The sequence below is a fragment of the Amblyomma mixtum genome, chromosome 2 (assembly GCF_055824585.1).
Source record: "Amblyomma mixtum isolate Tamu chromosome 2, ASM5582458v1, whole genome shotgun sequence".
Classification (NCBI taxonomy): domain Eukaryota; kingdom Metazoa; phylum Arthropoda; class Arachnida; order Ixodida; family Ixodidae; genus Amblyomma; species Amblyomma mixtum.
Window position 1 is genome coordinate 11,829,893 of NC_143013.1, and position 138,975 is coordinate 11,968,867.

General features: G+C 47.4%; 5 protein-coding genes and 1 long non-coding RNA gene across 11 annotated transcripts; 3 read left to right on the forward strand and 3 right to left on the reverse strand.

Moving 5' to 3' along the window:
* Window positions 1-1,865: 1,865 nt before the first annotated feature.
* Window positions 1,866-5,861, forward strand: LOC149358432 (DNA-(apurinic or apyrimidinic site) endonuclease 2-like). The gene is made up of 6 exons (XM_089570491.1): window positions 1,866-2,033; window positions 2,490-2,760; window positions 3,169-3,312; window positions 3,394-3,466; window positions 3,531-3,615; window positions 4,318-5,861. The coding sequence occupies exons 1-6, from the start codon at window positions 1,919-1,921 to the stop codon at window positions 5,226-5,228; spliced, it is 1,599 nt and encodes a 532-aa protein (XP_089426617.1). The 5' UTR covers window positions 1,866-1,918; the 3' UTR covers window positions 5,229-5,861.
* A 4,113-nt stretch (window positions 5,862-9,974) lies between these two features.
* LOC149358433 (synaptophysin-like protein 2) lies at window positions 9,975-31,847 on the reverse strand. 2 transcript variants are annotated; one of them, XM_089570493.1, is made up of 7 exons: window positions 31,719-31,847; window positions 31,503-31,604; window positions 30,587-30,653; window positions 26,590-26,708; window positions 24,519-24,732; window positions 20,464-20,664; window positions 9,975-18,434 (listed from the first exon to the last, which is right to left on the reverse strand). In XM_089570493.1, the coding sequence occupies exons 3-7, from the start codon at window positions 30,644-30,646 to the stop codon at window positions 18,243-18,245; spliced, it is 786 nt and encodes a 261-aa protein (XP_089426619.1). In that variant the 5' UTR covers window positions 30,647-30,653; window positions 31,503-31,604; window positions 31,719-31,847; the 3' UTR covers window positions 9,975-18,242. The 2 variants fall into 2 exon arrangements, with proteins under 2 accessions (XP_089426619.1, XP_089426618.1); XM_089570492.1 differs by lacking the exon at window positions 31,503-31,604 and having other exon boundaries at window positions 31,645-31,811.
* A 422-nt stretch (window positions 31,848-32,269) lies between these two features.
* Tapdelta (Translocon-associated protein delta) lies at window positions 32,270-40,113 on the forward strand. The gene is made up of 5 exons (XM_089570494.1): window positions 32,270-32,407; window positions 32,974-33,092; window positions 37,412-37,576; window positions 37,707-37,772; window positions 39,907-40,113. Exons 1-5 carry the CDS (start codon window positions 32,347-32,349, stop codon window positions 40,009-40,011), a joined length of 516 nt encoding a protein of 171 aa, XP_089426620.1. The 5' UTR covers window positions 32,270-32,346; the 3' UTR covers window positions 40,012-40,113.
* A 2,149-nt stretch (window positions 40,114-42,262) lies between these two features.
* LOC149358435 (protein SSUH2 homolog) lies at window positions 42,263-109,164 on the reverse strand. Of its 4 annotated transcripts, none has more exons than XM_089570495.1 (12): window positions 108,974-109,164; window positions 100,620-100,786; window positions 75,283-75,387; window positions 70,471-70,543; window positions 68,147-68,276; window positions 64,586-64,646; window positions 63,741-63,928; window positions 62,686-62,780; window positions 61,460-61,552; window positions 58,903-59,005; window positions 56,789-56,893; window positions 42,263-47,850 (listed from the first exon to the last, which is right to left on the reverse strand). In XM_089570495.1, the coding sequence occupies exons 1-12, from the start codon at window positions 108,988-108,990 to the stop codon at window positions 47,704-47,706; spliced, it is 1,284 nt and encodes a 427-aa protein (XP_089426621.1). In that variant the 5' UTR covers window positions 108,991-109,164; the 3' UTR covers window positions 42,263-47,703. The 4 variants fall into 4 exon arrangements, with proteins under 4 accessions (XP_089426621.1, XP_089426622.1, XP_089426624.1 ...); XM_089570496.1 differs by lacking the exon at window positions 108,974-109,164 and adding an exon at window positions 105,659-105,802; XM_089570498.1 differs by lacking the exons at window positions 100,620-100,786; window positions 108,974-109,164 and adding an exon at window positions 77,417-79,211.
* Window positions 109,165-109,846: 682 nt separating this feature from the next.
* Window positions 109,847-112,771, reverse strand: LOC149358436 (neprilysin-1-like). Its single transcript, XM_089568840.1, has one exon. It carries the CDS (start codon window positions 112,769-112,771, stop codon window positions 109,922-109,924), a length of 2,850 nt encoding a protein of 949 aa, XP_089424966.1. The 3' UTR covers window positions 109,847-109,921.
* A 7,688-nt stretch (window positions 112,772-120,459) lies between these two features.
* LOC149358437 (uncharacterized) lies at window positions 120,460-138,566 on the forward strand. 2 transcript variants are annotated; one of them, XR_016288677.1, is made up of 3 exons: window positions 120,460-120,690; window positions 126,851-126,896; window positions 138,482-138,566. It is a non-coding gene; the product is annotated as an uncharacterized LOC149358437 (long non-coding RNA). The 2 variants fall into 2 exon arrangements; XR_016288678.1 differs by lacking the exon at window positions 138,482-138,566 and adding an exon at window positions 132,058-132,798.
* Window positions 138,567-138,975: the final 409 nt, after the last annotated feature.

Sequence of the window (138,975 nt, forward strand, 5' to 3'; positions counted from 1 at the left end):
TTCATGCGCAACCCCTCGTGATCTGGGTAGCCTTGTCGGGGATGACTAGCACACGTACTGAATCTATTCATATCCTCATCGATTCCCATGAAGCCTGCAACGAGATTGCTACTCCGGGTTCGGCAGACGCAACTGCCATGGCCATCCACCGCATACTTCAACGCTATAAACGCGAGACCAAAACCATCGTCATTCAATGGACTCAGGGTCACACGGACTAGTCATGGGGCGATGCGGCGGCACGCACCGCGGCTACTTCGGCAGGTGGTATGTCCACGTTTACCTCCTCACCCCCTTTGCCTCATCCTTATACTTGGCCTTTCGCAGGCAGTACACTACTTTACTTGTCCTCGTGCACTACACATGTACAGTCTTTGTCAAAAGTAACCAGGTTGCATGGTTTGCTTCTATAATAGCGGAGCCCTTGTGACCTTCTTAAACATCAAAAGTTGTTGGAAGGTAAGAAGACACCCAGTCCTTACCTTTAACAATCATTTCATCTTCAGGGAAGCTGTAAGGGCTCCACTGTACAAGCTAGAAGCAAACCATGCAGCCTGGTTACTTTTGACAAAGACTGTACTTGTCTTCGCAGCCTCAGTCAGAGTCGAATGCAGGTGGCCAAGCCCGCCTCACATTTTACGCGTGAGACCCCTCTCGCCTGATGTCAGGAGGTCTTTTTGAATAAGTGCCTCTTCCATGCAGCTTATACGCCCCGTACTTGCTGGCGTCGCTACACAGAGGAAGTGATTGCGTGTCCTCGCTGTACGATGCTAACGCGCAGCGGCATATCCCATCTTCTGTGGGACTGCCGTGGCTTCGCCACCGGACGTTCCGAGATCAGACCCTACCGTTTGAACTATTTGCAAGGTATGGCGCAGTTGAGCGAGATGTGAGGCCGATACTCAAGGCAACATCCCAAGCTGGTCAGTGTTAAAATATCTTGGATAATATTGTTACGCGGCGGCCAGCCAAAGAATGAGGCGTGGTGAACGATGGCTATGAGATGGTTTAATGGCCGCTGGCCTAGCGCGGGCGCTCCGTCCCGCGCCACTGCCAGCTTCGTCTTCGTCACACTACCCGGGGCCTCCGAGCGATCGTCCCGATCGGTGACGAACAGACGGCGAAATGGCGATGGTCTTGAGTGGAGGGTTGAACAGGATGTAGACGATGGTGCAGTGCTGGCCGCCACGATGAGAAAGATGAGAGAATGAGTCCCGGTCCACGAAGCATCCGGGCCGGAGGGTGCCAGGAGCTGACGGCCGAGGTCCGTGGACGCACCGGACGGCAGGGGCAGAGGAGCGGTGTATTCACGTGTGGGTCTTGGGTCGGTCGGGTCTCGGGTCGGTGGGGTCTCGGGTCGGTCGGGTCGGTAGGGTCTTCGGTGGGGTCTTGGGTCGTCGTGCCTTATGGTCCGGGCGGGGGACGGGGCTGGGGTGAGCGGCGAGGTCGGTGCAGGTCCGGCGGGCTGGGGCACGGCCGGGCGGCGCGGACCAGGTGCTCACCGCCGACGTCCACGGCAGGCGCAGGACACCGAAGCTCCGGGACCAGGATGGCGATGAAGGGACCCCAGCACCTCACACCAAATGTTACGCGGCGGCCAGCCAAAGAATGAGGCGTGGTGAACGATGGCTATGAGATGGTTTAATGGTTTAATGGACCTAGAAGAGCTTAAGAGCTCTTCTAGGTCCCTTCTAGTCAATATGTTTACTCTGCGAGCCCTGCAGCATTATCGAGTCGTCGTGTCGTTGTGTAATGTGCCAGAACCATGGCCAGAACTGTAGTAGAAATATATTATCCAGAACCATTATTCGGTTGGCAGCGCTGCAGGAAAGACAGCAGCCAAGCCAGTTCAATCCAATTGTGCCAGGCGCGCAAGCGTGTTTTTAAATTCCGAGGTGATTGTTTCGTCAAATATGAAATGAAACTTGTCAGCTGGAATATTAATGGGCTCCGATCCCTGAAGACGAGTATGAAAGATGTCTTGCGTGATCTGGACGCCGACATAATTTGCTTTCAAGAAACAAAAGCAACGCGTAAGAAATGTCTACTTTGACATCAACTCCCTCGTTCATCGCGAAGAGAGTCACTACGGTGGAGCTATTGCCGGCAGAATAACCGCAAAGCTAATCTTAGCAGTAGCCTACAGCAGTATCAACCTTAACTCAATTCTTAAGATTATTTGTCCTGGCTATTGGTTTTGTTTCACTTGGGCATTTTCGTCATATTTGGAAGTGTGTGTAGGACACACTAACGGCACTTGTAAGGCTAGCGTTGAGAAAGTCAGTATGCTGACCTTTACTAGGGCGCATTCATTCCCTGATGCTTTGCACCGACGTAAAGAGCCGCCTGCCTTTCATTTAGAAACCCGTGACTGACTTTTTATGTAACCAACATCGCACGCATCGTCACGTTGAAAAGACGCGACTGTGAACATGAGCGAAGGCATCAGGTTCCCTTACAACTTACGCCATCCCTCTCTTTTCTCACAGGATGCGTGCTGGAGGAAAAGTGGGCGATAGTGGATGGTTACAGTTCCTACTTTTCGTTCCCACGTTACCAGAGTGGTTACTCAGGAGTGGCAACGTTCTGCAAGGACAGCTGTCGCCCCTTTGCAGCGGAAGAAGGGCTGACCAGTGCTTGGTCTAGTCCACAGGGCTGTGATAACGTGGGCTGTTACGGTGATGTTTCTGCCTTCGACAGCAAATTTCTCGGCACTGTTGACGGCGAGGGACGTGCTGTGTTGACATTGCACCATGTTAAGTAAGTTTCAAATGCCTCGAAAACACGTATTAAATTATCGCACTTATGTTTACATTAAACGCATACCTCGCTTATGCGAAACGTTTTGCGGAAGGTCAGTTAAAGTGCATTTTGTTCGGTCCTTGAATGTGCTGTAAATAGCTCATGATGTTTTGTTTTGAAGGCAGTTGCCTAATTCTTTATTGTTCAGTTATGAAGCCAGAAAATTTGGTTTTGGAGTGCAAAAGAACACTTGCTATTAATGTATAAGTTTTTCTCTTCCCCGTATGATTAGATTTTTTATTTCGCTGATAAAAACAGTGAAATAAAAATTATTTAATTTATTTAGGAATAACTAGCAGGGAATGTCACATTGAGATGAAGTTCAGCCGTGGTTGGGGATTACACAGTGGGCTCACTTTCATCTAGGTTTGGTGAAGAAGTCAAGAAGTTGGCAGTCATCAATGTCTACTGTCCGCGTGCTGATCCAGAAAGGCCTGAGCGGGGTCAGATGAAGTTGGATTTTTACAACTTACTTGAACTCCGTGCAAGGGCACTGCTAGCAAACGGAATGTGAGTTATGGTCCAGTCTCTTGCATGTGGTCGTCACTTGCTAAATACAATACATGCATTGAGTGGAAAACGGAAATGCAGAGAGGTGATCATACTGGGGGACCTGAACACCTCACACCACAAGATCGACCACTGTGACCCGTCGGAGGACGAGGTAATTAGGAGATTAGGAAGCGAAAACATTAGGATGTTTGCTCATAGATGCCTTGTATGTGCAGGACTTCTACTCAAACCCTGGACGGCGGTGGCTGAGCAAGTTTCTCGTGGGTCAGAATAGTGCAAATCAGCCGGAATCGATAGAAGGTATCATCTTTGTCAGCAGTTGGGTAACCTCCACAATAGAACAAAGGTCTCTCCTGATGCTTTTCAGTTATTCCGGTTCTCTGCCCTTTCCGAGCAGACTTCTTACTCCCATCTCTCCACTTGACTTTCAGTTGCCCCTGGCCGCGTTTTTATTTTCAGCCTAGTTCCTTCACTTTGAATTCACTCTTCCACATTACATGTCCCACCCAGACACAATTTTTATTCTTGAATCCTGCTAAGGTGTTAATACTTTGAGTCTGTTCTTTAATTCACATTGCTATCTTTTTGTCTTGCAAGGTCGCTCTTGTTGTTTTGTTCGCCATAGCATGCTGCACTCTCGTCTATTTATTCTCAAGCTTTCTTATTTGCCTCCATGTTTCGGCTCCGTAGGTGAGTACTCACAGGATAAAGCTAATCAACAGAAGTTATGGTGTCGTTGGATCTGTGCCCTGTCCATCTTTTAGTGTATCTCGCACATCTGCATAAAATAGAAGTTTAATCGGCATCAAGGATATGAGGCATCGGCATGTACACTCTCATTCTGTTTTTCATATTTCAGTAGAACAGAATTCTAACGGGGTATCATAAGTCCCAAAATGATAATTGCTGACCAACTGCAAAGCTACCTGCTTCATCATATCTTGTGTTGTTTCTTTGTGCCATCTTTTGCCATAATGTTCGAATGTGTTACAACTCGCACAGGTGAATCTGGCAAGCCCTGCTTTCATGACACATTCAGGACCCTTCACCCTGGTGCTGAGAAGACATTCACGTGCTGGAACACACGGCTAGGTGCCCGCCAGACCAACTACGGCACGCGCATTGACTACATACTGTGCAGTGGGGCCCTGCTGCCCTTCCTAAGCGGCAGTGAAGTCTTGCCTGACGTGCTTGGCTCCGATCACTGTCCAGTCAAGGCCACCTTTGTGTCTGCACCTTTGGCTTCGCCACATTGCCCATCATGTTCCACGAGACACTGGCCTGAGTTTTCAGGCCGTCAGCAAAGCATAGCTGGATTCCTGTGCAAAGGACGTGCTGCCTCCACTGATGGCGCAGTACAGTCATCTGGAGCCCTGCCCAGAAAGTGTGTTGAAGACGAAAGTCTGCCAGCAAAAAAGATGAAGGTTTCCAAAAGTGGACAGTCTACGTTGAAGGGCTTCTTTGTTGTGCGAAATGGAGGGAAGAAGAAGTCTGAAGTGAGCCAGCCCAGTGCAAACACATCAGGAACAACCTTTGTGAATGGTAGCAAGGCGGAAGAGAGTAATGAGATGCTTGCCTCCACAGACGTAACAGATTCGCAGTCAGACACTATGTATGACTGGTCTCAGCCTGAACAAGGAAGTGCTGTGCAGAACTGTGTGAGCGGCACGAATCCTGCCCATGCTTGGAAATGCCTGCTTAAGGGTCCCCCTGTTGCTCCCCTCTGTAAAGGCCACAGTGAACGCTGTCTACTAAGAACAGTGAAAAAGGCGGGGCCCAATCTTGGCCGCCAGTTTTTCGTTTGCCCACGACCCGAGGGCCATTCGTCAGACCCAAATGCTCGGTGCAACTTTTTTCAGTGGGTCAACCCACCCAAGAAGCCAAAGGCAGCAGCCATTAGTACGCCGACGTGATGGCTGTGCACTGCTGTGTGTAAAAAAATTGTCAAAAGCAAGCGGACTGCTGTATTGCTATTGAGAACTCAGGCTGCATTTGTACCTGTGGAGGGTGAGGCAAGTTTTGACTTCTGTGCTTGAGCATCAGAGGTGCATTCTGTCACGTTTAAGTATAATTGATCTTTGATGTGCATTTCAATTGAACTTAAAGTTTATTTAATTTACAATCAAGCACTTTTTAATTAAGTTGTATATATTATATCAACTTCTTTTTTAATTTTTCAAATGTGCTTTTGTTGACTGCATGCGAGTGAAAAGATTTCATTCATTAAGGAGGGTATAATGTCTGCCTTTCACTGTTATGCTTTTGGTTGTGGAAGCTGAATGGAACCTTTGAACTGTCATGTAGTGAAGGCAGTAGATGGTGAAGCCAGCTTGTTTTCATGAGTTGGTGGCTGAAAACAATTTTCAAAATATACTGTGACACAAGGGGAAAGTCACTTTCAGACACCTGATATTGGTTTTGTACTTATGGTGCTTATATCTTTGTTCTTTTTAAACTTGTTGATAAGGCTTTCCATATTTGTATCATTTTCTGCAGACAATTTTTCCTCTTGTAGTGGAATTAAAGAGATCCTTTACTGATACATACATTTTTGCAATTTCTTGCACAAACACCAATTAGGCCATGAATATCTGGCCTGGTTGGAGTATTAAGTGATTTTTCTTTTTCCTTTGGTGTATCGCTGCTATCCCTCATGTAACGCCCCATACATGGGGTCTTGGAAATGTATTTTTAAATACATAAATATGCCTTCTCCCTCTTTAGAGAAACTGCAATATTTAGTCATTTTGCTCAAAGCCAGGACAGTAATATATATATAATGGCACAAGTGTGGGCAAAAGGCACATTTTTCTGGCTGCTTTGTGTAGCAAAAGACTTCTCAAGCACACAGATACAAAGGCCACTTTTGTCATTACACATGTCATCGCAGTCATAAGCTCCTACCGGCTTTCCAGCATTATTTTGACATTGTAGTAGGTTTATCCTTTCGTTATCAAGATAGCCAAGCCAAGGATAGTCAATAATTGTCACCTGGGGGGTTCTAGGAGGCCACTTTCGTTCATAGTGATGTCTCACATTATGGCGATTTTGAAATCGCAGTCCTACGTGTGTTCTTTGAATTTCATGTTTGTCATTTTTGCAGATTTCATGCTTGGTGTTGAACTTTGATCATCATTAGTACTATCGGCATCAAATGAAATGTGACAAATAGAATTGAGGTCTGAATTGCAAAACTGGAAGATATTACACAAGGCAGGCAAAATAATGAAGCAGTTGATCTTCGCATTGAAGGCATAAAGACCGTTTTTTGGAAGTGTTAATAGGCCATGCTTGTGTTTCCTCTCTAGCCACTGATACTTTTTATTGCTTGTACCCGCATTTCAGTTCTTTTGTTCATATTTCATTTGACAGTGATGGTAAAAACTGTATTCTGGCCAAAAAGCCAGGTTTGTTCCTTGGTGTGGTATACTATAAAAATTGTGCTTTCTTTTTCAGTAAGCAGGAGCTAAAGGTTTAATCATGCTCTTGAACAAGCATTATTATACTGCTGACTTCTGCACCTTTCTGCAAGAAAAATTGTTAGCTCAATTGGTAGAGCGACTGCTCCAGTGAAGCGGTGGTCCCGGGTTCGAACCCTGGACCAGGACGAATTTTTCTTTAACTGCGAAGTTTCTGAGAAAGTTGTTTAGCTTTCCTTTGTAGCCTTATGGCTGTGCTCGGGTGGATGTCAATGAGTAATTACTTCCTTATTACAAATCTACTCCACCTTGGAGGATTCCCCTAAACATTTGATTAACATATCAATAGAGAGGCATCACAATGTTTTTCCTGCAGAAACTCTTACTGTCAGATGTGTTCTGACATCCAGGTTAGTGTTTTCAGTGAGTTGTTTCTACTTTTTTCTACAATTTACCCTTTCTCCCTTTGGCTTCTTGCATACCTCTGTACGCCTCCAACTCTCATTGCTTTTTTACCATTGTAGCACTCGCATCTGTTCATTACTAGGCCAAATAATTAATCTTCCTTCTTTAATTTTTACTTCAGTGTCAGTGATTGTGGCTACCCCATTGATATTGCTGTAACTCCACACTGTTAAGTGTCTTCATTCCACATGTTAGGAACCTTTGACTGTTCATATTCTTATGTGTAGCAGTTTGGTTGCATACTCACTGCTAATTGCATCACTGCCCTGTACCCCTAACCTTTCTTTTTGACTGGTGGCTTCTTACACAAATTCTTTGATACATCTTTCCAACTTTTGCAAGCTGCATCAGTTCTGGAGGATGCCTTTTCATATTCCCTTCTCCATCAGCTAAAGTATGCAGCTGGAACTGCAGAGTTCACTTGAATATCAGTAGAGAGCACTTATGTCTTGATAAGGGTACATATGGCCACGGATAGCATACACTTCGTATTAGGCTGTACTGCTGAGAGGGTGGGATGTTATTCGTGTTGTTTAAGTAAGCTGGAAGAGTAAGAAGTAGTAGATGATGAAGAAGAGTTAAACAGAACAAATGGGCATCTTTGATATCTCCCATAAGAAGGGCACAGGAAAGGCACAATAATCTGTTGCCATTCTCAAGCGCAGTAAATGGGAAAGATTTTGCAGCTGTTTAATTCATCACTTCATCATTATATCGGCAAATGTTTTGCTGTCTCTACATCACAGTTCTCTCATTGTGTATCAGCCTGGCAAAACTCAATGCGTGTGAATTTACCCTGGACCCTTAGTGTGCATCCAAGTGGTTTTTGTTTTGCAGTCTTCACCAAACATATGAATGTATGCCAGTCTTCTGGTGCTTACAGTGTGACTTGTTTTGTGTGACCACTGCTTCATTCTTCTCAAGGGTGACTGCAGAGGTGAGGGAAACTCTTGTCCTCACCCTATGAGAGCTAAAAGCTGCACAGTGCTTCAAGCGCCCCACTTCAAACCTGCTATGGTCCGAGTAATCTTGATTATGACTGAACATCCTCTCAATCTATTTCATTTGCAAACATGACCCACTACATTTAGGTGCAGCCCTGCTTTAGGAATAACTTGGCATTGAATAGCCTCTGCCTTTGCTTACTCTGTGCTCTCTACTGAATGTGATCGCATAGGCTGCACATGGTTGCCTCAACACCATGTCTACGCCAGCTTCCACATAGGTTCTCTGGTGGCTGGTCACATTCACGTAGTTTTTAACAAGTGCTTGAAGTTGTATCACAAATTTATTCCTTTAAAACTTGCAATAATATCATTTTGTTTCTGCCAAGTACTACGATGTTCTCACAGAAAAAGATGCTACAGTGTTTTTGCCAAGTAGTGTTTTTGCTTGCATTACAAATGCATTCTTTTTATCTTCACAGAAAGACTTAAAACATGGCAGTGGCATTCATTAACTAGCTTGCTCCAAAGTATGAATTCTTGCGGCATGGGGTCCACGTTTGTGGACGCCTTTTGCAAAATTTTTCTCAAGGAGTGTAGCATTGTTTTCAGGAAGTCGTTGATGCCAGCTACATTTTAAATCCCTGCTGAACAGAATCTAGAACTAAGAATTGCTTTTCCACACCAAGAAATAGAGATGGACATCACCAAATTGCGTGGTACGCATAGCAAGTGCTGTCTGGTGCAGTCGTTTTTCTTCTCTGACACGGTGAAATGTTTTACTAAAGCTCACTGCAGCTGATCTTTCATTGTGGAAATGGTTTCGGATGATGAAGAACATAATTAATTGGGCACAAATATTTTTTGAAAAATAAGGCTGCAATTCCACGATTGGAAGTGTGCAGCGTGCATGAATTCCTAAAGTTTTCGAGCCAGTCATGTTATTTTTGTAAAATAGAGGGTTCAAGTATATACACACAAGCTCTCAGATGTTTCTCGATAGTAGAACATATCTGGCAACCAAAACGGCAGGCGTGTTTATTACGAGAGTGCGTACATAAAGAGTAAATATAGCTGGTAGTTGGTACCTTAATGCTGATTTCATTACATATGGAATTGCAAGGCAGGTAGTGACAACTAAATAATTTGTTATTCATCTTACGCATAGCTTCTAGCAGCCGCCCAGCGCCTTAATAGTTGTTGTGTTCGGCTGCTGATCCCAAAGTCACGGGTTCAATCTCGGCCACATTTTGTTGGGAGGTGATGTACAAAAATGCCCTTATGTTCTGCAAAGTCAGCGCATGTTAAAGCACCCCAGGTAGTCTAAATTAATCCAGAGCCCTCCATTATGGAGTCCCTCGTAGCCCAACTGTTACTTTGGAAAATTAACAACCCCACAATTTAGTTAAATTTTTTAGCATATAAGCCATTTGACGAGAGTATGCAGTCTAGTTCCCAGTGTGTACAAAAGAGGTCCCTGCTAATTTAACTCCTACACAGTGCATATTTCTGTGGTCAGCTAATTATGTTTTTTTGGTAGCAAGAAACTTTGTTTATAACTAGACCTCTCGATGCCATAGAGGCAAACGGTAGATCACTCTAAAACGTCTTGCCACGACTTGTGACCTGCATGTGTTCTGTCTGTATACCAAGTTTTTATTGAATACTGATGAAATCCAAGTGGTCAAAATTGTTTCATAGTCACCATTAATCATACCCCAAGCCACAACATCGCTTAGCACGCAAAAACCCATTACGATTGGAACGCTCCCTGTGCCCCTAAAAATGTTGCTTGAAGGGTTAGGAGATAAAGAAGAAAATGACACCACAGTTGACGTTTCGAAGCTTTATTTCCGGTAATATATTCTCTTGGACATTTACATTATGTACTATGTACATCTGTCAAGAGTGTCAACAGTAACAGGATCCTCTGAGACAGCTTTGAACACTGGTCACGCATGGGAGGTCTCACAAGAAAGGACGAGCAGCATGCAGTACTTGCTCTTTTCTATGGCACTCGCACTCACGACAGACACACACGCTGTGTAAGCTATGTACGCATGCCGTGTAGTGGCACACCCAATGGATTGCCATTCACATATGACGCAAGATGCCAACTGAAGCGATACACACACACAAAAAAAAAAGCAAGAGACCACAGACAATGACGAACTGTGTTCGCAGGCGCGGGGCCATTTACCCCACTTTGCACTGCAAAGGTGTGCGTGGAAACGCAAGTTGTTCCCTTTGTCACGAAAAACAAGTTGTTCCCCATTGCGTTTTTGTGGAAGGGTGTTGCTCTCCACCGAGTGACAAGTTGTTCCTGTCATCTCCTGGAGTAGCGCAACACTTCTTTGGGAGAAGTTGCTCGCTGTTGTCACCTGGCGGAGAGCAACACCATTCCATGAAAATGCAAGCTGTTCCTGTTGCCCCTGGAGGAGAGCAGTGTTTCCCCATGGAAACGCAAGTTGCTCCCTATACTAGTCACCTCGAGCAGAGAGACATTTCTCCATGGGAACAATCTGCTCCCTGCTGTCATCTTGAGGAGAGGAACACTTCCAGTACAAGGGAGCTTTAAACAGAGTTTCTCCAACTTCGCACAAAAGAAAAATGCAAAACAAACTTGGGAGACGTTACTATGCACCACATACTGCAAAAGCCGCTTTTGAAATTGGAAATTGCTTTTTTTTGCATGTCAGCTTGTTTAGCTTGTGATACCCCTTATGTTAACTATCACAGAGGCCAAACAGTTGAGTTCAAAAGCATGTTATTTTGGTGTCACTATGGTTGCCGAAATTGCATATGTCAGCAGATGTCACTACCTCCTGCATGTTTAGCAGCAAACATGTTAAAGTTGGCAACACTTGTCTTGCATATGCACTTATCTTTAAGGGTCCTACACCAAGAGAGGGTATGTACAGTAAGTATATTTGTGGTGTGCCCCCCTTTCCCAAACTAGCAACTGGTTTCCTTTCAGTGACCAGACGAATTGTTCTGTGAACACTTTATTCACTGCACTACAGGTTGTCACAGAAAGAAATCAGTATTTTGCTTGGCCAATGGTATCGCAGTCACGGCTGGTGACCACTAATAACCACAAATTAACAAACTCGAATTGGCGGTAACGCTTATATGACACAAATGCCACTGCAGCATATGAACATCGTCTCAATGCAAGCAAGACATACAGCAACAAAATATTTAAACAACCGAACAACACCACAACCTGTCCCACTGAACCTCGCCACAGATTTGTCGGAACGGAAAGGTGACAAAGATTAGGCAAGGCATAATGGAAGCACGGTAGGACTTTGATAACATCATGGTCAGTCGGTTGGAACTGGTCGCCTTCAGGTGGAGAGCCATTGGGCTGGCGCAGCTTGTTGGGGCTTTGCTCCTGGCTGCAGTTTGCACCGCAACAGCAGAGATGACAGCGGACATGCAAGGTAGCCAAAGAGAGCTGGCAGTGCACTCTTAGTGACACGCAAGAGTGGCGGGTGTCGCGACTGGTGTGCCCTACACGAGTCATGCTTGTGAGCAGTAGTACGAACTCAGAAGAATCCAAAGAACAACAGCACTCACAAACATACAAAAGCAGCGAGAGGAACGGACACGCAGGCCTCTTGCCCCAACGCAAGGCGGCAAGCACACGACGAAGCAGCACGTCATGTGTTTCTGCACACGGAGCACACAAGTGGACAACCAACAAGCATCCTGCAGTTTCCACAAGTGCTCCAAAATGCAAGCCTGCGCACAGGTTCTAGTTGTGTTGCACAGTGTGCTGCGAGTATGGCAGTAAGCAGTGACTTCTTCCTCAAAGAAAGGACCCCTCTGCGAATGCAGCGTACCACCAGGGCCGCTTGTGGATCACCTGTATAGACCTTTCCAAGGGGGAGTTGGAAAAAAAGTTATGTCCACACACTGCACAGTGTCACACGCTGTCCACACATTGCATTTTTTGTTCAAAACCGCACTGAAAAGTTGACACAGCAACTTTATACGTTGGGTGTCGAACAAAAAATGTAGTACGCAGACAGCGTGTGCACACATACCGCCTGCACATAGTCTGTTGACAACTTATAAGCAGCGTCCACGCTGTCACTGCTCCCAGTGCGGCAGGTCATATGCCAGGCAAATAATTTGCTACGCTATGACAGAAAAATAGCTGGAGTTTCTAACATTGCATGGTGCATGAAGTAGTCAAATGTGGCTATCTTAGTCTTCTGAAACACTTTAGACTCAGAGAAGTGCATTATATGTGTACACTTATTTTCCCACTTTTCTCAATCATTCATATGGTCACACACACGCTCACAAGCATTCTTATACACAACAACACTAAGTACCACAGTTTCTAAACAACAATAGCCTTAAGTGCTCTGCCTAACAGGGTGTTTTGTTTGTTTGTTTCAATAGTATAGCAGATACAACATGCTTGGGGACTGGATTTTACTGTTGTTACGTCACAAAGGAAAAAACAAGGCAACATCCTCAATCGCGACCACCAGTGTTTGCACACTGTTTTACGTTACTTGTAGTGTCTTGAATGTACCTGGTGCTGTGTCGGCCATCAAAAGTATCTGGATGACAATGCGGGCTTGAAAAAACAAAAATGATTGCATGAACATGACATCTGAAGGAAAAAGGAAAGTAACACTGCGACAGCTTCCAAGAAATATGAGTTAAGCTTTAAGACAGGGAACCTGCTCGGATTCCGCAATTGAAGGCACCACTTTCACGAGAAAAATTAGGCCTCCTAGAAAGTATTTAATTTTGTACCTTCAAAAACAACTTTGCAATAGCTTTGGCAGAAATGTTGTCATGACCACTGCTGTGACATAAGTAGCATTCTTGCTAGAAAAAAAAAAAAAAGAAAACTTTTTCAGTGAAAATAAATGAAGCAATCTTATCAACAGTGTGTGAGTGCCCTAGTGTTTGTGCATGAGTGTAGTTGAAGTCCTCTTTAGTGTAGTGACAGCCATGTGTTAAAGAGTACTGCTGCCGGCATACTGTGCATTAATAAGTCTGTCACAACAGTACACACAATTTGTTGTTTGTTGGAACAATATGCTCACAAAGGTACAGTTCTAGCTCTTTAACGCTTGGAACACCAGCAAGGCCATGCTACAAGAATGCTGGGTCACCGTGCACATCAGCCGGCACTAGCCGCCGCTTATTGCTGGCTCTTCTCTGCGTATTCTCACGGTGCACAAAGCTACGGAACATGCCTGCCTTGTTTGTACAATTTTCACACACATGGCACCAAGTTCTGGACTTCAAAACAAGTGCACCAAAGAACAATTGGACTTGAAAACAAGCACTTCAAAGAACTCAAGCACCTTCATTTCACTCTCAACAACAGGCGTGTGAAAAGGTATGCAAGCGAAAAAGAATGCACTCTTCATTCATGCAGGCTACCAATGCAGAACGGTTCTCCTCTGGCAATGGCTTCGCAAAATCTTCCCCACCTTTTTTTTTCTTACAAAGTACAATTCTCTTTGCCACTGCTGTTCTACGTGTACGTAAAGATATGATGGTAATTATACAATTGTTGTTAATGATTTTATAATACAATATATAAAGAAAAAAATGGGACACTAACAGGCCTTTGGAAACAGTCCAGTATTCGTCTTCTCACAAGGCAAAGGTATGCTTTCAGCACACATTCAGCTAACTCTTACATATGGCAATTTAATTATTCACCTTTGAAACAGTCCCATCCTTGAAGCTTGTAGACCATCATTAATAAACCCAGCATTTCTTTTGTCTCATTTACTTGCTGCAGATAATTATACAAAGTCAAACAACAAAACTACAAATACAGTTCACACCTTCGGTGAAACCACGCAGTGCTAAAGTACTACGAGAACCTCCCAAATATGACACTGCTTTTATACACCATCTTGCGTGCTGTATGCCCCAGAGCAAGAAAAAAAAAATAATGGAATGTTTCAATAATGAAAAAAAGTGCCCACTAGTCACAAACATACATCAGTTAGTGCATGCACTGGACTGCCAAAGGTATACAAGTGCCACCATACACTGTAAACCCACCACCAATGAAAAAATACATAAAAGCTACACATTAGCAAAAGGTTTACATCAACTTGCCTCATTTTCTTTTCCTTTTATCAAGCATCATTTGACAAGCCATCACAACTTAAAGTGAGGGAATGATTGCACATTATGTACTTAATGCTTTCTCAATGCAATGTGTTGAATGTGACAAACAGCAGGCAAATCATCAAGCCTTAATGAAATCAGCCTATGATTGCACCAAGCAACAAACAGCTGATTTTAACCCAAGTAATGCTTGAAGTACTCAAAGTAGCTCATCATGCACACAGACTATATTTCAAAAATACCTTGCATGATGTACGCCTCAAGAAAAGAAAAAGGAAACATGATGGTAAGATTTCGTACTAAACAAATTTGAACTAGTGCAACCATGTCTGTCAGCAAGTATCTGCAATGGGCTGCTAAAGGTATGCAAGTACAAAGCAAAAAAAACTACAGCTTTGAAGTACCAAGCACAACTTGCCACCTCCGATCTACATCTTGCATACCATGTGCTTGATGGGCAAAAAGAAAAAAAAAATGGAATGTTTTTGTACCAAAAATACACGTTTACATTGGTGCAACAAAGTGCGCTGGTGAGTATCCGCAATCAAGTGCTATGGGCACACGTGAACTACTGCACAAAGCAAGTCTTTCATAAACAGCACTTGAAAAACTTGAATAGAAGCAAGAAATGTGTGCACTACATGCAAAAGCATGCCGGCCTGGAGCAAAACTGGAAACCGGCACAGTGGACATCAATAGGGATCACCACAGTGACCGCACACATTACAGTGCTGCACCCTTTCTACAAACTGCACTTGCAACAGGTTAAGAAAGTAAATATAGGTAAATGCAGGTTAAGTAGACAAACTTCTAGTTTAAATACACAAATGAGAAACTTGCTTCATAATAGAACTAAAATGCATAAACAAGAAGATCACAACCCGTAAAAGATAGCTGGGAAATCCAGCACATGCTGGCCATGTTAGAAATTGATGTCGCTATCGGTGCTCATAACAAAAAAAAAAGATATTTGAACCTGCACAGTCAGAGAATCCAAAACTCAGCTACAAATTTGCCGTACTACAAATTTACACTACTTATTGGTGTCTCAAAAAAAAAAAAATTCATAGAACAGCTGTTTCATGCGTGAATGCTTTAACCTGATAAAAATTCGAGGTGTGCATAACGTACATTGTCAACACGACTCACAAAGCAGGCAAGACAATATGCAGGGATTTAAAAACTACTGCTAAAGTGCCTTTCTCCCTCGACAAACATGGTACTACTGAGCCACAGGTATTATAGTGCACAATATGCAAAATTAATACTATAAGCACGACCTGCTTAAAAAGACAGTTCTCTCAATACATCCCTTTAACAAGATGTCAACAGCGCTAACTTCACAACAAAAGTAGAAAACAGATTTCCGATACTTTTCTGCTGCCAGCCGAATGGCCCACCATAGCCATACAACAATAAAAAAATATGCTAGTGTATATTACGCGCCAAGTGAATCAAAACATCATTGTAGGGACAAAAAAAGTCAATACACAAGGCAAAGTTCTCGCTGCTAAACATAGTGTTAGGTGTTGTCAAAGTAAACATGAAAAGTTTACAGAGGTAGTAACTTGCAAAAGGCAAGTGCCAATAAATAATAGACAAAAATGTCTAAAGAGGCAAAAAAAATTAATAAATGCACAACGCAAAGCATCTAGACAGATCACTGTGTCCCAGTTATTCTTAAATTCCACAAAGTAAGAATAACAGCCCTGAGGTTAGTGAAAAGCAAAGCAAACAAACAAATTGTGGCAATTTTGTCACTTACAGTGCTGCTGGCAATATGGCTTTCAAGGTTAAACACAAAATAAATCTGTTTCATTGCAACGCAAGAAAAATGTATAAACAAGGCGATCACAACCCACATAAGATAGTTGAAAAATCCCACAAGCTCTGCTGCTTCTGCTAGGACACAGCGAAAAAAGAAGTCAGTGTCAGCAGGCAGCCAATTCCAGCAGCTATGTTCATCAAAACTACAGCAGCAAAATCACCGGTTGAAACAATACACTGCTGCCATTGAGATTTCTCAAGCTGCCCAACTCAAAACATCTTGGTGTACAACACGTTCCTTGCCTTCAGCTTGTCACTAAAAACCGGTGGCTCATCATCAGGAAACAACCATCCTTTCTTGCACCGGTGAATAATATATACTTGTTCATGAATGCACCGGCCATTTCAGACAGTCTTAACAATATCCTATGCATGCTGTGGCCTGGAGTCAAACATGTCCCTTGGCCTGAGCCAATGCATACATACACGCACACATATATATATATGATAAGGTACTTACTAGGTCCACTCCGCAAGCCAATCCACCCACGATTTCAAATTTCACTCCATACTTGCCCTGAACCACACTAGCGACCTAAATGGCTGAAGACGCAAAGCCCATGAAGCTCCCTCGTACGAACTTGCTTTGTATTGCTATGTCGAACGCAAAACAAAACAAAAAGAAACACATCCTGTGCTGCACAGGGTGAGCCGACAATGTCTTTGTCAAAAGCACAGTTGCGCATTGGGCTGGCTGAATCAGCGACGTCGCAAGTAGGCAAGAAAGAGAACAGGCTGTGGGTGCAACTTCGAAGCAAAATTTCAAGCGATTTAAGTAGAAGTAAACGTGGTACCATGGATCACTTTGGGGCAATATGCGACAAAATATAAAATGCAGCAGGTGGCTGCATTAGGTTACATCCGAGCATTCACTAAACTACGCCTGCAACAAAAGTCGCAGCCAGGTTGAAGTTTGACAGATTCCTCCCTCCTTACACCAGAAACGGTGAGGCGTGCGAAGGGTACGACACCAGCTGAAAATGGAGATTAAAAGAAGCTGGACTCGTGCTTTGCCTGTTAAGCAAGGGGAGGCTGCAGTGCTATGAGAGCAGAGCAGAGACTCAGCTGCTAAGTTTGAACACATTCTGTAAGTCAACAGCAAAGGATGCAAACATAATGCTTCCAAGACAGATGCACTGTCTGTATATGTGCCTCCTTCCTGCACACATATCGCCTGCCTTTAGGTACAAACAGTAAGTGCTACCTTTTTGCACCATTCGAATTATACGTAGAAGTGCGGAGACCTTCATCTAGTGTCAACAGGGGCCGCAGTACATTGAAAAAAAGAAAAAAAAAATGCTGTGGTAAACACGTGCCCTCGCATACATGGCAACTCTTCAAGATAACTTAAATGAAAAACAGGTCTCGTTTCAGTCTGCCAAAAGGTTAAAGAAAAAGAAATAAACAGCAGTGGGTACGCAACAGGGCACAATGACCAGCAAATTCGTTAAGCAGCACACCGGAAAACCTCCGAGCCAAATGAGCGGCAGAGGGGAACAGGAGAGATTTCTCTAAAAGCCATGTTTGAACATGGAATGGAGCTGTTGACCTACTGGGCAAACTGCCCCCCACCCCTTTTTGTTTTGCTGACAGGTTAGCAGCTGCGGTGTTTCACTACGCAATGCAAGTGTAACAAAGGTCATATGGCATTTTGCCAAGATGAAAAGGGGGTGATCTTCTTGAACTGAGGTAGCCTGTGCACAAAAAATAAAACAAAGAAGCCACCCTCGCTCTCACCTTACGCAACCCAAACGCTAAGTTCCAACAACCCTCTTATTGGCAGCATGCACGTCATGAAACGCGCCATGCGCTCGTGCCAACTTGCAGTCAGCACACTTCGCCACGGAAGGTCACGTCAAGAAGTGACTTCAAGTCGTATCCTCAGCTAGAGCATGCCTTCAAGGTGACAGAGAATACAGACAGCTAAACAAGCCAGCACGATGGTAAACTTGCTAAAAATTGGGCTGGTACAAAGAAATCCTGCAGCTCGTCCAGCATGGAAACAAATTACAGCAGCTTGCCCAGCTAGCTCGGCTTTGCGCAGAACAGTTAATCTGCTCGTGTGCCCCTCGTGCTCAGCTCACCGAGCACAACCAGTTTAGCCCGGGGATTTTGCCGAGGTGTGCTGGGTCAACAGGGCGAGTGACGTTTAGTACTGCGTTCCGAAGGTGGGGCTCTGAATGGGTGGGGGCGACTGTGGCGGGTACTGGGCATTGGACTGTGGGAACGGGGGCACTGCCCCGCCCACGGGTGGTGGCTGGCGCTGCCCGTGGAAGCTGGTCTCCTTGTACACAAACCAGCAACCCGCCAGCCAGAGGAGCACATTGAAGAAGCCCAAAATCTGGCAAAGAGAGAACAGCCTTGAGTCATTCGCTCTGTGAAGAAAAATCAATGTCTCTCATTATCGCTGTTATGGCACTGAAATTACGCAGCCATAGTAAGGATTGCATTTTGGCGCAACAACTATACAGTGAGGTGCAGTTTCCAGAATACCTTTGCTCGAACAGCAGAGGTCTGCCTAGCCTTCTCGCTACTCCTTACTCAAAGGGGAAGTGCAATCCCTCACACCCTCCCCGCCAACTTTAATCCAGCTGCACAAAAATATGTAGGTCTTGACTAAAATAAAGAAAGAGCACGCCTATGCAAAACTGACCTGCTGTACTCTACACTATCATTCTTTTTCATCAGCACCGACAACCACAGATCATAGTTCTCCTTTGCGCTTCTGGAGTTCTCTTCTGCGATTCATTGGGCTGCAGCTTGAAATTGGCAGGTGTACACATTGATAAATCTTTCAAAATGGCGGCAACCGGGAATGGCGAGAAGTTCAAGCTAGCCAACGTGAAGCATTAAATTTGCCACGTGGCACCAGCCAATCGTGAGGCCACACCAGAGTTTTAGTCTTTTGCAGTTTCCTTTGCTTGAAGCAGCGCACATGGTTCTGCTCTAGCGCAAAGGACACCTGAAGAACTGCTCTTTCAAACGAGACCAGAGAGAATACATTATAGCAGCTGGTTTTGAAACTTGAAGGCACAGAAAATGGGCCTCTTTTGACGCATTCTCGCGAGATACCGCGCCGTGATGGCACATTTATTTCACAGTTTTTTTAAAACTGTGCCACAGTCGACCACCAAAATTTGCCGGTCAGTACGAAAGAACCTTACGAACCTGAATGTGGTAAAATTGAAAAATCGAGTTTTCCACGATTTCTCGTCTCTAAAGACCCATGTGTTCACTTAAAAGCATTCACTCCTTTTTTGTTATTCCACTCTATGATTTACAATTCAGGCTGCGACTGAAGTCTCGGCAGGGGTCAATTGAATGGGCAACTGAAGGAAGCATCTGTGAAACGTAAGCCTCAAGATGTACAAGTCTGTGCTCTCACTGGTACAGCCACTTTTTTATTTGAAAGCATTACGAAGTGGTTGCCAATAAGACAGACTGCAAAGAAAAGCCTTCTTCCGTGTCTCTTCTTAGAGACAGGCCGGTTGCACTGCTGGTCCAGGAACTTTTTGACCTTCTCTGACCAAGTGCATCTCCAAAAGAACTAAAGCCTCAGTGCACCATGTTTGGAAAGCCAAGATGGAAGAAACAGCCCTTTCTAAGACAGCTGAATGACCCCGCCCAGCAGCAAGCATGCCTCTCTGCACGACTTTAGATGCTGACGGTCAAAGTATGCATGTGCAGAGAGTAGAAGTGGCCATTTAAAACACAATCAGGCAGGCAGGCACACAGGCATAGTTGGAAGCCAACTGTTCATGTGGCCAATCTTAACCCTCATTTTGTTCAAACTCTTTATGTGAGCCACATTAGGTTGCCTATTACACTCGTTACACTTTATTTGGAAAAGTTGTACATGTTTGTGCATGCTTACTACGTGCATTTCCCACCTTGTTAAAGTTTCTTTTTGGGGTTGCAGCATTTGTAAATTCATTAAAATAATTAATAAACAAATACTCAGGAGATGATAGCGACTCGCAGCCCAACCTGTCAGCACCCCCTGCCCAGCTTTTCAGGACTTTTAAGGGACAAATAAATGAAATGAAACTTGAAAGCCATCAGCCAATACTCATTTTGGCTCCCAGCCACACACAATTCAAGCATTACAAGCAATTTCAGACACACATAATGCACCTGCATAGGAGAAACGATGAGGCAAGGAGTGGGCCAGATTTCATTTCACTGGGTGTTGATTGGAAGACACCAATTTCTGCTCACTGAATAAGATGTAGCAGCCTGATATTTGCTGCCCCATTGCGGCACATCACAGTGGGTGCCTGGATCGTTTGTTTCCATGACTCAACACCTCTGCGTTGCTCCCCAATTTTCCAGGTTGGTATATAGCCTGCCGCAGCCCACTCTTTGCTTACCAGGGAAACATTGAGGGTGGCGTAGCTGCCACTGGACTCGAATGAGCAGAGGGCCTTGTCGATATCCTTGCAGATGTCTATGGCGGGCCACTTGCGGATGTTGTCGGGACTCATGTAATACTTGATGTCGCGCACTCCCTGGGCCCAGGCGCACGAGCCCGCAAACCAGAACAGTGACAGTAGCGCTGTCAGGCCCAAGTCCTGCAAGGTAAGGGCACCAGTGACATTTACACCTTCGTGACTACAAAAGCTAGGCTGTTACCAGAACACCTCTATTAAAACTTTGCAGTTCAACTGCCTGCAGCATAAAGGTGAGGCAGCCTAACAATTGGTTCGTGCATGTCTCCAGACAGACAGGAACACCAAGTCCAATGGTATGAAGTCAGGAGAGCTCCCACATACTTGAGCTCTCCGCAGGGCCGCTAACAATGGACAGTGTTTTTGGTCCCCCAGCCTGCCCGAGGCAACAGAGACATGCAATGAACTTTTTATTTGCATATTTAAAGGACTTTGGACATAATGACAACCTCTAATTTCACCTTGCATGTTATCCTCGCCATTTTTCACGCAGTGAACTTTGTTAGCTAATATGTCGGGCTATGCACTTCATCATTTCATTAGCAACATCATTACTCGCTGAAGCACCAGCACGCATTTAATGGCCACATTTTATCTTCTCCACCTTTTGTTTTAATCTACCTTTTCCGCACTACTCTCCTTCCACCATTATCTCCCAAATTCCCTTCCCCACGCAGAGTAGCATGCCAGTGATTTTTAGATGCCGACTAAATCCTCTACTTTTCATTAAAGGGCGTCTCTCTCTCTACTCAAGCAGGGCTTCCTGGTATAAGCAGAGAAGCTGGGGTGGTCAGAGATGCTAGTTCGTGCACAAATAGGGCAGTCTCAAGCATGGGCGTCCGGAGGGGGGGGCAAGGGGGGGCGGTTGCACCCCCCTGGAAAATCACTCACTCGAACCGTGAGTGATGGCCGCACGCCAGGGGCGGTGGTGCGCTCAGTCAAAAGGGTAAAAGCAGCCCCGCATGGTCACATCTGCGAAATGCCGCGTCCGGGCGTGCGTCGTTCCGCCGTTTTCAAACCACGCCATCGTTAGCTCTACTGAAGGGCGACCTGTTCCAGACATACAGCGGCACCGGCGAGCATGTGTTTCGAGCCGCCTTGAGATGGGTGTCTGTTTCTTTGATCTCTAGAGAGATAGCGACACGGAGGCAGACAGTGCACGGGGCACCTTGTTTTCGCCTATCGTTACGCCGGTCACCGATGAATTCTTAAGGAGGGAAGGACAAATCAGCCGTGTCCACCCCCGCTTTGTCGGGCTGCTCAGGGGCAAGCGGGCGATGAGTTGGCGCCGCCGCCGCTCGCTGTCTCCTCCGATCCACGGGTAGCGCAGTTCGGTAGAAGCGCCGCTTTCAGAATCTCCGGCAAAGGGGATTAGCTGCTTTTGTTCACGGCGACGCAGTCTCCCGAGGCGCCCCCACACCAGCGTTCTTTGCGTCTTCTACGAAAACCAGCGCCTTTGGTCAACGCAGCCCGATGGCGCCTGCCTGGCTCGCCTGTCACCTCTGGCTGGGCCTCAAATCACAACAGCGCCCATGTACTGTGCGTGTCAGTGCATGGTAAAGAGACCCAGGTGGTCGACATTACCCGGAACTCTGTACTACTCCATCCCTCATAGCCTGAGTCGTTTTGGGGCTCTGAACCCCATAAAAACACAAAAACAAATTTTCCGACCGGAGTGGCGAGTGTCCCTTCCCCTCGGAAGTTGCGCGGCGTTCCTTTCACCCCCAAAGTGCGCATTCGGGGATATTGCGGCAAGTAAGCCCTCGCACGTGTGCGCGCCCCTGTGTTTGTGCTTGGGTGTTTTTAGTGGCCGGTTGTCAGCGAAGCTGAGAACAACCAAGACAGCGGACGAGAAAACGACGAGCGGCGAGCAGTGTGTGTGGGGTTGCTCAACTGTGCGGATGCGCAAGCAAGATGGAGCGAGGTGTATGAAGCTGCGAGCGTGCATTTATCTTGTAAATAAGTTTTCGTTGTATATATAGTCATCTTTTGTTTTCAACGTACGCGTTCAACAGTTTTTCCAATCAATGTGTATGATGAGTGTGCACCGAGAGCGTGTAATGAAGCACAGAAGTGAATTTATCACACGTGTAATTACGCAATTCGCCCAGAAAAATCCGAGGCGCCTACAGTTGCTGTTCAAGGAAGACTGACTGAGTGACTGTAGTTGCGTGTTTGCGAACATATTGTGCTGTGTGCTGGTCATAAATCCGGGTGAGTCGAGAACCCGTATGCAGGAAGACTGAGCACTCTTCTCCACGAAGTGATATAGCATCTTTTTGCATTTTTTATTAATTTTAGTTGTTTCTTCGTTGATAAACTCCAATGTACCTCTCCTAGCCGCGCTTTAATTTGCTGTTTGTAATTTTTCTTTCATGTGTGCATTTTGTTTAATTTTTATTTATATATAAATAAATAAACTTACTCCGCAAATAGCGCCTTTTTGCTACGAACATACCCCCCCCCCCCCCCCCCGGGGCACCAACGGGGCCCCCCCCTGCAAAAAATTCTGCGGACGCCCTTGGTCTCAAGCAGGGATTTGTGACAAAGACTGGGCAAGGGCAGCTCAAATGTGTGGGTAGCCCCAGAGTGACTGAAAAATTGTACATCTTGAAAAAATTAGAAGAGTAACATGAATAAAGCCTAAAAACGAAAACAGTGCCCAAGCAGTCAACTACCGATGAAAGCCTCTGGCAGAAAACAGAACACACACAGTAGATTGCAAGAGCAAAATGCCTGAACAACTAGCAAATTATCACTTTTTATTTTCACAAAATTCAATAAAGGCAAAATCATTGCCATATATAAATGCAACAAAAGAATATCTACAACCTTCCTTCTCTTTCCTTGTGCGATAATCTTTTGCTACTTTACATGCAAGGCAATTTCTGTGCAGGAACAGCTTCATTGAATATTAAATTCTGTTATTCATTCCCACTGGAACAAAAAAATTGTAGTCTGATTCATTGTCACGACCAGGTGCAAACATTAAATGTTTTGCAAGAACCGCGTAGCACATTCTGGGACGCCTCACAGGTCGCGGTAGTCGCACTCAGGTTTTGGCAAAGTCTGATGGCTCCTGGATGGGCCCATCACCTTCGCCCGATTCTATTTTTCAGTGTGGGCAACATGCACGGTCTACATGGCTTTTTTGTCTGCGACTTCAGAACTGCCACCATCAGCCAACCGTTTCCCTTCCAGTTGAGCTATGTAGTCGGTATACCTCTCTACGTTTGGTACTTCACATGCTGCCACATTCAGTCCGAACACATTTACATGGGAAAGCGTTCCAAGCATAAAGATTTTTGTGCACTGTAAACAATCCACTTCAGCCGGAAAATCATGAATTCGTATTATACCGACATTACTACTATCCGTGACCGTAATGTCGAGATTCTACTGCACTTAGCCTCAGCAACAGTAAAAAAATAAATTAACACCATCGCTCCTGCCTTGGAAGACTCCTCCCGCATTACAGCTGAGCAGTACTATACCTAAGCAACCGAAACATCAGATTAAAGCTATGAGCTTTCAGTATAAGCATCACCAGGGCTCCTGCAATGCAGAAATTTAAAAATCTGGCAAATTCTTACTGAAAATGGTGATTATGCATAAATATAAGGAACAAATTATGATCGTTACTGCTGGTCTAAGAACACTAAAACTGTACACAAACACTCAGGTGCATACAATAAACCAATAGGAAAATCCAAAACTTCCATCACTGTAGTACTGTTGCAAGGGTTAGCTTTTGCAGAGAGCAATTTTCCAGCATGCCTCTTTCATCTCTGGCTGCCAGCACTCTGACTTCAGTTTGAAACACATATTAAAAGAAGAGGCCATTTTAAGAATAACGTGAGAAACTGACATAAACCTGTGAGCATAAATGAAATACCCTTGATTTTTTTAGTTCGTATCACATGCAACACACGGGATAATGTCGTAATCATCAAATCACACCTTGTACATGCACTCACCACAATGGGGACAGTTTGGTTCTCAGCATACATCTTGCTTGAGAAGAGGTAAATGCCAAGGATGCCCACACAGTAGAGAAACGACAGCACACCCGTTGCCACAAAGAACTCTGCATTGCTAGCAAAGTTGTAGGGCAGCTCTATGGTCTCCAAGCTGCGGTCTTCAGGTGTGATCGGGCAGGATCGGGGCACTTGGAAAGGGAAGTAAGACATCCTGCACGCAACAAGAACAAAGCGATTGTTTCTGCAAACACTTGAGTTATAAACATGCCTACAGCTAACAGTAGCATCGTCAATTCATCTTATTCATTCCATTGTTATTGTGGCTGTTGTGTTTTGCTGGGTTTTATGACGCATAAGTAGCTGAGGCTATGATGTACCAAACACTAGATTAAAATGTCTCTACGTTATGTTAAAATAAATAACATTTTCAAAGATAAATTCTGTTGTAAACATTTCTTAACTTTGGGAACAGAGAGACATGTGACAAACTTACAGCTGCACCTTCTCCTTAAAGCAATCTTGGGTGGAAGGGAATATATTCGGTGTAAAATGCAGCGAAATGTTTTTTTTTCATACTTTCGCTTGATGGGGCTTAACGTCTCAAAGTGACTGAGGCTAGTTTCTGAAGTTTTCCTCACATACTATTAGGGTCAGATGTCTCCAGGGTGCATGAAAAGTGATCAAGGTACATAGGTCGCTTGTCCGGCAACGATCACTCCATCTCACCATCAAACTTTACAAAAATTTGAGTCAGACTTTCACCTCCACAAATGTGGTCTCGACCCACTGGCTAATAACACAGCTAATATGAAGCACACTTCAGGTTAGTGTTCTAGCTCTTCTCCTGTATTGTGTGGTGGAATTAGGTTACTTCCATTCATGCATGAGCACGCCAGCAGCATTTATCAGCGTAAGGAACAAATGCCACTTAATTTAAATTAGGAAAGATATAAAAGGAGCATGCTCCACATCATTACGGCCACGAGTTCACACAAAAATATGGCTTACTGTCACACAAACCATATTACATGGGAAAATACAAGAACAACAGGTCGAAAAGTAAGCCCTTGAAGTGGGATTTCTTGCAATCTAAGTACACATGGCAGGAAAAAGAGCAGTAGACTGCAGTAGTTCGAAACAGGTCAAAACAAAAGCAAACGTACATGCGACCAAAAACTCGCTGCAAAAAAATGCCAAAAGTTATTCCTCGACAGCTTGGATTAAAGCTATTGTCAGCAAGCTGTCTCAAAGCCAAGCAATGCGAAAGAATTATGCCTAGAGCCAGACAAGCACAACCACAGCATGGAGTTTTTTTCCTTTTTTTTTGCTAATGGCACAATTTTCTTCACCAATAAGCATAACAAACATTGTGCTTACCACACGTTAAAATAGAGAGAATTACCACACCCAAGCAGTGGTCAAGTGGTTCGTTAGAAGCAGAACACTGCTGCACAGCACAACTGAGCCGGAAGATTAAAGTGCGTTTCCTCATAAATGCTAGAAACGGAGCTAGCTGAACAGCATAAGTTGAACATGCTCAGTAGTGACACCGAACACAAACACATGAAAACACAAGACAATGAAACACAGCGCAACTGCTATCAGCTAAAATTTTACCGCTAGGGCTGTTTTACGCATCCCCCCTGAGCCAACCTAAAGTAAAATAGAGCCAAGGAGAAGCAGATGGCTAAGATATGACACAATTAAGGAGAGGCAGATGGCGGGACTTTTGCGCACCGGAAGTTAGAGCTAAGAAAAACAGATGGTTGCGTTGCCGCTCGTGCGCACACGCCAGCTGCAGCTGCAACGAAAAAAGTTACAAAATATCGCCTGTACCTGTTTCTTGTAGCTGCTCTGTGCAATTCAACCAAAACAGCAAAATGGCATAGCACAACGCCCCGTCAACCAGCTCTCGCCGGAAATTAATGCACCAAGCAGCAAAGTTTAGCACTGCCTGGTTTTTATTTTTGACATCAGCAGTTATTTAAGCAATGGGGAAGAGCATTTAGTGTTTCATTAGCACTACTAAGCACATTCAAATTACATTTTCTCATTACTGCACACCCACCTGAATGGATAGCCGAACTGGACACTGACTTTGAAAGGGGCTGACCCATCACAGCTCACCGAAAAAACCGATGTGGTCCCAAAGCCAGACGTGGTTGCAAAAGCAAATATGGAAAACACCTGCATAGGAAGTGAGCGGTCAACACCTTTCTATCTATTCACGTTCGTAATGAAAATGCACTCAGAGTAATGTACTTCTTCCTTTGAAGAAAAAAAACGAGAGAAACAAACAGAAAACTAAGCAAGCAACTATTTAGAGAGCACCACATTTTAGCTAGTCATACACAGCGTAAGATTCAAGGGACAGTTACCTTGCTGAAAAGCAAGTTAAAAATAAATTTTCCATGGGGTTATGGTCACAGTACTCATGTGAGCAATCAAATTATGCAGAAAACTGAAAATACTCGAGCTGACCTGTTTAATTAACTATGGTCTAGTGAAACTATAATGCACAACTTTCATCATTCGTGCATGACGCAGAAAACCTGCTCTCACTTTGTGACAATGACTGCTGTTCAGTATTTGAAGTACTGCAATCTAGAGTAGGTACATGAGGCCACTACACAGCAGCATGAAAGAAACACTATAGTCGGGTACAGCTCAAGAACGCAGCGGCTTTTCCCCGTCAAAGAACCCCCTTCCAGCCAATGGCGTCGGTCCATTCTCATAACCCTGCTAGCGTCACCAGTGAGGGGACTATCCCCGACCATGGAGGGAGGAGACTATATTCTTTCATCTGTCACTCCCTGCGTTGTCGGAGGGAGGAGACTATATTCTTTCATCTGTCACTCCCTGCATTGTCGGAGGGAGGAGACTATATTCTTTCATCTGTCACTCCCTGTGTTGTCGGAGGGAGGAGACTATATTCTTTCATCTGTCACTCCCTGCATTGTCGGAGGGAGGAGACTATATTCTTTCATCTGTCACTCCCTGCGTTGTCGGAGGGAGGAGACTATATTCTTTCATCTGTCACTCCCTGCATTGTCGGATGGAGGAGACTATATTCTTTCATCTGTCACTCCCTGCATTGTCGGAGGGAGGAGACTATATTCATTCATCTGTCACTCCCTGCGTTGTCGGAGGGAGGAGACTATATTCTTTCATCTGTCACTCCCTGCGTTGTCGGAGGGAGGAGACTATATTCTTTCATCTGTCACTCCCTGCATTGTCGGAGGGAGGAGACTATATTCTTTCATCTGTCACTCCCTGCATTGTCGGAGGGAGGAGACTATATTCTTTCATCTGTCACTCCCTGCATTGTCGCGCTAGCAGGGCCATGGGAATCGGCCGACAGCATTGGCTGGAAGGGGGTCCCTTGACGGAGAAAAGCCGCTTCGTTCTTGAGTTGTATCCGACTACAGTGCAGCTCACATTCAGTTCCAATAATGCCTTATTCAATGATTTCTCAGTTTTAAGACAGTAATACTCGAGAATATCTTGTCTTAATTGGCTAGTTAGCTATTGCAAGCAAATATATGTGAGCCTACCATCTATTCATTTTTTTGTTTGCTTGTTCACTTATGCAATGGTTCAAGTCATGCACACCTTGTCTCCTTGTTCAACAATGCTGAACCAGGTCCTCAGGTTGTGCCTTCACACATTTGCAACCAATTACGCAAGCCATGCTAAGATGAATGGTATGCAAGTGAAATCAGTTCCAGCTCTAAGGGCTTTGCTATAAGTTAAGTAAATACTTTGAATACTTCTACTTGCCAGTATTAAAGATCTATTGAAAGCTCTTTAAAAAAAAACCTCACCTTGAAATGCACTTTTAAAACGCTAACTTTAGGGGATGGGACATTTCAGTTTAAAAAAATAATAATAAAAGTACGCTGAATTTATTTTTGACATCCAGGTTTAAACCGAAAAAGGACAGCATCTCTGACACACATGCAACAACTAGCTGGCTACTGACTCTGAGTTACACTCAGTCAAAGAAGGAAATTAACAAAGTATGGAAAAGTGACATATTTGTGCGTTTTGAAGCATTTCTAAGTTACCTTACATGCCTTTGTAGACTGGGAGGCTCCACCTCCTCCGTATCTCAGTGAAATACTAAGTAGGTTCGTCCAATCAGTGTAAGGATACATAAGCATCACGAAAAAGTGGGATGTTCTGGCTACCACGACGATTCATTAGCCATCGCTGCCATCAGCATGCAGACCACGTGTTGCCCCGCCCCTCTCACTCAACCCAAAGCAACAACCCAACAATAACACGGCAACCCAGCTTTAAAAGTGAACTTTCACTTTCGTTTTTGTTTGACAGTTCCATCATTTAACTTCCCTTACTTTTTCTTTGATGGCAATCTAGGTCGGAAGGACAACTCTAAGTATGACAATCTGTGCGTTAATTGCAGGAAAATTGAATGCGAGGGCTGATCCCTTACTTTTTCTTTGATGGCAATCTAGGTCAGAAGGACAGCTCTAAGTACGACAATCTGTGCGTTAATTGCAGGAAAATTGAATGCGAGGGCTGACTAAAAGACCAGGATGCATTGTAGCTGAATTTTAACTGCACAGGAATGCCATGTTATAACACAGAAAAAAGTTGGTAATTCATGCCTAGAAAACAACACCTGCTTAAAAAGAAAAATTCTGCATTCTGAAATAAACAATGCAAAAAGTCCTCTGCATTTTCAGAAAATAAAAACCAAAAAGTCCAGCCCTTATTTATACTGCACTTGTGCACTAATGAGTAATCTGAACTCCTTTTTACATGGAACAAGATCTACACGTATTCTTAGAAATGTGGATTTTCCTAATTTAAGCCAGATTAAATGTCCCCTATCCCGCCTTTTTTTGCACTCACCCCCAAAAAAGCAGTCACCTGGTGCTTCACTTTCTGTTTTGCTTTTTAGGTATCCTTGAACAAACAGATCCAGTCAGAGGCTACATATAGCCACAACTTAGGCCCCTGGAAATTAACTGAGCAGGAAATATAACTGATCACTAGGTACCACAGTTGATGGTAAATTGGTTTTTGAGGAAAGGAAATGGTCCAGTATCTGTCTCACATATCTAGGTGGACACTTGAGCCAGGCTTTAAGGAAAGGGAGAAAGGTGGGAGTGAAAGAAGAAAGAGAGAAAGAGGTGCTGAAGTGGAGGTCTGGGGAATAATTTTGACCACCTTCAAACATTGTGGCAGAGGGGTAAATTGGTTTTTGAGGAAAGGCAATGCAGTATCTGTGTCATATCTGGGTGGACACCTGAACCACGCCTTAAGGGAAGGGAGGAAGGTGGGAGTGAAAGAAGAGAGAGAGAGAAAGAGGTGCCCTAGTGGAGGTATAGTGCCTAGGCACTATAGTGGAGGTCTCCAGTATAACTTCGACCACCAGGGGATCTTTATGTGCACTGACATCACACAGCACACGGGCGCCTTTTGCGTTCCGCCTCCATCGAAACGCGGCCGCCGCGGTCGGGTTCGGACCCAGGAACTCCGGCTCGGTAGGCAAGCGCCTTAACCACTGAGCCACCGCGGCGGGAGCGGCAAGGCGACACGGGACTGGCTGAAAGGCACACCACGCGTTGGTTGACTCCTCTACCGTCAGAGGTGAGTTCAAAAAAAGGCGGGAGCCGGGACGTTGAATCAAATTTAAATTAGAGAAATCGGCCGCACAAGAAAATAATTCGAAGTTTCTAAGAATGCTCGGAACGTGTAGATCGAGTTCCCGCTGTTATAAGACGAGTTCAGATTCCTCTTTAGTGCTAATTAACTCTTCCCTGTATGTAGTTCAAAGCATTTTTTAATGTTCGCATTATGTACAATTTCGTTTTGTTTTTGTACACAGATGGTGCTATTTTAAGATATGCCCTTTGCACAATTGTTTTGTAGTGAACTATGAAGATATTTTAATGTTTACTTTTTAGTTACGATGAGTCATGAGCCAAATACCGTTTTTACACTATCACAACACTGTCTCATCACCCGAACAAGTATTGGCACAAACGGAAATGCTGTACTCGTGCAAAATAGGTAGTGGTGCTCATTGTGCTTACGAACTGCAGGACTCTCATGAATCCTCTGGGTTCCTTCAGAACTCTGAAATTAAGGTCCATCGCTGGTCTACAAGGGAAGGAAAAAGAAGAAAAGCATCGCTCAACGACTGCAACATTTTTTTTTTTTTTTTTATCACAATGGGCGGAAACCATACCGCAATTGCGCGCACGAAACCAACGGCAGTTCGGGCTCGTCGGCCCATAAAATTACAGAGAGAAAAAAACCCAACGAAACCTCATTTCGGCTCACGTATTCTCCACAACGCGCTTGTCCCTCCCGCATTAAGTGACATAAGATCACGCTGATAGATATACAGCCCGTTCACCACACAGTGCGACGAATCGATAGCTTTCGAGGCAGAATAAAAACATCGCCCACGCGATTGCTTCGCGAGCGGTCATGTCCTCGAGGCCAGAACAACTGCAGCTGCGGGCAGCCGCACAGGCGACGGAAACAGCGGCTGCCGTGATTTCACCGCCGCAGACCACGATTGCTGAATAGAGCACGCAGCCTTTGCCACCAAACAAACCGCAACAACATTTGAGAGCGAGCGTGCGTTCGCCCGCTCGCCCGAACAGAAAGCGCCGCTCCCACAAGTTACGTCACACAGCGAGAGAAGTCCGCGCACAAGCTGCGAAAATTTCGCCGCCTACGAAAACGGCTGCTCGTGATTCGCACGTGACACAGCTGCATTCCACAGCAGCGAAATTGACACCCGACAACTTAACCGCGCTGCTACATCGCCTTTGGAAGACCACGGGCGGAGATACATATCGATCTTCGGTGTCTAAATGCGGACCGACACATTCCGCAAAAGATTGTTCATGGGGTGCTAAAGTCTACCCAACCGGTTCCCCAGGCGCAGCCAAAGTCTCCGTGTCTTATCCGCGGCTAAAGCAGTGGTGCCGGGATTACCTGAAAACGATCAACCTGGGAACTCCGATGCCCGCTGGCTGCCCGCCGCCCCGAGTCTCCTCGCACCAGCCGCTACTTCACTTCTCTCGCTCCTCCACGGCCCTGCGCGAATGGGCGGGAAAAAATAAAACAAACTGCCAACCTCAATCGTTCTTCCGGCTTGAAACCACTGGAGCCGAACATCGGCAGTGATTGCGCTACGCTCAGTTACGTTACCTGTCAAAACGGCAGGCGCGCCCGACGACCAGTCCGGCTCTGCGTGTTTTGGTGCGTATTTTTGTAGCGCTTATGCGGAATCCATAAGCTCCGCTGATATCGGCGCCGTCCCACACAGACCAACGCCTCCCTCTCACTTTGAATCAGATTTTGGAAACATTTGTGGCAGTGCGGCTGTAGGTTGTCAGAGGGCGCTTAGCGCCGTGCTTGTTCGTATTCTTGCTCACTATAAACAACTTAGCCCAGCACCTTTAATATAAAACATTTTTTTTTACAGAACAATGTGAAAGCTTACTTGGCCTGACAAGAACACTAGAACCATTTAGGTTTGGTTAGAACTAGTTAGAACGCTAAGGTAGGGGACCCTAGCTAAGGTACGTGTTATGCAGCGCTCTCTTTGGACAGAACGCAACCAGATTGTACTGATTTCGTCTAAATTATGCAACAATAAACTTAACATGACAACTATCATGACGTATAAATTAGAAAAATTGCAACTTTGTTTTATTTTTTGACGTTTGTTGCGATAATTTTGAGTGACTGGTTTGCTAGTTGTATCATATTGAATGTGCTGCGTGCGAGAGTGCGCCACCACGTCATTACACGTGTTCTCCCCCCCTTTAGCAACATGGCAGCAATGAGATGTGTTGTCGCCGCTCTCCTTTTGGTTTTCGTTGGACATTGCCATGGTAAGTTTCACTTTTGCTTTGTCGAACTTGTGTTCAAAAAATGCAGTACTTCATATTTGTTCTTTCAGCTAGCGCACATCTCCTGTTTGTGTTTGGTTCAAAAGACTGAGACGTCTGAAAGTCGGCCCCCAGTTTAACATCCCGCGAGCGTCTTGGCCTGAGTATCTGCTCCCTGTCATTGCGGGTATTGCTAGAAACGTTGTCGTGATCGGTGTGTTGAAATAAATCTCTCGGGAACTAGAAAAATAAAGCGTTAGCAGTTCTCCCTAGCAGAACTAGACGGAATCTATTTTTCCTGTGACTGTTTTTGATTCAGATCAAGCTTTCAGTTAGATCTAAGTTGTGTAGCATTACTTTCCTTTCAACTGGTGACGAGTTCGAGTAGTACGTAGTGCCCAAAAGAAAAGCACTAATATGTCAGTGAAATTCGCGTTGGTGGTCCTATTTGGCGAGCACTTCAACAAATCCCAGGAAAGTTACTTTATGTTAGACGGCCTGGCTCAAGCTAGCCCAACCCGGTACACGGAATTTAAAGTATTAACATTTCGTGGTGCGATGTTTTGCAGGCAAAACTTGCGACAACCCCGAGGTGACGCCGAAGGTTTACACCACCACTGATGGACTCATCGTCGCAAACATCGCATTCATTGCCGAATTTCACCTTAGGTGCCGGGAAAATGTTCAGGTAACAAACACTATGTGAACATTTCCCATTCCTTTCGCGAAACTCATTCTGCCAAGATGTCTCCACCACACTATTGTGGAACATGAGCACTGGAGTTATCTGTGCCGTGAATTTCCCCTTCTTTGTGGATACCGAACTGATGTGCATGCAGCATTACTATAAATGTTTCATAACACGTATAAGCTTAAATGCTACTAGGTAGGTGACAAATGAATTTAGCAGGAATTCACCTTGCTAAAGCAGAATGAATCACTTAAAGGTAAAATAGGCAAATTGGTTTTTGAGGGAAGGAAATGGCGCAGTATCTGTCTCACATCTTTTTCGTGAATCTTTTTCAGTTTCACGTGCTCACTGCTACTGTATGTTGCTTCAGCATTCACGCTGAATAGAGATCAATGTATGCATCATGCAAAGGCATGTGTAATTCTATTTGTTGTCACATCCAGATGTGAATGGCATGGGAAAGATGTGCAGGCTGTATCTTGGCTGTTGTATTCCTATCATGAGCGGTCAGTGCAAATTTTACTGCGGATTTTGTGGCTTAGCTTTGAGGATGAGTGTCATGGCTATTATGCGTGTCATATTTTCACGTGCCAAGTTCTTGCGATTCTTCTGCTGAACATCAACTGTACCACTGAAAACTGAAGCACACACCCCATGGAAATAAGCCCATTCCCAGATTTCTGTACCGGTGTACACTGTTCTGGTATTCTCAAAAGCATACTTCTATAGCAGCTGTAAATACTAGCCCTACTTCTTTTTTTTTTACCATTCATCATCAGATATGAATGATGGTTTTGTTTGTTCAAGGGGCCCAAGTTGAAAAAAAGTGATGTGCATGTGTTATGCAGCTACGCTTATGCATTGCATGGCATTGCACTGATTTCAAGGTAGCCATGAGCAGTTGTAACGTGCAAACGAAACCTTCTTCGTGCCATCTTTGTTCACCACGGTAAAACTGCGTAGGTTGTGCGTCTGGTCCCGTGCTGGTCTATGCTCAGCACAGCACATAACACCATGTGCAAGTTGTGTTTGCACCCATGCTTGTTGAAGCAAAGTTGGAAAGTAGCTCACAATGGCTGCTAGCAATATGAGCATCTATGAAACACAAGTACTGGATTGCTTCCTTGATGCATTTCCCTCTTGTAGGAAGGGGATCAAAGAAACACTGCCGCTTGCCGCTTTGAATTTAATGCCAGTGCAGGCCTATCAGCAAAACACTGTTTGATGGTGGCAGATGTTTTCGTAAAGGCTGCAACTACACATGCGGAAGGACTGCTTACGCCAGTGCCTGCAAGAAATGGTTTGGTGGGCCAGTTGGCACCAAAGTGATAGGTGCTGGCAGGTTTCTCTTCACTGGCGATTTTCGACAAAGATCATTCTGTGCCATTTTTTTCTTGAATGGCAATCCCTAAATACGGCTGTAGCTAGCAGTACAGCAAATGAAAATGCACTCACATATTGCCATCTACTGTTGCCAGGAGCCTACAAATACCCTCCAACAACAATGGTCACTTTAGCTGGCAGTAACAAGTGGGCTGAGATTATCATTGTATTAATGTTGTAGGGAAAAACAGAAGTTGAGTGACAATCGCATGCACTGAGCTCAGCATGCTAACCAGCACAGGTTCTGTTTTTGGGCATTCTACATTTGCTTATAATTCCTGCATTTAAAGTCTCCATGTAAGAGCTGCACATTGTGAATAGGTAGTAATATAGTATGCAGCAGCCTTTACTAGAACTTGAGGCTTGAATGCTTCGAAGTTGTAAACTTCATTATCTTCCTCAGCCTGGTTGCATCCACTGCATGACAAAGCCTCTGCCAGTGTGCTCCCCTTAGACTTCTCCTGACCAAGCCACAGCCATCCTGTCATCTTAGCAAATCTCGTAATCTGATCTCTCCACTTGGGTTCCTGCCACCCTGGCTCCTAACTTCATAAAACTTTATAATATTTTGTTGTACAAGGTCCTGTCAGGCCATGCCTTCTTGCTTTTCCTAAGCATGACATGATCTCCATCATAAGCATCTGTTGTGAGTCGCCCCAGTTGGCTGCGATGTTCACCGAAGCAGTGGTGGTACTGTACAATGACTGCACATTCCTTGCAGTGCTATGGCTCGCTTGCTGGGTTATAGGAAAAACTGCTGGTGAAAGGCCTTCCATGGTGCACCGTCATTATAGTGCCAATGTGACCAGAGAAAAGTAGCGTTAGGAAAGGAAGGCAATATTGTTAGGGCCATGGTGTGGACACTTAGAACGTATCATGGCCGGCCTCTGTATACCTATAGACGCGCGGGTGTTGCTTTGGGTGTAGTTAACATACAAAAGCTTCAGTCTAAAAGCTCCTTGAAATGAAGCTGGAGGAACGTTGAAATTTCTCCTTTGTAACCGCCTTTGCTGTAACAGTTCTTGCTTTTGCTGAAAAGGTTACGATACACACGTACCCTTATGACGGGTGAACAAGAGCCTGCATGATGCTTTGGTGCCTATGTGATTTATGCAATGAAACCTTAAAGGTGCACTGAAGAGGAATCTGAACTCGTCTTTTTGCCGCGGGAACTCGATCTACACGTTCCGAGCATTCTTAGAAACTTCAACTTATTGCCCTGTGCGGCCGATTTCCCTAATTAAATCGAATTAACGTCCGGCTCCCGCCTTTACTTTTTTAATTCTCCCCGTACGGTGGGCGGAGTCGACCAACACGTGGAGTGCCTTTCAGCCAGCTCCGTGGAGGCTTTGCTTTCGCTCTATTTTGTTTTTTAGGCTTCCGTGAATTAATGGTTTCATTCGCAGATATAGCTGCAAGATAAGCCCGCAGAAATAAAAAATCCGCGCGGACTATTTGCTTGTACGGATTACTACGTATTACTCCGCCGATGGCAGAGCGGCAAGCCGCCACGGGACTGGGTGAAAGGCACTCCGCGCGTTGGTCGACTCCTCCCACCGTACGGGGGAGAATTAAAAAAAAAGGCGGGAGCCGGTCTTGTAATTCGATTTAATTATAGAAATCGGCTGCACAGGACAATAAATCGAAGCTTCTAAGAATGCTCGGAACGTGTGGATTGAGTTCCCGCGGCAAAAAGACGAGTTCAGATTCCTCTTCACTGCACCTTTAATAGCCTGCTTTTATTTTAGCCTGCTGAGTAAGCATGAGGGAACTCGGTGACAGCTTTACTTCTGAACAGCTGTCTCATGACTGTGCAGTTTGCATCTTTAAAATTTTATCGCAAGCCTCATGCAGGTGCTCTTAACAGGCAGCAAAGTGTTTACAAATCATGATTGTTTCTCTCGTCGTGGATCTTCCTTCCTGACTTATAGCTGTCATGGTGGCAAGCCATATGCTTTCGGAAGCATTGTTATTATGCAGTGCATTCATCTTTCAGTGTGGTACTCTGAGGAGGCTCCTGCTGTTGAAATACATTTCTGAAAACACTATCAGATTGCCAGTACAACTGATAGATACCTTACATACAGTGCTCAGTCTTGTTATGGGGTGGGTGCGCATTTACGTCAGATCTAATGTTGTTAGTGGAGTGATAGATTGACCATGATTGGCATGGGACTAGGTTGTTTGGAGAGTACTGCCCTTGTTCTGCAATGGACTTAGTGATAACGGCACTGAGGACAAATGCGTCCACTGTACGGAACAGGTTTTATCTGCGATTTACTTCAGGAAGTTGACCCAAGCTTAAAGAAACCCTGAAATGATTTTAATGCTTGTTTTCTAATACAGCTTGTATTCTAATACAACAGACCTGTAGAGGTGGTCTTTGTGAGCTTTCGAGTCAAGTTTAAGAGCCCTGCGTGGACCCGGTAATTTACGAATAATTCTTTAAAAAATTGCTGCTTGCAAACAATTAGGGTCTGAAGTTAAGTGGATAATCAGGGCAAGCCTTCTCATTGGGCTTGCCCAAGTGATGGGGGGGGGGGGGGGGGGGGTGCAGTGGGGTACAGTCCTAACCTGTTTTCTTTATTTTTTTATGGCATGGCGGCATGTATGAGTCAAGGTGAGAGAGGAGGAGTATCATTTTTAATTGCCGATATCTTTGGTGTTAATGAAGCGTAAAAACTTTTTTTTTACTACCTTTTTTTTGTGTGTGTGTGTTCCCTGGAATCAGTGGAATAACCACTGCGTTATCAAGGCCACAGCTCACACCTCATTGGAGGCCCATTGGAAAAGCACCCCTTTCCCAAGATTTCGGTGCTCGTTAAAAACACCAAGGTTGTCGGAATAATTGGCAGACCTCCTATGTGACGTGCCTGTAGTGTTTGTTGGGTGTGTAAAGGTCCTTTAACTAAGCAACATTCGTTGGGTTTCAGAATGTCCCACTGTATGCGGACGTGAAAGGCAAGATTGTTCCTGTGATCAAGTCTACTGAGACGAATGATTACCAAGTGAGCTGGACAGAAGAACTGAACAAGGCGCACTCGGGCGATTATCTTATCAGGGTGTATGATGAAGAAGGCTATGGTGCTCTCCGAAAGGTACTGCACAAATTGGGCCACTGATTCTGAAATGGAGCCGTGGGCATGCTTTTGATATGTTTTCCATCTGGTCATCATTTTTAATCTCTAGTGTCTTTGATGTTGATGTTATGCATTCTCGCTGTTCTAGGCCCAGCGAACTGGGGAAAGCCTCCAGGGTGTGACACCGCTTTTCACAATCAACGTTAATCATTCGGTGAGTACTTAAGTGGCACATATTGTGACCTTTCTTGGGAGTCAGCTTTGCCGAAGTCCTCCTGAAGGCTACCTCCTCAATGTACATGGTATTCAGTAAGGGGAGGGAAAGTCCTGTAGCACTTTCAAATGAATTATGAGCGACAGTTGGGATGAGGATGAGCAGTGTTTGCTAGCACTGCTGGCAAAGTGACGAAGTGTTAAAGCAAGCTTTAGTATAAGGATGGCCAGTCTGGTACTTACGCTTCTCAAAAGCTGAGTGGTTGAGTACTTCAGGATATCCGAGCCTTTGCTGTGCCTTGTGAATACCTCATAAACTTCACTAGAAATTGGGGCTAAAGATTTCACAGGAGTGTTCTATCGAGGCTGTCACTTTGCCTAGTAGGGCTGTGTGGTGCATTAAGCAACGAGGCAGTTTGCCTTGATGGCATTTAATGCTTTGTAATGAAGTACGTCGTCTCCCCTGTTGCATTTCACTCACCTGCATCCATACATTCCTCATACTCCCTTTTGCTCCTGACAGAAAGACAAATTCCGAAACTTAAGTATAATAGACATAGACAAGGACTAAAGGAAGATACGCACAGACACAGATGAACACCCGAACAATACTCTGTGCTCATCCTGAGGAACCTTCTTTTGTTTTTTACTTCATTAAATGGCTTTTGATCCTCGTGCATCAGCACAAAACTTTGTGCAGTCATGCTAGCAGAGGCGAATTTCTTTTGATGGTAGCACATATTTGAGCATGCATGAGCTGCTCACTCGAGGCAGTGACTGCTGCAGCATCTCTTTATGCTCCAGTGTTGCTGAAGCAGCGTGGCATCATTCAGATTGATGCAGGGAATTGGTAGAGGTGGCAGGATAGTCAAAGTGTAAAGGTGGTGATTGTGCCTCCGGTCTCCACCAGAGCTGTTATACAGCGCTGCAGTTATATATATGCTGTGGCAAGGAACAAAGTTGTTCACTAGACTCCCATGCACCGCGTGAACCTCTGTTTGCCAAACACAATCACATGGTTCCAAAGCATCCACCTGCTGTTGGCCAGCCAGCTCCTCAGCCTCAGGATTGCTGCCTGTGCCCTGTTGACCCAGTTTCTATGTTTGCAATTTGTCGGCTGTCTTTATATCTCTACTGCACGATTTAGTAAAAGGTGATTGCTGCAGCTAGGAGTCTTCCCTTGCTGTAAGGCTTCTGTAACTGGCCATGTTTTCAGCAGATGGCACCACTGCAAACACTGCGCTGCAATTTTCACTCGTGATCGAGGTAGACACCATTACAAGGGGCAGCAGATTTTATTTTTATTGACCATGTCATTAAAGGAAACACTAAGTGCAAGTTGAACTTGGCCTGTATTGCTATTATTACCATGTTTTAATGACAGAGACTCTACTTATACTGAAAACGGAGCGTTGAAAAGCTAGGATAAACATCTTTTGCTATGGAGAAAAATGGTCTCTCTACCGACCAGTAGAAATTGCTTTTGGAACCCCAACCGCTGCTCCAGTGATTTATTATGTATGTTAATCACTGTTTTAAAAGGCTTTCTATTCTTTCAACATTCACTGTTGGTCCCGAGTGGAGTGCAGATAGTTGTCAAACGTGCCACGAGGTCGCAAAACTAAACAACAGCTTTATATCAGCTTTCATTGTTGGCTGCTGACCTTTATATTAAAAAAAAAAAATAGCATGATCTTGCTTCAAGACAGCTCAGACTAGAAATTGGGTGGTGCTTTGTCGCACTCTGCAAGTTTTCAAGGAGGTTGGTCACTCTTGAACGTTTCCACCTGGCATCATAGTCTCTGTTCCATGTTTGCATTAAATACTTTTGTCAGTGCACAGTAGACTCTCGATAATTTGTTCTCAAGGGGTACTGAAGTTTTGTTCGAATTATGCGAAGTCCAAAACAAGGGGAGCCTTTTAATAAACATGGTGTTGATGGAACCAAAGTCCCAATTTGAATGATTAAAACTCTGAAATAAGCAAGTTTGCATTAATGAGAGTCCACTATATGTACAAAGTAAGCAGGTTCCTGTCACCTAACATCAAGCATGCAGACAATGTGTTAAGCGTTTGTTGCACATTCTCTAGATTGTCATGGGAGGTCAAAATCCTGTGTCTCGTCTTTTACTCAGGGCACCTACCTTGGCCCCTGGATCCAGAGCGAATTCGTGGCTGGGTTGGCTGCAGCGCTACTCTGGTACTTTGCCTACAGTGCTAAGGCAAAGCTTCAGGCATAGACTCGCCACACATGCTCACATTCCTCTTGTTTCATAGCATCAGTTTTTCTTTTTTTTTCGAGAATAAAGAAAACCAGTGGTGTTTCTGATGTCCTTTTGTAAGGAACGAGTTGTGTCCTTTTTGCTTTTCTTAGCGTGCAAGTTGATAGAATATATGGCACTGCAGTGTGAAGGAAAAGCCAGCAGAGTAGTGCTGTATTGTTAACTTACATTTTCAGTGTATGTAATTCTGCTGGCTCTGGACCAGGGGAGGTTGTTGTAATGAAAGGCACAGTAACTGTCTCGGTCTGAACGGGCACCTGAACTCACCATGAAGGGGGTGAAAGAGGGGAGAGAGTCAAAGAAGGGCAGCTAGAGGGAGATATGTACAAAAGGGAAGAAAACTGTAGAACCACAGTTCAAGTAGCTGGTGATGGTTTTTCCTTCTGCGTTTTTTTTCCCTACCATCCATATTGACAACACTGCGCATACAAATATAGCGGATGCCGGAAACAGCTTGGGGTATTGTCTGCATCGCCGTCTGCTACAGTGTGCAGTTCGCTTTTGTTCGCCGATCATGTCATTTGAAAACTCCTTTCCATGTAGAACTGTCTAGGCTGTCCGGTTTGAATGGCTGTATTAGTCGGCAAATGCAGCACCGCAGCAGCTTGCCGGACTCCTTGAGAAGCTTGTGCAATTAGTGGAAAAAACCAGCTAGGGATATGTGCGGGTTCACAACATGTTTATCACGATGTTTGGAAACGACAGCTTCGGAATGATGTTGCACACTTTGTCATACTGTTCTTCAAAGCACCCTCCAACTGTTAAGAGACACTTTCATGAGTACATGAAAGTGTATGCATGAAAGAAGAAAAATTTTCTGAAAATTTTGTTGACACGTATTTCTGTGCATCGCGCTCCCACTTAGTGCCTCGAGCCGGGGGCAACTCCCATACGCCCATATCATCATCATCATCAGCCTGACTATGCCCACTGCAGGGCAAAGGCCTCTCCCATGTCTCTCCAATTAACCCTGTCCTTTGTCAGTTGCCACCACTGTATCCCCGCAAACTTCTTAATCTCATCCGCCCACCTAACTTTCTGCCGTCCCCTGCTACGTTTGCTTTCTCTTGGAATCCACTCCGTTACCCTTAAGGACCAGCGGTTATCTTGCCTTCATATTACATGCCCTGCCCAAGCCCATTTCTTCCTCTTGATTTCAACTAAGATGTCATCAACACGCGTTTGTTCCCTCACCCACTCCGCCCTCTTCCGATCTCTTAACGTTACACCTATCATTTTCCTTTCCGTAACTCGCTGCGTTGTTCTTAACTTAAGCTGAACACTCTTTGTTAGCCTTCACGTTTCTGCCCCGTAGGTGAGTACCGGTAGGATACAGCTACGCCCATATCACGGTGTTCTAAAAATAATTTCCTTTGAAATGGTGTTCCATACTTTTACATTCAGTTCTGAGATGTACTCTGCTTCACTTCACAAGGGGACATCATAGTGCACTGTAAATGCGAAAGACTGCTCAGAAAATCTTTCCATGTATTTCTATGGCGCATAACCCTAGCTTTTTCATAGGCCAGCAACAACAGCACTACAGCATCTCGCTTACATCAAAGATTACTGGTGGTCTATACCCGAGTGCGTGTGAAAAAACCTCCGTGGCATGAAAGGCACAAAATGTGTGCTTGCATACACTGCCACCAATCTAGTCATCGTAATTTTATAGATCTATTGAAACAGTGTGAGCATGTTCAATTTTACCTGCCACTGTAATTCAATGGCTCTGCCATTTAGCTGCCGAGCATAATTGGTGCTTAAATCCCAGCCACTGCGGCTACATTTTCATGGAGGCCAGTTCTGCCAGTGTACCAAGAATTGTGTGTGGGTTGAACCCAAGGTGCCCTAAATTAATCTGGAGCCCTCTGTGGACCTTTTCAAAAGGAGGTCCATGGGTGCCGCCATATTGGGCGCTGGGCTGTGTTCGTAGTACAGGAAAGAGTTGGGCACGAAGCTCCCCCACGTTCCCGGCACAGCCCAGAAAACCGATTTTGTCGGGGGTCCTGAAAAGGTCTATACTATGGCCTCCCTCATAACCATTTTGTTGCTTTGTCGTGTAAAAATTTCTTTAACCAGCATCTTTCACTTATGCGTAGTGTGCTTGAGTGAAAATATCGCATAGCACTCTGGTCTTTTCTGCAGAGTGAGAGAAAGTGTGTGTGTGTGTGTGCGTGTGTCGTGTGTGTGCATTTAAGGAAGCACATTAAGATTTAAATAAAATTTACTGACAGTTGCAACAGCTCTTGAAGTGACAAACATAAGACACATGTTCACAGAGTGAAACACAGCATACCATGTTGAGATTTCCTTCGATCTGGAAAGGAGCAAAGGAAAGTGACGAAAAGAATAGGTACACATGTACATATTGCCAAGTTGATTGGTACAGCTGAGAGGACTGAGGGGCAGATGTGCAATGTGCTACTCGTCCACTCCTGCATGAAATCAAAGAGCAGCTTTTTGTGTACAGCAGTAGTGTGTACCCAGCCAGCAGGAATCATGTTCCTAGCTAAACAGTGTCAAGGCATCAGCAACGTCTTCTCTTTATTATAGCTAGAGTCTGTGCTCTAGCAAAGCAAGGCAAGAAGTTAAGCAATGTCTCTTCTTTATCCAAAGCACGTTACAGGATATTTTGCTTTCTAGTGTTCTCTCCTTGTGTCATGGCTAGCTTTTCCTAAGTCTTGCTTTCAATCCATTTGGCAGTGGTTAGTTGTAGCGACAAGACAGTGACACGCATTATCATGCATACCTTGATGCTCCTCTCCTGTATCCAGTGCTCGGCTGTATCACCAATGCATATTTATGCGGATGGGCCAACTAAATCAAAATGCAAAAATTTGTCACCTCGTACTTTCCTTGAGCAACTCTTAGCACCCCCTTGTGCACTGTTTTAGAACGTGTTGTGACCTTAGTTGCCCTGAATTTTCTGTTTGTTATCTTTTAGGGGACATGCACATTTTTTGAATTGCTAGATCAAGCAAGATGCAGAACAGTTCCTAGGAACTTATTTGCTGTATTAGTTTTTAATACACACTACAACTAACCTTGTTCACAGCATCAAGCAAAGGCCATGGATGTTAACCTTGTTTGAGTGAGCATCTAGGGATCCCTACCTGTTAATCTTAAAAGTAACATGATGGACATCATGTTCACCACGGTTTGTGGGCTCTGGTGCTCTTTCTGTCATCAGGGTAACAACGAGTATTGCATCTTTTCAGTGCACAAAAGTTCAGTGAAGACAAGCCGTAATAAAGGTTTTCCTGTCAGTTGAAAGAAGCATCGAACATGCGTATAAAAGAAGTTTGCAGAGACAGCCGCCTAATTTTGCCATATTAGCTTAGCATGTGCCAGGTGATTTTTTGCACTAGGGCTCTGCTGCAGGCTTTTCCCCTTAGCAAAAGTGCAAACATCGTATCATTTCATTGCAGTTTATGCAGTCGTAGCATGGTGCAGTAGCATCAATTTTCTTAACACATTTCAACAGTTTTGATATTCTCTCTCTACATGCCTTTCACACCTTTTATGAACAGCATATATACCACTAGCACAACTGCTCGATTGGGCAGCTGTGCACGGAGCGCCAGCAGCACATACTTTTTTTTGTGCATGTTAAAGTGTAAGCATGGGCTAAACTTTGCTGCAGTTCAGAGCTGACCTGACACCCAAAATATCTCTGCTAGATGTAATAAGATTTATTGCACATCTGTAGTTATTGCCAATGTTGAGACGGACAGATGCACGACTGCCATACCTGAGAATTTAGTTTTGAGTGCTGTATGCTGAGTATTGGAATTTTTTGCTTTGTCTAGTAGCTGCATGTGTCTGTGGGTGCCACTGCTGTCTGATTGTGCTTGGGAGTTGCGAGTGAGGCTTCATCTCAGTTTCAAAACGTGTAAAAGAGCATTGCTTCTTTTGTAAGCTGTCAACAGATTTGCGTGAGCGGAAAACTCGTGACGGCCTCTGAACTTGCTTTGATCTGATTTTCTTAACATAGACACCTTAGGCGTAGGTCACGACCACAAACACACGTCGTGCGCGAGACTGGTACAATGGAGTATGTATCGACTGATTGGACCTCGCTCCAGCGTATTGCACTGCATCGTGCACTTTTGGGGGAGGAAACTTGAGAGCACGACAGTGCACAGCGAATCAAAGACAGGAGCACGAGTACTTGGTCCCACAGGGCCATTGTTTGCACGCAGTGTAGCGAGCTGCTCTTGTTATGCACTTTCACTTTACATAAAAAGCACAAACGAGGAACATTGTGGTAGAGACAGGTGTGTGTCTCGTAGAGCCCAATTATAGTATTGCTGTCTTCGCATTGATGCCTTTAGTAATGGAGGATGCCGTTGAGACTATACTGTGTGTGCAGCACTAACCAGCGTGACACTAACCGGCTGCTGACAGCTTGGGTAAGCAGCACAATGCACGTAGTAGATAACAGTTACCTCAACCTGACTGGTATTGTTCTGTTCATCTTCACTGCTTGTTGGTAACATTGAACACAGCCCTTCAGCAGACACCTACAACTGCCCTTGCGAATGTTCTGGAACCATATACACACATACACCAGTGACACACTTACAGCAATTTCTGAAAAACATTCGTGGCGAGAGTATCTGCGATGTTCTATCTCTAGACCAACATACATGGTGTAGTTCCTTCTAACAACAGTGCTGTCATGCAGGCTTTCACCTGTGTTCTCCTCATACACTGGATCCATTCAGTGCCATAGAGGGACATGCATGATCTCGAGCACAACACTTATCCAGCATGCGACACGCTGCAGACAATGTACAGTAATGACTGACAATCATCACATCACACATGTTGCCATACAACGAGCATCTTGAATGAGAAAAGAAAGCCTGGCGTACAGCATATATTACAACAATGTGAGAACAGGCTACAACTCTAGTGTACAAGCTCATCATCGAAACAAGTCTCGGCAACAGAATATCAAGCACTTTTCCATAATCCATAACTAAGAGGTCACTGAGCAAAAGAACTTGCAGAAACTCGGACCTTACTTGCAAGACACAACACTTCGTAAACCCACTGCACGTAGTTCACAGACAACTATACAATACCCGCATGAATACAGAAAGCCGTACACACTTCAAGACTGATGGCAACCTGAGAGTAACTTAAATGACACGTTACTTTGTTTGGTGAGGAACGTGTGATCTGTCGCTCGATAACCTTACAGGCTGCTTATTTAGTTGATTGTTGGCGCATGCAAGCATGTATTTAAACAGCTGCTCAGCTAATATTGCTGCCATTACCAGTGAATTCACCAGCAAACATTATCTGCCCACTCGTATGACAGCCAGTATAGTATGAAGCTTGAAAGTGGGAGGCTCGGCTCTGAACAGTCTCCGTGCTGTGAAAGCAACCTCATTTCATTGTGTTTATGCCAATGCAGCGATGTTCTAGCTTCTTTAATGCAACAAAAGCGCATCTCAAAGAGCACTTCCTAGCGCTCACCGCTTCTTAACGGTCATACACAGAGGCAGCGATTCCTCACAGCTGCATTCACAAGGATGTTCTCTGTCAGCAGATCCAATTGGCAACCCTCAAATGTGTAGCATCCCAATCTGATTTCATTCAATATAAGTTTGTTACACCAAGGAAGGTTGCCTGACTTCAGGGGGCAAGGGTGCGGGCTCAACCTGCAAGACCCTCTTCTGAACACCCCACTCTCATACCATGGTAGCTCTTCTCATCTATGGTGGCCTAGCTCGAACCTTGCACCTGAAGCACAAGACCTGTATGGAATTGTGTTTCCACACAGTGCCATGTCTCAGACCCGTCTTCCAGCAAGCTAACACACAGGCGGGCTGACTACTCCAGGCAGCGCTATCGATTAAGCTTACAAGCTCTTCCAGAACCCCTCGACTGCATCATATCCATCGGCTCTGTACGCCGTAATGCAGCGACTGACGACCAAGAAATCTACCGCGACCACCACCGCTGTCCCTATTCCAAACGGCGTAAGCAGCAAGCCTCCATCCTCGGTGGATCGCGCAGCGCGCCCGAGGCAGCGCCACCTAGACTATAGCAACTATACTGTATCTATATAGGTGTTACTGTCCGTGGTGGCGTGCCGAAATAGACGCAGGCCCCAGGCTGTCGCGTGCCATCCTCGCGTGCAGCGCGTTCTTGGCACATCCCGGACATCCATAACACACCCTCCCGCGTCTAGGTCGGTCGAGGAGCGCGTAAAGGAGCAAGGCTTGCAAGAAAGAAAGTAAACGGGCAGCCGAGGTCTGTGGGAGAGGGGGCGACGAAGAACGTTTTAGACTCTCGACGCATAAATAGACGAAGCAAACGGTGCTTTCCCCAGCACGCTCATCGCGTGCGGGGGAGACTATCCGAAGAAGACGGCAGTCCTTGCGGGAGGGGCGACGCGAAGGCCCTCTCGTCTTCGACCGACGCGGGCGGGTTCATTGGAAGGAAGTTCCTTCACACGCGCCTCCGCTTTGGAGGAGTATATTTCGCGCTCCATTGGCTCGCGGCGGTGCGGAGGAGTGGGACGCAAGTGCGATTTCGCGAGGCACTCGCGCGAGCCGAGAGGCCGCGGCGATGGTCAGATCTGCCCGGCGACCGCGCGGTACGCCTGAGTGAAGACGCCCGCCGCCGTGCGCTGCCGACGCGACTTTCCTAACCGAGTGCATTAAAGGACGAACGGAAAGGTCGACAGGTTTATGACCTTCGATGACGCAGAGCTGGAGAATGTTTCAGGCAGGAATGACGATGAAGCGACAGCGTCGAGAATGCGCGATGGAATAGCATATGCTGTAGCTGAGACAGGCGAGCCGCCTTTGCGTCCACAACCATATTTGTTTGCCGTGCCGCAGTGTGCGCTGGCTACTATTATTTACATAAAAAGAGAACCAGATGTCCTAAGACACTGATATAGGGAGCCTCATTCAGGTGCTTGAACAACGTTCTCGACACGGCCAACTACGCCGTAATAAAAACGAAACTGTAATCGTTGCTGCAGAGCCAACGCATATACAGAAAAATGGAGCGATTAAATGCGTCGCTTCTTATACTGAGTATGAAATCATATCATATATATTTCGCTCCTTTTTTTGTCCTAGATCCAAAGCACAAAAAAGTGCCTGGCGGGCAGCTGGGGTGCGGCTAAGAGCACTTACGCCCTTTATCGCCTCCAATAAATAGTCTGCGCGTCGTTAAGTCGCGGGCCGCGTATGACAGCGGACAAAGGACGATCACTGATACCAGCGCTTCTCTGTACCGAGCAATCAGAGAATCAGGACACGTGACAATTAAATGACGTAGGCTTTCGAACCAAGCACGGTGGGGTGTGCTCTTTCGCAGTTCAGCATATGGCAACAGAAGGGTGCATACCTTGTACTTCGCTCTCTTAAGTCTTAAACTGCGAGCTTGTCTGTGCCGTGTCGCCGAATCACCACGCTGACACTCCAGCAGCAAGAAAAAAAGCATCGAAATACATTTGCGTGAACAGAAAGCCTGTAGGCTCAGCTGACGTCACTCGTGCCTTTTCTTATGCCGAGAGGAAACGAGACCTGCTGCGCCGCTATGCGCGGCAGGTACACACACTCGTATTCGACAGCTGCGCACGTGGAAGAAGAAGTGGCGTCGGCCGCTGGGCGCCGTTCAGAGGATGGTGCACCCGCAGCAGCACGTCTGCGGGTAGTCCGGCGCGTACGCTTTCTTCTCGTGACCGAACACGCTGAAGGTGCCCACGTGCGATCGCCACTCGTAGTACACCGTCGACACGGGGATCACGCGCACCCGCTGCCTCTGCAAACGAAATGCATCGATCGCCATTTTTCTTTTACTGCATACCACATTCTATCGTTCTTCCTATTGAATACTAAGAGACACCGTAGCGGAGTTACGTGCACTTGAATACTATTACATACGTTCTTATAACCACTGCCCTTTTCACTGCCTCTGGCCCTGAGAGTATAATAAATAAAATTATGGCTTTCTGCATAAACAGCTTGGGCATGAGGGAAAAAATAGTGACAGACAGCGCCTCTGAGGTCTTGGCTTGGCATTCAGTGACATGTGTAAACAGTTGCGTCGCAGGCTGTAAAAAGAAAAAAAACTACAGTTTTGAAGAGAGATGGAGACTGTTTATTGTTTGAAAATGGAAAATAAAGTTACGCAGCGAGGTCTACCCAGTCATCACGTGCACGAAACTGACGCCGGAGGACACAAGCTAAGTCCAGCTTTCATGCATAGCGAAATCCTGCTTTTAAAGTTTGTCCTGCGCTCGCACCAAGTATTCAAGACAGTCACAGAAAACCAGTGGGTTGCGTATATATTCGTTATTACGATGCAATCTTACTATATGCGAAAAAAAAATGCGTTCATAAACAACTCCCCTTTGAAAAAATGCACTTGTTCAGAATTTCTGTTTTCTGCCCGAATAAAGTCTTGTACTACTACTACTACAACTGCGTCACAGGCTACAAAAAAATAAAACAACAGTTTTGAAGCCACGACTAATCATGCTCGACACTAGCGCTGGAGGACACAAACTTAGCGAGCGATCCGCGACTTTACGTACATTGTTCTTTGATGGTATATTCAGAAATTGCGATCCTTACGCGGGCCATAGAAACCACGAGGCTTTCCAGCACCGCCAGAAAGCGCGTGCGTCAACGTCACATACTCAAATGACCTTGCCCTTCTCACATCCCTAAACCACGCACGCAACTCCAAAACCCCACGTGACCGCCTACTATCCTCTCGTGAATAGGGTCATTCTGTGATACACGACCATTTAGGCTGTAATTTGTGTGCCGCACAAGCAAGTGCAAGCAATCGTACACTCCGAAACGGCTCTCGAGACACATCAGGACACGTTCTTACGGTACCGCAGAAGGTTCCAATGCCCCCGGGGTGAGCATTTTCAATAGACACCGGGCAGCCGACTCCCAACGAATTCTGCTTCAAAGTACTGACAGCCTCACGTGCCTCCTTCTCAGTCGAAAAAAATAATGACAGAATCGTGCCCAAAAATACGACAGAAAGTTCTGTCGTTTTGTCGTAACGACAGACATTTCTGTTGTATCGTAGTATATTAATCTATAGCACTGTAGTTTTTCTGTAGTTCTGTCGCTGCGCCAAGGGGCAGCACAATACTACATAATTTTTTTGTTACTGCAAACATACACGAGTCCCGAAACGTGCTCACACCACTGATGGCGGGAGCTTTCCAGTGAAGGCGACAGGCCAACTGACTCCCTGTGTGCAGCCAGTGCATCCCAAACTTGGTCAGCTTCTTCCACCGATGGCTCCAGGAACACTGCCCACACCATTCGCGATGTGCAGTTATTGCAGTAAGCGCAACGCGTTCTCAGCAGCTGGCCAAAGTTATCGGTAGATCCAAAGAAGTGACATTTTCAGAAGCGCTAAAACAACAAGGACGCAGAGGGAACAGACAGGGACGAGCGCTCCAAAGAAGACTTCAACGTAACAGCTGACAACCGTCAGGCATGTTTCAGGACTCGCACCCGAGGCTAAAGATAACAGACAGCGCAGGTGAGTCGTCATCTCCTTTCATCTACGTCTGGACTTTTTTTTTTTAGTCCTGTCGAAGACTTAAACATGTGGAACCAACCAGACCAGCGATTCGTATCAATTACATGACTCGGATAACACTTTCATTGCTGCATTCTCATTGGTCGCAGTGCGGTCATCTGACCTACTGGGAATGGCGGCGACGGTCAGTTTTCAGTTAAGACAGGCACTATAAACGATATATTACAATACCATAAATCACAGAAGACCTTCCTTGCACAACTATCGCGTAAAAAAAACGCGGGGTGGAGAGGGAGTGGGGGAGGGGGGGGGGGGGGGGGGGGGGGGGGGGGGGGGGGGGGGGGGGGCAGCCAACAGGGATTTGGACAAGACGTGACAGCTACGAGGAAAGAGGTCACCGGCTGGCATCCGTCACTTGTTCGTGTACAGTACACGTCAAAAGGAAGCGATAGACGAATAAAGAGGGGAAATGGGGTGGAGGAAGCGGGCGCACGCGCGAGCGGCTGTCCCACGGTGCACATAAGCGGCGAGAGAGAGAGTGTGGGGAAAGAGGAAGGGGGGGGGGGGTAGTTGGTCAATAAACGGTCGGTCGGTCGCTGCTAGTTAAAGAGAGCCCATCATTCACGGCACGTCTTCCTGGGCACCCACGCTCGCCGCGCCATCGCCGCTCGACTGCGCGCCCGCTGTGTTTACCGTGGCATAGTGCCACCGAGCCGAGCAAAGGACGACCCGCGCAGCAAGACACGGCCAGGAACAAAGCGTGCCCCCTGTCCGGCGCTTGCCACCCTTCACTCGTCGTGCGCCCGGCGGCTGATGCTCAGCGACGCGAGAACAAACTATATACACAACCTGGACCTCTTTCTGCTCCGCTGGGCCGGCTGGAGCATGTAACTCGACGTTTCGACACTTTCAAACCCCGTGACAAGCAGGGGCCGGTTTGCTCAAGCACTCTGTGTTAACGGCAGACATTCTTGCGGGGGAACCGACTTCCTGAACGTTTGAGGATTCCAAGAGGTCAGGCAGAAACAGCGGGGGAACATACCTATTGGAGATCGACATCGTCCCCTCTATGTTACCCGTGCGGCGTCTACGGTGGTTAATATCTTATGTGCTGGAACACACTGCGGGTAGCCGGGTACTGCGCGCTTCTTTGGAGAGGACAGGGGTGCCCCGTGGTTCTCCGCAAGACACCGTTTTCCCACGGAGGAATCGGGCCATTCGGAGGAAAACTTCCAACTTCTGCAATACCTTTATAATTACGGATGCCGACTTTAGCAGCTGGAGACCTTTCTGGGTGCGTATATGCGAGTGGTGGCAGGAAACTGCTAGGTCACAGAACTGTGCCACAAATAGCCGACCGAAATTCATTAGAATCGTTTAGCATAGAAGTATTAGCGCAAACGTATCCCGATTTACCAGGCGCCGGCTGGGCATGAGCAGTAGCTGGGGACGGTGTCAGGCGTTGCTACGGTGGAACGATTACCGCTTGTGAGGTTAGTCCCGTTTGTATTTTACAACCAAGTTGTCTCTACAGTTCAAGCTCTACGGATGAAAGATCCTCTGCCGTCTACACGTCGCCGGCAGCACATGTATAAGCATGAAATGCATTCCTTGAAGTGCGTAGCGCATTCTGGGACGCCTGGTAGCCGCACTGAAGTATCCACCAGGTTCATGGCTGCTGAACATGCCGCCTTCTCCTGGGTCCGTTCTTGGAGCTAAGCATTGCGCATGCATGGTTAGCCTTCGCGGCTTGACGAGCCTTTACGATCAGCCGTTTTTCTTCTCTTGCCTTTATTTATGTCTTACTTGCCGCCACGTTCAGCGTACCTCTCTATAGTTTCGCTGTTTGATGCGCCATAGTTCATCCCCGCTTTTATTCGGCCTAAGCGTCGTGTTTAGCCTCCTTCGCAACTTCGTGTGCGGCTACCGCAAGCCGCGGCTGGTGACATAGGCGACTCTTTCTGTCGCTTGACCATCTCAATTAGCGGTTTTTTGAGGAAAGGAATAGGAGCTGTAACTGTCTCGTTGCTCGGTGGCCACCTCAACCGCGCCGTAAAGGAGGGGAATTAAGGTGGGAGTGAAAGAAGAAAGAGAGAAACAGGTGCCGTAGTGGAGGGCTCCGGAATAATCTGGTACACCTGGGGCGCCTTTTGCGTTCACACTCCATCGAAATGCGGGCGCCACGAAATTGCAATGGGCAGTGGGCCCGGCGGCAACCTGAAATCGAGCATTTGGAAGAGCAGAACGATCGGATTGCAGATAACTTGCAACGCGCAGCTCGAGAGGTTACAAATGCGGTGATTGCCTAGTGGTTAAAGAATCGGAAAACGAAGCGGCTCTCTTTGCGCCGGCACTGCATTGTGCTGCAAGTGTGGTGGAAATTTTAATCCGAAGCATTCTTTGGATACTTCACCCCGATTTCGCTATGTACAGTCTTTGCGAAAAATAACCGAGCAACAGGTTCTTGCTTCTCAAACGTATCACGGAGCATTTACAGCAGCCCTAAAGACCGAACGGTGCCATAGTGTAAGGACAAGGCCTCACCTTTCTTTACGCAGAATCAGAGCACGCGGCTAAGAAACAAACCACCTGTGCCGGGTTACTTTCGGCAAAGACTGTACGTATCCATCTATAAGGGCGCTTGCTAGCCGAGCGACCTCCGAGCGCTCGACGCGCGGCCAGTCGGTGCGGCGCCGCGCGCTCGCCGCATCTGAACCCATCGGAACTAGAGCTGTGCACGGGCCGAAAATTTCAGCCCGCGCCCGGCCCGAGCCCTACACTACTGACGGAGGCCCGGCCTGGCCCGACACTGAAGAAACCTAAGCCCGCCCGGGCCCGGCCCGAGTTAGTTAAGGCCGGGCCCGGGCCCGGCCCGACCTGCAAAACTGAAATTGAAGTGACGATGAAACAGAAAGAGATAATTTCACTCTGGTGACCCTGGGAAGCACTCGAATGGTCACGGAGGGGGCGACCCCAATGAGTCGCCAGCGACATGTTTGATGCCCGATTTCGCTGTCCTCCGTGACGAATCGAGTCGCGCGACCTCCGTGCATTCACGTGACGGCAACTAAACTATGCGCCTACGCAGGTAACCATGGCGAGCAAGGAGATAATGGTCACAACACGTCGTTATTGCCACACGAGCGAGAATCCTGTTGTCCCGTACATGTGATAATGACCTCCCCACCCCTCCCACCCGGCCCCCGTCAACGCGTGGCGGAGGGTACTTTTGCGAGTGCCTTCGGTTCGACACACCTCACCTTCCTTTGTGCAGTGTCATTTGGGCTCGTGAGACCACTCATGTGGAGATTAGTTCCGAACCTTGCAACAGTAGGGCGGCTGGAGCCACGCAGGAGCAATCGCGATCGCGAAGCCCGGCCGGCCCGTCCGAGACAACTATACCGTGGCCCGAGCCCGGCCCGGGCCCGGGTGAATAGACTTCCGCAAGGCCCGAGCCCGGCCCGCGGGCCGGGCCCGGTACGGGCTTTCGGGCCGGCCCGAGCCCGTGCACAGCTCTAATCGGAACACCGCGTGCATGCGCACGTGTGGCCAGTCGGATCGCCGGCGCTCGCTCGCCGAGCGGGCGGCCAGTCGATGCATTACTGCCATACCGCTATTGACAAGTGGTGTCCAGCTAAAACCTCCTGTTGACGCTGAAAACGCTTGGGGGGGGGGGGTCAAAGGAGATGGGGCCTCGCAAGCAACCACCACCCACAGAAGAGGAGCTCCTCGAGAAAAAATAAAAAGCATTAACGCCTACAGGAGGTGCGGGAACCAGGCCGACAACAGCGCGGCTGCGAAACCGCCACAACGCCGAGAGTATGGATGAATAAAATTTGCTCGAAATCAACAATTTGCATCGCTGTACTCACAGTGCATTGCGTCATGAGTATCATAACGAATACTCTCGCACTTAATACACAACCAGCGTAGTGGACTCTGCGGAAATGCTGGCAATAAATCGGATAGTTTCGGCCTCATGTTCTTCAGGTCCGGAAGATGTTCGCCTGAGTTTGCCGAGAATGTGAGCTAAAAGCATTTCATTTTTAAACAGAAGGACGCCACGAACCCCACACCCTGTCGCAAAATTTTCCATGATCATCGCTCGGCTAGGCAGCGGTGGCCCATGGAAACTGTAAACGAAAGGCAGCAAAGCGAAGCAGTTACCAGCGCCACTCGTCGTGAAGCAAATTCCGCCACACCGCTTTCGATGAAGCCTTCTTGCCAAAAGGAGGCACGCTCCCTAATGCTTTGAGCACGAAGCGATTTGCGGTAGATAATAATCACAGAACTTGCGATGGGAGAATAATTATGTGCATTAACGTCCACCTAAGCGCAGCCAGACGGCTACAGAAGGAAAGTAGGCAAGCGTTCTCAGCAACTTAGTATTTTCCCGCAATTTCCTGTGCCGGCACCTACCGTTATGTGCGAGTGCGAGGTCCGCTTAAAAAGCACGGTTTTGAATGACTGAAATCCAATCGTATGTGACAGGCGAACGACGAGGAAGCCGGGACTGTAACGGTATGCACCGGCGCTTTTTCGTCATATGCCAGTTGCGAAATGTTCTGCTGAGCCCAAGTGACGAATTCTGGCGCAACGAATGTCGTGAATTTACTTCGTAAAATTTAGTTCGTAATTTACTTCGTACTAGATTTATCCATAAAACTGTAGCCAATAACCAAGCTTGTCAGCGGTACCATCATGAGTTCTTGTTTTGGTGTGTTTTTTTATTGTACCCTCTTTAGTAATTAAGCGTAGGAAGCTGGGCTAGTTAGTTGCTAGTACTATTGTGAGGAATTCCAACGGCTAAAAAGACACGGACGAAGGTAGACGTGACAGGACGAACGCCGGACTTCAACTGAGGTTTATTCCACAAACAGGTATTGTATATATACAATACCTGTTTGTGGTACCCCCCTTTGTATATAATACCTGTTTGTGGAATAAACCTCAGTTGAAGCCGGCGTTCGTCCTGTCTCGTCTACCTTCGTCCGTGTCTTTTTAGCCGCTCGAATGTCTCACAGTAGTGCCTCTTTAGTAAATAGGCATTCTACATCGCTTCTGTCCATTGACTTGGACCTTTCGTAAATCTGTTGTCGTGACCTTTCTTTGCACACATCACCAATCGCACCCACACAACTCATTAAATCACTTGGTCCCAAAGCGCCAGAGTAATTAATGTACGTTCATGAGGTCATAAAGGTCTTCCCCTAAAGCGCGCTTCCTATTTAAGCCCACGCGCCATGGGCACCGCGCCCGCGCCGTCCTCGCTATCTCTCTGCACGACACGCGCTTGTTCGCACTGCAACGGGACGCGATTACGCCACGCTCGCTGGCACGCGCACCAGAATAAAAAACCCGGCGTCGCGCTACACGCGCGGCCGCATGTTTACACGCACGATAACCGTGTTGCGGCGGGACTGGCCTGCGGCGGCCGCCACGATCGCTTCGACACGCCTCACGACGACGGCCGCCACAAGGTCGCGCTGATTGCGCGCGCAGCCAACCGCTGTGAGCACGCGAGAGGCAGGCGAAAAAGGAAAGAGGCGCGCTAATATTATTAACGGGCTTTTTTACGACCCAAAGCCTACTCGCCGAGGTGGCCGTGTGGCTGGCAAGCGTTCATAGAAGCCTTTCTACCCGTGACGAGACTCTGCTGTTCAGGCGCTGAACACACGGCTACATATCGATGGCGGTTAAGTGCAAACAATGCCTGTTCACCGAGACTTCGGGGAAGGTTAAAAGGAGCCCCAGGCAATCGCAATTAGTCCTCGGCTTTTCTAGGGTGGAATGCTTGGGGAAAGAGTCTTGGACCACACCGTTGCTTCGAAGGGGCCGGAGATTCGGTCCGCCGTCAGACAACTGAGTCTGCCTCGTGCGGTAAAGACCATCTGTGGCCCTTTTTAGTACATTTAATAAATAAATTCGCTACCTAATACTGCATAATCCGAGGAATGGTTCATCGCTATACTGGTACTGCCCTCTCCAACGCTTTCTCTGGCCCTGAAGGTCGTATAAAAATAAACTCATCACGAACTCAAATAAACGAAAAAATTACCGACGATTACGTTACTTCCTAATGCGAAATTTGAGCGCAGCAAATAAGCTGTTTGCAATTTCGGCTCGGGCGGTGCACATATACAGATCCGCCGCCACCGATCTGGCTCTCTGATTGCCACCGCACAGGGGTTGCATTGGAGGAGGAGCGAAGAAAGGAATTAAGTTCGAGCCGGCGCTTTGACAACCGGAGACTCGCAGGAAGAGGGGGGAGGGGGACGGCGTGTACACCCAGCGGCAAACGATGGGGGCAGAAGCGCGCGCAGCAAGCGGACAACACGATAAAGGGAGGAGGGAAGAGATAGCAGCGACTGACTGATGCCGCTGACGCCGATAGTGAGTCAACCCCAGCTGCGGAGTTGGTTTCAGGGACAACGCCGCCGATGCCGACACAAACAATATGATACCCTCGCTTCCGCAGCGCTAAGAACCAGGTCTAGCCGTGGGAAGGTGGTCACGTATTCGTCGACGTGCCGGGGCCTACGTGAAATAACCGGCGCGTCGGCAACTGAAGAGCACCCTATCCGCCACACAAGAACAGGGGGGGGGGGGGGGGGGGGGGGGACCCTTTCCTCCTCTTTCTGCATGGCGGCGACGGTGTTCTATGCAGTCACGTTATCTTGACTCTCTAGGGGCGTCAGCGGCATCCAGCGGTATCAGTCGGTCGCTGCTAGCGCTGGGGGGATGAAAGGGGGCAGTCACGTTATCTTGACTCTCTAGAGGCGTCAGCGGCATCCAGCGGTATCAGTCGGTCGCTGCTAGCGCTGGGGGGATGAAAGGGGGGCGGAGCTGGTTACGAGGCCGACGACAACGCCGACGACGACGCGAAACCCAGGAACGGACGCCAAAGAGCTGCGCTCTAAAATCGGCGCTCGAACCACTCGCACCTTTCACAACGGGATTTTTAAATTTCCACTGTCACCATTCAGGGTACGCTAAAAGTTATACGTATCTATTCCTGTGGCAGTGATGACGAAACACTTGGTACAATCGGTCTACTCGGAATATATTGGAACGGTAGACAAGACATAGCACGCGTCTAAGAGGAGCGGAAGTTGATACGGGAACATTACGTTGGTTGCTGTATTAAGCGGCACCGGAACTAACTCTGCGGCCCATATCGGCTTACCTGCATAAGGATCTTTTCCGACTTGAAAGCAGACGCGTGCTTCTGCACCAGTTGCACGGACGCCATGTTGACCGTCATGTCTGGAAAGTGGTTGATCGGCCAGATCTGGAGGGGAAGAGGAAAACACGCAAAGACGTTTTGCTATTAAAGGAATTTAAAGGAGCACTAATAGACTGGGAGATTAGTGTCCCAGGACCGCATATCTGCCATTTTTACCCAAAGCACAGTTTAGATAGGCCAGGAAATTGCACCAAAGCAAATATATGCATTGACGCCCTTGAAACACTGCTGTCACGTGCAACACTATGCCGATGGACAAATGTCATCGAAATGGACGGATAGAAGCGCGGCGACTGCTGTCGAGTTGCTAGAATGCGAAGCGTCGCTCACTTCGCATTCCGTCCTGTCTACCTGCGTGAAGCCGTCGTGCGCAGAAACTTCAGAAGCGCAAGTCAAGCCGTTCCTTCTCTTTCTGACCGGTGAGGCCACCATCCATTGAGAGAACAGTTTTGTGGTATAAAGGGTGGTAAACAGTACAGTGGCGCCATCTGCAAAGGGCCGTCTGATCGGCGAGCCAAGTGGCGCCCTTTCCGTTCGTTTTCTCCGATTCGCCGAGAGATATCGGAGTGTCACGCGCCACAAAAATGGTCAAACACCACCCACGTCGCATTGTGGTGTAAACCGGAATTTGGTTGGTTTTTGAGGCAAGGAAATTGCGCAATAGTTGTCTCACATGTCGGTGGACACCTGAACCGCGCCGAAAGGACAGAGTGAAAGAAGATACAGAGAAGGAGGTGCCGCAGTGGAGGACTCTGGGATTATTTCTACCACCTGGGGATCTTCAACGTAAACTGACATCGCACAGCGCACTGGCACCTGTGCGTTTCGCCTCCATCGAAACGCGGCTGCCGCAGCCGGGTTCAAATCCGGGAACTCCGGCTCAGTAGCCGAGCGACCTAACCGCTGTCATCCGCGATTTCCTCAACAGCACAGTCATTTCTTCACAGAGAACAAACGCTGGTAGCGCTTCCGAATGGTAATCTATTACTCTAGCGAAGCTCCTTTTTTTCTTTCAGTATTTCCATTTAGTGGCTACGTGTTTTCTTTGTAATGATGCGTAATACATTACTATGTATAGATCACCACGTGGTGCTCGTCTACGACCGCAGAATAACTAATTATCGAATTTTTCCTCTCACCTGTCTCCGTTTCAACAGCCGAGCGATAGCTAAATGACGTCAAAGGTCTGTACAGTTCACGTGAAGCGTAAGAAAAACTGCGATAAATTCGCTGCTCTGTCATTTTAATTCACTAAAACGCTAAAGACAGTCTGCCTCAAGAGCTGGAATCACGAGTGAAGCAGTGTTTACACTGTAGTTTTCTTCATGCCTCACGTGACCTATACTGACCTCTGAAGTAATAGCCATCGCTCGAATGTTGAAACCGAAACAGGTAAGAGAAGAACCGCGAATACCACGTGGTGATCCACTTTATAGTGACGTCCTGCACATCATTATAAAGACAAACAGGTAACCAAAATGTGTTATCTACACTCCTTTATTAAAACTGATGCCAGTCCACTGCACTGAGAAAACGGCAGAAGGCACTGTTTTGACTGCGCATGCGCGGTAGTCACCCGGCTGGCTGACCCAGCCTACCGCACACGTTCTCGGTAGCATACGTCTTCGCTACGCTTAACATGTCCATTTGAGAAACGGGCAGGTGAGGAGCTAAAAAGCGGAGGTATACCTATATCACCCGCTTTGTTCTTCCCAGAAGTGCGCATCTGTACACCCGTACCCCGCAACCTCCAGGAAACGCAGCAGATATTTCGCGCCCCAGAAGCGCAGGCTCAGTTGATTCGTTTCTATACTACCAAGGATGCACTTTTCGCGAGAATAACTGCAATTCTTCCTTTCTCTGGCTAATTGTCCTTTATGTAAGGTTTTTTTTTAGACGAGAGGGCGTCAGACCACTACCTCGTCACGTTTTTTTTTTCTGCACTAAGAAACTTTTAACATGTACGTTAGGTGTTCTCAGCTCATGCTCTATGCAGCAACGTTATTTTCCGTAAGACGCAGCGTGCAAAAGATGAGCACAAGAGACTTTCTTACCCTCGAGTTCTGCTCTTCGAAGACTAGCTGGCCCGAGACAAACTTTATCTGGTCGTCCGGAACAAAGGAGTGCTCGACCACGTGATCATCCGTCTTGGTCGACCTGTCGGCAGAGTAGAATTAAGTCTCATCCTTACTATACACGCAAGTCGGCAGATGTAATGAGCGTGAAACATTCGCTGCCCGAAGCCGTCCGAAAGTGATCGCGCCTCCATCTGCAAGCTGCTGGACTGATGAGCCATTCCGTGGAATCTGGCAACATTCTGTTCGTCGGCGAGTGGGACGGCAGCAGTGTAGAAGAGTTAAGGGCGACCCACATGGAGCGAACTTGCGCTGCGGATTTTGAGCGGCGCGGCGGAACGCGGACGCACCGCCGCTGTGCCGCACCACAAGAGGCGGAAAACGGGCGGCTGCCGCCAAACCGCTGCCGACAACAACAAAAAAAAAGATTTGGAAGCTTACTCTAAAGCCATTGTATATTGGAGGGCGCATTCTCACTTTTTAGTTGAGCGTATGCTATCTCCCCTCTCCACTCCACCCCCACTCGGTTTCACCGGCGCGCCGAGCCACCGGCAGCTGCTGCTAGCAGAGACGCCAAAATAGACTCAGCCTATAGTAGCGCCATCTGGTTCTCGGGACAGGAACCATTACTGTAAACAAGCCGGTTCTCCTCTTAAGCCTAGAAGAGGGAGAATCGTCACTCTAAATAAAAAAATAAAGCAAATTTATCACTTATAAGTTTTATTATAGGCAAGGCGAGACGAAGCGAAAGACCGGTGCTCCATTTACGGCCAGTGAAAGCAGTGAAAAAGGCAGCAACAACGAGAATTCAGTCCAAAGCGAGGGGTCCGGCTTCGATAGGCGCCGCCATGTTTGTCGCCGCGCGCGGGCGGAAGCTAGATGCGGGAAGAGAGCGCCCTCATTGGTCGGCGCTGAGCTCGCATTCGCCGCTTCCGGTGAGCGGCTGACCGCCGGGCGAACGTATCTAGCACTGCTTGGTCGGCGGCGAACGGCCGCCGGCGGCCAAGCGGCCGCCGCCGGGCGGCCGTACGCAGGTTTTCCGCGAGAAAACCGCTCCATGTGGGTCGGGCTTAGACGGAAACTGAGGACGACTCCATTTTGTTCTCAGTAAAAATCGATATCCGCCTCTTTCCGGCTCGTTAACGCGTGTCTGGAAGCGAAAGAAGCATGCTGGGAAAATTTAATTTTGAAATTTTCAGTCCATTCAATTCAAACTTGTGACACCCACACCAAAAAGGACTTCGCGACCAGCGTTTTGAAGTGAATGGCGGGATAGCCAAGCATGTGGAGTCAGCATTAAAAAATTGTCGACGCACCGCAGTTCGTTAGGGGAAACGACCGGGAGTGGCGACACCTGTCATTCGTTTTTTTAAACCATTTTCTTTTAGCTTATAAAAGGTCCGCTTTTCGGTAAAAGAGGACCGCTGTCATTATAACGTGATAACTCATCGATACAAGCCAACTTCAATATGTCCTCAGTATCCGTTTAAATTTGGAGCGCATGGAGCGCAGTCGGCCCAACGACTCCAAAACGACCACGAAAGCTCCCTGCGGTTTGGTCAGTATCGGTCAGCGCTGAAAAACGATCACCTTCGAATCGCACCAAACCTGTAATTATGAAACTTACAACGCGAGGACAGAGTCGGGCGTCCCAGAAGGTAATGCTGGCACAATAAATGTGTAGTTAGTCGCTCTACAAGCGCACTGACTAAAAACTATTTTTAAGCAGATAGAAAGAAACAATATAGCAGGTGTTCCAGCGAAGGCGAACCAAAATTTTTGAAAAAAGGGTTTTTCAGATATGAAGGCGGCTTCTGCGGTATACCTGCGTTGGCGGACATCAGAAAACATTAAAATAATGTTAACTAGTTAGCCGCTTAACTAATTACTGATAATTAACTTCTTAACTATAATAGTTAGGCTACTGGTTGCAATTAGAGACTTTTAGCCATTCATTAGTAATGGTCATATCAGTTTTTAGAATTTCGAAAACGTGATTACGCTCGGCGCCGTGGCTTCAGCCATGCACTGGAAAGGTTGCTTTGTCAGCATGCTTTTCGAAGGCGCCTGTATTTTGGCACGATGTAGCCAAATTTCGTTGAGCCACAGCGCTGAGGATAATCGCGTTTCGAAATTCTAAGGACTGATATGGATATCACTAATGACCGGCTACAAGTCTCTAATTGCAACCAGTGAGTCAAATATTACAGTTAAAAAGTTAATTATCATAAATTAGTTAGGCGACTAACTAGTCAACATTATTTACACGTTTTCTGACGTCCGCCAACGCAGGCATTATTGTGCCGCAGAAACCGCCTTCATACCTCAAAAGACTATTTATATAATTTTTGGTTCACCTTCGCTGAAACACCTGGTATATGTGGTCCAAACTGCGGTCTGCGCACCTCACAGGGTACGGCGTTTGGCGCTGGGTAGGGGTAAGTCTTCAGGGGTGATCACTCGGGACTCGACAGCCGCAGTGTACGAACACGCGCGTTAGGCTCCACCCTGGCGGGAATTTGCACCTGACACTTACCACACCACCGTGAGCTTGATGTAGCACTTGATCTGGCCGGTCCCCGAACAGGCGCGACACGGAGCCACGCCGTCGCCGTTGCACTTCCAACAGCTGAAATAAAAAAAACAAGGCAATGGCTTGCCTTAAACGATTGGCCGGTATGCGCGATGTCCACTAACATTGGCATGCGGGCTTTCCTCGTTCAGAAACGCAGTGGTTTCCTGGGAAGCGCCATACGGTATGTGTCATATGTTTCGAGTCGATTCTATATAACTGCGCGTTAAAGAGACAGGGTTAAAACTGTCACAAACTGGATAACGCATAAATTTAATCTATTTAGAATCGTCTAGTACAGAAAAGTCACTGCCTGTATAATTTTTTTCCCCATTTTATCCACGTCAGTTAATGTTCAAGTGCAGCGATTAAGCGTAACCGTGCTTCTTGTAGTAAATAAATACTTGCGCTCTCCACCCTCTACCGCCACCACGGACCGGACCGCTATAATGAGAGCGCGGCCACACAGTAAGCGGCCAGCATCTTACATCGCGTAAGTGCTGCTATTATGTGTTGGCAATATGCGCTAGCACTAGCAGCTGTGTATGCCTTTACCGGACGTGACGTCACTTCCGGTCTGGTGACGTCACTTTCTTCCAGCCAATGAATATTATCCCGTGTGATGACGTCACATCTCCGGTCTGATGACGTCGCTTCCCTCAAGACAATGGGCGAATTTTATGACGCAATGTTCCCGGCGATTTTGAAACTCCTCGGACTTGGACAACGAGATTTGCAGACCGCGCGGCGCTAACGAAGTGACGAAAACGTGCGGTCTACCAAAAACAGGGCGCACACGTATCGGCCATCTGACACGGAAGTCGATCGGCATGAGATCCATATCTCACTCCCTGCATCAGAAAAAGCACGGCTTTCGTGCCTACAGCTCCGCACAGAGCATATCAGTTGACGTTTTAGCAGTGAAAATAAGACGAATAAACTCCAAGACTTGTGCGTTCCTGTGGGGACAGGATGGGACAAGCATACCTGCAGCATATAAACAAAGAAAGAAGGGAGAAACGAAGCGAAAATAGAAAGAAGGGGGAGAGAAAAGGAATAAAGAATGAAGGGGGAAGAAAGGAGACTATAATGGATGAAGAGGAAGCAAACAGAAGGTAACAACAGAGGGACAGGAAGTCGGAAGGAAAAAAAGAAAAATGGGAGAATGAGCAGAGAAAGGTGAAACTCACCGCATCCGACCCATGCCGTGACACTGGAAACATCGATCGTTGTCGCCCGATAGACTTCGCTTCTGGCCGTCGCCCTGACAGTAGTTGCACTGCTCCTGAGGGTTCCAGTGGCAACAAAAAAAGGAGGGGAAGGGAAAAGGTAAGCTTCTTTTCCTCCCTCCCCCTTGGGCAAGTATAGAAAAGAGTAAAAAACAGGTGCTCGTTATGTTGGGGTTTTCTAGTACCTCGCACACTTTTTCTCCATTACAGGGCCCTGTTTGTCTTATACCTGTATGCTGCAAGAAACACCCTCAAGTTACCCGGTAAGCCTATAAACAAACAAGCTGTACTCAGCAGCTAGCAATCCTGGCAAAGATAGGAAAAGTGAGAGAGAATCGCATTACATAGTGGACATGAGTGAAACGATCAAACGATCATCATCAGCCTGACTACGCCCACTGCAGGGCAAAGGCTTCTCCCATGTCTCTCCGATTAACCCTGTCATTTGCCACCTGCCGCCACCGTATCTCCGCAAACTTCTTAATCTCACACACCCACCCAACTTTCCGCCGCCCCCCGCTACGTATGCCTCCTCTTGGAATCCACTCTGTTACCCTTAAGGACCAGCGGTCATCTTGCCTTCGCAGCACATGCCCTGCCCAAGTCCATTTCTTCCTCTTGATTTCGACTAGGATGTCATAAATCCGCGTTTGTTCCCTCACCCACTACGCCTATATGGGAGTAAAAAGGGAGTAAGATTTCCTCTAGGGTACTCCCTTCTATGAAAGGGTATGCGCGCTAGAGGACAACTTTACTCCCTTTCTACTCCTTTCTGTTTAGAGTGTAGATCCCTCCGAGAGTGCGGTATACAGGTCGGCTTACTCTCTTTTTACTCCTTTACATGGAGAGTGATGCATGTGCTTGACATTCAACAAACGACTGCGGGGCATGCGTGGGTATAGATGCGAATTATTGTAACTGGTATAAATGATAGCAAAACACTGCGCTTTTTCGAATTTAACAGGCACGACCGTCGCGGCTGCACACGCAGAGGGAATAGGGGCAGGTCGGCGTACGTATCCGTTTCCGTTGCAGGTGGCGCAGCGCTTCCGTCCGACGCCGCCGCAGGTGTGGCAAGTCTTGACCGAGGCCGTGTGGGGCACTTCGACCGAGGTCGTCTGGCACTGGAACGGCGTCGGAGGGGGCACCGACACGTCCCAGGGGCCCGGAGCGGGGCCCGCCGCGGGGCCGTCCACCGGTCCCCCTGCACAGCAGCAACAGCGCCACCACGCACCGCCGTTATCCTTCCCTCTTAGTGCTCAGCGCACAACGTACAGCCGTCGACAGGCCTGTCTGGAGCGCTCCAACCCCGTGCCGTCTGCTCTCCGCAGCGCGCAGAGCGACGTCTAGCGACAGCGCCTGGTCCGAGATGGCGCATCTGTGAGTATGGTATGAGCATCCCAGATGCTCTATCTCGAACCGGGTGCTGCCGCTAGACGTCGCCCTGCGCGCTGCGGAGAGCAGACGGCACGGAGTTCGAGCGCTCCAGGCAGGTCTTTGGACGACTGTACAAGGCGGACCACACATAGCGGAAACATATGTGAACGCGTGATGATGCTGTTCGCCCGAAAGAGAAACATGGCGCAAAGGATGCTTGAAAAAATCGCCGGACAAGTGCGATCTGCAAGGCAGGTTGCTGTTTGCCGTCTTCGTTGTTCGTCCCGTATGCAGGCGTTGCGTGGAAAACTCGCTGCTAGCCAACCAGAGGGGTCTGCCCACCTTTTCGCTTTAGCAACAGAGTTCTGGCGTTCCCCGCGCGTATTCTGTCTATCGAATAAGACGGCGATGTCTCAACAACTCCGAGAAAGAGCACGCGAGAATACACACCGAAGGCTACAGATATACCGTGAGTGTCACTCACCTGTGTACGGTTCGAAGCACCAGGCTGTCTGCCGCTTCTCGGTGAACGTCTCCAAGGTGTACTGCAAAGCGAAGAATAACTGGCCACTGGACTTCGACAGTGCAACGCAAAAGGCGTTTCAAGCTAAATGCTCTTGTAGTCTCGTTTTTGATGTCAGGTAGGACTTTACATATACCTTATGCACACTGTTTACACACACTTTTAAGTGCAGCTTGGGTTCTTAAAGAGAGGGGGGTCTCCAAACTACGGCACGCGGAATCGTTCTGGCCGGCCCGCGATAGAATCCGGTCCCCAGCCTACAGTGATCACAAGGCCTGCTCTCGCGCACTCATTGCGTGGAGGTTCCAATAGATGTTCCTTCCCAATTTGTGCACGGCCATATGTAAGCTGAGCTGTGTGTTTTTTTGAGTTTGCTCATAAGTACGGATCGCACCAGCAATCCATCATAACCCGAGCACCGTCACATCCCAACGCCTATAGCTGTCTGGGCCTGGGTCAAGAGGAGACAGAATGCGCGGTTTCGCTAGAGAGGAATTGTATTCTACGAAATTCCTGGACAGGAGGCGTCAAATATCGTTCGAGAACGTGCTGTCAGTCTGATATTGACGAAGCTACAACGTGCTGAGCAAACGTCGTAATTGAAGACAGGGATAGCAGCGCCAGTTAAGACTTCGCACGATCGTTCGTTCCGGCGAACTCTTGCGCTGTTTCGCTTGATCTCCGCCGGATGCAGTGTGATTTTATTTTGTATTTGAATTTGCATTTGTAATTATGTAGTATATGCCTTTCTAATTATACATAATCACGCTGAGCGTTTAGTGCCGTCATTGTTGCGTACCGCCTGACAAACTGAATACAGGTCTTCAATATAAAGCAATAATAGTGATTTACAGCCTAGACCAGTCGTTACTTACTGCTATTGCATTTGTGTCCTATTTATATTTATTTATTTCTTGGCCCTAGTCGCCTTGAAATATCAACAACCCGGCACTCTGGCCTGAGGGGAAGGCACGTCATGTGGAGTTAAAAAGACCAAACCTCTCAAAAATCATGTTAAGGCGAACACGCAGATAGTTTGAATGTAGCGCCACGCAAAACAAAAATAAAAAAAGAAGTGTGAAACTTCAAACTGGCAATACGTATACGCTATAAGCGTGTCACACAATCCAGTTCCGACTACACATGTAGGAATATGACTACATACGTATTCCTGAAACGTATATATGAGGAAGTGTGCACCAAGTCTCTTGGGCAATTTCTTCCGAGACTCATATCATGAGATTTATGCTAGCTCTCACACATATAAAGGTATGCATTACGTTTAGCACACGCACAGTCGTGAGCCTTGTGGGAGCGAACAAGGTTCGAGCATTTAATAATTGATTACTTCATAATTATGTGTGACAAGCGCAGCTTATTTTGTTTTCTAACTAGTTTTCCTCTTGGCTTATAATATCCAAAAGTCATTCTCAGATTTCGTGGCGAAATAACCAGAAAATAACCACGAGGAATTATGTGAAAAAAGTTTGTTCCCCTTTATACTGCTCACGATTGTACCTCACCTCACGTAGCTCATTGCAGTGCACTGCATCATCACCTCCCTCCCTCCCATTTTCATTCTCTCCCTATCCTGTTCTTTCCCTTTCTATGCAGTATAAAGTATATAGCTGGCCAGATACACGTTCCATTGGCCGATCTCTCCACCCTTCCTGGCATTAATCTTTTGTATCTCTCTTCATTGACCTGCAAATCCAAGGGGACTAAATGCAAATACACCTATACGCACCAAGTGAATAAAGTTCTGTCCCAACGGTCAGTTTCCTGCTACCGCGGTCTGTATCCGCTTTTGCGCTTCCGGCAAACAGACGCAGCCGGTATACTCCAAACGATGGCGCCCGGCGGAGTCATCATTTGCGCACCATCCGAACGTCCGCCGGCACTCTGCGAGCGACAGTGGTCGATATGTCAACGGTCGATTAACGGCGCCCAAAAACCTGCTCTGGCTCGCGTTTTGCAGGCTCGATATAAGCCGTCGGCGCCGCCAGGCGCCCAGCGGACAAGCGCCGTTCCCTCAAATATTCCCCGCTGATCGACCCGTGAATCGACCTCCAACTGCTGCCAGCACGCCCTCTTCATACGGTACAGCGGGACTATCGCTCGATTTACCGGCTCGGTTAGGAGCAACGATGCCTCCCTCCTCCTAACCACGCTCGTCTTGTCCCTGCGAGCGCCAGAATCGTGCGTACAGCCGCGAGCAACAATAAAGGGAACGATCAGCTCGAACTCAAGACGCAAATTTACTTTTACTTCAGCATTGAACTTGAAAAGGCACGTTGATGAAATCGTGCGTATAAAGAACTATTAACAAAAAAAGAATTGAAAACTGCACTTCTCGCTCATTCTACAGGAGAAAAGGACAGAGAGAAAACGCCTTTAAAAATGTGGGAGACGCATATTAGCTCCGCCTTAAGAGAAAGAAGCGACGAAGTTCCCTCGTGGTCGAGCATGCACCCGTCGATACAAATGGCACATCAGCGTTCAAGGAAGGCGCAGACTCAGAAGGAAGCCTTGCGATAGTAGACGATACCGGCTCCATCCCACACGTGCGTCAGAAGCAAGCAAGCGCCCGCTTTGCTCCGCACTCCTCCTATAGTAGGATACAACTTAAAAAAACAGCAGTTGCTAACACTGGGCCGCAGTCCGCGGCGTCTTGTATTACTCCGTTGGCCAATCGAAACTGTAAACGAAATCAGCTTTTTAATGTTTGTCTATATCAAACAATCCACGAGTCAAAATCCTATAGCTTATAATTTTTTTCTTGTGATAAGCGTATTGTTTACGTAGCAAGAAACGTTTAAGCAGCGGACTGCTTTTTGTCGCGTAGGAATTTTGTGCGCGGAGGCTGAATGTGGGCGGAGCTTCACTGCAGACTTAAGTTGTATCCGACTATAGAGGCCCCCGTGTGCAATGGAAATTTTCGAATACGTTTTCTCAAGGACGAACGATGACGTCACAGTCACTCACAGCGCGCCTGGTGGCCTCCGTCGCTGCTGCTCCGGGGATTTTTTCCACACTAACGACGCGACTGGCGACGACGCCGGCTATTCCGCCTCACGAGCTCCTTAACGCTCTCGCGTTAAGACAACAGCAAGTCCGGCGTTGAGAACGTGGGACATGCCTAATGTGCTTATCCTGAGCTTCTTAGCTGCGTACACGAGCGGTAAGGCTCGGGTGGTGGAGGGAGCCACTTTGACCACGAAATAAAGTGTTCCTCATTATGTCCCTCTCACACATAACTCGACGAGGGAAAGAATGACGAGACAGTATAGAGAGATTTAGCACAGCGCGACCGCTTCCGGGGCCGCCAGTGCGTACGCGTGTACTGGTCCCGACGCGACAGGCGTGCGCGCAGCTGGCCGGCACCTGGCGCCATCTGGCAACTTCAGTGCGACCTGCGTATGCGCAGTCACGGCCCCCTAGCGGGAGCGGATCGCAGCAGCGTGGGCGGATAGCGCTATGATGGATTCCTCTGACGTAGGGCATGCTGGGAGTAGCACTCACGTGGAAGGCGGACGTGTGGTCGATCTTGGTGATGGCCATGTCTCGCGCGCACGCCTTGCCGTAGCAGCAGTGCTTGGCCACGTGCTTGGTTAAGGCTTGCCGGGCCTCTTGCTCCGTCACCTGCGGAGTGCTGCGAGCACGGACACAACCCTTACTCGCACTGAAACTTGTTCTGAGTCCGGATAAAAAGTAACAAAAGAAGACCACTCGTCGAGAAGCAGTGGATAGGCGTTATGTTATAACAATAATAAAGCCTTTATTGCTAATACAAATATACAAAACAAATGAGCAGGCAAGCGCAAGCCGTAGAGGTTTGTCGAGCTGTACCGGGAAGTCAGTGGCACACTTCCAGCACATCTGCACGCTCAAATAATTCAGAAAAAACGAATGAATATACATGGAATAATTTAGCTAATTAACATTACGGAAGTTACTATATTATATTATATTAATTATATTATTACGTTTTACATCAAGCATTGCAATGTTGCAGTTTTATGTTATATGTATGTTATCGTGTCCTGCTTTTGCGAAGTTAAACCGCCTGCTCTTGCACAATTGCGCTAATCGTTTCTGTCTCGCACATGGATCACATCCCCGTCAAGGCACTTTGTGGGTTTTTGTTCGCGCCCTCCAACATCACAACAACGAATTAGAGATTTCCTTCGATTTGAAGTCTCCACTGGCGGCCGCGAGCTACAGAAATGTACACAAATTAACAAAAAGTCCCTTCCCCACCACGAATTAAACTCTGCACCTGGTTTCATCTATTCTTCACTGCAACGACTGTGAGGTTATTTGGTTTAGAAGCGCGAACACCGCTTTCGTTAGTACTTAACTTCAACTTCTCAGCATAAGTGAGAATATTGGTTGTGCAGTTGAACCTCGTTACAACGAAGTTGGAGGGGCCTGGCGATTACTTCGTTATAGCCGTAGCTTCGTTGTAGCTGTAGCTTCGTTGTAGCTGTAGCTTCGTTGTAGCCGTAGCTTCATTATAGCTGTAGCTTCGTTATAGCCGTAGCTTCGTTATAGCCCGTGTTGACCGAGCTTCCAAGGGAAATCGTCATTCCTTCGTTATATTCATTACTTCGTTATGAACCGTCCCGTTATAACGAGGTTCAACTGCATTCGAACTCTCTGACGAAGCAACGCAGAAGCGCTCCCCTAAGTGCGAGTGTAATGTACTGCGCTCTCGAGCGAAGACGCGGAAACATTCCGCTGGTGCGGGCAGATGCGCTGTCATTGGCGGGACGTAAGTCACTCAGCGATAGCTCCGTCAGCCCCGCACTTGTGTGTGCGAACCCGTGTTTACGCGGGCCATTGATCATGTTCTTCGCACCAAGAAGGGGCGCCTCGGCCTAGACCCAAGCTGCAAACGAAGCCTGCGAGCTCTGTTTACAAATCCCTCAGAGGAAGTTCCTTGCGGTCAGCGATCCCTGCCCCGTTGTTTCCTATGGGGGGCGCAGAGAGATCTAAGCGCTGGCTGCACTGAGTTTGACTCATCCACGGGCGGCTCTGAGGGCCTTTCCATCGGGTGAAAATATATACAGGCTTCGTCTGAACACTGTTATGAAGATGTGAAATCGATTCTACTGCCGTTAGCAGTGAGAGTCGCAAGAAACTTTCCTCACAAAAATGGCGCCAGAACATAAAAAGTATTCACCACGTAGGTTCGCACGTTCAAAAGTTAATGAATAGCGTAGCGTGATTTAAAGTGTGATGCCTGTCGTATGTACTTTCAGCTTTCAACCCAACAAGTCGACACGATGAAGACTTGCAATGGCATCCGCGGTGAAGAGATCATTGCCATCACCATCATCAGCCTGGCCATGCCCACTCTCTCGTTGCAATTAACCCTGTCCAGTGCCAGCCGCGACCACGTTCTCGCGCTAACTCCCTAATCTCATCCGTCCACCTGACTTTCTGCCACCCCCTGCTACGCTTGTCTTCTCTTCGAATTCAGTACGTTAGCTTGAACGACAAACGGTTATCTTGCCTTCGCATTACATGTCCCTGCTCATCTTTATATCCTCTCCTTGATTTCGACCAGAATATAATTAATTCGCCTTCGTTCCCTCACTCACTCTGCTCTCTCCTCGTTTCTCAACGTTAACCACTAGAATTTTCTTTTCTATAGCTTGCTTTCCGTTAACAACCAAGTTTCTGCCCCATTGGTGAGTAACGAAAAGGTGCATGCTTTCCTCTCTCGAGATATTGATGAGCTGGTATTCATCGATCGCCTTTCATTTAATCAGAAAAATAAAGGGCGCGCTCAAAGCTGAGCAGGTCGCCTGTAGCGAGAAACAAAGGTCAGGGGTTCGTACCATGGTAGCGGCGCTCGCTTAGGAGTATCCTCTTCTTTCGGTGTCGAGGGCGCGTAGGGAGGTGGGACGTCCACTGCGAACAGAGCACATAGCACACCGAGCAAGAATTAACGCCAGCTGCGCTGAACAGTATATGCAGGTTTAGTACTTTTTTGTGATCAGATAGTCGGAGAGTTTCAGCACTGTGCAGATTAACTAGCTCGGACGACGTACGCCGGATCAGCTGGGCGCAGTATACGGTGCTAGAACTCTCTATTAATAGAGAGATAACAGATATATTTAATAAAAAGCACACTCGCTATTGAGAGTATGTTTTGTATTGACAGAGTGTAAAACTGTCTACAGAGTTTCGTATTCTCTATAAACAGAGTTCCGATAATTCTCTACTCTAACAATAGAACCACTGTGCATGCGTAGTAGGCATGCGCCAGGTCGGGCGTACTTTTTTTACGCACAGTTTGGCTGTGCAAAAACTCTCCAACTCAGTAAAACCCCAGCTTAGTAAATAATCTGAAGGTTAGATGCCAAAACAACGAACACAACTACGTGAGCCCATGCGGATGTACACTGTTTCGCAGCGCACGATCATTAATAAATAGTAACAAAGACGAAGGAACGGAAATGCCCACTGCATTAACTAAGGTATGTAGTACAGTCGCGGGTAAAAAAGATTAGCACACATGACGGAGCGCCGGAATGACAACGCGTGGCGCTGCGGGTGGCGAAGAGGCTGATAACGAGAGTGCCGGGCCGCTCCCATTCTACAGTATTAGGGGGGTTCAGCGGACTGCCACGGACAGCAAAATTACTGGCTAAAAGCAGCGTTATCGTCTATTGTTCCCGCTAGTTCCTTTTGACAAACCATCACGGACATAAAAAAACAGTAATAAAAAGAAGCCATCTTTGCTCATGATAACCGAGCCAAAATAAATGCCGCATGCACAGTGACGTAGGGCCGGCACTTCAACGCTCGGGCGGTGCACGCTTGATAAAGCCGTCCTGCCGTCCCCCCCACCTAGGCTACAAATATGGAGACGGCCCGTTAGGCAGATCTGCGTACCGCAGCGCCGCGTGGTGAGATATACGAATTATGATCGCCAGTGATCTGTGCTAATCTTTTTTACCCGCGACTGTACACACGCTGAGAGAGGCCTTGTCACGTGACACGTCGCGGGAGTGCAATAAAATGAGGTTATACGTATGTTCCGTCAAATATTCTATTATGCAGTTAGGTATAACCTTTCGGAGACGTTAACATTTCGGAGACGTTAACAACCGTCATAGTGCTAATAACCGCTCTTTCATGAATGAATGAATTATGAATTATGAAAAGTATGAATTAACCTCGGCTCAAAGGTGCACAGCCCCCCCTAGACATAAATTCAGCTGGCTGCAGACATCTGACGTCCAGGCCGCAAAATGGAAACAAAACAAAAATTATAGGGCGGGAAACGAGGTAAAGTGAAATGGGCTAGAAAACACTTCCAGCTCAACGCTTCTTCGGTCTCCGCGGCTCTCAAAAGCTATGCACGCAACAGCAGCAGCAAAATGGCAAGCGCGGATGGCGTTCCAAGTAGTCGAGCTCTCACCGAAGCCGAAGACACATGGTTCCACCGTCACTACGACGGGCTGCTTGCGCTTGCCGAACTCAACGGGCTCGAAAAAGATGCTCGTCTGAGCCATTTTCGGGCCGGCTGCCGGTATCAACCCGCGATTTAGTACACGACTGAGTGCGGTCTATCTACACGGCTCACACCCGCTCCGCTTCCAGGAGTCCTCTCCGAGCGCAAGTCGGTCGATCGGGCGAAATAAACGAACGCAGTTTTCGGTCCCCCCCCCCCCCCCCCCCATGTTTCCTCCCCTTTTTTTCTTTTCCGCTCATCTCTCATGCATCGCCTCTTCTTACTTTTACTTCTTACTTTCTTCTTCGAAGCGAGGACGCGTGGCGTTCGCCTTCAAACCAAGCGCGTCGGTCACGTGGTCACCGTAAACACGACGAAAGAGAGGGGGACAGGACGACAAGCGAGCGAGCGCGAGTTCGTCGCCGGCTTCAAAACTGCCGAATCGAAGAGAGAGGGGAAAAAAAAAAAAACGAAATCCAGGCAGTTGCGTGCGCGCGCGCCACCATGGCTGTTGTGTGCGTGTCGCGCAACCTCTCCTCATTGTTTTCCGACTAGCGCGATTCCGATAACAAAGGGAACTTTCTTTTTTTTTTCCTCTCTCTATTTCTTTCTAAAGAAGAACGAACGGACTGACGCTATGTACACCGGAAGCAATTATTAGGGCTGTCGAGGAGGGGACGGGTAATACGGTAAATTCGGGTATCCTGTTTCTCTTAATATGTGTCAGATCTCCTTGATTTCGCTTTTTCTTTCGTTTCTTCGTCAGCCCCATTGTTATTCACACCTCATCTGAGCGACAGTTGTGTGCAGTAGTTCAAACGCACGCAGACTGAGACTGACCCATTAACAGCAATAATAATGTTAATTTTACCACCCCGCAGTACATGATGACCGAAAGACCACAGCAAAAGCTGTCTTCTGACAGCCTGAATACGCCACGACACCCAGAATTTGCTGGAAGAGAAGGCGTCTAGACAAATTTTGTTTAATCGCTTTACTGTTGTGTTCGCTACCCCAGAGATGAGTGAAGACCGTGGGTTTCACTATCAAACGCTTTTCGAGTACCAACCAGATCATGCAATAAAAGCACCGAAGTTTATTAAAGACTGACTGCACTGTCATGCGCTATGGGCAGGGACACTTCGCTTCCGCAAGCACTGCACGGAACTATATACTCCGCTCTCAGTTTCGCGCGCCATATATGGCGATGCGGATAATGGAGGTCTGGTTAAAGGTGGCAGCAAGTGTAAGTGTCGCTGGACGCGCTATACACGGACACAGCCTTGACTTGGTGTGACGTGGCGCAGTCTATATGCACGTCACCACGGCTTTTCTTTCACCACGTGTCCGTGAGCTCCTGCACGTGCGATATACGGTGAAGAACGTCGCCACCTTGCCGGCAACTTTGGTTCTATCAGACCTGCTTGCAGCGCGGTGCTGTCATCTTCGCAAGCGCGTGAAACAAAGGAGATCCGAGGAGAAAAGGTAAGGTCGCATCGATATCAGTCGAAGAACGTATATAACGATCATAACGGCTATCTATATGTGTATGAGGAAGATCAGGCGCTTGTACGTATGCAACTGCACCGCCCGAAAACGACACGCTCAAACATCTCTCCCCCTCCCCGCCGCCCCCTCTACCCCCATAAAATTAAATATACGCGAGTTGGAATCGTATTCTATGGCGCAAAGAGTAGTTGGAAATTGGAATACACTGTATCGCGATAGTGCATGAACTAGGCAGGAATTTCATTTAGCAGCATTGCGCGCCGCATGCCGTAGACGTTGTAAATGAGCTATATCCTTTGAGAACGCTGCCTGTGCACTAATTTTTCGAGAGAAAAAGTAAAATTTGACGCGAGCTGCACGTGCACTAAGTCCTATTTCTCCCTTATTACACTGTGGGCGAGAACAGTAAGTTTTAGTGAAGTGTTCCACGCAAAATAAGATTTTAAAAAATTTTAAGAACAATTACGTCCGGCAGATGCTTCTTAAAAGCGAGTCACACTCAAGTTTAACGTTTGCTGGTCGCTGAAAGCAGCATCCCGTCAAAACCATGCAGTTCAGCTATCTTGCACTTCAGGGAGCACAGTTGCAGTGCAGCTACAAAGCCGTGGGTACGTTTCATTTCTCTTCAGCTGACACGAGATATGAGCCTGCAGAAGGCACAGTATCCGCCTCTCAAATGTGAGAATGAAGAGAGCTCGCTATTTTTCGCGTTCTCTATAGCTGATAACTCGACTGCATGCAGTTTTATTCATACGCTAACGTCTCAATTACCAGTCCAAGGTGCAGTGCTCGGAGTCAGACAAAGCTTCGACGGATGGCAGCCTCTGCGCATGGCGCTGCTGACAGAGGGACCGCATACATACACCCAGCCCGACAAAAGCCTGCATCAGAGATGTCCCGATTGCGACGCAGTGCGCGACATTGCAGGTATACTGAGTTCGCGCGCAGATGCCGGTCCTCTCACTGGCGAGCAATATATACGCCAGCGCATTTACAGTATACAGATGGCCAGTAGAGGGCAGAGATAATGCGACCATTGTATTCCGTCTCTACCCTTTCTGCCCTCTGACGTTGACTCCCTTCAGTGGAATAGAATTGAAGGGAATGAATCACGTCCGTATAGCGGCCTGCAGGGCAGTTCCGATATGGCACCGTATCGTCCCATTCATTCATGCTGGCACGCGAGTAATTTTGACGTCGACGGCTTGGGCCTGACGTATAGGGAACACCCCTTTTTGCTGCCGCACCGCAAATTTATTATCGCTAGGTATTTCCTCTCCTTATCTTTCTTTGTTATCTTCATTTCTTCCTACGAGCAACCGATAATCATTTTCCATAGCGCAACAGCAGGAAGGACGAGACACGCACACGGAACTTGTAAACACTGTACTGTGTTCCCTCGTCTGTGCTTCTTCCTTTACAGTCTTTTAGTAATATGAAAAATAACCGGATACAGCTCACACTTGTATGTGGATAGACCTTTCAAGCATCAAGCGTGTTTCTAGTACGCCATAGATGAGCACAAGCGATCTCACGTCGGCATATAGCAAGCGATATTAGAATCGCTGGCCCAGCGCTGACACAAAGCAGAGGAAACGCAGACTATATGTCATACTCCGATGCGCGACGAAAGACACGCGCGCATGCGCGCGAATGGTCGGACGCGCTCTGTGACACTGACCGGCGTCGAAGGAGGCCTGCTCGTAGCCGTCCACTTTATCCATGAGCTCGAGCGGGGGCGCCGAGGGCTCTGGTTCGTCGTCCATCGCGAACGATGCATGAGACCCTGTATAGAGGGAAGACAACGAGAAGAAATAAGGCATCATCATCATCATCATCATTACGCACATCCTAACCACGAGTGCCCATTACAAAGTGAAGCGCGGAGGGAAACTAGGTCATCAAAGCGAGGAAAAACGGGATAGAAAATGGTGAAACTCGCGGAACACAACGAAGCATACGCGAGACGATGGGAAAAGCAATCCAGCCGTGGCGGCTGCGTAAATAAATATGTCCCGGACTCCCGTGCTGTCAGAGCCTATTTTTCTTCTCAGCACGCTTCAACGACCCGTGGGTCTTGTTGCTCGTGATATACACGTCGGATGTTTGAAAAAGTGACGGGTCAAGGGAGGTGTCGAGAAGCGCGATAACAAACCAACGGACGTCAGAAAAGCGCCCGCTCAGCTAAACGCCGTCGAAATAATGCTCGCGGTTATCGGGGCCGCGTTTTCAAGGGAGACAGCTGTTGAGCTGTCCCTATCATTTCTTCGCATTGGAATAGGGCGCCAAATTTAGTCAGCTTTTTAAATGTCGCGTATGGCTATTCACAATCGGCTCACAGTGTTGTGATTATGACAGCTACTGACACAGAATGTATAGATGAGGCTGAGATAGAGGGAAGCAATTTCCTGAACCGTATTTCAGAACGTGACAAATAAAACAAATTCGGGGCTCGAGCACCCAGAAACGCAAGCCATCTTCTAGTATTCCACCAGCAGTGATAGTTATGGGACTCTAACTAAACAGCCGTCACAAAACGTGTCTGCTTTCTTTATGCGTGGTTAAAGGTAAAAGGAAGGCGCTGTTAAAACGTCAGCGAGGCGAGCTTGAACATTACGCTGCCACCGCTTATCTTGGCACGCGAACGGCAACTGTGAAAGTAAAGGCCATTGCTAACCGCTTCCACCGTTGCGGAACGTGCACTCAGAGAGAAGAGCCAGTTAGCTTTTAGTACTAACCAACACTAAGCCACATGGGGAGTTCAGTGTTTGCGATCCGTCTGTTTGGCGAACCGCGCAACTATAGAAAATGCATTACGTCAAATTAGGGAGGATAAAATGCCCTCGGTTAGAAAGAACAATGCCGAGGAGTGAATTACAGTTAGGGACGCAGAAATAAATAAATAAGACCTGTGGCAAGAATGTAAAATACGTGCTTAAAGTCGCGCCGGGCGTTCTGAGATCCAAACAAATTCCAACGTATAAGAGAGGCAGAAAAACGCGCACGTGATCTATTATACTTGCATTAGTTTTGCTTGCAGCTGGGCCGATCTGCATACCAGCACTTTTTACAGAGCCTGGATAGGGGTCTATCTTCATTTGCATTTCATATTTATTCCTTTCAACCTTCGTCCTTACTTGACTGAGATGACGCCAAGCTAACGCTTTTGCCGGGATCTGTCAGTAGGCAATGAGGATGAAATGGAGTCGAATGAAAAGAGCGGTCATATCTCACCGGCTCTACTGAGCGTAGAAACTGGACACAACGCTCGAACGGACACGAAGGAAGGCAGCGTCAAAACAATGTAATGGTTCCCTGTCAACTCTCTTCCATTCTGTTATTTTTACCGATTGCATTAATGAAGAGTTCGCCGCGGTGGCTCAGTGGTTATGGTGCTCGGCTGCTGACCCGAAAGACGCGGGTTCGATCCCGGCCGCGGTGGTCGAATTTCGATGGAGGAGAAATTCTGGAGGTCCATGTACTGTGCGATGTCAGTGCACGTTAAAGAACCCCAGGTGGTCGAAATTTCCGGAGACTTTCACGACGGCGTCTCTCATAGCCTTAGTCGCTTTGGGACGCTAAACCCCATAAACCAAACCAATCATTAATCAAAAGCGACGCCATACCTTGGTTATCTCCAGTGTCGACCGGTTCATCTACTCGCAAAGATTCTCACGAATATCTCTGGAAAACAATCTTTACGCTACACCGGCTAGGATAAACTCGACTCAGCCAAGAACCGATTGCGCTCGTTCTTTCCGTCCGGCCTTGGGGTCCACGTGCAGCGGGAAGAAGACAACGGATGCGTTTTTCACCTTTGAAGCTGGCCCTCTTGTAGCTGGATGTGGAAGAAGCCACGCTGAGCTCCCGATTGAGCACCCGCCTCGCGCAGGGCGGCGGACGCTTGCAGCTCGTCTTTGTGCTCCTCATCGTGAATGGTAATGGGCCGGCGAGAGCGATGTCTCACGAGCTAACTCTATATACACACCGACAAGATGAGAGAACTGTAGCGTGTAAGAGGTCCTATTCCGTCCTCGAGGCTCACTGTACGTCGGCCGACCAAGCACACTTCAGGAACTTCACAACAGTGAAGCGATGATCAAAGTCACACTATAGTTAGCCGTTTTTTTTTCTTGTTCTCTTCAACGGCTCCTCCAAAACACTGGAGATTCGGCGCACTACGGCGACCAGTTCGAAGTCTGAAGTCACTGCAAGAGGCGAAGCTTCTTCTTAGCGAGTCGCACACGCTACGGGGAGAGTCGCTCTTCACGGTGTGCTTTCCGGGTTAGGAGAAAGAAGGTACAGTAGAAGGATCCATGAGAGAAGAATCGATGGCCCGCGGTGCCAAGACGGCAAGTCGCTCCTGGGCCGCAACGCCGGGAGCCTGATGAATGAACCAGCGAGCTCCGCTTGCTGCGATGCGAGCCAAAAAAACCTCCACCGAAATGCGCAATCGTTCGTCTCGGTCCCCGGCCTGACGCGCGTTTGTCATCACGACATCGCCTCCCCTCGTCCTCCCGGGAGACAAAGACCCTCTTGATCAGCGGCGCGACCTCCGGTCCGCTTCGGCGTTCGCTATCGTCGCTCTGGCTGGTGGTATTTAAGTCACCGTAGGGTGCGCCGAGCTCGCTTAGGCGACGAAAGACAAGAGGCCCTTTTAACAGCGTCCGTGGCGGTTGCTGCTGGGGAGCGATTCTTCCGCGCAGCCTTCGCGACCAAATCGGCGTCAGGAACACACTACGCCGACAGAGGCATCAACCTTCCTGGCTCCTGGACAAAGGAGATCGTTGATTGCGTATCAACGGCTTCGTGTGCCACCTACGAAGCAACTGTCACGGGGTAGAAACGTCTCGGGAACTTCCTTGTGAAAAGTGTTCTGCTCCGTCTCCGCAGGTGCTCAACGCCGTTTCCGCAAGAGTGGAGGTCCTCGAATTCCAGGCGAATCGAACACAGAGCCAAGAGGCTTCAATGCTCGACAAGATTTCACAGTTCTTTCTTGCCGCTCGGAGCGGCGCACCTTTCCGAAGATCACGTCACACGCTGTTTCCACAGATTTGCTGCTTTTCTGCGAAGCTCTGCACGGTGCTGTCAAGCCCCTCTGCAGACACAACGTGACGAAGATGTTCCGGAGTGACCAGGGATGCAAGTCCTAGACTGCCAGGAATCACGAAGGGGGACAACACGCTGCGGGCAGGACCGGCAAAACAAATGGTCCACTGTCAGGAACGGTCCTCTTTTTTTGCCCGAAACGTCTCCAGCGTGGCGCCACGACGGAAATTCCAATGGGAAGAAGTCTTCAGCGCTTCCCCACGGCAAGACTACACCGAAGGCGCCGTCCCATGTGGTTCAGGGCGGCTTGTGGGCCTCCGCGCCGCTCGACGGCTCGACTGGGAGTTCGAGCTACAGTAGCGCACCAGCGGGGTTCTGTCAGGGTCTCGAACGCCGTGTGTGGCGTCGGACGCGGAGGGAAAATATGTGCTGCGTGCACCCCGGCGGCTGCGAATCGCTCGCGGGGTCCGCTCACGTCGCCGGGGAGACTTGGTGGGGGCGGATGAGGGAGAGATGGCGATGAACGAGGGCAGCGTTGGGCGGCTATACCTTCAACGAGAAGGAGAAAAGGAAAAGGTAGAGCGGAGCAGCGGATGAGGTAAAAAAAAAATACATCTTTAGGGGCCGAGGAGGAGAGTCATATTCTCTCGAAACCGGGCCAACCGACAGACTCCCGGAGACCACACCACACCGCAGCAGCCGACGGCCTCGCGGTGGCTTATTTTTAGGAGGAACCCCTGGTCCCTCTCTCTTCCCCCTTCCCTTCCGATCTTTTTTTTTCTCCTCGTTTCTGCCTTCTTTGATTCTTTGTATACTTGAGTTTTCACGGAAGTACAGGCGTGCCTTTCTCGTTTCACCGCCTCCTCTTACTTAATCCTTGGTGATCAGCGTAATCAATCTGGGGGTGTGCGCCGACTTCAACGGGGGAAAGGCCTTGAGGAAAACTAATGGGAAAAAGTGAGCGAATGTAAACCGAAGCGGGGGTTTCAGACCGCGAGGTTCATGCCGACCGAGAAGTGACAGCACGCGAGTTGTATTATGACAGTTGGGAAGGCCACGATGAGAAAACAACGAAAGGGTCTAAGTGACGCAGCAACATCGTTGCCACGTCTTTACCGTGCGTGCCTGCTTGCTTCCAGCGCCGTTCCGCGGGCCGCAAAGACACTACGAGCAGCCACGAAGACCAACGTCGTACGACACCGTTTCCGCGGGAATTTGCTCTTTACTTCCGCGCTGGCTCCGAAAACGGTCGGTGAGCGATGACGGCCGGCGCGTTTCGCACGAAGCGGGCCTCGCGTTGCTGCCAAAACGGCGCCAGGGCCCAGCGACCACATGAGGGGGGGGAGGTCCGCTACGAGGACGCGGCAGCAATAGCACCCGCACCCCCGCCCCAGCAGCTGCCCTTGCCTCCGCGTTCCTCTTTTGCTGGATGCCACTCCGAAGGGGACGGCGTTCAGCTGCCGTTTGCGCATCATGTATGCCTTCTCTTCTTCGAGTCCCTTGCCTCGCTGTCTGGCCGTACCTGGCATCTCAAAGGTGCACAACTCAAGACAGGGAATATAGAACGGAGGCCACAACCACAAATTTTCCGCGCCAAATGGAATGTAAACGTAAAAAGCAAAAAACATTAGCCACCGGAGGATAAACACAGTTGAGGCTCACTAACATTTCCCAAAGGCGTCTTCGCGCCATCTAAGTGAAAACAAAACTGTTCTGGTTGTCCAGCCTCTTAACCAACATGCATCTCGTTTTGCTGTTAGCATTTCAAACGACGCAGGAGGCATCGATAGGTCGTAAGATCGTGCCCGATGATCTGGCAGCAAGGAATTGCTGAAAACTGTCGGTATAATTCTCAACTTCTCTCTGCCTGTAGCGGATGACCTCATAGATTGCCGACGCTTCCTTCGCGTGCGCCTCCCACAAGACTCTACGTTCTGTTTTTCTAAGCGTGCACCAACTCTTACAGGTTTGTGCCAAGGCTTGCACCAACACCTAAAGATGTACCAACTACCTCAACAGCAAGGCCTTTGACTCAGACCGTGTATAGTTCTGTGCACCAGAACGCTTTTCTTAGACATGCACTGAAGTCTAAGCATATGCCAAGGCGTGTACCTATGCATGTACCAGCTCCTATAGGGCATTACCAGACACTCCTGCTGGAAGCCTACAGTTGGCCACGTACAGTTGGTAGTGGTACTCGTGCTCTGTCCTTACTGAGCCTTCTCCTATGCATCAGAATAATTCTTCTAGGCGTGTACAAAGGCCTGTACCAACACCCAGACATGTATACGAACTGCTTATTTCCTCCAGGGCGAGTCCATCCGTGGGGGTAGCGTAGCCGCACCTGCTCCAGAAATGTCCAGCGATACTGGCGCTCACAGCATTCGTCATCGACAGAATTGTGCGAGCACACGCGAAAGCCTGCTGGTTCTTCTCGAAAATATGTCGTCACACAGTTGCGGGCGTACGAAAGAGCAGATTGCAAACATCCCTCTTCTTACGAGTGCACCCAGAGGGGAAACAAAGTCGAGCCACCGCTCCTCTTGTTGACTGCGCTCACCTGCGCGCCTGGTGGCGTTGCTTTTTCTTTCTTATACTCGAGGAGGTGCTGATAGACGAGCAAATAAACTGAGAAGCAGGAACGTAAAAGTGTTTTCTTTGAGGAAACGCCTCCGCGTCTTGAGGAAACACGTTTCGGGAAATATTCCGTCAAAATCGTGTTCCCGGCGTCCTCCTTCTCCTTGCATCCGCAGAAAAACATGGTCACGTGCTCGAAACCAGAGCCGCTGTTTTACAACGCAGGAAATTGCGTGAGACGGCTCAACTCTCTCTCTTGCACATGTCATTTTCGTTCTCCTGTGCGATGCAAGCAGATTACTCACTATTCCACAAAGACGACACCAGGCCATTCTTTCCTGGCTTCTGTTATGAGAGTCCCACCGTTGCATAAAACGTTGGACGTTTTGTCAAAAAAGCGTTTTCGTTCTTATTTGCAGTGTTCAGCAGTAGCGCTGTCCTCTCAGTCATTCTTCTCAGTATCATCACAAAAGCAAAGGGCAATGGCGACCTCTACTTCAGCATTGGAAGACCGACGCAGTAAAACCGGGAGGCAGGGGAAAGAACACATGCCATGGCGTAGACGTCCGTGAACACGTCTGCCAATTGTACAATCTGGCGCTCAACAACTTCCTTGTCATATTGTTGCAGCACAATTTCTACTGAATACTTGAGGCATTCAGCACGGTACTCGAGTGTATCTGCTCGTCCCCTCATGGACGGATGTAACGTGGAGTTGAGGTGCAGGTCGAGGACTGGCCGGTCCTGAGCATCACGATGGCTATGCCGCATTTCTTTTGCATTGAACTTTCCAACCTGGGCGTCGTCACACCCCTCAATGTACCTGAACTGCGCCTGCACCTGCACTGCACCCATTCACCTGGCGCTACCGGCCCGCCGCGGTGGCTCAGTAGTTACGGCGCTCGGCTGCTGACCCGAAAGATGCGGGTTCGATCCCGGCCGCGGCGGCCGAATTTCGATGAAGGCGAAATTCTAGAGGCCCGTGTACTGTGCGATGTAAGCTCACGTTAAAGAACCCCAAGTGGTCGAATCTTCCGGAGCCCTTCACTACGGCATCCCTCATAGCCTCAGATGCTTTGGAACGTTAAACCCCAATAAACCAATCACCTGGCGCTACCACTTCCACTGCGCTTGCGCCAGGTGCACAAAGCAGTCCAGCCAGGACAATGGTGGCGCCAAAATAATATTCAACAGCCTCAGAAGGGAACTGCAGTTTACAATCGGTAGCTAGGTGCTGGAAGTGGTAAGGGGATAGGTCTACTTAGTGCAGGTAGTGAACGCAGATACGCATCACGAGAGTGAAATAACTAGAAGAAGAATAAGAATGAGATGGAGCGCATTTGGCAGGTTCTCTCAGATCATGAATGATAGTTTGCCAATATCCCTCAAGAGAAAAGTATATAACAGCTGTATCTTAGCGGTACTCACCTAAGGAGCAGAAACATGTAGGCTAACGAAAAGGTTTCAGCTTAAGTTAAAGACAACGCAGAGAGCTGTGGAAGGAAAAATGGCAGGTGTAACTTTAGGAGACCGGAAGCGGGCAGAGTGGCTCATGGATTAAAAAGGGATTAATTACATCTTAGTTGAAATCAAGAGGAATAAATGGGCGTGGGCAGGGCATGTAAAGTGAAGGAAAAGATAACCTATGGTCCTTAAGGGTAACGGACTGGATTCCAAGGGAAGGGAAGGGAAGCGTAGCAGGGGGCGGCAGAAAGTTAGGTGGCCGAATGAGATTGCGGGGATAGGGTGGTGCAGCTGATACAGGAAAGGGTTAATTTCAGAGATATGGGAGAGGTCTTTGTCTTGCCGTAGGCTTAGTCAGACTGATGATGATGATGATGATAGGCATAGGCTAATTTACTTCTCGGCAATACTCTGGAGCAGCACAGGGTCGAGTGATTAGGTAGACTACTCCGGAAAATTTCTATTTTCCAGAGTAGGGTGGCCGCAGCTAATCGGATATCAGTAGGAAATTACTTTGTTCTGCTGTGGATGTAGCCTGACTTGATAATGATTTTGACGGTGACGACGACGATGATGATGATGATGAAGATGATGGTAATTTTGCTACTCGTACCAGTATTTCAAACTTGAACAGCGTTTGAAGCGCTTTCGTGAAGAGAAATGTCAGTGAAAACAGCTTGCGACCTAAGCACAGTTATCGTGTCCTAGCCAGCCTCCCGTTCTGTGTAACAAATTCGGACATCCAGGAGTTCGTCACAGCCATGAACTCTCATCAAACGCCACAAGGCTTCGCTATATTTTCAGAGGTGTCGCATTCACTCGGCTGAAATTGAACTGTCAAAACTTCGCAAAAGTAAAACTTGGTCTCGAATCTATAACAAAAACGACTGAGCGAAGGGTTGAAATGCGGGCCAGTTGGTACATTGTAAACGAAAAAAACCAGTCACACAAGACGACGGACAAGAAGAGTGTACACACCACAACGACTGGATTTTTTGAGGCAATGGGAAAGGGTGCGCGCTCGACAAGTGATGGAAGCAATTGCACTAACACAAAGCGTAGCCTGACTGCGCGTAGTACGAACATTTGTCGTTGTGGTGTGTACACTCTTCTTGTCCGTCGTCTTGTGTGACTGGTTTTTTTCGTTCGACTGAGCGAACCAGGCCCGGCACAGGTTATGCCAGGCAGCTACGACAGGCGCAAGCCAGTGCTGCCTGGTACGGTTTCTGCAACTTTCCCTCGGTTCGTTACGCACCATCTGGCCCCGCAAGAAAAATTAGCACCACGCCTACTCTCCCTCTTTCTCTCTCTCTCGACCACGCCGGTTCCCACCAAAAATAACGCTCTTCATATCATCAGTCCTGGACGAGCCAAGAACGGCGGCGTGTCTTCAGTACACGCAAACGGCAAACCCATTACTCATCGCGGCACTTTTCTCGTTTTTCTGCTAATTAAACGGAAAAGTTGCTGTCTCTCTTCTACCCTCTCCCACCTGCCCGCCGGCCTCCCCCTCATCTGAACGAACCGGGGACTCCGGGTGCCGACCGACCAATCAGAAGGGTGCCCCGCAACACCCATGGTCGCTCCAGCGAGATCCTGGCGGCCAGGAGAGGAGCGGACCACACCGAGGCGGGCTCGCAGGCTTCGGTCGTGCAGGGGTTTAAACCCGGCGCCGGCCGTTTATTTTGCCAGCCCCGCCGCCGGCCGCACCAGGAACGTCCAGATCGGGGGGAACGCCCGCGTCGAGCTACAGCGGCCCCGTGCACTGCGGCAGCGTGACTAATCGCCGCAAGGTCCGGCCGGCGTTTACGGTAGCGCGCCATTACAGGGTACCAGAGGAGAGCCGCGCTGCTTGGCCGTCAAGCGGGTCCGTTTTAGTCCGTTTCCGGCAGCCTAGAGTGCGCAACGGTTTACGAGCCGACGCCGGCTGGGCCGGCCTGGAACTGCGGTACTGCTATACACGCGCGTGTTATAGCAAGGTCCGTTGCTGAGTGGTGCCCCTTGAGGAAGGCGGGCGGCGTGCGGGAACGCTGACTAACAACTCAGACGTTTGGGTATTAGTCAGGCACGTATGTTTGTTTCGCAGCTCGAGAGTTCAGGGCTTGCACCAACATCGGAACAAACGAGCCACTGTGGTGGTTGTCGCCGCCCGAAATGGCAGTGTTGCCTTCGTTACTAGTACTTCCGCATACGCAAGAGTAGTTAGGCTAAAGAAAAAGCGGGGAGGGCGTGGGGTGAGGGGGGTTAGAGCTCCATGCGCCGCACGCAAAGCGATGGCCGCGCCTCCAGTGGCGGGTTTGCTAACAACACTCGGGAGGGAATAAGCCGAGCGCGCAGGTCATTTGAAGCGGTTCTACGTTTTACCCGCCGTTCTTTTGAAAAGGTTTTCACGCTGGCTAGCTCAGGGAAACAGCATGCCCGTACCTCCCGCCGGCGGTTGCCTAACAAGTCAAAATCACATTGCAGTTAAAACTCGGGTGCTTAATGATAAGGGCTAATGCATAAAAAAGATGTCGGACACGAGGAGTTGGCGATGAAACAAGTTACTAAGCGTAAAAGCAACCATTTAAAAGAACGCACAATTCAGAAGTATCGCTGAGGACAACCGTCAGTGAAAAAGTGACGCGACAGTTGAATGTTGCCCAGTTCTTGCGAAAAGATTAATTCAAAGCTACTTTTCGGTAAGCAATTCTGGGTCGGGTACCATTCAGGCGAGCCACAGCAAGGGCTATGTGTTTTCAGTATCCGTCGAAGGGCTCTTCAAAAAATTTCATGCATCATCCCGAGCTGTTCGCATCGTTTAAGCAGTGCATTGACCAGAGTTGGCTCATCAGCATCAGACTGACTACGCCCACTGCAGGGCAAAGGCCTCTCCCATGTATCTCCTATCAACCCTAACCCTGTGCCAGCTGCAGACACCCCATCCCCGCAAACTTCTTAATCTCATCCGCCCACCTAACTTTCTGCAGCCCAATGCTAAGCTTGGCTTTTCTTGTAATCCATTCCGTTACTCTCAAAGACCACCGGTTATCTTACCCTCGCATTACATGCCCTGCCCACGCCCATTTCATCTTCTTGATTTCGACTAGGATGTCGTTAACCCGCGTTTGTTCCCTCATCCACTCTGCCCGCTTCCAGTCTCTTAACATTACACCCATCATTTTCCTTCCCATAGCTCGCTGCGTTGTCCTCAATTTAAGGGCCACGCAGCGAGAGTTGTGTCGTCCAGAATGTGAGTTAGCAACTTTTGCAGTGATAGGTCGAATATTTAGGGAAATCGCCCAAGGTGGAATAGATTTGTAATAAGGGAGTAATTACTCATTGACCTCCACCCAAGCGCAGCCAAGCGCAGCTTCACTTTGTAGCCGTATGGCTGCGCTCGGGTGGACGTCAATGAGTAATTACTCCCTTATTTTACAGTGATAGCAGTACCATCGCCACTTGGCGGAAATTCCGGCGTCGTCTGAGTGAAAACCCTGCGAGGATAGCCTCCGATCTCCAGAGGCGCCACCCATCAACCACCCTTCCCATCACGAGGCCTCTACCCACTATGAGCCCACAAAGCAGCGGAATGAAAAGCGACGGAGAAATCGAAATCAAAGACGCAGTGAGAAGGACAGCTGCCCTCCGGAAGAGAACACTCTATAGGCAATACAAATGCTATAGACAGTCTGTAGACAATCTGTAGATTTATGGCCATACACTTTTAGAAGAATTTTGTTTATAGACAGTCTATAGGCTGAATAGACTAGAAGAAATATCTATAGGAAGGCAATAGAGTCGATAAGAAGTCTATAGACTGTCTATAGACCATTTTTATAAGGGAAGCTTGTAGACTAGCAAAAGTGGGAGACCCTGCTGGCCAGCTCTGATCCGGAAGTACAAGTCCGGGTCACAGCAAAAGTTCTATCTTCCAGCAGGTCACCTCCACCTTTGATAAATGACGCTTTCACCTTGCTTTAATAAATAGTTGGCAAAAGATCATCTCTGCAAGAGCGTCAGCAATTCACGTAGTTCTTCTAGCAGAAATCAAAATTATTCGCAGTTTTACCAAGTGCACCACGAGTGAAACGCAGAAATTGCGGTGTGGGGTTAAGATTACCTTTTCCGTTATGTTGTCCAATTTATCCAATTCGCGCAATAAGATCGCACCTGGGCCATCGTACCTTATTTCAAAGTAAAAACTGTGCGAATATAGCAAGGAACAGTCCATTAGCACACAAGAACAAATCTGCTTCTAATGATACATTGAAGCTGAAAATGACTCGTAAGCATTACGTGTCGAGATGAAAATTATTTAGAACAAAGGAAAAAAGTGCGCTTTTCACCTACGCTTATGGAGTAATAATCATTGATTGGATGCGGGTAATGTGTTCTCTTTTATGCTGACGCTATCTTTACCACTTTAAATGGGAACGGAATTGGAATCATTCTACTGAGAAAAATTACGCATCCGGAACGACGGGAAAAGAATACTCCAGCAAGCCGACGAATATGTTTTGCTCAGCAAACGTGGAGATTTATCCTAGTCAGTATCTGCGAAAGCAGTTACTTGTGAAGCCATGCCATATAGGTGAGACCACCAGGCGTAACTGACCGATATGTGTTCTGTCTAGCGACACCCACGTGAGATACAGCGATTTAGAATGGGTTTAAAATCGCTGCTTCATTTGAAGAAAAAGCGACAAATCGCCAGTTCCAAAAGAAAGGTTGCTATTCAAAAAAAAAAAAAAAACTGTGTTGCAATAAACAAAGCAAATAAGTCGCCTGCTGGGGGAAAAAACTAACAGATAGGAAAGGGTGGCTAAGCGACTACGTGCTGTTCGAGTGGTTTCGATACCCAGCGGTACGTGGCTCGCTGTTTTCTGATATTTTTCTTCAAATTTACGCATGATCCAACTAGATACCGGAAAGTGCTTCTCTGTAGTACACAAGCTATAAAACTGAAACCCGTACAAACTCCAGGGCCCTTTCCCTGCTTTCAAAGGCAGCTAGTTATTTCCCCCAGCAGTTCTGGGGGTAGAAGGTAACACACGCACGTTCCAGGACGCTTGGCACGAGTGATTCAGAACCATGCGTAGAGCTCGGAGCCTGAAACGTTTCTCTTTGTTTCCCTCGTCAGGTAGGAATAAGAAGGAGATAAATCTAGAAACAACAGGATGGGGTGGGAGAGAAGGAGCGGATGCAAACCAGCGGGAGAAAGAGAGAGAGGGTAGAGGGTAACTCGGAGACTGGAGTTGGCCTGTTGTGTGCGCGTTTGTTTTCGTAGCCGTTTCCGACGTTCTCGCTAGCGTTGTTGCTCAATGGGGCACGCAGGAAGGGGGACCGTTAAATCCGCCGCTGAAACGCGTGCCCGACGAGCGAGGCAGCATTACAGGGCGCTCAGAAAGTCTGCTTTTAGCTCCACCAAAAACCACGCGGAAAGAAATGGCTCCGACTAGCGATACCTTTCTTTTGCCCTCCCCTCCCCCACGCCCTCTTCTGGTCTGTTAGGCAAGTCTGGCGAATTGGGCCAACACCACAGCATCCACCTCTGGATATTTTTCTTTTTAGTTATTCACCTGCCCCTATTACGGCGTGCGGAAGAACAACATATATACAAACTTCCAATTGTGGGCCGTAAAAAATGGCAGCCTCTCTATACAAAAGTGCGGTAACAAAAGCGTATACAGCAACTGACGGCGATGTTGTACTAGCCAGACTAAACACTTCTTTTTTTCACTCGACTCAGCCGCGCCACATCTGGCCACCAGGCTCTTTCCACGCCTGTTCGAAGGAGAGGTTTATAAAGAGGCTGCAGCGTTTTTATGCGACGTTGAGCCTAATGCGTTTTTAACGGAGGCCTGCACGAAAAAATGGAAGAAGCTTGAATGTTCGTGGCTTCAGCTGGCATAGTAGCCGTAGCAATTTATTTGTATTATGAAGCAGCGCAACGAGTAAGGCCGTTCGAAGGGCCTTTGAATTTTCCCGCGTTAGTTCTTTGCTGCTGTGCTTAGTCATTCAGTTGTGATGCATTTTCTCCACACATAGTTTTTTTTTTTTTGCAGGTTTTAATTTAACCCAAGCAAGTTGTTATGAGAGCTAAGCTTCTCAAGACGCTGTTTGTTTTGAAAGCGGTCAGCCGTATCCAGTAGCTTAGGTCATGTGCAAAATCTAACGCCTTCACCGGCCTCAAGTGGTTATTTAGTGTCTTTGGCACGTTCCGTTTTGGAAGCCATGATGCGACCACAGAATGCACAACTTTTGCCGAATGTATGCAAGGCATGAACAAGTAAACACATTCCTTGAGAGCTCTGGAATGCAGTTATCATATCAGCCTTCGATCTTCCGACATCACAAAAAGCGGGACACTATGAAGGTATTTATTCAGTTTAAAAACTCGTTTTAGTTACTTCTTAACGACTCTCTTCACCGCATTCAACGCACCGCCCCGCGTGACTGCATTCAGCGATATTTAATATTGGCAATTTTCTCAAGATGCTTCAGTTATAGAGTAAGCCCGGACTTGACTTGGGACCTCTGAATGAATGTTTCATTCTCTCTCGCTCTCAATTATAGGCGCTGGAAGTATACAAGGTCGGACCAGGAAATCGCGCTTTTCTGTGCTGCTTACCGAATGGGTGGGTGTTAGCGTAGAGTGACAAGGTACTGTTTAGCTTGGACGCCTCCATCTGACTACATGGAACCGGAGAACTCATCTTCCGGACGCCAATTCACTTATTCGGAGTAGCATTGGTTTAGTTATTCTTTTTCTTTTCTTTTTTTCGTGAACAGAACGTGGAAGCCTTGTGACTGCTAGGAGCAGAATTCATTATTAAACACTCAATTTTCTTTTAAAAAATGTTGCAATTTTTGAAATGTTGAACACAATGTTGAAATTTAGCACTTCATCGCTCTTATGATCCGTAGCAAAAATAGAACTGTTTAATTAAGCCAGAAGAATAAGATCGCTCAAATTATAAAAAGTGAAATACCGAGTACATTTTCTGCAGAGCGATTTACTTCATTAATGAGGCTTTTGCAAGACTTGCCTTACAAGCGTATAAATTTACGTGCGATGTGTAAGGTCAAAATCGGATGTTCCGTGATTTTCTGCAAAAGTGCTCTTAAGAATTCCAGGTCAGAGAGTCATTGGTTTTAAACTTTTTCCCGTTCGTAACGAAGCATGATTTATCCTAATCAGCGCATCGATAACCCAATAAAAACATTCTTGCGTGCCTAACGTACAAAAACCAGAAAAGAAGACTGTAGTCCAAGCTCACGCTGCCCTTCGAGCACCTTATTTTTTTTTCGCACTAAAAGCATTCCCCCTAGAAACATCGCATTGGTGTTTCTGGCAATACACTCAAGCTATGCAAAAAGCACGCTTTACAGGCCGAACCCACGATCGTCAATTTTGTCACGCCAGACGACGGTCGTGAAAGTGAACAAAATGCGAGTCGCATTGCGCTCTTACTCGCAACGTTGTGATCCTTTATTGTTGCCATCGGAGTTCTTCACCTCCTCCACGACTGCCCTCATGAAGCAACTATTCCTAATTTATTCTTTCATCATACTAATTTCACACTGCCTGGCTACTGCGTATTCGTGAAGGTAAGCAACTCATTTTGTCGCATTAAACGCCGCCAATCGGAGTGCGAAAAGACAGAAAGCGGAGGGGTTGAATTGAAGAGTACAGCTCATCTCTCCGGCAGTTCAGACTGTCACCCTGAAATACATCGAGCAACTCAAGTAGAAATGAGAGCACGACCCCATCAATTATGCTATAACGAGTTCAACGCCGAATGCAATATGAATTAATACAAGTAAACTAATTGAAAAGAAATTTAGAGAAAAGTAATTTTGAGAAAGAAAAACAATGCACACTATATGTTCCAGCGACAGGAACCAAGCATGTACTATATTCAGGGTATATTTCAAAAAACACACAGACTAGTTCTGTGATGATTTTATTGTGGCAGACATTTCTGCTTGGAACAAAAAATAAGCAGTGCGCAAGGCGTTCTAAGCTTGAAGTTGTTTAATATATAATCGCCAAAGTCGATGCTACTTTTAAGTGTAAAATCACCTTCACCAGAGGAAATGACATACCTTTCGAGTAACGTGATAGAATACAGGGAAGTTTACGAGGCAAAGCAGCGCAACTGCCTTTCTCAGTACTGCTTAAACAAGGCCACTACGCAAAAGCAAGTTCTATTTATTGACGCCCTCAGCAAAATTCCGTTCAGCTTTTTAAGGATCCTGCTAGCTTTGTAACTCCGGTTACAGTAAAGCATCCGATATTTATAATAAGTACCTTGTTTGGTAACAAATTGTTTTCTTATAGAGAGGTTTCATTGCGTACCGAAACATATATTTCTTGCAAAGAGCGAGCTGAGTAGATATTTTTCCAGACACAACACAGCATATCACTTATACAAACACATGCTATGCAGAGCGCTGGCTTCTCTATGTGACTGATGCACTATTATTGTTAATAAAAAAAAGTACCCATACACAAGAAGTACTAAAAGAGCTAAAACCTGAACAAAAGTGCCAGTGGGCAGATTTTCTTTTACAGCAACACTCCTATTTGCACTTGTTAAATTATGCGGATATTTATTGTCCTAAACATTCTTAATGAGCGTACTGTTCGCCAACGTTAGTAGACGACCCCGCGAGCCATCTGCCCTATCGTTAGCAAGACGTCGGTGGAGGGCCACTGACACCAGCGGCGACGTACACAACAAACAGCGTTGGAAGACATACGCGTGCACGTTGTAGCCATTGGAACTGAAACCTGGAAATAAGAGCGAGTGTGCCCCACACTGGGGCAGCGCTTTCCACTAGAACGGTTAAGGGGTAGCAAAGTAAGTTCAGGCACAATAAGAAAATAAGGAAGCACGGAAGAAGCCTAAACATGCGGTCAATGATAAAAGCTAGCATCATCGTTTCATCCCGCTGTGATCGATGGGAAGACTAAATTGAGAAATCGAACGTCGATTCAGCTGTTTCTGGGTGAATTTAAACTAGAGACAACGGGCCGGCCTTGGTGTCCGCTGCGGCTACCATATTTTGTCATCAGTCCATCTTAATCCGAGCGTGAACAGCGGTCACTGCACGTAACTCCGTTCTTACAACTTCGCTGATCTCAAAACGAAACGCGCTAGCAACGGCGCGGTCTCATTTACGCGCAGAAAAACTATACAAACTGCTAAAGCCAGGTTCACTTGCTACATGGACGTACTCGCTGATGATTTTCCAATGCGACAGCAGCTTCTGCTAACTAAACGAAACCCGCTAACTTCCCGACGCTGCCAACTAATAATGAAGCCGCCATTCGGTACATGCGGGACGTCATTACGGAAAGCAAACAGTACAAAAATTCGCTAGGAATCCTAGTTCCGTCCTCATGTTTTTTTGTTTTGTTTTTTCAGTGATACAGAAAGCGCGCAAAATCAAGCAAACTTTCGAGCCGCCGCCTAATTTTAACACCGACTTCATCATCAAGCGCGCACACAGATGTTGCCTCGCACAGCATCTATTTCAGGGCCCCGCACACGCTTTTCATTATTTCTCGTTTTTGCTGCCGGTGCCCCGTCACAGAAGCTGTGTCGTCGTTGCATTCGGTTCCGACAGAGTCTGGCCTTGCTCGAAATGCCCTTCCTTCCGGACGATCCGGGATGCCAGCACGCGGTAGTCGCGTCACCGCTGCAAATGACCCTAATTTGGAGCCTTGCGGAATTCGCGCGCGCTTTCTGCTCGGTCATTCCGCTGCAGTTTCGCGGCCCTACCAGCAGCTCGCGGACAGAAAGAAAGCACACAGCTATCGAACGCTAATAGCAAAAGTTCTTTGTATGTTGGTGTGGTAATGCTTTCTGTTGTTCAGTGCGTGTGGTGCTGTCGACAAGAGACTCGTAAGCAGGGGAGATCTGCTGAGTAATGAATTAACTTGTACGAGCCAGCTAGCAGCCCTTGAAGTTCTCCTTCTGTGGGCATGCGGAAAGGGCAAAGCGCTGCAGCCCTGTGGGCCTTCCTATACCACGCTATTACTTCCAGATCTTTAGTATAGCCTGGGCCATTAATACCGGTCGTAGCGACAGAGTGCAGATCCGGACTTGGGAACATTTACTACAGTTCTCTTTCCCTCGCTTCGTAGAGCGCATTAACAAAGTTATCCTTTTCCCTGCCGATACGCAGCCTCTGGAGAGACGCCATTCATTAAGAATGACCAGAACATCTTTTGATTACCGCAATTTATTCCTTGCTGCATGGTCAAGCTTTTTCTTGCAACGAAGTGTCTAGCGTTCCGTCCAGACGGAACATTTGCTGCTGCTGCAGTTCCGTCCAGACGGAATATTTACTGCAGCTATAGTTCCGTCCATACAATAGACAGTTTTAGTTTCACGTACGTATATAGAAGCTTCACGTAAGTAGAGCGCTTACGGGTCACCAGTACGCATGCGCAGAATGGGAAGTGTCTGCGTGGGTCGCACGGACGCACGTGAGCATGATTCGGATCTTTGCGTTGCGGTCTTCACGTTGCTTGCGTACGTGGCGTTGGCAAGATGGCAGCGCCCTGCCCGCCCGCTTCGCAACGACAACAGCTTCGTCGCTAATCCCTCGACGTGGTATCGTGCTGTAAACTGCTGTATTTGCCTTCAGTTGGTCCATTCTTGCTCTCGCATGAAGTTTTAGGTGAGAACCATCTTTTGTTTTCCACATAGAAAGCAGTTTCAGCAACTCCTAAGCCTGACGGAGAAGCGTTTGTGGTCGTCATAGCAACGACTGTGCCGATGGTCTCGCGAGACCACGCGAAGCTAAAACCTTGCGTGATATCGCGAGACCCTCGGCACAGTCAGCGGGAAAATCGAAACGGTGCATGTTTTGACTCCATACGCACACGTCGTCAACATGAGTGGGACACTAGCGCGCCTTCGCTTCTCGAAGAGCAATGATTTAAATATGCTGCGGGACGTAAAAGAATGTAATCCCTTTGAAGATAACATGCAACATACAGTTCGGTGGAATGAAATCGCTCAACTTTTGTCAGAATAAAGGGGGAAAGTATTTAGCGCCCGCACTGTGGCTTGGCCTGGCTCCGCTCCAAGCAGCTCGACTAAAAAAATTAGTTTTCTTTATCTGTACTAGATGGCGTGGCACGACATGCTATCGCATTTTTTAGGTTCTATGGCAGATGTACACAGTTTGCGTCCCGTACGTGTAGCTAAAACTGTACGAAGCGACACGAGCGTACGCTACGCAGACTGCTCACGTAATTCACTTGCCCGTTACCTTCATGCATTCTTCATGGAGTGAACTTCGTCAGCCCATTTGTCGGACTATGCACTCCATCATTCCATAGGTTACATCAATACTCGCCGTTGAATCCTTAGTACCCATTTCATGGCCGCATTTTATCTTCGTTTCTTTTTTTTTTTTTTTTTTTGTTTTTTTACTTCTTCCACACTGCTCTCCTTCTGTCTTTACCTCCCAAATACCCCTCCTTACGCAGAGTAGCTTGCCAGCGATTTTTAAACGCCGGCTAAATTATCTGTATTTCATTAAAGAGTCCCTTCCCTCTCTCTCTCTCTCGTGCGTGAAGGTTCTACGTACGCAAAACTGAAACTGTCTAATGTCCGTACTGTCCATACCATACAAAATGGGTGATTTCTACCCACATAAAGCATTTCTTTGCCTCTGCAGTAACCAGTTGACAAAGCTGTATCCAGATGTTCTCTCTACGCATGTATACGGCACCAAAATATCTGTCCGCGTACTGCGTTTAGTTACATCCTCGAAGGTATAACTTCCGTGCACGCATGCAGGATCGATAAAATGACACTGTTAGAAGCAGAGTGCAGGAACTCTTCGCGAAGTGATGTGAAGCCCTGTCGTTGTTTGTGCTGCAAGATGACGAAGCGCGAATAAGACGTACACGAACCGTCAACAAGCATTATGCAAACGCACCAACAAACCCAAGCCAAAACTCGTTCTATTGTCGTTTCTCACTGACTGCTTGGAAAATAAAATGATGCAGCAGAATATCCGGTCAGACATTAGGTGGAACAAGATTGCCACTTTTTTTAAATAAACATGCAAAAGTCTGCTAGCAAACTGGGTTCCCAATCCCTAACGCCAGCTTTAATTCCGTCTTGACATAACTCTTGTGGCAGATAATGCTGGACGGAACTGTATGATGTGAGATACAGTCCCGCCTAGACGGAACCCCATCGCTACATGCAGTTCCGTCTGGACGGAGCTATAGCGCAAATTGTAGTTCCGTCCGGACGGAACTCTAGCGCAAATTGTAGTTCCGTCTGGACGGAACTCTAGCCACAGCCTTTCTGCAACCCGTGACGGTAAAATCTACTTTTTTATTGTTATTTGCTGATTTACATGTCCGTGGTTTTACCGCACTACCCCCTATAGCTCAAGACTTGAGATTAGGGCCAGCAACATCTTGTAAATTTTTTATTCATACCGGCAGCGAAGAAGCACAAACACAAAGAGAAGGAACATGCAAAAACACGGACGAACGCTGCACTCAGAACTGGTTTATTGGGAAAAGTTTCGGGCATAGAAAAAGGTTCACGCGTCTGCGCACTACAGAGAGGATAAAAATCACAACAACCACGTGCCAAGGTAACACCAGAAAAACATCTTATCATATTGCCACGTAAAAGGTTGAACTCCGAAGAGTACATAAAAACCGAAGCATCACTAATACAGCCATCTGCTCTTTTCTTCATATGAAAGGCCTCCAGGAGTTCACGTGCCGTTTGAAACTTGCTTCTGCCTAGATTTCTAACACTGTCGAATCGCGGCGAACATGTCGTGCATGACTGGCAGTGCTTAACTAAGCGCACATTTTCTTTCTTCTTTAAATTCATTTGGCGCTCCCTTAGCCGCTCGTTGATACATTGCCCCGTTTAACCAATGTACGCTTTTACACATGAAAGTGACAGCTCGTATACCACCCCAGAAGCGCACTGCACATAGAGCGTGTTCTTTTTACCACACCCGCTTCTTCTTGTCTCACTCCCCGAAATAAATACTATATGGTTTAGGTTGGTTTATGGGGTTTAACGTCCCAAAGCGACTAAGGCTATGAGAGACGCCGTAGTGGAGGGAGTTGAACTCGGGTTCAGGTCTTCCTCTTTTGTGGTGGTGGAGATGGGGGTCCGTTTGGGCGCGACACGTTGCAGGAGGGAGATGAGACGTAGACGAACTTCTTTGCGGAAATGTACAAGCTGGGTTTATTTACAACTATTTACACATATACACATCGACCAGGGTGGTCGCTAGCATTCAGGACGATCGGGAGCGCCAGGCCAGAGCTCGCCCCTACGAAACCCTGTCCTGCCTGGCCGACTGAACTCGCGCTACACGTAGCGGCTCCTCGTCCTTCGGAACGTGGCCAGCGCAAAGCTAGACCCTGTCCGTCTCGCGATTCCGACTCTCCACCAAGAGTCCCTGCCCAAGTCTCTCCTTTGGCGCCAAAACGCCTCCTTAAATAAGTGTCCCCAGCATTCTGGGGACCAACTTAGTGACCAATGAGAGATGGGCTTCTTACAACCAATCAGAGACACGCCGGTACCCACGAGCTTGTTTGCTGGCGAGGGCCGCATGCCTTTGAAGAAGCCGATAGCGCTTTTGCGCTTTTCCACACACAGTGAAACACTTTGACAATACCACAAAAGCACGCAAGCACCACTTCCATCAGCTGTGGCTCCAAACACTACAGGGTGCATCTGAGCCCTCTGGCCAGAGGCAGAGTAATCACAACTCGTTACCCGAATGACCACTTCCATCAGCTGTGGCTCCAAACACTATAGGGTGCATCTGAGCCCTCTGGCCAGGGGCAGAGTAATCACAACTCGTTACCCGAATGACCACTTCCATCCGGCCTCACGACCATTCGTAATTACACTCAGCTGCCTCCCACGCAAGCTTCCCCCTCAAGTGTCCCTGAAGTTTTCTTTCGCACTGTTCGACGCCGCGGTCGAAGGGTCATTGAACTTAACCCCGACAATAGCCGGGGTCCGCGACTCGTACGCACTGTCCGCGGAACGGATCCCCTTCCGGCACCCCTCGCTGCCATTGCTGCTTTTACCTTTTGGGGCGGCAGCCCTTTGACCCCAGCGTTTCCTCTGTCTGCTTAAGAGCTATGCCGCTTAAAACATCTTAAGATAAGGATCAAGTCGGCGGCGTCCGGGGGGATACGGAGATGGCCCGCTGCCCGGCGGCCCGCAAACTCAACTCCTCCCAACCAAGATTGTTGTGGGTACACTTGCTGTACGCACAACAAATTTCATGCACTGCCATCAGCTGACGCCTCGAGGGTAAACAGTGAATAAAAGTGGCAAACCCACAGCAAAATAACACACACAGAAAAACAAATCAGGCGTACTCATGGGAGATTAAAGTTCAGCCACGGTGTCCAAAAACAAAAGTACACACGCACGCACGCACGCACACGTACGTCGGCTGTCCAGTCAGTCCACAAACACGCGCACACAGCGGATATTTCAACCCGCACACACAAGGTTGGAAACCAATCTGCACATTCCGGAATTCACCATGTCAGATCGGTGCCCAAAACAGCATAAATAAATTCTAGCCACCTACATCTCGAAACAACAAATGTTTCTCTAGAGCTTTGTCCAGAAGATTGGACCAAAATTCCGGATTATACGCCACAGCGCCAGTTGCAAAGGCTGCCGCCGCTATTCGGTTAGTAGAGCTGACTGGCTCCCCGCGGGCTACGAAGATTGCTGCTGGCCTCGCGTCTGCATTCTCCACTTCTTTCAATTTTACATTTCGTTCAGGCCTCTCATCGGCTACTTCACATGCAGTTTTGCATCGAGATTCAAGTAGCGCTAGCTCTTCGTACAACTGCCCACCGATGTACGCTTCAAAGAAAATCGTTCCTTCGAGCCTTCTTTTCTCACAATTGACTCCATCAGCTTGCTTGCGCACTTCTGGCAATGAAACACACTGTCTCTCCTTCACGCTGATACCCACAGGGACAGATGCATTATCCCAATCCTGCAGTTCCTTATCAGCTTCGAAAACCATTGCAGTGATCAAACGCGCGTTCCTTCCTTCATTGGCATCAAATGCAGCCTCATCGCTCGTTGTTAACTCACAATCTGCTGCCAAAACTTCTGCAGCTATCGGACTGGCCTCAAGCTCTACCGGCGTTTTAGGTTCGTCTCGAATTTTGAAATGTTCTTCAAAATCATCTCTCTCATTTTCATCATGTAGCCGCTCTCTTTCTGTCTGCTCTAACAGCGAGTGCGTCTCAAGTGTTACCAACTTCGCTACACCATCAGCTACATCTGCTGTCACTGCGCAAAGTGTCAGCTCAGGCTGGCTAACCGATTCATCTTTGGCAGCCAGCTGACCTTCGCCTGCAAAGAGTGTTGCCTCTATTCGCGCCTGCTCTACCTCTTCGTCGAGCATTACAGCTGCCCCAGAGTTTGCGTCAACCTGTTCTGGCCCAGTGCTGAACACCTGTTGACACACAATGCACTCATGTGCCTTCTGGGTCTGCTCTATCTCAGTTTGCTCTGACAGGCAGAGCTTCACAGGCGTGAACAACGCCCCTATGCCCTCAGCCATCTCTTCTGGCACGGCACACTCGATTGGGCCCTGCTGCCTAACCGCTATTTCGGTCCCTGAGGCGACACAGGTTTCAGAACGCTCACCTTTGGTACGCAAATCGCCGCATGCCTGGTCCTCTGCCTTATCTGATTGGATCTGTGCAAGCTTTGTTTTTTCTTGCTCAATTAGAAGCTTCAACTTCTCAATCTCCAAACGTCGCATCATGACCTCCCGATCATACCGCACGGCAGCCATCTCGATTTTCCGTGCTATCATTTATAGCACGAAACCCCTACACCGACATGGTGAATTCGGAGGAAGCAGAAAGGTCTCCTACCTCGCAGGTTGCTTTCCTCTGCCACGGTAATCTCGTCGCCCTGAGTGACGACAGCGGGCTCCTTGATGCGGATGAGTTGAGTTGAGCCCCGGCTCTCACAGCAGCTCGCTGACTTGCACCTCCAGCCTCGTTCGCTTGAAGGTGCAGATCCTGGAGCCTCTTCGTAGATGTTGGTCCAGCTTAAAATCTTCTGTACAGTGCAGTTGAAGTCGCTCACCCTCCGCAGAAAGCCGCTGCCCAATCCTGTCGGCTGCGCCAGTTGGACTCGGGTTCAGGTCTTCCTCTTTTGTGGTGGTGGAGATGGGGGTCCGTTTGGGCGCGACACGTTGCAGGAGGGAGATGAGACGTAGACGAACTTCTTTGCGGAAATGTACAAGCTGGGTTTATTTACAACTATTTACACATATACACATCGACCAGGGTGGTCGCTAGCATTCAGGACGATCGGGAGCGCCAGGCCAGAGCTCGCCCCTACGAAACCCTGTCCTGCCTGGCCGACTGAACTCGCGCTACACGTAGCGGCTCCTCGTCCTTCGGAACGTGGCCAGCGCAAAGCTAGACCCTGTCCGTCTCGCGATTCCGACTCTCCACCAAGAGTCCCTGCCCAAGTCTCTCCTTTGGCGCCAAAACGCCTCCTTAAATAAGTGTCCCCAGCATTCTGGGGACCAACTTAGTGACCAATGAGAGATGGGCTTCTTACAACCAATCAGAGACACGCCGGTACCCACGAGCTTGTTTGCTGGCGAGGGCCGCATGCCTTTGAAGAAGCCGATAGCGCTTTTGCGCTTTTCCACACACAGTGAAACACTTTGACAATACCACAAAAGCACGCAAGCACCACTTCCATCAGCTGTGGCTCCAAACACTACAGGGTGCATCTGAGCCCTCTGGCCAGAGGCAGAGTAATCACAACTCGTTACCCGAATGACCACTTCCATCAGCTGTGGCTCCAAACACTATAGGGTGCATCTGAGCCCTCTGGCCAGGGGCAGAGTAATCACAACTCGTTACCCGAATGACCACTTCCATCCGGCCTCACGACCATTCGTAATTACACTCAGCTGCCTCCCACGCAAGCTTCCCCCTCAAGTGTCCCTGAAGTTTTCTTTCGCACTGTTCGACGCCGCGGTCGAAGGGTCATTGAACTTAACCCCGACAATAGCCGGGGTCCGCGACTCGTACGCACTGTCCGCGGAACGGATCCCCTTCCGGCACCCCTCGCTGCCATTGCTGCTTTTACCTTTTGGGGCGGCAGCCCTTTGACCCCAGCGTTTCCTCTGTCTGCTTAAGAGCTATGCCGCTTAAAACATCTTAAGATAAGGATCAAGTCGGCGGCGTCCGGGGGGATACGGAGATGGCCCGCTGCCCGGCGGCCCGCAAACTCAACTGAGGGCTCCGGAAATTTCGACCACCTGGGGTTCTTTAACGTGCACTGACATCGCACAGTACACGGGCCTCTAGAATTTCTCCTCCAAAGAAATTCCAGCCGCCGCGGCCGGGATCGAACCCGCGTCTTTTGGGTCAGCAGCCGAGCACCATAACCACGCTGAGCCACCGCGGCGGCTTAAATACTATATGCATAAATAATTAAGACAACGATGTGTGTTTAACCATGTCCGAGTATTCTCTGTCCGCTATGAACCTCTAGCGACAAGCGAGCGCACAGCTGTGAACGCCCACAGCCTACAATCCAAATCAAAAAGGAACAATAGGGTTAGAGGGGTTCGTCCTATGGGGACTGACTGCGTTGTCACAACCAGTTAGTCCCTAAAAAGAGCAATCAATATTCCCTTAGAGAGTAAGTGCAAACGACATCGTCCACTATAGTCTCCCCACGGACTAGCCATTGATAGCTAGGACCAAAGGGTGAAAGTTACTCCCATTTTACTCCCTATTGGCTTAGGGCGTAGTACGTGCATGAAACGTGGCGTGCGCTCAGCGGTGGCCAGGTTAAACGGGAAGGAGGAAGAGGAAGTGTAGGTGGCGCTGTATCAGGCACTCACCGCCGTTCTGCTGCTGCCGGCAGAGGGCGGCCTTGGCCCCATCGTGTGGCTGCCGGCCGTTGGGCGAGGCGACGGGCGTCAGCGGAGGCGGTGGCGACGACGGCACCAGGTTGGGCGTCCACGGGGGGGCCGATGGTTCAAGGGGCGGCATCACGTACAGGACGCCCCTGCGTAGATCGGACACCAATCGGGGCACAACACGTTCGAAACACTCGAAGCACGCACATCGCACAGAGCACCTACAAGTTCGTTCACCTAGAACCTCACGCGCACGAAACTGCTCACCGTGCATGCATTGCCGGTGCCCGGCGCCAGCTGAACGTCGATTAGGGCGAAAAACCAAGTTCCATAAAAAAATGTCCTTAGTCAGAAGAACTGACAGCTAACAGAGGACGGAATAGGCGCCATTCTCCAACGCTATACTGTAGCACAAGCATCGTAAAACGCCTCAAGGCCTGCAGCCCGGCGAAGCCCAAACAGACAGCGTGGCTTTCAAGTGCTCCACCGCGCAAAGCAAGTAAGGCTGTACTTGTCTCACAACCGGTAGGAGGAGCACAACTTTAATCATTGCGAGGCTGACACAAAAAAGTTGCGCGACCCACCCAGGCCAGACACCTTGACGTCATAACAAAGGAAGAAGAGAATAAAAGCCCGCCTGACAAAATAGCTGCATGTTCAGGGGCTCACGAAAACAAAACAAGATGCCGTGAGCTGCCTGCGCATAGAGAGAAGACCCTGTTTTCGCTCAGCTTCCTTGAGCAACGAGGAATTCGGCCTGGATCGCCACGTTTTACTGTCGCACGTGTGTCTTTGTGCGGTGGCAAGTGTAGCGCACGAGAAACCTCCAGATGGAAGGCGACGCCATCTTGGTAGATTCGACGGAATTGTTCCGGCATTGTGCGGCGAGGACGACCATAGATCGAAGTCACCTATCATCCATTCGCCTTGCCATACACGCATCAGCACTTAAAACGGACACCGACGACAAACTGAAGTTGGTCTTCATCGATAAGGCAATGTGTTCTAATCACAAACAAGCTAGAGAAGTGCAAAAAAAAAAAAAACGAAATACAGGTGTCATTCCTATAACCGGACGATTTCGCAGTTAAAATGCATGCGTCGATATCGATTTTTAGGCAAGAATTCCACAGGTTACGCTACACTGCCGTTCACCTCAAAGCGGTAACAAAGCGTCCCTTTCGATAGGAACGTCACGAGTATCAATCGACTAGCGGGAAGTTTTTTTTAATCCAGTTTTCTCGCTGACAGACGCGTATTTTGCTGCCAGACAAATGTCAACAGAGCGAGGGAATCAACATTTTGTGAGAACAACATTGGGCTAGAGTTGTCCACAATGTCTATTTAAGACACTTAGCCCACGAACCGTGCCGAGTTTCACTCGTCTTCGGATAGATTTAATCCGGTTTTAATTTAAGCCTGGCATGCAGCTTGCCTTCCAGCATTCACAGCTTTCTCAAAGCGCACCTCTCGTTTACTCACGCAAGAGAAGAGAGAGAGAGAGAAGACTATTTCCATCATGTACAGTACACAGATGGAGGACGACGGAAAAAAAGCCGTCAATAGGCGGCTTGACGAGTCCGTCGCCCCACTTAATGAAGCGATTTAGGACCCCCGAACCACTTTACATGTCGCTAATCCTCCCGTTGCTTTCTGCCAGTTCTCTTTTCCTGAAGCCAAAAACTCTGCAAAACAGCAAACGTACAGTAAGCAACCGATATACCTGCCATCAGCCGCGCATCCCACACGACAAATTATGTCCAGCAGACATCCCACTAAGGTCCTTACGTCCAAAGCCTGGCTGAGATATCCACCGGATGTATGCTGAATGTCCCAACGCGGACGTCTCGATAGGGATGTCTGATGGACGTACGAGCATGTCCTATTGCTGGAATGATTGCTGGATTTATTTATTTATTTATTTATTTATTTATTTATTTATTTATTTATTTATTTATTTATAGGTATCGCAGAATTAGTATACAAAAATATCAAGCACTTTTCGGGCAAATAACACAGGCTCGAGGTCACGAAAAAAGTTTTGTTTGCAGCAGCATTCACCGACTGCCCCTTACCCTTTCATTTAGTTGTTTCAGACAGCGCAGTGCTCATACACATTCTCTAGGGTTAATTGCACACTAGTTCACACTTATGTAAGAACAGAGAACAAAGATTTTAAAAATTAGCTGAAACTGTCTCTACCGTAAATGTCACGGGGTGGTCACAATCTTCAGGAAAGGCACGAACACCTTCCTGGACGATTGCCCTGCTCTGGGAGTCAATTAAGCAAAGAAGCCAGCTTGAAGGAAACAAAAGAGGAGACAGGAGGAAAGTGGCAACCCAGTGTCACTCGACGTGACCACAAAGGCAAGCAAGCACATGCCAACGACCTCAACTTCTAATAAGTCGAGTCTTACAAAGAGCGCCAGCGCTGACTCCTCCGTGATGGTCTCAGCAAGTGGACGTACCCTCACGCACGCCCGGTGTGGCAAAAAAACCCCGAAAGCCTAGGCAGCAATTTCCGAATACAAGAGCCATCTTTTCGCACTAACCGTATTTTCACGTGTACTACCTGCCATTACATACAAACTGCGGCCGTAATGTGAGCTCTCACTACAGGAAAAAAATATTCCTCACCAGCACGCCTGCCCCCGAAAAATACGACTATGCACTTTCATAACAGTGCGAAGAGTGCTATGTCTGTTGTCAGAAGCTTATCTCCAGTTATGCTCAGCCTACGAGCACAATCTATCTTAGGTGTCATAGGTGTCTTGTGACATATCAAGCCTTCTTCTAATGCAACACTTTTTGAAGCTCATGAGAGCGATGTGAGCAGAGATCGACCTCCACGCCTCAGAGACCAGGCATCGGCACCACAGCATGTCTATGACGATAGGGATCTGAGACGCTCCAAGGTGTGCGGCGCGCACTGCCATGAAGCCAAACTTCTCCCAAAATCCACTTGTAACCCGCGCCCCCTGTTTTCGGCCAATTTTGTGTTTTTTCAGTTTAATTTTCGGTGCCGGTAATACAAGCTAAACTACGGTACACGCGGCGCAAAACAAGCACCCAGCAAAAAAAAAAAAAAAAAAAGATTAGAAAAAGCAGCGGGAGTGAAGACAAGGTCACATCTCGCAGACGTGGTACACGCGGCATAATGGCGCCAAATGACCGAGGCGACGGAGTCAATGACAGCGTCGCCGCTCCGTCCTCGACTAAGAACGAAAATGATAGCCTCGGGGTGGTATAGCGCATCTCGTCGTCGTTTCGCTACACAGCTGACTTCGAGGAAACGTGAACGTTCCCTTGCCGCGTCTTTTTCAACGCCGCCTGCTGAGTAATGTTGTTCGTAGCGGACATTTAGTAGGAGGAAACCGTACGCGTGTGTTCACAGATTTAATAACAAAAAGCGAAAAAAAGAAAGAGAAAAGAGCACTGACACATATTTGTGAACGGTCTCTCTCTGACAACGTTGGTCTCTCAGCTGCACCACGGCTTTGCGCTTTGCGTCAAGCGGCCGTGGCTTCACAGGATGTCCTGGCACGGTCTGACTTTCAGCTTCCGTAGGAGCTTCTCTGCCACAGCAGCAATGAGAGTAATCGGGAAACCAGCTTTCACCAACCTATTGGCCTGATTATTGAGGCTCGCATCTCGCAGGAGGGTGGCAAGTCAGAGAAAAGAAGGCCAGCGGTGCTGCCCTACCATCACAGGGTTTCCCACAATTTGAAAAATGTGGCGAAGCGGTACTCTGTGCCGGTGGTGCTTTTCGCACCGTGCAGATTGGCCTCATTATGCCCCCTTGTTATGTCCGAAGGAAAAAGTACGCAAGACTGCGTGAAGCGTCATGCCAACCCATATGTCAGGTGTCGGACAGGCGTTGTATATGAGGTTCATACTTGGTGGGAAGCTTTACCAACTAGCCATTACCAACTAGCCCAGCACCATGTTTTATTGAAGTATATGAGGTTCCCCTAACGTGTGGCAGGGCATACATCGGTCAGACGGGCCGATGTTTAAATGACCCCTTAAGGGAACACCAGCTTTCAATGAAGACAAACACAGGATCGAATTTAGCCCTACACTGTGGCACTTGCCCGGAAGCTACGAGCGACAAGCCATGCCTAGCTTTGCTAACAAAAAAAAAAAATTTAATGAAGCAGAGATTAGGTCGCACGTGGACTTGCCGAGGCGTTTCTTCGTCAGTAAGCGTGGGGATGACTGTGTAAGTGACCGTTCGATCAACCTTTATGAAAAAGAAGGAAGATATCTGAACTGCGCGTGGTCCTAGATATGACGCTTGCAGGCATATGAGATGTGTTTTCTTTAATATGATTTCAGTCGCGAGTCTGCTTTTTTTGTGTTTCCCTTCAAATCCTTGTTTTTTGTGCGCGCAGTATACTTTGAAGATATGTCTAACCGACTCGTCCAACAACGCACGCTAGAAATTGTTCAGTAGTTCGTTTTGCGGACCGTTGTACAACTTTCTGATTTGAACTGTTTGCCTATTTTCCCTGCTTGAGAACTTGGTTAATTAATATTGACTAATTATGCAATTGAGCACAATACAAAAATAGTGTGACTTGCTCCATACAACAGCCAGCAACATGCATTTGGTCTCGCCGTCTTATAGAGTGCCTCGGCAAATTTTTAAACCCTAGGCTAAAGTTAGCTGGGGCACCCTGTATATAGGCATAGACTGAACTGGCAAAGTTGCGGCTTATACCCCCTTTACGCTTGCTTATACCAAGTGAACCCAGGCGCATCCGGACCATTTCTTTCAGCGAAAACCAGCCACCTCGACTCGACCTGGTTCCTAACCGTCCTGGGAGGGTGATGTTCCGATATATCGACCGCCGGGAAACCTCCGTCGGAAAATCCCTACCCTCCGCCGCGTTGCTTTATACGGCACACGCGGAGTCGAAGAGAAAACCAGCTCGAGAAAAAGAAAAAAATCCGGCCCCGGAGAGTGCATAGTAAGTATACACATACAAAGTGGCAGCCACGTGAAGCCACGGACTCACCGCATCAGAACGCACGCAAAGGAGTCCGTGTCCCGGGCACGTGGTCGTTCGCTGTGCGGCTTCCTTCTCGTGTTGGCCGTCGTGTTTACAAACGCCGCCCGCGGCGTGACTCACACACGCTGCCTACCGCGGCGGCGGAAAGAGTTTAAAGGTTCGCCATCGGTTATATGATCATATGTTTACGTCGTCTACGTGCTCGAACCAGCGCCTGGCAGCGGCGGCGTGGGTGAACGAGTCCATGCGTGTATGTGTGTGTATGTTGCCCGGTTCTCCGACTAGGCGCGTGTGCGCATGCGCGTGTGTGGGGGAGAGAGAGAGTTTGGCGGTTCGCTTTTGATCATGCCGCCTGCATAGTTAGGAAACACAAGCCGCTCGGTCCGCACGTATATATACAGTGCACGTATATATACGGTTTAACCTCGTTATAACGAAGTTGAAGGGGTCCGGTGATTACTTCGTTATGTCCGTAGCGAATTCGTTATAGCCCGTGTTGACCGATCGCTTCCAATGGGAACTGTCATTTCTTCGTTATATCCGTTATTACGTTATAACGAGGTTATAACGTTATAACGAGGCATGCTAGCACGAAGTGCATTTTCGCTTCCACAGAATAAAAAAAACATTCTGGGAGTAAGTACAGAGCCACCACCGACGCTTCTTTGACCGCCAGGGAAGGTCGAAAGTTCTGGAAGCTTTCCTTTCTGTATTGTAACGTCAGCTGCTGCGTCATAACCTGCTATAGCTGATACATCATAAAATGACGTCTTCACGTAGAAAGGTGCCACACGATTCAGTATCGCTAGTCACACGAGCCATAAATCAACTGAACTTCTTATAACATTCGCCTGTTATATTCATTCTTCCAAACTTTTGAAGCTGAATTAAACTTGCGAATTAAACGTGTGTTTCGTATAAAACGTGACCGCCAACTTCAACTTTTCTTCAAACACGCCTCAGGCCACAAGACCGAGCGGCATAGCGGACAAAAGTACACGAAGCACACAGCAACGCTCAGTGACCGAGCGCAAAATTGAAATGTTTGTTGAATTTCATTCCAAGAGTAATTCGTTTTTTGTTGTTGTCTGGCTATTTTTGACGGCGTGAACTGAAACGGGTGAGCTGGTGGTCTCACCTATACCTGCCGTCCTCTGTTTGGACGATAGCGGAGAGCTTTTCATGACAGAAATATCAAGCAATAAGGCATAAACAGCCGATAATGGAGTTGACGATCGCGCACACACTATAGCAGCGGAATAAAAACGTTGAACAGTGCGCTAGAAAACGACATTTATCCAAATGAAATTCTAAAAGGTAACGAAACTAGTTACAGATTGACAGATGCGATTAGAAAGATATATGCTTTTTCGTCTATGCACGCCGTTGGCGTTGGCTGCTTGACGTTCCGGTTCTCATCTTTATGAAATAGAAAATTTCACAATATCGCCTCCACGTGCTCAGCTCCATGACTTGCCTTTAACCGTTGTGACCATCGGCTCCCCATATCATGCTCTAATAATTTATCTTTCTTATATCTTAGCATCAACTTTTCATCACTAATTTCTTCGTTTTTACTTTATCGCTTGTTCATTCTCTTTATTGAGCACGACGACCGACGACGAGCGAGCAGACACACGCGAGTTGGCGTTTTCAGCGTGACACTCCGACGTATATACTGATTACGAGATTATCTCCCCCCTGTGTGTATAAACAACGAGCAGCTAGGCGCGCCGTCGACAACGCACGCAAACGTTTATTCCCGACCCAAGTCCCTTCTTATAAGAACGCTGAAACAATGATGGTCCGGCTTGCGTGACGCCGGACAGCGGATTACGCAGTCAAATATTAAAGAGAAGGACGGCAGACGAAACAAAACAAAAATGAAACAAAAAAGATAGAGCAGAGGCGGGTGCCCTTGTTTAAACCGCAGGGCCAGCCCGACCAGCCCGGTCCGAGAGCTCCATTATCATCACGCAATGTAGGAAACGGGGTCACGGTCCGCTCAGCCAGCTAACCGCCCGCGCGAGCAGAGCTAGAGCACAGCAGCGCTCGCTAGCTGGTGCGCTACGTGGTACACTACACACGTCGCCTCCCTCCAAAGCGAAGCAAAACACAACATCCCAGCAGCTAGCGGCCGGGGCGCCGACACCGGCAGATTCATTATCGATCTCGTGACGTTCGAAGAGCGCGGCCCAACGGAGAAGATCGAGCTTCTTTACAGCAGCCAATCATAACCTCCCCCCGGAGCAACGTCGAGCTGCCATGGCCCGCTGCCTGAAGCAGAGCAGATGGTGGTGCATTGACTCTAGCGCGGCGGAAATACGACGCGCCCGCTGGAGCTGATTACGAGCGTACAAAGTCCTGCGTCGACAGCGTTACTCGCTTTCTATTGAACGAACCGACACACGAATCAACACGCTTTCAGTTCGTTACGTGTACAAAGATGCACTGCACCGTACGATCTATCGCAAGTAGGCGGCAGTTTTGTTGACATCGGTGAAGAAACGGCGCCGAACACAAACCAAGCGCTAAGCAAAACTTTCACAGTGTTTTTGGCGCACACAAAATGTGCCGACGAAGCCACGCTCCGGATGTTTATGACGCACGCACTGAGCGGCATGAGCACGCGCACTCGAAGGGGACAGATACCAGCCCCTAGCAAACCAGTAAAACTTGTATGAGAAGTGGCCGCTACGCGCAGCCGCTAACCGCGCGTCGGCCTACTTAACGCGAAGAAAACACGGTGCAAAAGCTGGCTGTTCATACTCGTCTCAAAAGATTGTTTCGCGCGACAGTTGGAACCTTTCCCGTCGACTGAACGCCCCGAGGATGAGAACGTACGGAACGATGCCAATAAAGATAGAAGCGCCCACTTTCTGAGCGCGGGATTTTGTACAGGAGAGCGAGACAGAACTGACGTCCCTGGAACAAATGTTTTGGGGTCAAACTCTTCGGATGGAAGCGTACTATTAAGAGACAAAGTCATAAACAGGTCGCACGGATGCTACCAAGCGCGCGCACGGGGTTGATACGCTCTCCCGCGGCTCGCGAGTGGCTTCTAATGATGTCATCGACCTAACGCGGCAGTGTCTATTAGCACGTCCGCATCCGCAGCACAACAGATCGCGACGTTGATGCCGCTACAGCTAAGCACTGTTCCTTCTAGTTGCGACGATCAGGCCATTAACTAGCGAGAAAAGATATCTCTGTTCGCAGGCCAAGCTGCCCGATGCGGCGCGCGGCTCAGCGTCGAGGAGCAAGCGTACGATCGGCGGCCCCAGTGGCCGTTCAAAAGAATGGAAGCTCTCGTTTACCCACCTGGCTACTGTGGCCATCTCCGCCTATCCGAGTGGTCCGAGGTCTTTTAAGCGAGACTTCTTGCTGACAGGCATGCTACCGACGCTTCCTCCCCCGTCGTGGAACAAACGAATAATTTTACATTTTGAAATCGCGAGGAACAATCAAAACGACGGACATCCTCGCGAGGCGAGGGAAGGAAAAAAAAGGAAGAAAAAAGAAAGAGGTCGCGCCTGACCAGTGAGGGCATCTGGCGTCGGCGCCGAGAACGATACCCGCCGTGCAGGTTTTGGTGTTGCCTTTGAGGCGCCCGCTTTGGGCGCGTTTGCTCCGCGCGGCAGAGACGTGTTCGTGAGAAAGGCGGAACGCAATGCTCGCAATTCAGCGCCAAGAAGAGAACAAAAAAAAAAAAAGAAACAAATACGGCCTTCCGAGGCTGCAATTCTGAAATTACGCAGGAACCAGGGGCGGTTCTAACAGGTAGAAGTAAATTTCTCGTCCCTTTCCGCTGGCGAAAAATGTTTTGATTAACCTTATGCACCCCCCCCCCCCTTTTTTTGTGATTAAACGTTAAAAAAAATGTACTGCGAATATAAAACCACCCCTAAAGCCCCACCATGAAGTGCTGCTTACAAAACCGCCCCTTGCATGACCACGTGCCATCGATGCCACGTGTCTTTGAAGCAGCGCATATTTGAGTATGCGCAACTATTTCGAAAGGGGGGGGGGGGGGGGGGGGGGTTCATTCCAAACGACAGCCCTGCCTGAGATGTTGGGGAGAGAGAGTGGCTCGAAGCGAAGATGATGATGGCCCTCTCTGCTCCCCACCCTCCCAGCTCTGCCCTCTTAAAAAGGGTGTATGCTTCTGCCATTGTTTTGTACGACAGTGAACCGATTACTGCCTGCACCCAGCAACAAACTTTATGAAAACAAAAGAAAAAGTCAATAGTCTGTTAGTGACCCTTCGCATCACGTCAAAAGTTTGCACTTCTGCGTTGGATTCATCGGTTCTTCCGGACTACAGTTCCATGCCTGAGCGAAAGATGGAGTATTTCTGAGCGGAATCACGACTCTCAACCTTGGCTGGGTCATGGCATCCTCGGCGAACTGTTGCCTAAGCTGCTCCGAAGATCCACTCTCGCACATGTCGGCCGTGTAAAGGACGTGGAAGAGCTGTTTGGAGTTGAGCGGAAGGTTTAACATTTCCTGCTGTACGGCGACGCCGCTTTCAACCACATATTTTGAGAACACTGACACGGCGGGCTCCATAGCAACGTTGTCCAGGAAGTCGTAGGTTGTGGTGACCACGGAACGGACTTTCTCGTCGTGCAGATTGTTGGAAATGATTCTGTACTGAGACTGCAGGCATCTCGTCGTGCGCGTCAACGTCTCCGTGGGGTTGGGCATCACTGGCAGCCCTGGATGCGGGTACGAGTTTCGGTGTAACGAAGCGACCAGAGCCGTCATGATGCGAGTCGCCACTCGTGGCGTCTGGAATAGAAGCCCCGCGTCAGTGTCCGGAACACTGAAGTTAAACAGCGCGACTGGGACATACACGGAGCGGGTCTCGTAGTCGAATTTCGGGTACGTAGCGAAGATGGACCCCTTCCACTCTGGGTAGGGTGCGAAGCTGGCGTCCGCGATGGTCAACAGCCTGCGCTCTGTGTTCTTCCTGACGAAGTCCGAGTAGACACTCAGGAGCTCTATATCGGTGCCGTTGGGCAGGGCTGGAAGTAGCGAGCTGAATGCCTGTCCACTATCCTCTCTGATCCAGGACGGGTAGAACACTTCGAATCCAACGTCTGAAAGGATGTTTCTAGCCTTTATCTTGTCAGCGGCGTCCATCCAGGTGAAGTTGCTCACTGCCAGAAGCACGGTACTCTTCAGATCGTTCAACAGCGCGGTGACCCGCTCAATGCTGAGCAACTTATCTGTGGCCTTGAAGAACGCCCGCTGGTAAACGAAGGGTATCGCGTCTTCCAACATCCTCAAGCAAGCCTTCCATCTGGGCCACTCTAACTTCTTGTGTCCGGTCAACTGGCGCATCCGTACAGATGCCAGTTCGACGAAGGCTTCGCTGAACATGAGCGGCGAGACGTGAAGGACGGCTCTAAAGCCCAAGTAATTCAGCAGATCGTGGTTTTCTGTCATGTGGATTACTGTCCTGAGTGCCTTCAGGTAACGCATGTTTTTCACAAGCAGCCTTGTCTTTTCGTTCACGCTGATTATGCCATCGAAGAGTAAGCCAAGGAACTGCGCGTAAGATGGAAGGTTGTGGACGGTGGTCATCTTGGCTTCTTCCACGTAGTTCCTCTCGCCGCGTGTACTGGTGATCTCGGCAAGCTTTTCAGAGAATGCAAGAACCTTCTCCGCCTGATTGAGGTACTTGTAAGGACTGAACATCTTCATCGTTCCTCGGACCACATGCGAATACCAGTTGGGCAAGAACACATCCTTCGTGCCAAACAAGCCGATTGCAATGTCAGGCTCGTCGATTGATATCACAAGCGCCGTATCGTTTTCGGGGTCTTTCTCAACCGACACCGCAACCAATGTTGTCAGTCCAAGGTGTCGGTAAAGAAGCACGACAGTTCTCCATAGATCGGCTCTGCTGACGCTATCGTTCTGATACGGCCAGTTTTCCAAACCAACGGCGGTCAAAAGTGACCGAAGGTGAGCGGACTGTTCTTTCTGTTTTTCTCTGTCGCTTTTGTTGTTGTTGTCATGCATACACAGATCTATAAGCGTCTGTGCATAAGCAAGTGGTGACGTGGAGTTCTCGGCGAAATCTTGCTTTTCACCTGCTTTGTACGGTTGGTCCTCTTGCTCTGGTAAGTCCAAAAGTGAAGCTTTCAGCGTGTTCTCGACCTCTTCGGCAAACAAAGAGTCTTGCGAAAATGCTCCTTTTTTCTTTGTTCTCCACGACGAGCAAACGAATTCGTAGAAGTCTCCACAAGGTGAAACAGTCCAGTTCAGGCTCGCTTTAAAGCGGTCAGTCATACTGCGACAGAACGGCGTGTGGCAGCGAGGAATCTTTGGTCTAAACTTCGCAGTCGTTTCTGTGTCCTCTGCCGGCACGGTCCACTTGGGATTCAGGTAGAACACTTTGCCATCGGGTCTTGCAGCGGCAGGTGCTTTGTCCTTTGGTGTGGTCAGCGTGGTGGTGCGAGGGCTTGGGTCCTCTTTCGGCTCGGCGGCCAACTTCCTCTTGTCTTCGCGGTTAACGGAGAAAGTGAGGTTGAGGAACGACAGGTCCCTCTCCGAGAGCTTGCCGCTCACGACGTAGAAGGAAAACAGTCCCCCCGCGACTAGCGCAAGGGCGACCGTGGTCATGAAGAAGACCATGCGACAGCATCCACCTGGTTTGGAGGGCGGGTCTCTCTTCTTGTTGGTCTCCTCTTCGGCGGAGGCAGCGGCGGCGCGGCTCAGGAGTTCAAGCAGAGCCTTGTTCAGCCTCTGCTCAGGCATGGCCTCTAAGGGCCCGTAGCGGGGGTCCATGGCGGGGTAGGCGCTCAGCAGCAAAGGCGCTGGGCCCAGGAAAGCTGGCTGCGGCGGCGGTGGCTTGAAGAAGGGCGGCAGCGTTGCTGGGTGCGGGTTGGTGCTGGCCGTCTTGGCGGAGTCGCCAGGCGTCGGCGAGTGGGCTGGTGGTTGGTCGCCAGGCGCGGTCGCGTAGTGCATGAAGTAGCCCATGGGCAGATAGGTGGTCGGGTTGGGGCCTTCGTAGCTTGGGCTCGGCCCCAGTGTAGAGAGCGATCGGCGCGAGGTTTGCGGTGGATTTGAGGAGCGTTTTTTGGGTTGCGGCGACCGCTGGAGCGACATATTCTTGCCTTGCCTCTTGGCCAGTCTTTTTCAGGAGGTGTACGCGGCCCAGGTCGCTGTCGGCGCCGCCGGGCCTGATGGTTCTGTCAAGGTTCTTCTTCTTCTGGATAAAGCGCCGCGAGCCGGCGCGCCCCTGTGCCTTTCTGCTTCCTTCTCCTTGCTATCGTGTATACCTGAACGGTGGATCGGCTTGCCAAACTTTTCAAATGAACACAAGTCAATGACGCCGTTATGGAATCAGAAAACTAAGTATCTTAAATTCATCTGTTACGAATAAATACTGTTATCAGAAACTGTAAAGTGGTTACTTAATTGATGTGTGAATCGCAAACGGGTGACTGTTAGTGCATCCTATTGTAAGTGAGCCCGCTAATTGGCATGATTCCTAATAAGTGCTCACGCAGTCTAGCCGACTGCTGCGTATTGGCATGATTATCAGTAAGCGAGCAGCCAGCATGCTTACTAAGCATGATTTATCCTTCGATCATGCACTGTGCACATGTGTTACCGTATGCCAGAAGAGCTACTACTGGGGCCAGTTGTAAATACGTTCTTGAAGGTACTGGTGAGCGCTATCAGAATACGGAAAGGTACGAACACAAAGGACAAATTGTAACAACGGTTTATTCTCTGAAGAAACATGACTATAAACACATATTGACGTCATATCATACACAGAAGAGGGAATGGCGCACGGCGCTGACAGGAATGATATGAAGGATAAAAAGGAAAAAAAAACAAGAAAAAAACAATCAACACGTGCGCATACAACAGGCGAAGATTACTATTCTTGAGGTAGGTTAATTCAGTTCCCCCTAACATCACCGAAGGCGAGCTGACGCATTGCTTATCTGGAGCAACATGCATTGCGGAAGCTGCGATAATTTCACGTTCCCGTCTATTTCAAGCTTATCTGGAGCAACATGCATTGCGAAAGCTTTGATAATTTCACGTTTCCGTCTATTTCGAGCCTGACCTATAACCGTGGTAGTGATTTGCATTTACGGTGTACGCAATGAGGTGCCAGGTTCCAGGATTTTGCAAGTTGTTCACATGATCTCTCGTGTTCTCTAAGCCTCTAGTTAAGGCACCTGTCCGTTTGCCCTACGTATACGTTCGTTGACAGCTAAGCGGAATGCTGTAACTTTTGCCCCCAATGGTCATCATCATCATCAGGGCAAAGGCCTCTCCCATGTCTCTCCAATTAACCCTGTCGTTTGTCAGATGCCGCCACTGTATCCCCGCAAACTTCTTAATCTCATCCGCCCACCTAACTTTCTGCCGTCCCCTACTACGTTTGCTTTCTCTTGGAATCCACTCCGTTACCCTTAAGGACCAGCGGTTATCTTGCCTTCGCATTACATGCCCTGCCCAAGCCCATTTCTTCCTCTTGATTTCAACTAAGATGTCATTAACCCGCGTTTGTTCCCTCATCCACTTCGCCCTCTTCCGATCTCTTAACGTTACACCTATCATTTTCCTTTCCATAGCTCGCTGCGTTGTTCTTAACTTAAGCTGAACCCTCTTTGTTAGCCTCCACGTTTCTGCCCCATAGGTGAGTACCGGTAGGATACAGCTGTTGTATACTTTTCTCTTCAGGGATATTGGTAAGCTACCATTCATGATCTGAGAGAACCTGCCATATGCGCTCCACCCCATTCTTATTCTTCTAGTTCCGGATCTGCGGTCACTACCTGCCCTAAGTAGACATATTCTCTTACTACTTCCAGCACCTCGCTACCAATTGCGAACTGCTGTTCCCTTGCTAGGCTGTTGAACATTACTTTGGTTTTCTGCATGTTAATTCTTAGCCCCACCGTTCTGCTCTGCCTGTCTAACTGATTGATCATGCTTTGCAGTTCTTGTCCTGAGTGGCTTAGCAAGGCAATGTCATCAGCGAATCGCAAATTACTCAGGTATTCTCCATTAACTCTTATCCCCAACTGTTCCCATTCCAGTCCCCGGAATACCTTTTGTAAGCAGGCAGTGAAGAGCATTGGCGAGATCGTGTCTCCCTGCCTGACACCCTTCCGTATTGGAATTTTATTGCTGACTTTATGGAGAACTATAGTAGCTGTGCAATCGTTATTAAATATCTTCCAATATTTTCGCATAACACTCTTCCACACCCTGATTCCGCAATGCCTGCATGACAACTGAGGTTTCCACTGAGTCGAATGCTTTCTCGTAATCAATGAAGGCTATATATAGGGGTTGGCTATATTCTGCGCATTTCTCTATCACCTGATTGATAGTGTGAATGTGATCTATTGTCGAGTGTCTTTACGAAACATGACTAATGGTACTATACTGTGAAAGGCAGTGACTTGGAAGCAATCCCGATCCGACATACGAGCGTTGGGAGGCAACCCTTCTTAGCCACAATGGGTTCTCCTATACTGAACCCACCCGGTATTTGTGCTCTTAATAAGTTGTGCTTAATAACTTGTGCTTAATAATTTGTGCTGTTAATAACTGGCCATGCACGGCATTCATGCCGACAGGCGGGCGTCATACCCTCCTTCTCCTTCAACCGTAACCACCCGTGTAACCCTCCGGAGTGTGGTAATCTACACCTGTTCAGCCTCCCACGGCGCAGTGGCGGCACTGGCTCGACAATCCTCGCCATTGCGCATTACTTTTACAGATTGTTTCAACCGTTAGTTCACTCTTACAAATTATTCACGATCATCACATCACTCATAATATTCAATCAGTGGGTACCCGAGCCATGCGGCGAAACGTTGTGCGGACTGTCGATTTCGATATGTATGAGGTCCTGGCGGAATTGAATCGAGTTTTTTTTTTACTGCTCTGTTTTTCTCTTTATTTTTTCTTCTTTTTAGGAACATTTACTTCTTTTTCATTTTTCTTGAATTGGCGTTAAGTCTGGCAAAGCTTTGCTGGTCCGGGCACCCTCCCTCTCTTTTACGTTTTTTTTTTACGTTTTCTGAGAGGACCAATAAAAGGGTAAAAGGGTAACCGCCCCTTCGTTACAACGGCTCTCAGCACCGACGCTCAAAAGTAATGTTCCATCCGGGCAATTTTCGCTTTTGGGAGGAATTTTTAGAGCAAAAGTTTTCTCACTTTCAAAGTTGATGGAGTTTTCGAGCTGCTGCAGAGGAAAAGAGAGTAAAACAGGGAACTCTGGGCCTTATTGAGGGAATTTTCGTTACGGCATGGAACTTCACTGACGGTCAACCCAAGGAACGGGCGATGAACACAGCTGCGCTCTAATATGGCTCACAAGGCCATGTGCGCAGTCCCCAGTGACCACCGTCTATAAAGATGGCATAGTGCACGCACATCCCATGACTCTCTCTCTTTCGGGTACATATTGCGTGCATACACGCTTTCATTCCGTCCATCGCCCACTAAGAGTGAGACAGCTGCCGCTCATTGCTTAGCTCCTGCGTACAATTAAAAATGGAGTATTTTTCAATTAAAATGCTTAAGCATTAAAATTGAAAAATCATTAATGCTAAAGCTTTGCAGGAAATGGTTTAAGCGCAGGGAATTACTTCCGGGAATAGGAAGGGCCTGTTAATAGTTCTTACACCTTCCTGAGACATGTTTAATTGGGCGGTGCATTATTTGAGCTATGCGACCGTTCGAAGATACGACGAGATCTTCTCGCAAGAAGTGAACTAGATGTCTGGATTGGATTCGACTGTAAACACATTTATAGAGCTCTAAAAAAATATTGTGGTTGTCAGCGCGTGTCAGTCAGATCTTCTGTCTTGTCAGCCGGCGATCGAGATCGGTTGAAGCAGTGGTCATCTGCCCATAGTCCAGGGCTCCGCCACGCTGCACCAAACCTATTTTGTCCTCGCAGCAGTCGCTGGCCTGCTGGAAAAAAAAAAAAAACGCCTCGGAGACGCCTCTTAACGTCACGTCATGATACCCAAGATGGCTTGCTCATGTTGGCAAAATGTATTTTAGATGCAGACAGTGGGTTCGGAGTCAGAATGCAACCTTGGACCCGACGCCAAGGCCCATAAGCGCAAGACAGTCCTCATGGAGTGGCAAGACAAAAGCTCCTGGAAGAGGATTTTCTGTTAGAAAGCGGAGTAGAACACGAAGGACAGAATACGCAACGTCCCGTCGCCTTCCTTCGCTTTCTGACCCGTTTTGACGATTTTAAATCAAGAACTAACCTCTCTGAGCAGGAAAATGTGCAGCCATGCTGAACAAGCGCTCTCCGAAACCTCCACAGACAGCATGCTGAATGGACCGGAAGCGGTGGCTCGGATCGACAGCTTATGGCGCCTGGAAGCCGGCCCCACTGTTGTGCGCATCAGGACAGTACAAGGCCCTCGTTAAAAAATTTGGCCCCTTTAACAGCTCTGATTTCTTCGTTGACTGCCGAGTCGATAAGCGCCGTATCCCGTATCAAGGAGCACATGCAGCAAAACGTGTGAGGATACAAGCGATTGCGCAATGAACAATTCGGTGCAAGTGCAATCTGCTAGGCTGTTCCGGATAACGGACCCGACACAACTTGTTTTTGAGTCCGTTATCGCCTTCTGTTGCTTTCTGTTCGCCGCTAAGAAAAGATTAGAAGTAACGCGGTGCCACCTTCCTTCCTGTAGCAAGAAAAAGTGTGAAGTTTTAAGCCAAATAATGCGATAAGATGTCGCTAATGCCGCGGTACCTCGTTGGCCTATTATTTTAGTGCATTGGCACTTAGAGAGAGCATTCCCCGCATTTAGCTGTTGTTTGTCTGGAGTCTGCTTTGTGGCATGTGGTGGGCAGATATACATATGCAGCGAAGTGTACGCTTCGTTATAAAGGAAACATTTTTATTCGACTCCACGTTTCGATCGGAGGAGCGTTCTTTTTCAAGACTTTTGACTCTTGAAAAAGATCGGTCCTGGGATCGAAACGTAGTCAAATAAAAATGTTCCCTTTAACAAAGCGTACACTTCCCTACGTATTCTTTTAAGCAGTCAAGCCCTTCATGCTCTCGTGTGCGTGCGTGCGTGTGTGTGTGTGTGTGTGTGCGTGCGCGCGTGCATGCGTGCGTGCGTGTGCGCGTGTGCGTGCGCGCCGTCCCTCATAGCCTGAGTCTCTTTGGGACGTTAAACCCCCATGAACCACACACACACGCACGTACGCACACGCACGCACGCACACACACACACACACTGCCATCCGCGCTTCATCCTGCTCTAGTGCCTAGAGCACTATAATTCTGCCATCCGTGAACGCTAGATATCTGAACACCGTAACAGAAGTGAAAACCAAAGTGCTAGCGCACCTAATTCGCAGTTGGCCTAACTACGCAAATCGACCATCTCATTTTTGACTTGATGCCCGCGTTCCTAAAAAGAAAAGAAAGAAGATGATAACGTGCCCAAAAGTAACGGGGGGTCCGTTTCCCGGAACAACCTAGCAGAGGTCATTTGAAGCCGGCCAGTCCATTGCGCGCATGTGTGTATTCTCGCAATTTTCCCTCTGTGCTCCGTGATATGGCGCTTATCAACTCGGCGGTCGACGCTCGCGCGTTCAAGTTGTAAATAGAAAGGGTGTAGGCGTTTCAGGTAAGATCTGTCACAATTTCTAAAGATAAGATGCTTGTGTTATAGAAAAGCGCTTTTTTCCACATACACTGTAAACAAAAATAAACCCAAAAGGGAGTATAAATGGTGGCGGCCACCCTTTTTACTCCATTCGTGAAAACATTTACTCCATGAGTGTAGAGTAAAAAGGTGGACTGTCCTTCATTTTACTCCCATGAGGTAATAATGGAGTAAAAATGAGGATTTACCTGCATTTACTCCAGTCTAGAAAGGGAGTTAATTGTGCCAAATACTCCACCAGTGCCGAAATGGAATAAAACCATGGGCGTCCGGAGGGGGGGGGGGGCAAGGGGGGGCGGTTGCACCCCCCTGGAAAATCACTCACTCGAACCGTGAGTGATGGCCGCACACCAGGGGCGGTGGTGCGCTCAGTCAAAAGGGTAAAAGCAGCCCCGCATGGTCACATCTGCGAAATGCCGCGTCCGGGCGTGCGTCGTTCCGCCGTTTTCAAACCACGCCATCGTTAGCTCTACTGAAGGGCGACCTGTTCCAGACATACAGCGGCACCGGCGAGCATGTGTTTCGAGCCGCCTTGAGATGGGTGTCTGTTTCTTTGATCTCTAGAGAGATAGCGACACGGAGGCAGACAGTGCACGGGGCATCTTGTTTTCGCCTATGTCGTTACGCCGGTCACCGATGAATTCTTAAGGAGGGAAGGACAAATCAGCCGTGTCCACCCCCGCTTTGTCGGGCTGCTCAGGGGCAAGCGGGCGATGAGTTGGCGCCGCCGCCGCTCGATGTCTCCTCCGATCCACGTGTAGCGCAGTTCGGTAGAAGCGCCGCTTTCAGAATCTCCGGCAAAGGGGATTAGCTGCTTTTGTTCACGGCGACGCAGTCTCCCGAGGCGCCCCCACACCAGCGTTCTTTGCGTCTTCTGTGAAAACCAGCGCCTTTGGTCAACGCAGCCCGATGGCGCCTGCCTGGCTCGCCTGTCACCTCTGGCTGGGCCTCAAATCACAACAGCGCCCATGTACTGTGCGTGTCAGTGCATGGTAAAGAGACCCAGGTGGTCGACATTACCCGGAACTCTGTACTACTCCATCCCTCATAGCCTGAGTCGTTTTGGGGCTCTGAACCCCATAAAAACACAAAAACAAATTTTCCGACCGCGGAGTGGCGAGTGTCCCTTCCCCTCGGAAGTTGCGCGGCGTTCCTTTCACCCCCAAAGTGCGCATTCGGGGATACTGCGGCAAGTAAGCCCTCGCACGTGTGCGCGCCTCTGTGTTTGTGCTTGGGTGTTTTTAGTGGCCGGTTGTCAGCGAAGCTGAGAACAACCAAGACAGCGGACGAGAAAACGACGAGCGGCGAGCAGTGTGTGTGGGGTTGCTCGACTGTGCGGATGCGCAAGCAAGATGGAGCGAGGTGTATGAAGCTGCGAGCGTGCATTTATCTTGTAAATAAGTTTTCGTTGTATATATAGTCATCTTTTGTTTTCAACGTACGCGTTCAACAGTTTTTCCAATCAATGTGTATGATGAGTGTGCACCGAGAGCGTGTAATGAAGCACAGAAGTGAATTTATCACACGTGTAATTACGCAATTCGCCCAGAAAAATCCGAGGCGCCTACAGTTGCTGTTCAAGGAAGACTGACTGAGTGACTGTAGTTGCGTGTTTGCGAACATATTGTGCTGTGTGCTGGTCATCAATCCGGGTGAGTCGAGTACCCGTATGCAGGAAGACTGAGCACTCTTCTCCACGAAGTGATATAGCATCTTTTTGCATTTTTTATTAATTTTAGTTGTTTCTTCGTTGATAAACTCCAATGTACCTCTCCTAGCCGCGCTTTAATTTGCTGTTTGTAATTTTTCTTTCATGTGTGCATTTTGTTTAATTTTTATTTATATATAAATAAATAAATTTACTCCGCAAATAGCGCCTTTTTGCTACGAACATACCCCCCCCCCCCCCCCCCCCCCCCCCGGGGCGCGTGTTTCCGTTTGCTAGCCGCTACAGACAAACGCAATGTTGCCCACACCAACGCGCGCGCGGAGGACCTGTTGCCATGACAACTATGAACACGCCAATGTTGCCTACGCCAACGCGCGCGCGGAGAAGCTGTTGCTACGACAACTCAGGCAAGAAAATGCGACGCTGGTAATTGAAAATGGCGACGCCCTGCCGCCTTCCGGTTTTCGTGCCTTTAGGATAACAAGTTGTCCAGCTTTTCGACAACGCAGGTAAATTTATTTAACGCCGGTGAGGCGGTGATTATCAGGAGCGACGATGTGTGCCGTTTGGGCAAGCTTAGGGCGTATCGATGCCCACCAGTTCGGAAGCAACGATGTCTGCCGCTTGCGGTGACCATCACAGTGCCGTTTGGACAAGCTTAATTCAAGGTGAGTAATTTATTCGCTTTCATGCTTTTCGATGGCAGCTTGTCGTGCTTTTCGATAACGCAGGTAATCTATTTTATGCCGGTGAGTAATTTTACACGCCATTTGAGAAGCAACGATGTCTGCCGCTTGGGATAAGTTTAATCACGGTGTAAGAATAATTTAGGTGTTGACACTGCGGCCGGCGCACCGTCCTGGTTGTGTTCGCCGCCGGCGCTGTTTCCGTTTCTCGGCGACAGGTGGCGCTAGTAGGTGGAGGCTCTCGGATTTGCGCTGCGTAGGTTATCGATGCTAAGCGTTGCTCGTTTGTCGCGCTCGATATCGGGGTATATAGAAAAGTATGCACAGGCATGAATACACCGGGATTCTGCAGTAACAAAACTGATTATCTAAATGAATGTGCAACTGATTTCTCGAAGACGTTTTTATTATAGCTCTGATAGCTAGCATACGTTGAAGCCAGTATATCAATCGTATTTTCGAGTTGCGCCCGCCAATGTTAGCTAATTAAAGCAAAAATAAATAAATTGTAGCAGGATTTTCGGGGAAATAGCCTAAGGACAGCTAGCCAAAATGCCGTTCCAAGCTTCGGTCGTCAACCCAGCGATCTCGCGCTGTGCGCTGGCGGTGCGGCTGCCGCCGCTGCTCATCTTCCTCTTTACAAAATAAACGTCCTCAAAGCACCTTGAACCATTGCACCTCTAGCTTACACATGTACTTGGTTACAAACTTCGCTCGACACACGACCCCTACGCAGACTTCTGCTCAGTGTTAAGGCGATGGCAGTTATACTTTGCGCCAGTACTGCAAGCCGTGTGCAGTACAGCTTGATGAAGGGCATGTCACACGGTTAAATCCATCGCAACTCTCAAAGCAGTATATCTTGTGCTAGTTGCCCATGAATGGGCATAATTTTTCTATTCTACTCTGTCATTTCAAGAGAACAATGCGCGCTCTTATATTAGAAAAAAAAAAGTCCGACCTGAAGTAGGTCTCGTGGTGTGTACAGTGCTCTTACATTTGTGTAGAATATTAGGAATGGTATACTGAAAGGGGGGCTGAACATATAATTTATTCTGTTACAAAACTATACATTACATGACACAAACTGTTTAAAACATACATTCACAAAAAATCTAACAAAATTAGTACATTCTGTAAACTTGGCAACACGATTCAGGATGAACAAAGTTTTGCAAGCTTTTTTTTTCTCTTGAGCTTGTTTTTTCAAGTTCATGGCTGCAGCTTTGCAGTGCTGCCTCATTCTCATGGTTAAGAAATAGTGCAGAATTTGTGCAATGACCTCTTCTTTGTGCTGAGCACATGGAAAAGTCAAGGTCTTTGTGTCAAGCACATGCTCCACCGTTTCCCAGTATACAGACTGACTGTCGGCATTTTTTGTATAGTGCTCCTCAGCTACTCTCAACAGCTCAAAGAGATTCACGTTGGGGTGCAACAGACCACCCCTGCTCTTTGTGTTGGTCAGGGATGCTTCAGCAGAGCTGTTTTCCGGAATGGTAAAAGCAGACCGGCAACAATCGCACATGGTGGCTTTCATCAACTTTCGGCTCAAGAATCCAACCACATAGTAAAGTATGCAGTCAACGACTTGCGCTGTATCCTTTCCGTTTACTGTGATAACATCCTCACATTCCCAGTCCTCAACAAGAATCAGTTTATCAAGCTTTTCTTTTAGCTGATCAATGAAGCCAGGCGAAGAGTTGCTTGCACTGCCTAGTTCGATCAGTGCTCTGAAGTCTGATGCGTCTAGTAATGGCTTCTCATCGACCACGCAGCAATTCCCAAACTTGGGAGGCCTCAGAAGGCTGTAAATGGACATTGTATTGTACAGTTGCATAAATGTTGGCATTGAAGGATGGTCATTCTGGCTTCCAGCAAGTCTTATCTTGCCAAAGAATCTTTCGATCGGATCTTGGTTCATTTTATTTGTAAGAACGTATCTGAACTCGTACTGATGCAAAAGAACCTCACAAAGCTCTTTAGTTGACCTCAAGGTAACTCGGAGCCCTTCAGAAGTGCTTTTTGTCAGGAACATATCTTTCGTGATATTTCCACTCTGCAGCTCTTTTTCCCAGTTATCCAACCATTCTACCCCACGTGACAGAATGCCTAGGTCAGAGCCCTGCTTTGTGACACCTTCATGAGGAAACCGCAGGTTCAAGGCATCGAAAAGATTATTAGGAAACAATGTGAATTCTTGCGTGGCTTCAGTGTCTCCCAGACTGCGCACACCACGGTTTCTGTAAAATTCAATACCTGCTGCCATCGAGCGACTGAACACTTGCGTGGCAAGCTTTACCCGCATCTTTTCACAGTTGCTTGGATAAATGTGGGAATGTGTTATTTTTGGACACACCTTCAAAGCTCCAACATTCGCTTGGTCTTCTTTATAAACTGCTGCATAGTCCTCCCACCTAATCCAACGTCCCTCCTTTTTCAGGTACCTTTGTTGCAAAAGACGGTTTCTGATGCATTTAAAGAGGTGTGGAGCATCAGAAAATGCAAAAACTTTTCGTGTGGGGTCGCTTGGATGCGTGAAGGAGTTCCGGCAGGCTTCTAGTGACCCACTTATACCCAGTGTTCGCCACATAGTCCTGTTTGTCGAAGCTCCATCACAAACAAACCCATGAATTTTTGCTCCAGCTTCCTCCATAAGTAAAATTGCCTGAAGGAGCAACTGTGCAAGAATAGTACCCCTCGCGGCACCTTTTGCTGCAAAAACACCTATTGGCTGAGCATAACTTTCACCAAAAGGGCAGAACATAAAAACAAGAGCATGGTCTGCAAGCTCGCTACTGTTTTCCGTCTCTGATGCCAGACCGACGTAGGTCATTGTCTTTGAGTTGACAGCCTTACTTTTACGGATTTGCATCTCATCAAAGATGATAATACCGTGCCGCTTGAAGTCATCTTTCTTTTCAAGTTTCTTTTTTAAGGCTATGAAGAACTTACTATCAAAGCCTGTTTTAAAGCCCACCAATGAGATGTAGCGGTGTATTGTTCGTACTGAAGGCAAGGCGAGAATTTCACTCTCCATTAAGAATCTGTATCCTCCAGGTGACCTAATATGGAGGAGAAGGCAGAGCAAGATCCAGTCATCTGAGTATCTTCTACCGTTTTTTGAGCGAGCTTTGCCTGCAGCTACACACTCTTTCAACACCAGCTTTTGCGCTTCAGGAAGGTTTGCTTTTCTGGAAAGGCGTTCGAATGTTTCATTACTGATTTCTAGTAGTTTTGATTTGCAGTTAGCCAATTCTTGTTCAAGATTATGTTTTTGTTTTTGAAGCCGCACTTTTGACTTGTAGCAGGCAATCCTGGCGCGCCGCAACATTTCAATGCGTGTTTTTTTCGATGGACTGGCCGGAATGCGAATGTGTTTCAGTTGAGAATTCTTTTTCTTTCGTGCAGCATGAATACGAAGTACATCTTTTAACTTAGCACATGCATTGCAATTTGTACTCTCTGTAACTAGTAGGCAATGGTTGTGCCGCCAGGTTCCACATTTGTCAATATATGCGCACTCGGGGCGTATATTATTGTACAATTCACCACTGGGACCACCTGCACACACATGCATTTCATGAAAGACCCGTACTGCACACTCTATATCAGCTAGGGAATTCATGGGCAAACCAGAACGTATGGTCTGTACGTTAACAAAACGGCCATAAACAAAACATTTCACTGACAAGGAGTCATTATGTGATGTGGTTACTTCTAGTACTTTTCTATGAAAAGGCGCCTGGTTACTCTCTTTCGGCAATTCTAGCTCACTGAAAACAACAGATTTAACCCCAAATCTGTCAGAAACTTGGACTGCCCAGGCTTCACTTGGGAGTTTAAGGCTGGAAGCACAGCATGACAGAGCGTAAATTGTCATTTGCTGTCCTCCGTCCTGGAAGAACAGGGACTCGGTGGGTCGCTGCTCTTGCGTTGGTCCATGACTTCTCTCTTGCACCGTAGTTTTTTCAGATGAGGAAGAAACTTGTTGCTGAATGAAAAGAAATGATAGAATCAGGAATGTTTCTGCCGTCCGAACTAAGCCAAAGTTCCGTTTACGTCATCTATATTATGTCATTACTTCTCTTAAACAAGTCGGTGTTATATGTTTTTTTGCTATTTTATTATTTCTTATTAATCTAAAATTTTCCTGTTACCAACCTCTTCTTTAACGCCTGAACGGCGCTGAAATTAAATAAATGAATGTTCACTTTCCGGATGCCACCTAATAGTGAGCGAAGCTTATGCGATTACTAGCACACTGTGCTATTAGATGTCCAATGAGATCCTGACTAATTAATTGTAATCAAATAAATATACTGAAGGGAAGAAAACGCGGCTGCGGCAACCGTATCATATTTACGATAACTTCCGCTCAGTAGTTATTGTAGAACAATATCATGATTTGTTGCGCCTAGTGAGCTTAGGTGAGGCGGCTGGAGGAATGCCACCTGAATTTAAAACAGGAAATTACCTTTTCATATGTATGACTAGGTGCGTCGGAAGTGCATGTGCCACTCAATGTGTCAGTATCGTGTTGAAAAGTATCCTTTTCTTCACGTGGAGGGGGCGCGACGCTGCTGAAATCCAAGCGTGGCCTCTTACAAGGCGCGTCTGTTGATTCGGCATCAGAATATTTTGAACTCGTTGTGTGAACCAGCAATAAACTTGGTGTATTTTCAACGGCCAGGTGTAGCTCTCCAGAAGCATTCGACGCTTCTGGCTGTCCTTGCTTAGGCTTCTGAGAAGTCGGCGGCAGAGCCTGCCGTTTCCGCGGAGGTTTTCTCGTTTTTTTCTGCACAGTCAAGTATCCTGGGCAATTCGGGAAAATGCTAGGCACAGCGTCGGGTGAGAGCACCGGCTTTTTTTGCGCGTGCAGAAGGACGTTCTCCTTGTATTCCGCGTGATATGTTGCAGAGATCACTTCATTCGGGAAGTGCTTCGCGCACACGTGGTCGGTAGGCTGCAAAACTCTGTCTGCTCTCGGAATCGCCCTTCGCCACTTTTCTAAACGTTCGGGTTCACGCGGAGCCTTGAAAAGCGACACATGCTCCGTACATGTCCGATACCCCGACTTGCAATTCGGTACAAAGCACTTCTTGCCCATTTTGAAGCGCAGCAAGCCTGAGCGCAACTAGTTGCACTCGGCGTCACACGCCGCGGCGTGGTATACGTTGAGTGAATCCCAGCAGAATACCAATAAGCCGAACAATGCACTCACAAGACTCACAGGCACAACCAAACACTTTTCGAGAATCCGGAGAAGCCTTCACACACACACACACACACACACACACCGCACGCACGCACGCGCGCGCGCACACACACACACACACGCACGCACACACACACACACTGTTTCAGCAATTTCCGAACGCACGCGAGCGGGCAGCGCGGGCCCCTGGGCTCCCATACTACAGCGCCATCTGTACCCTTGCGGCGAAAACTACCACTGATTCAAGGTCATCTGCGAACACAATCTGCCCGCGCCTTCTCTCTACGGGGAGCGGCGAGTGTCAGCACCTAAATTATTCTTACACCGTGGTTTAATGCAGGAAAATAAAACCATATTCATTTTATATTTCTCTCTTGAAGTGTAACAGTTTACTCTCACATCTATTTTTCCACTTGCTCAACATTGTACAGCAGTTGTTATAGTTGAGGAACTCGGACTTGAATAAGTAGCATTTTTCACCACGGTGACTGCATGAAATACATGACTAACTTTACGAACTTTACGCATGATTTTACAAATGTGTGAAATTATGACTTTGTGAGCCGCATATAGAGGTATGTTTTTTTTTAGTGCTTCTTTTGTTGTGCATCTTGTCACCTCTGTCACAAAATCGTCCTTCATACTGTGAACAAATGTATGGCCGAAATGAACTAAACGTCTTGTTTTAAAAGGGGAGATTTGGTATAAAAAAAAATTGTGTAATTAGTTTGCGGTGCCCCACATTTAATCTCCTTCAAGGTAGCGCCCATTTGATCCAATGCTCTGCTGTGAAATTTGTTTTTCACTTTTTTGAACCAGTCCAGGAATTCTTGCTAGAAGTGGGGTCTTTCAGTGGCTGCACCTTTTTTTCTCTCTACCTCTTCCACGACCACAGAATAGTTTACCCTGTTGACTTTCTTCTTTCAGGGAACAGAAAGAAGTTGTGAAGAAGAAGGTGATGTGAATGGTAGAGGTAAATATTCTAGGTAATGCTGTTTTTGGTTCACACACAGGCAGCTTTGTGTGCTGGTGTGTTGTCGGGGTGAAGCCACTATTGTCCACTTCCCACAACTTGGGCTATTTTCATCTTGTTCAGTCATACAAATGTTTTAGAATCTTCTGGTATTTTCGAGTTTTTTTTTTGATATGCTGAAGTTTGTCCGGCAAACGCTAATTATGGCTGAGGAATTTGAATTTAAAAATTTCCCCGCCCCATGAGTCACACCATAGCCTCCTTTATACTCTATGGTCACACTCATGATATCCGAACTGAGAAGGTCGGGTTACCGCTGTTTTGAAGTGAATGGCAGTGTCGCAATCCACGCCCAAAAATTTGGTGCTTACGCACGCAGTTTACTTTCAAAATCAGCTGGTGATGACAACACCTGTAGTTCGACTTTTGGTGTTTTTCATCTTATTAAAGCTCAGTTTTTGGCGAGAGCAGTTCCTTTGTCATTAAAATATCACAGTCTGTCGAAAAGCAGGTCAACTTTAATTTATCCTCAGTGTCCTTTTAATTTTTGTCTGATTTATGGGGTTTAACGTCCCAAAGCGACTTAAGCTGTGAGGGATGCTGTAATAGAGGGTTCCAGATAATATTGACTACCTGGGGTTCCTTTAAGTGCACTGACATCACACAGAACATGGGTCTGTAGCATTTCACCACCATCGAAATGCGACTGCCACTGCCAAGATCCAACTGGCGTCTTTCGGGTCAGAAGCCGAGCACCATCATAACCAATGAGCCATAGCGGCGGCTTCCCTTTTAAGATCAGTTGGTTGTCCAGTGATAACTGAAGCTTAAGTTGTGTGTAGTTGTGTGCAGCTTTCTTTAAAATTACTTTAAAAAGTGCACTTTCTCTTTAAATAATTTACTGTTAACATGAAGTTCACGATTGCTATGCATTGAGAGAGCAATAAAACCTGCTCATAACTGCACGTTGTACAAAGATTACTTTTAGATATCCAGTCTAAAGCTGTGTAAGTGAGGTTGTGTAATGATTAATAATAAGCTTGTCCATCTAAAAACAGATCTTTCGTATGTGCAATTTCATATTCCAGACAGCTGTGGTGTACAAAGTTGCTGAATGGCAAACACTGAAATATACACCTCATTAGTGTTGCACCCAGCTGCAGTGTATGTTGACTCGGGATAGATTGCTCGAAATGTAGGTGCATGAAACTATATCTCAAGGGAATTTAGTGAGGAAATCACTGCCAGTCCTCAACAATTCAAACTGTCATACACATAGTGTAACACTGGACAAACTTGCAAAGGCTCTTAGTCCCATTTTGAGCTCTGCTAATTTTGCTAGCAATTCTACATACACGAAATGATATGCATTTAAAAAAAAAGAAGAGGCCAGGCGCGGTGTCAATGAGGTCATTAATTGCTTCATTCTCACTGAAGTGGCCGCTTGTGCTGCCAGCTTAGCTTTCTCCCACTGTTACGAATTGCAAACATGCTCCTGACAGAAGATGGCACATTTTGTAGGTGCCAATCCGAGTTGTGTCATATATTGCACAGGTAGTGTACCTTATTACATAGATAAGCTTCATGCAGTTACTATCATCTGAACTGCATGAAAAGGTTGATGAATTATGAACAAGGTCCTAACATGGTTAAACAAGGATAAAGGGAGGTCGCAGTGAATGTCATACTGTCACTCACTTTTGGAAATGACACCTAGTTTTTGTTGCATGTTGCTTTCTCTGTAGTGAAGCACACAATATTAGAATACATGGATCACCACATGGTATTTAGCTACAACTGCTAAATAATTTGAAATTCAATTTATTTTCTTGTGCTGTTTTTGAACAGTTTAGACAGCCAGACAATCACTATGACATCAAAGGTCAATATAGGTGACTGCTTCTTCATTTGTAGTCACTATCGCTCTTGAGACAGGCTGGTTTTAGCATTGCACTTGATGGAAACAAAGAAGGAGCAATTATATTGCAGTTTTTTTTATGCCGCATGTGGAGTACGCAGACCTTTGATGTCACAACCATCCCAGCCGCTGGAACCGAAAGAGCACCAAGATGAAATTCGATTGTAAATTATTTAGCAGTCCTGGCATACACGGGGTGATCCATATATACTAATATCTTAAGGCATCGTTTCAAACAAGAAAACATGCAAGAAAATATTTAGTGGCTATATATTCCTTTTGAAAAAAACTGCGTGAAAAAGCAAGGAGGAAGGAAGGAGGAGAAATGAGAACTACACACACACACACACCATTTGAAGGGCAAGGAAGAGAGGAAGCAAGTGTGTTCTGTGCATTACCTGCATTACGTTTCCCACAACGTCAAGAAAGTTGCAGGCAGGTAACGAGTAAGCCTGTTTTTGATGCCATTTATGCAAGGAGGTCCAATTTTCGTGAACTTTGGCAATACATGAATGTTCTGTCTTGTCAAGCTTACAGTGGTGTTTCTACGTCGTTTTTGAACCATAACTGCTTCATGGTGCTTTTCCAAATACACATACTGACTATAAATATGAGAAAAAAGTGGAGATGGTACAAAGACAACAGCGGCATTCTTGAAAGAACAAAAATGAACAAAGATACTGTACCATTTTCACTGTGGTCTCAGGCCCACCTATTGACTTTTCGAGCTACAACAGCATCTTTGGAGTGAAGATTCATCTAGGACCACTGTTTATTTCCACAAATGAGACCACTGCCACTGGGAACAGTGAATTGCAAAAGTCACAAAGGAATGATTTCAAAGCATATTAGGAAAAATAAATCTGTTACAAGAAAAAACGCACTGACATCAGTGGCAAATACGTTGAAAATGTTTGCATGAATACACTCTTTTGGTACAACCCTTGTCCTTCGTTCCATCAGCTAAAGGCCAAAAATTTTAGACCTCTTCTCGTAAGCTTGCTGAGGTGTACCCAAGGTTGACCAAAAGATTAATAGCTGGAAGAGTTAAAAAAAAAAGACATCAGCAAACACAATATGCCTCATGGCCATCAACGAGGACCTGTTGGACAGTAATACATGCTGGGGGGGCTAGTTGGTGCATGGTTTTTAAAACAGACGTGCAAAACAGACAATGCAGGAGGAAGACAGACGAAACAAGTGCAACTGTTTATTCACCTAGGGAGCGAGTGAATATATAGGCAAACAGGCAAAACCAGAGAGGACCCACACATGCGCACAAGTAGAAACAAAAAGATAACAAAAGGCTCAAGGAAAAAAATGTGTCTCAGCACATATCTAAAAAGACACCTTCTTTTTTGTAAATTGTAAGACAGGGCGTGCTTACATGGGCTGTGGTGTCTAAAAAAGAAATGTGTCTCAGCACATATCTAAAAAGACACCTTCTTTTTTGTAAATTGTAAGACAGGGCGTGCTTACATGGGCTGTGGTGTCTTTGCCCCTGCGTAGAATTTTTGTTTCCTTCAGCTTCGCCTGAAATTTTTTCTCTTTTTCCCCGCAGGCTTTACAATTACGTGGTAAGAGAGTACCCGAGCCTTTCTTTAACGTGCGATTATGGTCAGCAAGGCAATCATTAATTAATACATCAGCCCGTTTGGCCAATGTAAGATTTCCCACACGTTGGCGGGATCTGATAAACTATGCCCACTGCACATTTTACAAGCGGCATCACATGCTTTTTCTGGCATTCTGCTTTTTTCAGTTTGTTGGGATCCATTTTGCCACACAAGGAGAACAGCTTCTTGCGGGTGGAAAAAACTACAGGAACATTAAACTTTCTCTCAACATGTTTCAGATTGTGTGCCATCTTATGAATATAAGCAATTATCACAAGTTTCTGTTTGGTAACATCGTTTTTTGCACTGTTATTGCACTTACTTTTTCACCTTTTTCAGTAATGCTTCGGCAACTGAGCTTATCAGCAAAGTAGGATAGCCAGCTTGCTGAAGCCTGCTCTTGCCTTTTATTCACTCGCTTAAATGGATAAACAGTTGCAAAGTTGCGCGTGTTTCGCCTGTCTTTCTCCTGTGTTGTCTGTTTTGCGCATCATGTTTTTTCAAAATTCCATTCGGTGACAACTGATTGGCCCAAATGGCGGAAGTGAATGCACATCTGCTTCTGGCATTTTGGCCAATCAGGTATCGCTGAAAGGGATGTTTTCAAAGGGGACACACATTGGAATGCAGGCCGAGATTCGCCTACCATGTGGGAGTATGCCCATTTGGCAATGCACTGTAGTAAGTGCAAGAAGCATGGCTGCTGCCCTGTCCTTGAAAACACAGTGTTCTTTGCAAAGGCAAGAGGTAAAACTGAAAGGAAGGTAACTGAGACTTTCATGTCGCCAAGAATGCCGACAAAAGTATATGAGCACGCCGTCTATCTTCTGCATGATTATCATCATCAGCCTGACTGTGCGTAATGCAAGGCAAAGGCATCTCCCATGTCTCTCCAATTAAGTGTCCCTCGTCAGCTGCGGCTTCTTTATCCCCGTAAACTTCTTAATCTCATTTGCCCACCTAACTTTCCGCCGCCTCCTGCTATGCTTGCCTTCTCTTGGGACCCACTCCGTTACCATTAAGGACCAGCGGTTATGTCGCCTTCACATTACATGCCCTGCCCAAGCCCATTCCTTCCTCTTCATTTCAACTAAGATGTCATTAACTCACATTTGTTCCCTCACCCACTCCGCCCACCTCCATTACACCTATCATTTTCCTTTCCATAGCTCGCTGCGTTGTCCTTAACTTAAGCTGAACCCTCTTTGTTAGCCTCCACGTTTCTGCCCCATAGGTGAGTAACGGCAAGATACAGCTGTTGTATACTTTTCTCTTGAGGGATATTGGTAAACTGCCATTCATTATCTGAGAGAACCTGCCATATGCCTCCACCCCATTCTTATTCTTCTAGTTATTTCCCTGCCATAATACAGATCAGTGGTCACTACAGCCCTAAGCAGACATATTGCCCTACCAATTCTAGCATCTGCTACCAACTGCGAACTGCTGTTCCCTTGCGAGACAGTTCAACATTACTTTGGTTTTCTGCGTGTTATCTTTTAGGTAAGTCAGTGATGATGATGTGCAGTTCATCTCTTGAGTGACTTAGCAAGGCAATATCATCAGTGAATCGCAGATCATTAAGTCATTCTCCATTGACTCTTATCCCCAACTGTTCCCAATCCAGTCCTCTGAATGCCTCCTTTAAAGAGGCGACGCCAGCCTGAGCACTTCGAATGCCACCTCGACGTCAGCTACCTAGATGCCCCTGACTGGACCCATGCAACGCTTCATCAGCACCAAACCATGAGCACGAACGCCGAACGCTAGTTGCTGACTGGGTGTTCCCGGGTCGTGTGTATTGGTAGTCTTTGTGTTTTGTATTAGTTTTGTGTGCTAGTTTTGTGTGCTAGTGTTTGTGTCATGTAGGGTGTATTAAATGTGCGTCTGTGGGGGTACACCTTTCGCCTAGTCCATTCTTTTGGCCCGAGTGTTCTCGGGGGATCCGTGACATTGTAGCAATGTTGAAGCAAATCCTGGCCCGACTGAAAAACAAATGCTATTGGAATTGCTAGAAGGCCAGAGCAAGATTAATTTGACAATGTAGGGCTTGCAGGCATCTGAAAACATAATTGAGAACAAACTTTCCAATTTAACTGAGCATTCGTAATTGATGGTATTGAGAAACTGCTGTAGAGCCTAAATGTCTTAGCCACGAAGGTAAAAGACATAGAATCAGCAATATTGGAACTTCGGGAGCGGCTCAGTACAGTTAGGAACCTCTGTTTAGGAAACAGAGGCAGCAGAAATAACCTGGTCATTTACAGTATAAAAGAGCTAAGCGAGGAGACTAGTGACGACCTGGAAAAGGAAGTAATTGATGGTGTTTTTATGGAAAGGCTAGGGTTAACAGTGAGTGGTGTCAAAAGATGCCTCAAGATGAGTTAAAAGGAAACAGACAAGACACAACCACTCATTTTGAAACTCTTCGACTTGCGTGAAAAAATGTCAATATTACGATCATGCCATTAACTCAAACGCGGCCAAATCCTGTTCTGGTGAGGGAGTGCGTTGTCGGTTCTGGTCACCGGTTACGCAATTCTCCACCGGGTTAAAACAAAAAAACATGTTGATCGAATTTCACAACCAGGCCTGGTTGTGCAATTCGATCGACATGGTTTTTTGTTTTAACCCGGTGGAGAATTGCGTAACACCGAAATTCGAACCTGGTCATCTTGCACGTGAGGCAGATGCTCTACTGCTATGCTATCACTGCCTTCATTAATGTGCCTTCATTCACTGTATCTTTAAAATGCACGGTATAGTAAATATATTGTTACGAGGTGGCAAGCCTAGGAAAAGCACGACATGATGACAGATGATAATATGGTTTAATGACTGTGGGCCTAGCACGAGCGCTCCGTCCCGCGCCACTGCCCTCTTCTTCTTCGTAACACGACCCGGGTCCTCCGAGCGATCGTCCCGATCGGTGGTTTAAATTCTCGAAGATGAGGTGGCGATGACCATGATCACAAAGGATAGAAGAAGATGAAAGGCTTGCCACCAAGATGAACGAGATGATCCGATCAACGGTTGTCCCTGGAGCTTCAGGTCCAGCGGTCGGTCGCCCACAGCCGAAGGTCAGGGATTAAGGACTCGCCGGACAGCTTGGGCGGGGGTGCCGTCTTGATTCGGGTCGTCGTCGGGTCATGCTGCGTCTGGTCCTCGTCGTCGTGTCTTGTGGTCGGGGCTGGGGACGGGGCTGGGGAAAGCGGCTGGTCGGTTCTGGTCAGGTCGGGCTCGGGTTGAGCTGGCGGCGTAGTCCAGGTCCCCTCGGCCAATGACGAAGGCGGGCAGAAGGTGGCGATGCTCCAGGGACCAGGATGACAATGAGGAACCCGCACCTCACACCAAATGTTACGAGGTGGCAAGCCTAGGAAAAGCACGACATGATGACAGATGATAATATGGTTTAATGACTGTGGGCCTAGCACGAGCGCTCCGTCCCGCGCCACTGCCCTCTTCTTCTTCGTAACAATATGTTTTTGATACGGATACTCTGATTCTTTCATTTTTGGCAAGCGATACCTAATATCGATACATAAAATAGTATAGAAGATATATGTATCTTCAATACTGCCCATGCCTGTTGCTAGATGAAATGATGGTGATGCTATGCCATGAAACTATGGGTGAGCAAACGTTTAAAAAATTGTTATAGCGAATCATCATGTTATTCAATACTCTGAACGCCTTCAATAGTACACATTCAAAATTATGTGAAATGGTTCGAATATGCTCTTTTGTTCTCAAGTAGTTTCTGTATAATGGGCATGAAGCTTGAATCAGGCACACCATAGTTTTCATAGTTTTCTTTGATGACCGTTTTAAAAACAGCGTTCACTACAACACCACACAGCATTTTGCTGGTACTGGTCTGCATGAGATAGAGGTTTCAGTTTCGTGATGGCATCCATATGTGTGGTGGGGTTCACAATGCTCACTCATGGCCACCAAGATTGGGCGACGCAATAGTGTTCTGGCAGGTTTACCAAATGGCCCTGATCTCTGAGGCCATACTTATAGGTATTTCTTGCCTCTCATGTGTTTATCGACGCAGGGCGTTGGTGTATTTACTGTTGCAATCAATAGTAAGTAGTTTTATTAAACATGGTAAATGGAAGGAAAAAGATTTTTGCTCGCCCTGGCATCTGCCATTGCTGCTGGAAGCATCTGAGCTGGGGCAGCTGAAATAAAGGATAGCAGGCAGTGTGTAGAAAGGAATTGAAAGAGGTGAGGGGAAAGTAGAAAGGACAGGGGAGAGGTACACTGGCAACTAATCCATTTACATATTAACATAATAACATATATACAAGTCGCACGTGCATGAAGGTCTTGTAGAGCATAGTGCAATCAATAGCAAATGTAATTTTTTCTATAAATTGGACATGATAGTCAGAGTTTATATTCTTAGTGCTGCATAGCGCCTAGCTGAGGTCACCACTGCTGTTTTTTGACAGCTGTAGCTAAAAATTGATAAATTATAGCATAGCAGCGTGCTACAATGCCACCACTTTCGCTTCACTGTTTTACATCATACTTGTTTCATACAAATATTCGCTCAAGTGGTGAAACAGTGAATATTTGTAAAGTTATCCTATTCATATTCTATCCACTTTCCAGCTTTACTTCCGTATTTGATTCGGTTTTGAAAAATTGCTAACGCACACCCTTGCATAGAAAGCAGCTAGCAGTATTTTTTGTTTGGCAGTCTTCCAGCAACTCACTTATTGAATTGTTCCTGATGCTCCTATTATGAGCTGAAAAGAGCTTTTGTTGAGTGCACCGAAATTGTCACTAGTGGCAGTCTGCGGAGGTCAAGGGACCGTGCCTGTCATTACACTTTTTTAATTTCTAGGATATTTCAGTTACAAGTGAAAGTTCGGCAAGTTGGTGCATTTCTGTTTTTGAGCATACTCAGCTGACTTACCGCAGAAGACAAAAGAATAAGCAGTCAATGGTACACATGCTGAACTTGCTATGCGTTTGTTCTTTGCCTCTGTTTGGTTTATTGCGGTTTAACGCCCCAAAGCAACTCAGGCTATGAGGGACGCCGTTCTTTGCCCCTGTATCAGCCTCTATTCAGTCTTCCTAAACTGAATGATATTTGAAAATTCTGCACTGCAGAGTACTGTCTGCACCTCTTCCAGCGTATGTAATAGGTGTACAAGAGCCCAATTTGCAAACTTGTTTGGGAAATCCAGCATTAGGGGCGTGTGAACAGCGTTATTTTGAAATTGAATCTAATACAAGCAGGCCAGCTTTGCGAATAAAACATGAATAATGTAGTTAAAAACCAAATCGAACAGGAATCAAACAGTGAAAGGACCGAATGAAATATGAATTTAATATATGTGCGATTATTTGCAGCTTTGAAGTTGCTTGTGCAGACTTATACGAATATTAGTGCAAAACAAATGTTTAAGTGAAACAAGGAATCACCAACGGCTACGCTATACGTCATGGAATTGCAGCTGTAGCAATCGAAAGACGCAGCACCGATGTCCTCCAGGGGACATGCAACACGAAGTCTATATGTTACCACTATGATCTTTAGGAAATTTGCATAGGGCATTTACCTTTTGCTACCGATGATGACAGCATACAAACTAATGCAATATCTCGGTTGATGAGAGGAACGACAGTTTAGGCCATGACCTCAGAGACTGGGCAAAACGGCAGTGTTTGCTAAACCAGGTTCAACTGTGCAGCATCGCACAATCTTGAAGGCGATATATGAGCATTATGAATGCCGTCTCACGAATTAACTGCACCGTGGTGCTGGACCCTCCTTTCTGCACAGAGGGATAGCTACAACATGTTGTGCAATGCCAGAGCAGGTTCTGCTTGACGTGCTCTATTCGAACTTGCTTATGATTAGCAAACTTGAGAACAGATTCAGTTCATTCCAAATAATTTTAAACATACGCTGTTTCATTCATTCACCAAATAAAATACCAGGATATTTGATTCGGTATTTAAAAATTTTCAGTATTCACAGAAGAGACCTACATGATGTTATAATCCTTTTTTTTTTTTTGTTGTACTATGCAATCTCCCCTTCATATTTTGTGTATATACAGGGCATCCTGTTTAATTCAATACAAATGGTCTATTAAACATTGCATGTATTCGCTATACACCACAGCTTTGGAAGTTGAATAATCTGACAGGCTGATGCCTCAGTCAAGTCAAATGTAAATAATAAATGCTTATCCATCTAACCCGTTCAGACTGGCTTTTTAAATCCTGCGTTTAGGTCAGGTCTATAGGGAATAACATGGCACACCCTGTATACCATGAGTATTCTGCCCAAACATATTCTTTAAAGATAACTGAAACAGTGCAGTGGCTTCTCATAGTATGTCCAAATGCTAATGGCAGCTACTAGAGTTTAGCGAGGCTGGAAATAAAAGCAGTGTTTTACCGTACCGTAACAGATGCTGGCGCCACATTCTGCAACTCCTTTTTAAAAATTTATTTCTCACCAACAAAAAATACTTTTGTAGTTTTTTTTATATGTGAAACTAATTGAATGGGTTGACCATTTGGATTTTTTTTTTGTCTAGCACCGTTGCCCACTTAGAGCTTTCTGGTCCACAATGTGGCCGTTTTCGGAGAAATCGATATACTTTTAATTAAATTACAGAACAACGCAAGGTTCAACTTTAATGCAAACAGTGCTATTTCAAGGTTTCAGGCAAAACTGCAAAAAGTTTGCTTAAATTTAGACTCCAAGTTTAGTTCAAAAAATGCGGAAATCTTCACTTCCATTTTAAACCATGTTAAGCACTTCCATTTGAAACCAAAATGGCATCATCCACGGTTTACTTTTTGAGGCATGACAGGGCATCTCAATACCAGACTACATGCGGAGAGAAACTTTGCCGGCAGAACGGTTCCTGAACAATAATTTTCACAAAATGCCCACATAAAGGGGATTTCTTACACTTTGGAGCATGATATTTGGAGAAAATTTTTTTTTCTTCGAAAGGTCTCTACACTTCTGTTGGGACTGGTCTTAACTGGCATGAATTTCCTCAGCCAAATCTAAAATGTCAAAAATTTGGCGCATCTCCTTTCGCGTGGAATGACCCTCCTGTCCCCAAATTTTATTTCTGAAATCAACTGGGAAGAACTGTAAAAAAATTGTTCCGTGAACCTCGGCGGCTGTGAATTGTGACGAAACATTCAAGAAACGGGCAATTTTCTCTGTTCAGGTTTTCTGCCTGGATGCTGCCTCCTGGAGCATACTTCTTCACAACAGTTTTATCTTTTTTGAGCACTTGTTTTGTTGCACTCCTAGGACCACAGCGGCAGGTCTAGGCAACCTTTGTTTTTCACATTTAAAAATTTTAAACTTCGTGTATGAAATTGTCTTCTAACTTGAATATGTCAACAAACACTGAATCTCAAAAATTCAAAACAAAATTTGACCTTTGCAAAACAAAAAAAAATTACATGACTTCACCCTGCAAGAGCAATGAATGCTGAACTAGCCTTCTGCCACATTTTCTTAGCTTTGCAGCCTTTTCATAAGATTTAGGAAAAATATGTATCATAAAATAATTTTCTGCACATAAAACAGTGACATTTGATGAGCAAAATTATTTTTAAATTGCTAAAAAAATTCATGTAGATACAGCTAGAATGGTCAGGGTTCGGGCTAGTGGGTAGTCAACATGAGGATCCATAGCGCACAAAATTGAAGGGACACAACACAAGCTCTAGTCTCATTCGAAGTGTTGTGTCCCTTCAATTTTGTGCGCTATGGATCCTCATACTGCTAGAAATAAAGTAAATTTTGCTGAAAGCTGTGTCCCTTCAAATGGAGATGTGGTACAGACTGCTGGGCACATTACGTTGACTTGAAATCCTATCATTTACATCAAGTGCCGTACTGCTTGCTACTTTGCCTTTCTGACTGGTTCTCACATTTCCTTGTCAAGTGCGAGTGAACTTTTAAAATGAGCAAGGTGCCACCTCTTTTTGACACTATAGCGGTACATGACCAGAAATGTAGTTTGAAGCAGCGGTCATATTCGTTGCAGTCACTAAACGGCGACACACTGGTTGGAAATATGCAGAAATCAAGCTTCTCGACACTTCAGCAGCCGACTGTGATGCAGGAACACCTTTACTGTGAGGCTTTTATTGGCATGGGTGCGCTCCAGAAATGCCACCTTCTAGCCCTCTTAAATAGCCACTGTCTGCAAGTTACTGCATCTGTTCTACCATGGCCAAAATAAAGGTGACCCCCTGCCATCATTGGTATCCTGAGAGTCTTCCTATACACTGCTCCCACTATAGTGGCAGTGTTTATCGTGCTGTTCATCCTTTGATACAGGCACAGCAGTAGAAGATGCATGCAAAGTTAGTGGGCTTCCTCATAACAGGAGCATTGAAAGGACTCTGAAAATGAGCACCGACACTTGTTTGGCTGGCTGCTGTTTACTTCAGAAAGTTTTGCATAATACCTTTTCTGTGAGCTCAACTAACAGCTCTACCATTTTTGCATTTGTTTTGTCATAGCAGGGACGAGGGA

What these genes read in the sequence shown, in the direction of transcription:
- LOC149358432 (XM_089570491.1), top strand. Translation starts at nt 1,919, where the DNA reads ATGAAACTTGTCAGCTGGAATATTAATGGGCTCCGATCCCTGAAGACG. An exon ending in TTGACATTGCACCATGTTAA is followed by an intron (nt 2,761 to 3,168) that starts GTAAGTTTCAAA and finishes ACTTTCATCTAG; the next exon opens with GTTTGGTGAAGAAGTCAAGA. An exon ending in TCAGCCGGAATCGATAGAAG is followed by an intron (nt 3,616 to 4,317) that starts GTATCATCTTTG and finishes CAACTCGCACAG; the next exon opens with GTGAATCTGGCAAGCCCTGC.
- LOC149358433 (XM_089570492.1), bottom strand. Translation starts at nt 31,685, where the DNA reads ATGTTCGGCTCCAGTGGTTTCAAGCCGGAAGAACGATTGAG. An exon ending in TCATGAGAGTCCTGCAGTTC is followed by an intron (nt 26,709 to 30,586) that starts GTAAGCACAATG and finishes CTTCCTATGCAG; the next exon opens with GTGTTTTCCATATTTGCTTT. An exon ending in ACCAAACTGTCCCCATTGTG is followed by an intron (nt 20,665 to 24,518) that starts GTGAGTGCATGT and finishes CTTACCTTGCAG; the next exon opens with GACTTGGGCCTGACAGCGCT.
- Tapdelta (XM_089570494.1), top strand. Translation starts at nt 32,347, where the DNA reads ATGGCAGCAATGAGATGTGTTGTCGCCGCTCTCCTTTTGGTTTTCGTT. An exon ending in TTTCGTTGGACATTGCCATG is followed by an intron (nt 32,408 to 32,973) that starts GTAAGTTTCACT and finishes GATGTTTTGCAG; the next exon opens with GCAAAACTTGCGACAACCCC. An exon ending in GGTGCCGGGAAAATGTTCAG is followed by an intron (nt 33,093 to 37,411) that starts GTAACAAACACT and finishes GTTGGGTTTCAG; the next exon opens with AATGTCCCACTGTATGCGGA.
- LOC149358435 (XM_089570495.1), bottom strand. An exon ending in ACCACACGTCCGCCTTCCAC is followed by an intron (nt 64,647 to 68,146) that starts GTGAGTGCTACT and finishes TTCGCTTTGCAG; the next exon opens with TACACCTTGGAGACGTTCAC. An exon ending in CACGGCATGGGTCGGATGCG is followed by an intron (nt 61,553 to 62,685) that starts GTGAGTTTCACC and finishes TTTTTATTTCAG; the next exon opens with CTGTTGGAAGTGCAACGGCG.
- LOC149358436 (XM_089568840.1), bottom strand. Translation starts at nt 112,771, where the DNA reads ATGTCGCTCCAGCGGTCGCCGCAACCCAAAAAACGCTCCTCAAATCCA.